Source organism: Pseudophryne corroboree, chromosome 2 (assembly GCF_028390025.1).
Source record: "Pseudophryne corroboree isolate aPseCor3 chromosome 2, aPseCor3.hap2, whole genome shotgun sequence".
NCBI lineage: Eukaryota > Metazoa > Chordata > Amphibia > Anura > Myobatrachidae > Pseudophryne > Pseudophryne corroboree.
In genome coordinates, this window is record NC_086445.1 from 848,202,566 (window position 1) to 848,325,346 (window position 122,781).

General features: G+C 44.9%; 1 protein-coding gene across 4 annotated transcripts; it reads right to left on the bottom strand.

Moving 5' to 3' along the window:
• Positions 1-694: 694 nt before the first annotated feature.
• Positions 695-96,828, bottom strand: ASB11 (ankyrin repeat and SOCS box containing 11). 4 transcript variants are annotated; one of them, XM_063955787.1, is made up of 8 exons: positions 96,354-96,828; positions 34,267-34,346; positions 28,626-28,742; positions 28,219-28,326; positions 22,013-22,184; positions 16,105-16,239; positions 11,885-12,076; positions 695-2,473 (listed from the first exon to the last, which is right to left on the bottom strand). In XM_063955787.1, exons 1-8 carry the CDS (start codon positions 96,583-96,585, stop codon positions 2,349-2,351), a joined length of 1,161 nt encoding a protein of 386 aa, XP_063811857.1. In that variant the 5' UTR covers positions 96,586-96,828; the 3' UTR covers positions 695-2,348. The 4 variants fall into 4 exon arrangements, with proteins under 4 accessions (XP_063811857.1, XP_063811858.1, XP_063811860.1 ...); XM_063955788.1 differs by having other exon boundaries at positions 22,034-22,184; positions 96,354-96,827; XM_063955790.1 differs by lacking the exon at positions 28,626-28,742 and having other exon boundaries at positions 96,354-96,820.
• Between the last annotated feature and the right edge of the window lie 25,953 nt (positions 96,829-122,781).

The following is a 122,781-nucleotide window of genomic DNA, read 5'->3' on the forward strand; positions in this document are numbered from 1 at the left end:
CTAGACCATAGTACAGTGCTACTCAAGTCATTACATGATTTTTTATATTCTGATAACAGTTTTTGCATAGTAAATGACATATGCCTGAAAGGAATTTCTATGTAATTCACAACTACTGTATCCTCCCCCATAGTCCCTTGTGACCTATGCACGCCCTATGCCCCTAAGGAAGGTGCAGACACCAGGTGTTAAACAGGGAGAGACATCAGGGAACCTGAGCTCCACCAATGACTCTGTTTTCTTGGCTGTCTCCATCTGCATTACATCTGCTAGTATACTCATTGCTGTGATTTTTATCCACCAAAGTTTGAAAACCCGAACAAAAGAAAATGACAACCCTGACCGGTATTTTTCCAGGCTCCGTGTCACACTGAATACATTCTACAGCATACTACTCAACAGTAACATTTGTTATTTGACAATTTAAAAATACCCAAAAATTTGACATTGCAAATACAATTTCAAAAATGTATTATTACAATGTTCATTTTAAAGGCAATCTGTGGGAACAATATAATTAATGCAGATGATGGTTTGTCTTACAAGGGATTCTGCGCATGCAACAGGTACCTTTCATTATGTATAATAATAATAATTACACAACTATGGAATAGATTGTATGTTAGGAAACTGGCAGGCATTATACAAATAAAACAATACACCTTATTACGTTTTCACAATTTTATTGTAAAAGGAAAAAAAATTAAAATCACCAAATCCAGTAACATTTTAATTTCTATTATTATTTAGAAAAATCTACATATTTGTTAATTAACATTTTAATTCTATTTTGTCCCCTAAATGTATCTTGACAATAGAATAAATATTTGTGTGAGCAGGAATTGATAGTACCATTAACAGAGAGCAAACAATGAAGTACTGCTGGAGTTAGGATGAATCTCCCCTTGTACAGATGTGTCCTCATACATCATTGCTGTAGTCGGGGTTGGGAACACAATGCCAGCTGCCGGGACCCCAGCGATCAGCATACCGACCCCGGGATTCAGGCAGCAGAATGTTTGCAAGTGAGGGGGGGGGGGAGCACGGAAGGAGAGCGCAACAGGGAGCAGTTTGGGGACATTTGGCCATGATGTTCCTGGATTTCCAGTCAGAGATATTGGGAGGTATGGTGTGCCTGAGACCTCAGTGTCACATCTCTTCCTGTACCGCGGATTGCTGACCATCCCTGTTACTAGGCATTTTTGAGACAAAACACGTGTGTACACATGCTCCTATTATACAGAGTCCTGAGATTACCTCTACAGGCCACATTTTATCAGGATATATGGGATGATGGGAACAAAAAGAAATAAAGGACATGAAGCCAGAAAGAAGAAAATGTGAGCTGATGGGAGATGTGAGCAGTGTAGGGAGATAAAACGTTGCTATAACAGATGAGAGTCAGAAGAGCAATGCAGGGATCATTATTATCACAATGAATAATTTACTACAAGGACTGGTACTTATTGAGTGCAGCTGTACATTATTTCTTGCTGGCCGGTCTTTAACAGTAATCTGCTGTGGTATCACAGTTACATCTTGGCAGCTTGCGCAAGCTCTTTAGAAATAGTTGGCACTGACTAAACTACACATACAGGTGAAAGCATCTCATTATTACACCAATGTGCCTGTTTGGGTGCTGTGTGCCTGCATAGGTTCAGGACATGGTTCTGTATTTGGAAGTGCTTCCGTGCAGATGCTTTGCACAATGTTTTGCAGTACTGTGACGATAGGAACACACAAATGCCGGCAAAAGCAAAAATTTAATAGTGTTAGTATTTAACAGATATCCAACACCTCTAAGGGTGTGTAAAAACCAGTTCATATCTTCTTCCTTTCTTGTATTAGATTATTTAGTATTAACATATACAGTTCAAATAAGTTATTTTAATAAAAGTATTGAAAATAAAGCAGTTTTGTATAATAAACTGTTAAAGCTGTTATTTTTATATACTCAAAATCAATTTATGGGATTCAGTCAAACTTAAGGTGCATACACACTGGCATTTTTGCCCAGTGTGTATGCAGAGAGATGGTGTGAACACACTGAGCGATTTTCACCCAGCCCAGCGATTTTTACGGGGGTGAACCACTTTCCACAATAGTAACCATGAAAAGTGGTTCATTCGGCTGGTAAAACAGGCCGTTGGACGGCGGCGACCAGCGATGATGCGGGAGCGTGCATCACTCGTCCCCCGGCCATACACACTAGGCGATTTTGAGCTGAAAACGCCCAAAATTAGCTACTTTAAGCTCAAAATCACCTAGTGTGTGTATGCACCTTTAGTTTCTCTGTGTTCTGATAACAAATAAGTAAATAGTGGTGTATGATTTGATAGGATGAAAATCTATCGGTACAACAGAAACTGTATTAATCTATTAGGTAATTGGAGCCTGGGCACTGCTTGAAGACAGGAGGATCCCAATGACTTGCGAATACTAAGACGACATAACTGAGCCAAAGATGCAGGACCTAGAGAAAAAACAGCATAAAGTTTAGGGAACACTGTAATAGGGAAAATATTTTAGTACTTACTGTAACTATAAACTGCTTATACGCTATTTGTGCTGTCGTGGTACTGTAAAATAAGTGGCAGGGTGCTCTGTGGATGCATTACATAAGGAATTCTATAAATCCATTCAGTGGCATCACTGATCAGAGCTACATACACTACAGAACAGAATGAAGCATGCATCATTTTGATCCATATTATGATGCACTTGTAATGAGTGGGTAGCAAAAGGGTTAGTAATCCTTATACAACATTAATCCCATAGTTTAGTGGCAAGGGTCTTAAAAAATATGTCATTTATCAATAGCGAATCTTTTGAAAAAAGAAGAACTGCCAATGAAGCTTACATTGTTAGTCCGTTACATTGTCCAGCTGTAGTGCAAATGTAATAGTCTGTGAGTGGCAGGTAGCAGCGAGATTTCAGCAATGTAGCTACTAGATTTAAAGCAGCAATTTATATTAGTGGCTACATTGCCAAAACCTTGCCAATGCCTCCAACTCACAGGCTGTTACATTTGGGTAAGAGTGTATTTAACATCTGAAATTTATAATAAGCTATAGTTTGTTCTCTTCACTGGGTGAGCATAGTACATAAATAAGTCTACATCAGCGGTGTCCAACCCGCGGCTCGCCTGTCATACTGATGCGGCTCCCACCGCTCCTGACACTCAGTTTGACCCGGGGCCACCTCCCACCATGAAGGGCTGCCAGGAGCGCGATGCTTAGAGTGGAGGCGGGAGTGAGACGCCAGGAGTGGAGGCAGAAGTGTGATGACGGGAGCAGAGCCAGGAGCGCAAAGCCAGCACTACATCACGGCCACGCTCCCTGTGTGCCCTGTCTGACACCAGTGCCATGAAGAAGCACCGCCTGTCTGGCCTCACTGTTCGCCAATTCCCTGTCATGCAGGTGAGAGCAGCTACCAGCTACCGGAGGAGGGAGAGGGGGGGTGGGGATAGGCTGAGAAGCACAGAGTGGGGGGAGCAGGCTGAGAAGCACAGAGTGGGGGGAGCAGGCTGAGAGGCACAGAGTGGGGGGAGCAGGCTGAGAGACACAGAGTGAAGGAGGGGCAGGCTAAGAGACACAGAGTGAAGGGGGGGCAGGCTGAGAGACACAGAGTGAAGGAGGGGCAGGCTAAGAGACACAGAGTGAAGGGGGGGCAGGCTGAGAGACACAGAGTGAAGTGGAAGGCAAGCTGAGAGGCACAGAGTGGAGGGGAAGGCAAGCTGAGAGGCACAGAGTGGAGGGGAAGGCAAGCTGAGAGGCACAGAGTGAAGGGGAAGGCAAGCTGAGAGGCAAAGAGTGAAGGGGGGCAGGCTGAGAAGCAAAGAGTGAAGGGGGGCAGGCTGAGAGGCACAGAGTGAAGAGTGGGCAGGCTGAGAGGCATAGAGTGAAGGGTGGGCAGGCTGAGAAACACAGAGTAAAGGGGGTGCAGGCTGAGGGACACAGAGTGAAGGATGGGAGGCTGAGAGACACAGAGTGAAGGATGGGAGGCTGAGTGGCACATATTGAAGGGGGGAGGCTGCGAGGCATAGAGTGAGGGGGGGCAGGCTGAAAAATACAGAGGTGGGATGCTGAGAGGCAGAGTGAAGGGGTAGGCTGACTTGTTTAAATGTATTTTATGTAAATCTGGATTGTTTCAGTGTTTCTCGCCCCCCAGTATAACTAAAAATGGGGGTGTGACACATGGTCATGCTCCAATGAATGTAATACTGAAGGCTTGCGCACAAAAATGGGGAATGGCCTTGTGCCAGTTAGGCTTTTTGATTTGACTATAGGCATTTTTCGTCTCTTTGCCTCTGACTGGTTGGCTACCACTGGTCTACATCACCATTATTATTATTATTATTATTAATTTTAGTTTAGTCTCCCATAGCTGAAATGCTTGGGAGTCAGGACTAGAAGTATTTTGGATTTTTACATGTTTTGGAAACACGAAATGCCTTTTTGTTCAATAAACCCCTTATACACACAGCCTGAAGGTAATTTCTCTATCGTCCTAGTGGATGCTGGGGTTCCTGAAAGGACCATGGGGAATAGCGGCTCCGCAGGAGACAGGGCACAAAAAGTAAAGCTTTAGGATCAGGTGGTGTGCACTGGCTCCTCCCCCTATGACCCTCCTCCAAGCCTCAGTTAGGTTTTTGTGCCCGGCCGAGAAGGGTGCAATCTAGGTGGCTCTCCTAAAGAGCTGCTTAGAAAAGTTTAGCTTAGGTTTTTTATTTTACAGTGAGTCCTGCTGGCAACAGGATCACTGCATCGAGGGACTTAGGGGAGAAGAAGTGAACTCACCTGCGTGCAGGATGGATTGGCTTCTTTGGCTACTGGACATTAGCTCCAGAGGGACGATCACAGGTACAGCCTGGATGGTCACCGGAGCCTCGCCGCCGGCCCCCTTGCAGATGCTGAAAAGAGAAGAAGGTCCAGAATCGGCGGCAGAAGACTCCTCAGTCTTCTTAAGGTAGCGCACAGCACTGCAGCTGTGCGCCATTGCTCTCAGCACACTTCACACGGCAGTCACTGAGGGTGCAGGGCGCTGGGGGGGGGGCGCCCTGGGCAGCAATGAAAATCCTTTTTTTGGCAAAAAATACCTCACATATAGCCTCCGGGGCTATATGGAGATATTTAACCCCTGCCAGAATCCATTTTTAAGCGGGAGACGAGCCCGCCGAAAAGGGGGCGGGGCCTATCTCCTCAGCACACAGCGCCATTTCCTCACACAGTTCCGCTGGTCAGGAAGGCTCCCAGGCTCTCCCCTGCACTGCACTACAGAAACAGGGTTAAATCAAGAGAGGGGGGGCAAAATTTGGCGAAATTGTGATTTTATAAAAGCAGCTATAAGGGAGCACTTATTATAAGGCTATCCCTGTAAAATATAGCGCTTTGGTGTGTGCTGGCAAACTCTCCCTCTGTCTCCCCAAGGGGCTAGTGGGGTCCTGTCCTCTATCAGAGCATTCCCTGTGTGTGTGTGCTATATGTCGGTACGTGTGTGTCGACATGTATGAGGACGATGTTGGTGAGGAGGCGGAGCAAATTGCCTGTAATGGTGATGTCACTCTCTAGGGAGTCGACACCGGAATGGATGGCTTATTTATGGAATTACGTGATAATGTCAACACGCTGCAAGGTCGGTTGGCGACATGAGACGGCTGGCAAACAAATTAGTACCTGTCCAGGCGTCTCAAACACCGTCAGGGGCGTTAAAACGTCCTTTTACCTCAGTCGGTCGACAGACACAGACACGGACACTGATTTCAGTGTCGACGGTGAAGAAACAAACGTATTTCCCTTTAGGGCCACACGTTACTTGTTAAGGGCAATGAAGGAGGTGTTACATATTTCTGATACTACAAGTACCACAAAAGAGGGTATTATGTGGGATGTGAAAAAACTACCTGTAGTTTTTCCTGAATCAGATAAATTAAATGAAGTGTGTGATGATGCGTGGGTTCCCCCCGATAGAAAATTATTGGCGGTATACCCTTTCCCGCCAGAAGTTAGGGCGCGGTGGGAAACACCCCTTACGCTCACACGCTTATCAAAACAAGTGGCGGTACCGTCTATAGATAGGGCCGTCCTCAAGGAGCCAGCTGACAGGAGGCTGGAAAATATCATAAAAAGTATATACACACATACTGGTGTTATACTGCGACCAGCGATCGCCTCAGCCTGGATGTGCAGAGCTGGGGTGGCTTGGTCGGATTCCCTGACTAAAAATATTGATACCCTTGACAGGGACAGTATTTTATTGACTATAGAGCATTTAAAGGATGCATTTCTATATATACGAGATGCACAGAGGGATATTTGCACTCTGGCATCAAGAGTAAGTGCGATGTCCATATCTGCCAGAAGATGTTTATGGACACGACAGTGGTCAGGTGATGCAGATTCCAAACGGCACAAAGGTGTATTGCCGTATAAAGGAAGAGGAGTTATTTGGGGTCGGTCCATCGGACCTGGTGGCCACGGCAACTGCTGGAAAATCCACCGTTTTTACCCTAAGTCACATCTCTGCAGAAAAAGACACCGTCTTTTCAGCCTCAGTCCTTTCGTCCCTATAAGAGTCATATCTGCCCAGGGATAGAGGAAAGGGAAGAAGACTGCAGCAGGCAGCCCATTCCCAGGAACAGAAGCCTTCCACCGCTTCTGCCAAGCTCTCAGCATGACGCTGGGACCGTACAGGACCCCTGGATCCTACAAGTAGTATCCCAGGGGTACAGATTGGAATGTCGAGACGTTTCCCCCTCGCAGGCTCCTGAAGTCTGCTTTACCAAGGTCTCCCTCCGACAAGGAGGCAGTATGGGAAACAATTCACAAGCTGTATTCCCAGCAGGTGATAATTCAAATTACCCCTCCTACAACAAGGAAAGGGGTATTATTCCACACTATATTGTGGTACTGAAGCCAGAAGGCTAGGTGAGACCTATTCTAAATCTAAAAAATTTGAACACTTACAAAGGTTCAAATCAAGATGGAGTCACTCAGAGCAGTGATAACGAACCAGGAAGAAGGGGACTATATAGTGTCCCGGGACATCAGGGATGCTTACCTCCATGTCCCAAATTTGCCCTTCTCACTAAGGGTACTTCCGGTTCGTGGTACAGAACTGTCACTATCAGTTTCAGACGCTGCCGTTTGGATTGTCCACGGCACCCCGGGTCTTTACCAAGGTAATGGCCGAAATGATGATTCTTCTTCGAAGAAAAGGCGTCTTAATTATCCCTTACTTGGACGATCTCCTGATAAGGGCAAAGTCCAGGGAACAGTTGGAGGTCGGAGTAGCACTATCTCGGATACTGCTACAACAGCACGGGTGGATTCTAAATATTCCAAAATCGCAGCTGATCCCGACGACACGTCTGCTGTGCCTAGGGATGATTCTGGACACAGTCCAGAAAAAGGTGTTTCTCCCGGAAGAGAAAGCCAGGGAGTTATCCGAGCTAGTCAGGAACCTCCTAAAACCAGGAAAAGTGTCAGTGCATCATTGCACAAGGGTCCTGGTAAAAATGGTGGCTTCCTACGAAGCAATTCCATTCGGCAGATTTCACGCAAGAACTTTTCAGTGGGATCTGCTGGACAAATGGTCCGGATCGCATCTTCAGATGCATCAGCGGATAACCCTATATCCAAGGACAAGGGTGTCTCTCCTGTGGTGGTTACAGAGTGCTCATCTTCTAGAGGGCCGCAGATTCGGCATTCAGGATTGGATGCTGGTGACCACGGAGGCCAGCCCGAGAGGCTGGGGAGCAGTCACACAAGGAAAAAATTTCCAGGGAGTGTGATCAAGTCTGGAGACTTTTCTCCACATAAATATACTGGAGCTAAGGGTAATTTTATAATGCTCTAAGCTTAGCAAGACCTCTGCTTCAAGGTCAGCCGGTATTGATCCAGTGGGAAAAACATCACGGCAGTCGCCCACGTAAACAGACAGGGCGGCACAAGAAGCAGGAGGGCAATGGCAAAAACTGCAAGGACTTTTCGCTGGGCGGAAAATCATGTGATAGCACTGTCAGCAGTGTTTCATTCCGGGAATGGAAACTGGGAAGCAGACTTCCTCAGCAGGCACGACCTCCACCCGGGAGAGTGGAAACTTCATCGGGAAGTTTTTCCACATGATTGTGAACCGTTGGGAAATACCAAAGGTGGACATGATGGCGTCCCGTCTGAACAAAAAATGGGACAGGTATTGCGCCAGGTCAAGAGACCCTCAGGCAATAGCTGTGGACGTTCTGGTAACACCGTGGGTGTACCAGTCGGTGTATGTGTTCCCTCCTCTGCTTCTCATACCTAAGGTACTGAGAATTATAAGACGTAGAGGAGTAAGAACTATACTCATGGCTCCGGATTGGCCAAGAAGGACTTGGTACCCGGAACTTCAAGAGATGCTCACAGAGGACTTATGGCCTCTGCCGCTAAGAAGGGACTTGCTTCAGCAAGTACCATGTCTGTTCCAAGACTTACCGCAGCTGCGTTTGACGGCATGGCGGTGGAACGCCGGATCCTAAGGGAAAAAGGCATTCCGGAAGAGGTCATTCCTACCCTGGTCAAAGCCAGGAAGGAGGTGACCGCACAACATTATCACCACATGTGGCGAAAATATGTTGCGTGGTGTGAGGCCAGGAAGGCCCCACGAAGAAATTTCAACTCGGTCGATTCCTGCATTTCCTGCAAACAGGAGTGTCTATGGGCCTCAAATTGGGGTCCATTAAGGTTCAAATTTCGGCCCTCTCGATTTTCTTCCAGAAAGAATTGGCTTCAGTTCCTGAAGTCCAGAAGTTTGTCAAGGGAGTATTGCATATACAACCCCCTTTTGTGCCTCCAGTGGCACTGTGGGATCTCAACGTAGTTCTGGGATTCCTCAAATCACATTGGTTTAAAACCAGTCAAATCTGTGGATTTGAAGCATCTCACATGAAAAGTGACCATGCTCTTGGCCGTGGCCTGGGCCAGGCGAGTGTCAAATTGGTGGTTTTTTTCTCAAAAAAGCCCATATCTGTTTGTCCATTCGGACAGGGCAGAGCTGCGGACTCGTCCCCAGTTCTCTCCCTAAGGTGGTGTCAGTGTTTCACCTGAACCAGCTTATTGTGGTGCCTTGCGCCTACTAGGGACTTGGAGGACTCCAAATTGCTAGATGTTGTCAGGGCCCTGAAAATATAGGTTCCAGAACGGCTGGAGTCAGGAAAACTGACTTGCTGTTATCCTGTATGCACCCAACAAACTGGGTGCTCTTGCTTCTAAGCAGACTATTGCTAGTTGGATGTGTAATACAATTCAGCTTGCACATTCTGTGGCAGGCCTGCCACAGCCAAAATATGTAAATGCCCATTCCACAAGGAAGGTGGGCTCATCTTGGGCGGCTGCCCGAGGGGTCTCGGCTTTACAACTTTGCCGAGCGGCTACTTAGTCAGGGGCAAACACGTTTGTAAAATCCTACAAATTTGATACCCTGGCTAAGGAGGACCTGGAGTTCTCTCATTCGGTGCTGCAGAGTCATCCGCACTCTCCCGCCCGTTTGGGAGCTTTGGTATAATCCCCATGGTCCTTTCAGGAACCCCAGCATCCACTAGGACGATAGAGAAAATAAGAATTTACTTACCGATAATTCTATTTCTCGGAGTCCGTAGTGGATGCTGGGCGCCCATCCCAAGTGCGGATTATCTGCAATACTTGTACATAGTTACAAAAATCGGGTTATTATTGTTGTGAGCCATCTTTTCAGAGGCTCCGCTGTTATCATACTGTTAACTGGGTTCAGATCACAGGTTGTACAGTGTGATTGGTGTGGCTGGTATGAGTCTTACCCGGGATTCAAAATCCTTCCTTATTGTGTACGCTCGTCCGGGCACAGTATCCTAACTGAGGCTTGGAGGAGGGTCATAGGGGGAGGAGCCAGTGCACACCACCTGATCCTAAAGCTTTACTTTTTGTGCCCTGTCTCCTGCGGAGCCGCTATTCCCCATGGTCCTTTCAGGAACCCCAGCATCCACTACGGACTCCGAGAAATAGAATTATCGGTAAGTAAATTCTTATTTTTACTGTATACAATATTTTGTATAATTTTGTGCATGAAACAAAGTTTGTGCACATCGAACCATCAAGAATCAGAAGTGTAAAAACTTTGGAATTTGCGTATCAGATTTTCAGATATCAAAGGCTCAACCTGCATGGGGCAAGCAACTAGAGACTCACTGTGGTACATTTACTAAGGTGGGAGGTTTTAGAACTGGTGATGTTGCTCATAACAACCAATCAGATTCTATTTTACATTTATCTAGCTTCTTGTAGAAGATAATAGATAGAATCTGATTGGTTGCTATGGGCAACATCATTAGTACTAAAAACTCTCATCTTAGTAAATTTACACCACTGAAGGGGAGAAGGTGACAAGAGACCAGAGCACTAGTGCCATGGAAGGGATGGCATTGGAATCTCGGCGGTCGGGATCCCAACAATCAGAACCCTGACAGTGGCATCCCAATGGCTCCCGGTATAAGTATTTAATCTTACCCCTGTCCCCTCCCGCAGCCTAGCCCTAACTGTCCCTCTCCACAGTGTAACCCTAATGCTCCCCCTAGTGCTTAACCCTAACCCCTTACCGTTGGGTTTCTGACAGACGGAATGTACTAGGAAAGACCAAGAGGAAGGAGGACTCTGCCCATAAGAGCTTATATAATAAGGGCAAAGGAAGACCAGTTGGAAGGAGAACTGAGAAAGATAAATGAAGGAGGGTCGGAGAAGTTGAGTTTTAAGAGGACGGTTGCTATGCTTTAATCAATACTTCGGTCTAAAAAAAAATCATATTTGAACGGCGCAGCATAAAATGTTATTTTACACAAAGGTGGATTAACACTGTACTTTAAAGAGGGTCTTGCCATTGAAAACATACATTATAGGCCTATGTATTGCATTATCTAATTGTGAGCGCTGACTACCTATAGAGTCTAATAGGTCCTTGGACCCCCTCAAAGGAGTCATACAGTTTGCCTTGGGACACTTGCAGGGGTGCCCTGGGTTGGTGGTCCAGGACCAATTCAAATTATTCATGGTCAATATAATAGGCAAAATCAGCGTTGGTGGCTGCCAGTCATAAAATATGTGGCCAAACAGAAGCAAATCCTGTCCCTCACCACGCAACTAACCCTAAGGATGGCATATAAACGCGATCTAAAGTTTAGAAAACCACTGGCATAAGGGGTGGTGCTGAAGGCAGGTGCAAATCAGAACATGATACATGAGCTCTCGGCTATTGAAATCGTGCAAACAGAGAGACAGGTTTGTGAACACATATTGACTCCAATAAAATACTGTTCAGCAACACTGCTCTTTGAAATATGCAAGCAACATTAATGTATTAAGGGGGTTATTCAGGTTTGTTAGCAAACCAAAAATCACACTAACGAGCAAAACCATGTGCATTGCAGGTGGGGTAGATGTAACATGTGCAGAGAGAGTTAGATTTGGGTGGGTTATATTGTTTCTGTGCATGTTAAATACTGGCTGCTTTATTTTTACACTGCAATTTAGATTTCAGGTTGAACACACCACACCCAAATCTAACGCTCTCTGCGCATGTTATATCTGCCCCACCTGCAGTGCAACATAGTTTTGGCCATTGGTGTGCTGTTTTGGTTTGTTAACAAACCTAAATAAGGCCCTAAATATGTTTATATTATCATATATTTCTGTCTCAAGAAGCCAAATCAAATACATACTACACTATTTCTAGATTACTGCAAGCGATTTAACAAAGTTCACCATTAAAAAGTCCCTCTAATACAAGTATACAGCCACTACTGAGGAGTGTCTTTGATGTGATACATTCTATAAACACAGCAGCCATGTATTAGGGCCATTGTTTTATTAAAAGTCAGTACCTTCTGCAACCAGAAGGGCTCTCTCTACAGGACTCCTGGGTGTTGAAAGGTCAATGGGATATTTTCCTTCCATGTTTTTATACTTCACATTGGCCCCATAATCAACTAGCAGCTTGACAATTTCCACACTTGATTTCCTGGCTGCAGCATGGAGGGGGGTGTCTCGATACTTCCCATAATTTACATTTGCACCTAAAAGAAAAACAATAATATTTATTTGAAAAAGCTGCAGTTATAGGGCAGCGAAATGCATCAGATGTGGTGCAATCTATCCTCAGGACACTGGAGCTGTGGAGCCAAACCATAACCATCCCCAGGCTTTTGAGGTGCTTACCAAGCTTGGAGAGTTCATCTCAAGTCATTGTTTTCTTATGGAGGATACCATACACCGTAATGCATGAGGTACCTACTTAAAATAGGACTTGCCTAAAATACCATCTCCTCTAATGGTGAATTGGCCAATATACCTCTTTCTGGACCTTCATAACTTACAAAGAGGAACCATTGTTTATTGGACACCGATTTAGAATACAGGGGAATTATAGGAACGGACTCCTCCAGTGAAAAACTTCTCCAGTGAGAGACCTCTTATACTGTATCCTGACTAATATAAGGGTAAAAAAATCCTTGTAACACTTATTAATTCATGTTTTTCATTTACATGTCTTTATTATATGTATTTATGTACATTTTTATTATTAAATTGTAAACATATTGACATATTCACTCAGTTTGAGCGCAGCCTTCCTTCTTGTTTATATTGTTCAAAGAGCATAAATGTGATGTACCTCATAGTACTTTGGTGGCGATCCCCAATTGTTTCCTCAAAACAGCTGTTGCCATTATTCACATTTATTAGGGATCTCCGACATGAGAGCGTCTGGCACAGATGCTGGAAAGCTGAAGGTAGGGTTGCCACCTCATGCATCATCGATTCCTGGAGATCCACCCCCCCAATCCCAAACCCCCTCCCACCCTCCACGGCACCAAGCAATGTTCATGTAAATAAAATGATGTACCATATTTATAAAAATATTTTACGTACAATCTAAATGAAACAGTGTATCTATATAAATAGGAATATAATAGTCACCACTTGGACAAAATTACAGGCATTTGATGCCTTAAAACTAGACTGTGTGAAAGAGGGAAGAACCATGGAACTTGGAAGTGTAAGTGTTGCAGAAAACCTAATCAATATCAAGCTTCAACAGGTCAAACAAACAAATGCACTACTAAAAGGTGTCTGTTAGTGATTAAAAAATATACATATAACTATATATAACTTGAGCCTCTAGTTGTTTCATGCATGCTCATTATATTATAAATATATGTGTGACATGCCCGTCAGCTCTCGTTGCTCTTCTCACATATGAGCTGGGCCGGCGTTACTTCACCACCGCAGCCCGGGGAAACGCTGAGGAAGAGCTGCCGATGGCAGCGTCACGGCAGCTTCGGCTCAGTCTGGGCTGAACTCAGTCTCGCGAGCTTAGAGGTCATCCTCTCGCGAGACAGTCCCTGTAGTTAAAGGAGTTCCTTGGCTGCCAAGGAGCACTGCTGGTGCTCCCAGGGTCCCCTTATTCCTGGAGAATCAAGGAATCCAGTTGAAGGGAAAAGCCTCCTGGAGGGTTGCCTCCAAATCCTGGAGAATCCAGGAAATCAGGGAGAGGTGGGAACCCTAGCTGAAGGTGAGGAGAAACCGGCTGCGCTGGTTCCTGGCTGTCAGACAATGATGGTCTCTTCAGCCAGATCACCACTCTGCTTCAGCTCTTCAGCATGTTACCAGCAGTTCTATAGAAACTCTATTATTCAGCATATCTATAACAGGAGAATTGTGGGTCCCCCAGTGAACTTAACACTCACCAATGTACTTTTCAGGAATAAGGAGATAATGGGGTTAATTTATAAAGATGGGAGTTCTATTTAAGATAGGATATTGACCATAGCAACCAATCAGATTCTACTTCTCATTTATGTAGCACCTTCTAGAAGATAATACCTGGAATCTGATTGGTTGCTGTGGGCAACATCCCATCTTACATAGAACTCCCATCTTAGTAAATTTACCCCAATGTGTAAGTCTCTACTAACCCTATCGAGAAAAATCACATTAAATTAGTTATAGACATAACCGGTGTCAAATGCCACTGCAGGATTTAACAGTGGAGTGTGCCATATCTGCAACATCTGATTAATTGTTTTTGTTCACCGAGGTAAAACAAAACAAAACAAAAAAAAACAGAAAATTCTGAAAAGTAAAAATTAATGGTTAAGGTGCTTAAATATTAATTAACAGGTTTGAGATTGTAACTTCTAATCGCTGCTATTTGTGGCAATAAGAAATTATACACTGCCCAAATGTATCAAAAGTCACACGCAGACACAGGGGCTCCAAAAACTCTCCTGTAATTTTTGCTAAATTATGTCATTTTTAGCTGCCGGTGTCAAACTCCAGAATGCTTTACATTCCAGGAGCTTGGTAAATCCAGGGCCATAACTTGGGTGGTGCCTGGTACATAGCTCATACGCTCTGTGGGTGGAGAACCGGCCGGCATCACCCACAATGGTACCCATGCCTCTTATGCCCTGCCGCCACTAGCTGCAGTGCTGCCTGCTGTAATGTATGTGGCGGTGTGCGCCCAGATCCTTCTCTGCCAGGCGCACACCGTTACATACATTAGAGCAGGCAGCTGCCTGCCCATATGCTCTGCCCCCTGATTGAAGATAGGCAGAGATGCAACATGGCTATATTTCTGCACTCCACTTCCCCCTACCTGGCTGCATCAACTTACCGGGCTGCTGCTGGACACAACAAAGTAGGGGGTGGATGATGAGGAGGAGGTGGAGGTGCTCTACCTGACATAATGTGCATAAGAGGCTCTACCTGACATAATGTGTATAAGGGGCTCTACCTGACATAGGTGATCATTCCGAGTTGATCGCTAGATGCATTCGTTCGCTGTGCAGCGATGATGCAAAAAAGGCTCTTCTGCACATGCGTATGCAGCACAATGCGCACGCGCGAAGTACTATTACAATGAACGATGTAGTTTCACACAGGGTCTAGCAAAGCTTTTCAGTCGCACTGCTGGCCGCATAGTGATTGACATGAAATGGCCATTTCTGTGTGTCAACTGACCGTTTTCAGGGAGTGTTCAGAAAAACGCAGGCTTGCCAGGAAAAATGCTGGCGTGGCTGGGCGAACGCAGGGCGTGTTTGTGATGTCAAGTCAAACCAGGAACTGAACAGTCTGAAGTGATCGCAAGCGCTGAGTAGGTTTAGAGCTACTCAGAAACTGCACAAAAAAAACCTATGTAGCCACTCTGCGATCCTTTCGTTCGCACTTCTGCTAAGCTAAAATACACTCCCAGTGGGAGGCGGCATAGCATTTGCAAGGCTGCTAAAAACTGCTAGCGAGCGATCAACTCGGAATGACCACCATAATGTGTATAAGGGGCTCTACTGTGGCGCAACTTGTGTGAGGGGTACCACTGTGTAGTGTAATGTGAATAACGGATACTACTGTGCAGTGTAACGTGAATTACAGACACTACGGTGCGGTGTAACGTGAATAACTGCCACTACTGTGCTGTGCAATGTGAATAGCGGACACTACTGCGCGGTGTAACATGTAATAAGGACACTACTGTGCGGTGCAACGTGAAATACCGCCACTACTGTGCAGTGCAATGTGACTAACAGACACTACTGTACAGTGTAATGTGACTGACAGACACTACTGCGCAGTGTAATGTGACTAATGGACACTACTGTGTAGTGTAATATGAATTGGTACTGTTCTGTGGCCATGCCCCGTCCATATATTTTTGACAGGCGCACACTGTCTCTATTTTGAATATGGGGGGAGGGGACACAAATTCTCTTTCTGGCACAGGGCACCAAAATGTCTAGTTCTACTTTAGTTCTAGTCTCTTGGTAAATCTGTCCGTTTTGTAGCCTCCATAGAAACCTGTGGCAGAAATCGAGGTACCACTGTACATACTGTATGAAGAGATCTGCTGCAGTCCATCCATTGTACATTCAGGGGATACTTAATATTTGCGGGTATCCCTTGAAATCAACTACTTTTATTCTTAAAACTAAAATGAGTGCTTACAACAACAGGTTTAAGGTATTATGTCAATCCACCTAACAATACTAAGTATTCTTCATATAATGGCAATGCTGCTTTATGGATTAAGTAACAACTTTAAGATTACCTAATTCGAGGAGTCTCTTGACACAATCTTTTCTCTGGTGAACACAGGCTAAATAAAGTGGTGTACCAGTGTTCTGCAGCTCTTTATCAATGTCGGCTCCGTATGCTATTAGCATTTCTGCACATTCCCTGTGACCTGGGTGACAGAAGATAAAGGGATGATGAAAAAGGCACATTTGTTCACACCGGAATGAAAAGAATACTGTACAAAATATCTACCCACAACATAGGAATGTCTTTAGGGACATTTTGTCCAGCTGCAGAGGACCAAACTAAACCATAAAGGGTACTCGCCACTAACACCTAATGGGGGCAGCCATTTTGTGAGATGAGCTTACATTCATGAGGGAGCTATAACATACTATAACCAAGACATGAGGTACATACCTATAAAAAAAATCAGAGTCAACATCAACACGATCACTGCACATGTGTTGAAACAGTGTAAAGGATACATAATTATCATATTACAGTAACATAATATTGTAGAAAGTGACTCAACAACAAACATCTCTAAAACTGGACGACATGCCGACCTTTTCCTTCAAATCCAGTGTAAATTAACAGGACCACTTTCCAAAAGACCCATAGACATTGGACAGGTCTAGCCATAAAGCAAGGGTTGGATTAGAACAGATACAATTTTTGTCTTGTAAGGGAGGTTAAAGGGCCTTATTCAGAGCTGATTGCTATGACTGTTCTCACTGCCTTTTTATGCATCTGCGCATGTACAGCAGCCTCAGTGTGTGCTATCATAATGCGATCTCAGAATTGCCAACTGACAGGCGACGTGCATCTGGGGGCGGTGATGTGGCATTGGGGGGAGGAGAGAAGGAAACGCAGTCATGTCATGGCCATTTTTGGGGCTGGCCAATGACGTTTCTTGTGATAGGAAACATGGCGGCGGTGCCCCTGCCTACGCAGCTATGCCTGCAAGCCTGCCTACACACCAGAAGTCAAACTCAAGTTGTGACTTTTGCAATGCGATTGCAATTGAACTGTGATCGCAGCGCTGAGTGTCTCCACACATGCTGGGCGGCCGCCTTGCCCTATGCTGGCCAGCCCCCAGCATGTGAGTAGAATGGTCGCAGTTTTTGCTAACTTTGCAAAAAGTGCAATCAATGCTGAATAACCCCCAAAAGGTGATCACAAAAATCGGATAGCCAGTGAAACTAAAATGAAACTTTGGTGCAGTCTACAACTTAAAAAAAACAGGGCCTTAAACCCCATTTTGGTGGCTAAAATATAGAATCCATAGTAGCTAGTGTACAGCAGACCTCCAGTCTCATATATATATAGTACAATAGTGTAAATTGACATATCCCCTTTCACCCCCTTCTTCTATTCACCTTGCCTCCTTCCCAGTTCACTCTACAACTGTCTACCCTATCCCTGTAGAATGTAAGCTCTTAGAAAGGGCCCTCATCCCTTTGGTTCTATCAGTGACTATGACACGGGCTGCTCACCCATATGTTGGACCTGTTGTGCCTCGCCGTTTAACTCACCTCCGCTTGCTGAATATAAGCTACAGTGAGTTGCCTTACCCTTTCTCCTTTACTTGTCACTCTCTGTCTATGGTTTTACTCATTGGCGTCTTAAGCGAGGAGGAGGCCCGTGTGCAGACTCCGGGTGGGTCCCCTCCTCTCCACAGTGCCGTTGGCTCCAATATTGTGCTGGAGCCTACTGCACATGTGCAGGTCTTCGGAAACATGGCACCCGCCATGTTCCGGAGACAAAATTCAAACTGCGCATGCGTGGTGGCCATTTTGGACGGGATTTTTGCGCGAAGGATGCGGCTGCAGTGCCTGACGCTGGACTCCGGAGAGGTGAGTACTAAAATATGGGTGCAATGTGTGCGGTGTGGGCTCGTGTGCACCGCACTCATTGCAACCATGATGGAAACGCCATTGGTTTTACTGTAGAAGGAGGAGTGCGCTACTGCACAGATTCCAGTCTTCCTGCCCTACTTGGAAGCTTTACACGCTATCCCACGATGGCCTCTGAGATAATTACCGAGCTTGCGCAGTGGCCTCAGAGACTGTGCTAGTGTATTACAGTGGAAGACACACATCTTCCACTTAGCGCCAGAGAGACTTGCAATCCACACCAATTCCAGTGTTCCTGCACCACTACCCACTGCCTTCTAGCTCCTATTACAGCCTCTGTGACACTTGGGCATACCTCCCAATTGTCCCGATTTTCGCGGGACAGTCCCGTTTTTTGGGTCTGTCCCGCTGTCCCTCCCGCGGGCCGCAGCGTCCCGCGGTGGGGGGGTGCAGTTGGGAGCTCAGTTGAGAGCAGAGCAGCGGTGAATAGACGCTGTGTGCATGCGCACAGCGACTATTCCAGTGAATAGAAAAAACAAATGGTTGGAGACAATAGTCTCAAACCAAATAAACCGGCGCTAATTAGTTTTGTTTTATTAAAAACCAGTGTTTCTTTAAAGCTGCTGAGTAAAAACAGCTTGCTAGGCTGCACAACAAAAAACTATTAGGACAACTGGAGATTACTCTGCGCTCAGAAACACTATATAGATTGTATATGTGTGGTGTGTCATGAAGAATAAATTACTCAGTGTGACTTAATATATAGGTTAATAGTTTTATCTAAAAATATTTACGATTGACATATAACATGTAACACAACATACAAATAGTAACAAGTTAGTAGCTATTCAGCATAAAGTAACTAGTTAGTATTGAATAAGTAGCTAAAAGCTTATAAGTAAGCACTGAAGGTTATTCTTTAGGTAAGAAATATCTGTAAGTATTTGTAAAACATATAATAGAAGTTTAAAATATAGAATATTGCACTCCTCGTAGGTATTTGAATAATTACACTGGCGTCCCAGTGTGTTACTGAAATAAATGTCCCGCAAATAATTCACAGTAGTTACGGTCTAATGAAGGCAGCATAAACTTAAATATATTTACCCACATGTTGGTTCCTAAAAGGTTCCGTTGGCAATGATACATGTGGTATAACTGTTGTGATGTAATTACTGCTTGATAGTACTGTACATGACAGCCCCGCTGGGAGGTAAATAAAATACGTCCCTGCTCTCCCATGAGCGCTGCCCGCTGATACACTCTGCGGCTGTTTGTGAAGAAACTGTGCAATAAATTAAAGCCCTCACGGCGGAGGTCAGCCCGGACTCAACCGGCGTGCAGCAGCAAGTCCTTGTAGCGGTATGTGAAAGCGCTATCTGCTGGGGTGCTGTGTAATCACCGGTAATGATACTGGATAGTCTAAACCTCACAACAGGGGTCAAGCAAGGTTCAGCCGGTGAATAGCCGGGTGTATTTTCAGCGGTGTCTATCAGAAAAAACGGTAGTTATTTTTAGAAGGAATACTAATCTGAAAGAAATGATAGCACCTAGCTATCTTAAACCATTGAATCCTATTACCAATTCTACTTGGTTACCAAAGAAACCAGTAGGGAATTACTGTTGTAATAAACAGATATGTCTCACATGTAAACATATGAAAAACAGATCTTTAACTCTTACTTCTACAACAAATAGGAATACTTTCCAGATTAAACAGTTTATTAACTGTGATTCAGAATACTGTGTCTATTTGTTACAGTATTCATGTTCCCTTCAATATATAGGCAGAACCACCAGATCTCTAAAATCAAGATTTAGAGAATACAGGTTAAATATTATAAAAAAAACTCCAAACCCATAGTGTCTCTCGACATTTTTCTAAGATACATAACGGTGATCCATCATCTTTAACCGTTATGGGTATAGAACAGTTTTCAAGTACAAAGAGGGGAGGAGAATTATGTATAGGAGAATCCTCATGGATTTTCAAGTTGGACACCATATACCCAAAGGGTCTAAACAAAGCTTTAGATTACACCTGCCTAGATTGAAGATATCTTGTCCATTAGATTAGTTACAATTTACATCAATAATCTTTAAATATAGGTATGAAATTGGGGGACTTATATGTCTTTTATGGTTCAGTGTTTTTGTTTATACATATATACAGGATAGGTATACTGTTAAGTATACCTTATACATTTGTAGGATTTCTTTCTTTTTCTTTGTCAGGTAATGTGTTCTCTGCTATAATCTGATGTCTAATAATATTTCATCTATAATCAGTCTGTATTGGTTTCCAGTTAAAGATCAAGTATTTAACTACCTGTTCATTTGTTAATATAGTTCTGTATGTTCTATATACTATTTTTCTTCTTTGTGAAGATATGAGATGTCACTTTAAGAGAAAGTCAAAATGAATATATTAATAATTTAAAATAAAATTAAACAATAACAAAATGAGAGAAATGATCAAGCATCTAAGTTTAATAGGTTATTATTATCATTATTATATAGCCATGTATTATAATTTATTTTTTGATAATAATTTTATGTAAATTTTTTGTTTTCATCATTTATAAGAATACTAATTGGTCAATTAGAGCTTGATCTTCCTCTCACCTTATGTGAAATAATTGGTCCAATAACGTCATTTTCGGTCTTTATATAAATAAATGTTTATATTTATAAAGGTTTTGATTCTGACTCAGTGTGTCTTTTAATTACTATCTGTTTTAAAACACAAAATGTAGGAGTGTGTTCTAATTAAATAAACAAAGCTGTGTGACTTAAAGATATCAATTGAACACACCAGGATGGACTTAAGTAATTATACAGGTATAAAGTCTGCTGTCGGTAGAAGGGAGTGATCCGTCTTGAGGAAGTCTCCGATTGCTAGGAGATAAAACGCGTTGACGCCCACTCTTTTGAATTTTGCTCTCCAGTTGGTATTCACCGCTTCATCTTACAGCTCCCGCACACCGCTGAAAATACACCCGGCTATTCACTGGCTGAATCTTGCTTGACCCCTGTTGTGAGGTCTAGACTATCCAGTATCATTACCGGTGATTACACAGCACCCCAGCAGATAGCGCTTTCACATACCGCTACAAGGACTTGCTGCTGCACGCCGGTTGAGTCCGGGCTGACCTCCGCCGTGAGGGCTTTAATTTATTGCACAGTTTCTTCACAAACAGCCACAAAGTGTATCAGCAGGCAGCGCTCATGGGAAAGCAGGGACGTATTTACCTCCCAGCTCTCCCATGAGCGCTGTCATGTACAGTACTATCAAGCAGTAATTACATCACAACAGTTATACCACATGTATCATTGCCAACGGAACCTTTTAGGAACCAACACGTGGGTAAATATATTTAAGTCTATGCTGCCTTCATTAGACTGTAACTACTGTGAATTATTTGCGGGACATTTATTTCAGTAACACACTGGGACGCCAATGTAATTATTCAAATACCTATGAGGAGTGCAATATTCTATATTTTAAACTTCTATTATATGTTTTACAAATACTGACAGATATTTCTTATCTAAAGAATAACCTTCAGTGCTTACTTATAAGCTTTTAGCTACTTATTCAATACTAACTAGTTACTTTATGCTGAATAGCTACTAACTTGTTACTATTTGTGTCTATTCCAGTGAGGCAGAGGGACAGCGGCATGGCCAACAGCTCACGGAGCGCTGGCCGTGCCCCCACTGTGACGAAAATTGGAGGCGTGGCTCGCGGCCGCGTCATCCACGTGAAGCCACACCTCCTTTCCATTAGGCCACACCTCCATTTTGGCGTTGCAATGCTTCGCCGCGCAAGGAGTCCCACTTTCAACAATCAGAATGTTTGGAGGTATGGCTTCGGTATGTGGTACCCAAGCACTGCTTCACTCAGCCGTCTTTGGGATAATACTTTTTTTTTTTCTTTACTTATGTTACTTACTGAAAACAAGCACATAAATAAGAGATCAAATTACTGTGCAGCTTAAAGGATAACAATCTTTTAACAAATGAGACCTACAGTATGTTAAATTTGTAGGGGATTTTACTATACTTGCACTTTAACAATACCTGAGAAGCAAACTGTGTTACCTCTTTCAACTGCTTCATGCAGAGGAAAGGCAAGCTGAGTTTCCAGTTCTGGGTTAGCGCCATAATCCAATAACATACTAACACAGGCAACACTTCCACTGCTGCAGGCATTATACAGAGGAGTGATTCCATCTACCGTCACAATATTCACCTGGGGAGGAAAAATGCAGACTCACGGTTACATGTAATAGTGCTGGATCTAAATCATACTGCTGCCTGGTTACAGGTGAAAAGGTTCTCTTGTTCTGTGTTCATATTCCATTTCAGGGGCAACCAAAATATTTATATATAAATGAAACGGTATCCGGTCAGATGGTCGACAATGTTAAGGTCGACACTCATTCGGTGGACCACTATTGGTCAACATTGACATGGTCGACAGGGACTAATGGTCGACACATGAAAGGTCGACATATGAAAAGGTTGATATGAGGGTTTTTTAATTTTTTTTTATTTTTTGGAACTTTTTCATACTTTACGCTCCACGTGGACTACGATTGGGAACGGTAACCTGTGCCGAGCACAGCAGTAGCGGAGTGAGGCACCTTGCCCTTCGCTCACCATGTGAGGAGACACGGTGCACTAATTGAGGTTCCCCGTCACTTTACACAGAAAACGACACCCAAAAAAGAAAAAAAAACTCATGTCGTTCTTTTTCATGCGTCGACCTTTCATGTGTCGACCATTAGTCCATGTCAATGTCGACCAATAGTGGTCGACCTAATGAGTGTCAACCTTAACATTGTCGACCATTTTTACCGGAACCAAATGAAACATGTATGTAATATACAGTATCTATATTATGTGTGTTTATATATACATCCAGTGATGTTTGGCGCTATTCCTTTTAGTTTGTAATACACATCGATTGGGAAATTTACCCAAAACAGTAATACCTTAAAACATCCTTAATACATAAGATCACCCAGGCATGTAGCAATTCCCTTTAAAACAGTATCCTGAATTTATTTGACATAATAAACCATAGTCCTGTGCAGTATTAGGCAACATTTATATAATATATAATTCAAGAACATAGTCTGGAACCTGATTCCCTAGAGGAGGAGGTGGCCCCCCCCCCCCAGGCAGTGGGACCGACCGGGGGTTTCTCCTGTACTACTGTGGGCCAGTCCAACCCTGCCTATGTGATAATGCCCCGTCACAGTCCATTCCGTGGAAAGTGTAGTGTGAAAACCATTTAACTCCAACTTGCATATGCTTGATTCCGGTGCATGCATGCACAGTGTGAAAACTCAATATACAGTAAAGTATATTCAACTCACTGTCAGGCCGTTCTCTGTAGAAGCTACTTACTAACAAACTAGTGCGGACATAAAAATTTGCAGTAACCAAGAGCAACAAACAGACCTTTGCTTTTATTGTGAGATTTGCACTACATCATTCAAAGCTCATCACTGATTGGCTGATGCAGGTTATTGCTCACCTGTACATTATTCCTTGCACATACACTTAAATACTAGAGATGAGCGGGTTCGGTTCTCAGAGAACCGAACGCTAGCGGACTTTGCCTTCTGAGTTCAGTTCCGAGCCCCACTCGGGTTTTCCCGCCTGACCCGGAAACCCGAACGCGGCAAAACGTCATCATCCCGGATTCTTGTGGGATTTGGATTCCATATAAGGAGCCGCGCGTCGAAGCCATTTTCACTCCAGTCTCGGAGAGTGTATTGAGAGGATGTGACCTCAGTGTTCAGTGTCTGTGTGGGGGTGGGAAAGTGGGTTGGCGAGTCTTGTGCTGTGATGTGCTGCTCAGTCCAGTCCAGTGTAGTCAGTGTATTGTTCTGCATCAGTCCAGCCAGTCAGAGTGTTGGTGTTCTCTGCTGCCATATAACCAGTGTAGCTGTATAAAGTCGTGTGTTGTGCTGCATCAGACCAGTGGTAGTGTCCTGTTCATCAGTCATTCCAGTGATGATATACGCTGCTGCTATATGTCCACTGCTGCCGTAAAATAGTTATAACAACCACAAGTCCCTTACAGTGTTGTTGTGTTGTGCTGCATCAGACCAGTGGTAGTGTCCTGTCCATCAATCATTCCAGTGCCGCATATTGTCTCATATAACTCCCAAAAAATAATGGAGAACCAAAATTTTGAGGCTAAAAAAGGGAAAGATCAGAAGAAGCACTTCCTCCTAGTGCTGGACCGGCTGCCACTAGCCACGACATAGATGATGAAATGCCATCAATGTCGTCTGCCATGGCCGATGCCCAATGTGATAGTAGAGGGCATGTAAAATCCAAAAAGCCAAAGTTCCGTAAAAAGAACCAAAAAAATAAATTTAAATCATCTGAGGAGAAACGTAAACTTGCCAATATGCCATTTACAACACGGAGTGGCAAAGAACGGCTGAGGCCCTGGCCTATGTTCATGACTAGTGGTTCAGCTTCACATGACGATGGAAGCCCCCATCCTCCAGCTAGAAAAATTAAAAGAGTTAAGTTGGAAAGAGCACAGAAAAGAACTGTGAGTTCTGAGATGGTATCACAAATCCCCAAGGAGAGTCCAAGTGTGTTGGCAGTTGCGATGCCTGACCTTCCCAACACTGGACGGGAAGAGGTGGCTCCTTCCACCATTTGCACGCCCCCTGCAAGTGCGGGAAGGAGCACCCACAGTCCAGCTCCTGATATTCAAATTGAAGATGTCACTGTTGAAGTACACCAGGATGAGTATATGGGTGTTGCTGGCGCTGAGGAGGAAGTTGACGATGAGGATTCTGATGGTGATGTGGTTTGTTTAAGTCAGGCACTGGGGGAGACACCTGTTGTCCTTAGGACGAAGAAGCCCATTGTGATGCCTGGGCAAACTACCAACAAAGCAACCTCTTCGGTGTGGAATTATTTCTCTACAAATCCGTACAACAGGTGTCAAGCCATCAGTTGCCTCTGTCAATCTGTAATAAGTAGGGGTAAGGATGTTAACCACCTAGGAACATCCTGCCTTATACGTCACCTGCTGCGCATTCATCAGAAGTCAGTGTCAAGTTGTGAAACTTTGGGTAAGAGCGTAAGCAGTCCACTGACACTTAAATACCTTCTTCCTCCTGTACCCAAGCTCCTGCAAGCCACACCACCAACTCCCTCAACGTCAACTTCCTCCTCAGTCAGGAACGTCCGTAGTCCTGCAGGCCATGTCACTGTCAAGACTGAAGAGTCCTCTTCTAACTGGGATTTCTCCATAGGATTCTTGAGTGGAACGCCTGCTGTTGCTGCCGCTGCTGTTGTTGCTGCTGTAAGTCGATCGTGATCCCAGAGGGGAAGTCGGAAGACCACTTGTACTAGTTCCAGTAAGCAATTGACTGTCCAACAGTCCTTTGTGAGGAAGATGAAATATGACAGCAGTCATCCTTTTGCAAAGCGGATACCTGAGGCCTTGACAGCTATGTTGGTGTTAGACGTGCGTCTGGTATCCACCATTAGTTCAGTAGGACTTAGAGAATTGGTTGAGGTACTGTGACCCGGTATAAAATCCCATCTAGGTTCCACTTCTCTAGGCATGCAATACCGAGAATGTACACAGACGTCAGAAAAAGAGTCACCAGTGTCCTACAAAATGCAGTTGTATCCAGTGTCCACTTAACCACGGACATGTGGACAAGTGGAACAGGGCATACTAAGGACTGTATAACTGTAACAGCCCACTGGGTAGATGTATGGCCTCCCGCAGCAACAACAGCAGCGACACCAGTAGAAGCATCTCGCAAACGCCAACTTGTTCCTAGGCAGGCTACGCTATGTATCACAGCTTTCCTTAAGAGGCACACAGCTGACAACCTTTTATGGAAACTGAGGAACATCATCGCAGAATGGCTTATCCCAATTGGACTCTCCTGGGGATTTGTTATATTGGACAACGCCACCAATATTGTGTGTGCATTACATCTGGGCAAATTCCAGCATGTCCCATGTTTTGCACATACAATTAATTTGGTGGTGCAGAATTTTTTGAAAAATGACAGGGGTGTGCAGGAGATGCTGTCGGTGGCCCGAAAAATTGTGGGCCACCTTCAGCATTCTGCCACTGCGTGCCAAATACTGGAGCGCCAGCAAACACTCCTGAACCTGCCCCACCATCAACTGAAGCAAGAGGTGGTAACGAGGTGGAATTCAACACTCTATATGCTTCAGAGGATGGAGGAGCAGCAAAAGGCCATTCAAGCCTATACATCGGCCTACGATATAGGCAAAGGAGGGGTAATGCACCTGTCTCAAGCATAGTGGAGAATGATTTCCGTCTTGTGCAAGGTTCTCCAACCCTTCGAACTTGCCACACGTTTAGTCAGTTCAGACACTGCCAGCTTGAGTCAGGTCATTCCCCTCATCAGGCTTTTGCAGAAGCAGCTGGATAAATTGAAGGAGGAGCTAAGACAGAGCGATTCCGCAAAGTATGTGGGACTTGTGGATGGAGCCCTTCATTCGCTTTGCCAGGATTCAAGGGTGGTCAATCTGTTGAAATCAGAGTACTACATTTTGGCCACCATGCTCGATACTAGGTTTAAAATGTCAACTCAAGCGGAACGTGACCCGTCAACAGCTCCTCCTTCAATTTCTCCCACCACTGGGGCTGCAAGGAAAAGGATAAGATTTCCTAGCCCACCCGCTGGCGGTGATGCAGGGCAGTCAGGAGCGAAAGCTGACATCTGGTCCGGACTGAAGGACCTGCCAACGATTACTGACATGTCTACTGTCACTGCATATGGTTCTGTCACCATTGAAAGAATGATGGAGGATTATATGAGTGACAGCATCCAAGTAGGCATGTCAGACAGTCCGTACGTATACTGACAGGAAAAAGGGGCAATTTGGAGGCCCTTGCACAAACTGGCTTTATTTTACCTAAGTTGCCCCCACTCAAGTGTGTACTCCAAAAGAGTGTTTAGTGCAGCCGGTAACCTTGTCAGCGATCGGCGTAGGAGGTTACTTCCACTAAATGTGGAGAAGATGATGTTCATCAAAATGAATTATAAATTCCTCTGGGAAGACCTTTACCAGCAATTGCCTCCAGAAAGTACACAGGAACCTGTGATGGTGGATTCCAGTGGGGACGAATTAATACTCTGTGAGGAGGATGTACACAGTGAAAGAGGTGAGGAATCGGAGGATGATGATGAGGTCGACATCTTGCCTCTGTAGAGCCGGTTTGTGCAAGGAGAGATTGATAGCTTCTTTTTTGGTGGGGGCCCAAACAAACCAGTCATTTCAGCCACAGTCGTGTGGCAGACCCTGTCGCCGAAATGATGGGTTTGTTAAAGTGTGCATGTCCTGTTTATACAACATAAGGGTGAGTGGGAGGGCCCAAAGACAATTCCATCTTGCACCTCTTTTTCTTCTTTGCATCATTTGCTGTTTGGGGACTAGTATTTTTAAGTGCCATCTTGTCTGACACTGCAATGCCACTCCTAGATGGACCAGGTGTTTGTGCCACACACTTGTGTCGCTTAGTTAAGTCATCCAGCTACCTCATTGCGCCTCTTTTTCTTCTTTGCATCATGTGCTGTTTGGGGCCTATTTTTTAAACCTGCCATCCTGTCTGACACTGCAGTGCCACTCCTAGATGGGCCAGGTGTTTGTGCCGCCCACTTGTGTCACTTAGCTTAATCATACAGCCACCTCGGTGCAACCTTTTGGCCTAAAAACAATATTGTGAGGTGTTCAGAATAGACTGGAAAAGAGTGGAAATGAATGTTATTGAGGTTAATAATACCGTAGGATCAAAATTACCCCCAAATGCTGTGATTTTAGCTGTTTTTATGTTTTTTTAAAAAATCATCCAGATCCAAAAGCAAAACACGAAAGGGTGGTTTTGGCAAAACCAAGCCAAAAGCAAAACACGAAAGTGGAATTAGAACCAAAACACAAAAAGTGCCAGCCGCACATCTCTGTTATATTATCTTATCCCCATTAATGTATGCTTTTATTAATGTGTAATCATGTTCAGTCACATGCCATTCTTTCCATATGGCTTTGAGTTAGACCTCTAAAGAATTTTTTTTATTAAAACATCTGAGTATCCGTGGAAATGTACAAAACTTTGGACTGAAGCAGTGACGTTGTATATAAACAGCCAAGTTAAAATGTTTGCTTTGCTGCCATCTATTGAGGATTGTTGCTATTACACACCATAATGTGTTGTGTTACATTACGAAGTCCAGGGACACGGTGATCACACTTACATGAGCTCTGTTTTCTAGTAAGACCTTTGCGCAAGACACGTGACCGCCTAGACATGCTTCATGAAGAGGAGATATTCTGTCAATTGTCAAAATGTTGACATTAAATCCCTAGAGTTAAAATATAAAAATATTGTTAGCTCTTATGACACTATCCAAACGTAACTACTGTATATAGAATATGACAAATGTGTTCTACAATCAGTTCACAAATTGCTAAAGTTCCATGTCTTCTGCTATTTTTAAGTTCCATTAACAAAATCTCACAATCCCTACATCCCACATAATTGAGAATCCTATACTACAGGAATGGATTCTTACCATTCATAAGGAAAGATGCTAGGCTGAACAGGGTTGTCTTAAAAGGGTTGTTCTAAAAGGGTTAAGAAAATATTACAATATAGACTTACCCAGGACTTACATAGTGGCTGTGTCTTCGCCATATATTGAAGGGTTGTGCTGGAACAATGTGACGATTGCTCTCCTTTCTTTGCAGGTAGTCTACACTCATCATTTGGAGTTTGGGTCTGCTTAGAATATCCATGCTGCAGTTATATTTTATTATATTAGGTAATCTACACTGCCATTTTTTATATCATAAGCTATATTGTATTCTAGGATGATACTTTATTTCAACTTTGAAATAGTTGGTAAACTCCTATCTCAGTGTTTGTTTTAGTTGAGTTTTATGGCATGCTCTGTAACTTGGGGTGGGGTGTTAGGCCTTGATTGCAATTATCAAACACACATGGATTCTTACCATTCATAAGGAAAGATGCAAGGCTGAACAGGGTTGTCTTAGAAGGGTTGTTTTAAAAGGGTTAAAGAACTATTACAATATAGACTTACCCAGGACTTACCAGGATGAAAACAGACGGACACATCCCACCAACGTTGCAACAAAACAACCACCCTTCCTTTCATCCTCAATCAAAATCATCTGTGCATTTAAGCATTTAAGAATGCAACCAACTTTGTATAAAACCTGTTACATTGTGATTTGCATGCAACTACATACCTCTATGTCATTTTGCTCTGCCATGCTCAGTTAACATACAGCATAACAACACCAGTAAATAGGCACCTGAACTTTTAACTCAAACAAGTGAAACCTTACACTCTAAACCGAGATAACTCTGGTATAATCTCAAACGAACTATGTACCACAAATTGATTTTCTGCATTGCTCTTCATGGAGTATTCATAAAGGCTATTACATCATTCAGTCTCCCAGCAACTCACCCCTCTGTACATGTTGCCACCTCAATTATTCACTCCCCTCTTATTAGCATTCATGAGCTTTTTACTTCCCTATACTCACTGACAATAACATCTACAACCTCTCACCATAAAAAAAACTTTCACAAACCTCTGACACCCACATTTATATCTCTCTTCTGCTTCCAATAGCTGGTGACATTTCACCAAATCCAGTACCCAGCCACTTGCATCACTCACATTCACCTCATTCACAGCAACATAGAAATCCAGCTAACCTCATAAACATCACATGTCTTCCATTACCCTCCAGATAACTAAAATGTGTCTTATGGAATGCACGCTCTATTTGTAACAAATTAACATCCATCCATCACCTCTTCATATCGAACAACTTCAATCTGCTGGCTTTAACAGAAACCTGGCTCACACACTCAGACACAGCCTCCCCTGCAGCACTAGCACATGGTGGTCTCCACTTTACACACACCTCCAGGCCTGGTAACCATAAAGGAGGAGGAGTTGGACTTTTACTTTCCCAATCTTTCGCATACTCTGTTCTACCACAGGTTTCATCACTCACATTTACATCATTTGAAGTACATTCCATCAGGGTTTATTCTCCTTTCTCTCTGCGTGTTGCAGCTATCTATTGCCCACCTGGGCATCCCAAACAATTTCTGGAAGATTTTTCTGCCTGGCTCCTTCACTTCCTATCCTCTGACATCTCCACCATTATCATGGGTGATTTCAATATTGCTATTGATTGTCCACAATCTGCTGCTCACGCCTCCAAACTACTTTCTCTAACCTCCTCTCTTGGCCTCTCCCAATGGACTGACTCCTCTTCTCATCAGGAGGGCCACTGCCTTGATCTAGTCTTCACCAGACTATGCTTCGTTTCTGAACTCACTAACACTCCTTTCCCCCCTCAGATCACAACCTTATCACCTGCATGCTCTCCTCCATTAATTCAAACTGTGTTGCTGAAGTCCTCCAATCCTCCTCAAACCCGCAGAAATATTAAAACAATTAATCTTCAATAACTTTCCACCTCCCTCCAACAACTGCTTTCACCTATTTCTGCATTCACCTCTCCTGAGATGGCTGTATCACACCTGAACCAGACTCTAGAACTAGCCCTTGATGAAGTGGCTCCAGCTATCTATCACACTCCACATAGGTCTAGATATCAACCATGGCACTCTAAATTAACAAGACATCTACAAAGAGGCACATGTAAATGTGAACGTCAGTGGCATAAATCGCGTATTTCAAGAGACTTTCTCACATATAAGACTGTCTACCACTCTTACAGAAATGCCCTGGACACTGCAAAACAAACATATTTCCAAACTCTTATCTCTGCTCAAGCCTCTAACCCCAAACGACTCTTCAATACATTTAAATCACTTCTGAATCCTCCCTCGCCTACCCCACCAACCACTATCAAGGCACAGGATCTTGCTTCCTATTTCAAGGCGAAGATTGATAAAATCCGAGATGAAATGGTATGCTCTTCGGCAGCCAGTGACCTGCTCAGTTCTTTACCTAAATCCTCTGGCACTCTCTCTTCATTTGTTCCCACAAATGAAGATGAAGTATCATCACTCTTCTCATCCTGCTTCTCTACTACCTCTCCTCTTGATCCTTTACCCTCACAAATAAGTAAAGCTCTGTCTCCGGTGCTCATCCCTACTTTAACTAACATCTGTAATCTCTCTCTCTCTTTACTGGTATTTTCCTTCACTCTTCAAGCATGCAGTGATCACTCCCATTTTGAAAAAAAAAAAATTCTGACCCTAACTCTCTCTCAAACTACCGCCCTATCTCTCAGCTCCCTTGTCTCTCTAAGCTACTTGAGAGACTTGCCTACACTCGACTCACACACTTTAACTCACACAATTTATTGAACCCACTTCCGTCAGGCTTCCGTTCCCAACACTCCACAGAGACAGCACTGACTATAGTGGTTAATGATTTGGTCACTACAAGGTCTAAAGGCCATTATTCACTACTTATTCTTCTAGATCTATCTGCTGCCTTTGACACTGTTGACCACTCTCTTCTCATACAAACACTACAATTCCTAGGTCTTAAAGACACAGCCCTTTCTTGGTTCCTATCCTACCTATCTAATCGCTCCTTCAGTGTTCGCTTCTCTGAATCTACCTCCTCTTCGCTACCTCTTTCAGTTGGAGTACCGCAAGGCTCAGTCTTGGGTCCTCTGCTTTTCTCTATCTATACCTCATCTCTTGATAAACTAATAATCTCTTTTGGATTTCAGTATCATCTGTATGCAGATGATACTCAAATCTACCTATCCTCCCCTATCTGTACTGGACCATGTCACTGAATGCCTTTCTGCCATTTCATCTTGGATGACATCTTACCACCTCAAACTTAATATTTCCAAAACAGAATTAATTATTTTTCCACCGGCCAATAGTAGTTACCAACCTGATATCTCTATCACTGTTGAAAACTCGACAATCTACCCTACCCCACAAGCTCGCTGCCTAGGTGTCATCCTTGACTCTGATCTGTCCTTTGTTTCCCACATTCAATCTGTCTCAAAATCATGTTACATGCATCTAAAAAACATATCCAAAATATGACTGTACCTTACACAAGACACTGCTAAAACTGTAATCCATGCTCTCATTATCTCCCGCATTGGTTATTGCAATAGTCTCCTAACTGGTCTTCCCAAAACTAGGCTCTCACTACTACAATCCATTCTGAATGCAGCTGCGAGGCTAATCTTCCTCGCTAGATGTTCATCATCTGCAGATCCATTCCGTCAGTCCCTCAATTGGTTACCTGTATTCTACTGTATTCAATATAAAATACTTTTACTCACACACAAGGCCATTAACTAAACTACACCAACGTTCATCACTTCGCTTATCTCAAAATATCTCACAACCCGACCTCTTCGCTCTTCACAAGACCTGCATCTCTCATCCACACTCATTACTCGCTCCCACTCACGATTGCAGGACTTTCATCAGGCTGCGCCAACTCTGTGGAATGCCCTATCACGCACAACAAGACTCTCCTCTAGTCTCCAAACCTTCAAGTGCTCCCTGAAAACTCACCGCTTCAGGCAAGCATATCAAATTCCAGAACCGCCCACATAACTTTCATAAACCTTCCTATCAAATTGCATCCACTCTGCACAGTCCACACATATCCTCACATGTCTTCTCATTCTTCACTTTCCTTTCCTCTCGACCCCGGTTCATCATTGCTGTATGACCATATCATACAGCCCACCAATCTTTGGTGGACAACTATGCAATAGATAGCACCTATCCTTGTGTATCCATGCCTATTTCCATATAGATTGTAAGCTTGCGAGCAGGGCCTTCCTACCTCTATGACTGTTTGTTATTACCCAGTTTTGTTATATCATTGTTATTTCCATTTGTAAAGCGCAACAGAATTTGCTGCGCTATATAAGAAGCTGTTAATAAATAATACAGGAAACCTTGAAAATGGATCTATTGTACTAGAGGTAGGAAGATGAGCAGAGGAATATCTACCTTGGGTGCAAAGTGTGCAGTTTGGAATTGAGATGTATGAAGCCTTGGATAAAGAGAAAGTGGAGGAGTTCCCCAAAGCAACTAATCAGCATCTAACGATTATTTCAAATATTGTTTTAGATAAAGAAAAGAAGCCGATTAGTTGTTTTGAGCAACTTCTCCACTCTGTCTTTCTCCAAGGATAAGATTAATCAATTATCTCATGACAACTGTGATACATCCCACCCTCTTTCATCTGCTAACTGGCATCTGTGATCGCTGGTATGCAAGTACACACCTGCAGGGACAACTGTTCCAATAAGAGCTGTTCCTTTGGGTGCGTATGCCGGTCAGTATACTGATGCCGGCATCCCAGCAGCGGAATGCTGTTGAGGAGCGGGTGTTCGCAGGGGTTCCAAGAGGATGGATTTCTGACAAACTGATAGGCAGTGATGCAGAACGCAGTCACTGACTAACCATTAATAAATGGGTTTTAGCAGTTTAGTGATCAATTAAGCTGCATGTTGTTATGTGTAACTCTAATTCTAAGGTAACAACAAGAAAGATTGAAGAACTGTCCCGTGCGCAGAAGCAGCCTGTCAGTTGTATACTTCTGAAGGTGTCCTTTACCCTTCACCAATAGTGCAAATAGACAGAAAAAAAATGAAGAGACAACTTAACCAGCGCTTCTTCGTTGGTTCACTGGTCACTTAATTGTCATTATACCCGTCTCCGAGGGACTCCAAAGAGTCCCTCTATTTCGTAAGGACCGGATGGAGGAGGCGATCCGGTCCTTACGAAACAGAAAGGACTCTTTGGAATTGGCAGTTTTGATGGTCTTGCTGGGTTTTCCCGGGATCCCCACAACACTTGCATGAGCTGTTACTGAACTGTTTAATCACAGTTCCACCAAATCCGGTAATCACCCACTGTTTAAACTAACTGGAAGCCTGCCTTTTTTCTGAAGGAATATGCCTATTATGTTTACATTTGAGAGCATTTTATCTACTTGATGTTGTATGTCAATTAAAACTGTGTTACACTATATATTCTCTTTTCCATATTAGTTATACAGTATATACCATTTACAGAGATGGGTATAATGAGAATTAAGTGACCAGTGAACAAACCAAGAAGCACTGGATAAGTTGTCTCTTCATTTTTTTCTGTCTAATTCTAAGGCGTTACTTTCATTCTATAGTGAACCCTTGAAGCTGCGTTTTTTGATGTAACCCACATAAACAAGTCCTTTACTAATTACGCTATCCTTACTCTTCATTCAGCCTGTATATGTGATCGGACATACCTGAGCAATTAAAGTCTTGAGAGAAAGAAGCCGTCCATGAAATGCAGCATCGTGCAGGGGAGACCGGTCTGCCCAAGAGCCTGCAAAACATGAACATGCATTGTCTAAGTCACAAGTTTAATTTTCAGCACAGGTCATGTGATTAAACAAACAATTCAGGTTAGCAAAAGACCGTTGCTGGGGGACCCCAATATGGGAGCCAGTTCAGTAATGCACGCAGGTATCAATTTAATTATGTTTTAAGTACCCAAATATATGAATAGCTGCTGGGTTGTCCAATGAAAGGTGTGCCAATAGATTTGAGCAGTCATTCTCATAATGAGGTACACTTTTTTGTTCATATATATATATATATATATATATATATATATATCTATCTCTTATCTTTGAAATATTTATTATCAGTTTTATATCTTTTAAGTCTTTAAGTTTTTATTCTGGGTTCTAGCTAAATCATACATTTTTATTCAGTCATTTTTTGAATTTTTGTATTTTTTAAGCTTTTACGCTCTATATATTTTTTACCCCACATCATGTCTTAAATTGTATAAATAAATATTGTGTTTTTTTATATATAAACCGTATCCTGTAATATTCTTCATTTTATATCAATATATTAGACACTGCTAGTCGTAGATACCCCTATCCCTCCCTTCTTTCCAAATTTTAAACTCTAAAGGCAGCTTATCCCTGCCAAATTTTTAGGGGCCAGCTGACACCTTATATCTATAAAGGAGTGTCTTTTACTAAAAAATTTATTTTTTATTTTTATTTATCTACTCACATCCACCTGTGGCGCCATACCCCCACTGCTCATATATATATATATATATATATATATATATATATATATATATAGGCAAACTGGAACAGCCCGGCACTCCACTCCAAATGTAAGCAACTGCTGTGGTGCCCTCCCGATAGGGAACACAAGGTCCCGGATAGACAAGCAGGGTGGTGTGGGCGGCACTCCAAACAGACTTCTCAGCGTTTAGAAAAATATTCTATATTCGGCCAACATGTTTCGGGGACCAAATAACAATAAAAACACGGACTGCATACTGTATTTAGGATTCCTAAATACAGTATGCAGTCCGTGTTTTTATTGTTATTATATGTATTTGTGTTGGTTTGTTATTAGTCACACATTATGTTCACGCTGCACTCTTTCAGGTGACCGAGCGGAGGCTCCGTTTGGTTGCCTGGGTTACTCTCCTGCTGGACGGCGCTCTGTGACGTCATCGCTCGGCGACGTGTCAGCGTGGCCGGACGGACTGGCGGGCGGCAGCGCCGTGGAGCAGGTGAGTACGATCTGCACTAATGTTTGTCTGTATTGCTTATATAAGTATTTGTGTTAAAGTATTGAGCCTTGTCTGGCCCTGAGGACGGGGTTTGGTCCCCGAAACATGTTGGCCGAATAAAGAATATTTTTCTAAACGCTGAGAAGTCTGTTTGGAGTGCCGCCCACACCACCCTGCTTATATATATATATATATATATATATATATATATATATATATATACATATACATACACACACAGTAAAAATATTAGAGAATATCAATAATACAGCAACAAAATGGAGAAAGAAATGTAAAAATATATTAAATGTAAAAGTATATACAGTATTAGCGGTATTAGCATTATTCTTATTCTAGTAATGCTTCACATGGCAATGTGCGTCCTGTGAATCTCTTTATATAATTATCATTTAGGATTTATTTAAAACTGTCCAGGCTATAATAATGCTGCACAATATGCACCATTACTGGCACGTGTAAGCTCACCAGTCCCCACACATCTCCTGGACAGTCTGGGGGTAGAGGACACCTGACCGAAGGAGTATGGCCTGTGCGGGATGGGGGAGGGGTGAGCACAGGACCCCGCACCTCCATTGGTGTGCAGTATATATAAAGCAGCAAAGCCGGTTATCTGCCTCCTTACTCACCCGCATCATCTGTAGCCCCAGCACCGACCCCTCCTCCTCCTGGTCACCGCACTGCTCACCCCACACAGGGTCTCACACCTTCCTGCCAGACTGATTCATCTTCTTCCCCTGCCAGCAAGTGGGCACACGTGTCCCCGATGCCTCTGCTCTGAGTGATGCCGGACCGCCTGGTGGTTCCTGCTGCTACTTTTTACTGAGTCCGGGGATGGCAAGTATCCCGGGGTTGCAGCATAGCATACTGTATGGAGGAGGGGGGTGCCCTGTATATAGGGGGCACTTTATGGAGGGGTATGGGGGTTCAGTGTGTATATAGGGAAAGTATAAGTTTGGGGGGGTGCAGAATATGGAAGAGGATGGGGTGCAGTGTATATAGGGGCAGTATAAGGTCTGAGGTGCAGTGTACATAGGGTGTGTGTGTCCATGTCCCAAACAGAGTACCATCAGGTGCCCCCCAGTGGCCAGCGGCAGCACCAGAGGTGACTATTGAAAAAAATCTGCATCTCTCTCTCCACTATCCCTATCTGCCCCTACTACTCTACTATCTCCCCAGGTCCTATCTGCCCTGACCCCCCCATCCCCAGTTCCTATCTGCCCCTACCCCACTCTCTCTCCCCAACCCCCTCTTTCTGTATGCAGCAAGTGTGAAACAGATCAGTATTATTAATATTAGCAATGACACGGTGAGAGGCTGTAACATCTCCCTGCAGTATTGCTTTCACTTTCATCTGAGTCATTTGGCCTGTGTGGTGGTTTCTAGAGATGAGCGGGTTCGGTTCCTCGGAATCCGAACCCCCCCGAACTTCAGCCTTTTTACACGGGTCCGAGGCAGACTCGGATCTTCCCGCCTTGCTCGTCTAACCCGAGCGCGCCCGAACGTCATCATCTTGCTGTCGGATTCTCGCGAGACTCGGATTCTATATAAGGAGCCGCGCGTCGCCGCCATTTTCACACGTGCATTGAGATTGATAGGGAGAGGACGTGGCTGGCGTCCTCTCCGTTTATAGTTACTGTTAGTAGTTAGTTGATCTGATTGCTGCTTAGCTTATTGTGGGGAGGATTGGGGAGAGCTGTTAGGAGGAGTACAGTCAGTGCAGAGTTTTGCTAGTTTTTTTTAATCCGTTCTCTGCCTGAAAAAAACGCTCCATACCATATCTGTGCTCAGCCTCAGTGTGCTGCATGATATATCTATGTATATCTGACTGTGCTGAGTGCTCACTGCTCACACAGCTGAATTGTGGGGGAGACTGGGGTGCAGTTATAGCAGGAGTACAGTGCACACTTTTGCTGCCAGTGTGACTGACCAGTGACCACCAGTATATTGTCTGCCTGAAAAAGTTAAACACTCCTGTGGTGTTTTTTTATTTATTCTATAAACGCATTCTGCTGACAGTGTCCAGCAGGTCCGTCATTCATTATATTATATAAATATTTACCTGCAGTAGTGTTGAATTTTTTTTGTTCATCTCTATCATCTTTATCATCTCTATATTAGCAGACGCAGTACGGTAGTCCACGGCTGTGGCTACCTCTGTGTCGTCAGTGCTCGTCCATAATTGTATACCTACCTGTGGTGGGTTTTTTTTTTCTATCTTCTTCATACTAGTAGTTTAGGAGTCTGCTGACAGTGTCCAGCAGGTCCGTCATTATATTATATATATACCTGCAGTAGTGATATATATATATTTTTTATATCATTATCATCCCTATACTAGCAGACGCAGTACGGTAGTCCACGGCTGTAGCTACCTCTGTGTCGTCAGTGCTCGTCCATAATTGTATACCTACCTGTGGTGGGTTTTTTTTTCTATCTTCTTCATACTAGTAGTTTAGGAGTCTGCTGACAGTGTCCAGCAGGTCCGTCATTATATTATATATATATACCTGCAGTAGTGATATATATATATTTTTTATATCATTATCATCTCTATACTAGCAGACGCAGTACGGTAGTCCACGGCTGTAGCTACCTCTGTGTCGTCGGTGCTCGTCCATAATTGTATACCTACCTGTGGTGGGTTTTTTTTTCTATCTTCTTCATACTAGTAGTTTAGGAGTCTGCTGACAGTGTCCAGCAGGTCCGTCATTATATTATATATATATACCTGCAGTAGTGATATATATATATTTTTTATATCATTATCATCTCTATACTAGCAGACGCAGTACGGTAGTCCACGGATGTAGCTACCTCTGTGTCGTCGGTGCTCGTCCATAATTGTATACCTACCTGTGGTGGGTTTTTTTTTTCTATCTTCTTCATACTAGTAGTTTAGGAGTCTGCTGACAGTGTCCAGCAGGTCCGTCATTATATTATATATATATATACCTGCAGTAGTGATATATATATATTTTTTATATCATTATCATCTCTATACTAGCAGACGCAGTACGATAGTCCACGGCTGTAGCTACCTCTGTGTCGTCAGTCACTCGTCATCCATAAGTATACTAGTATCCATCCATCTCCATTGTTTACCTGAGGTGCCTTTTAGTTGTGCCTATTAAAATATGGAGAACAAAAATGTTGAGGTTCCAAAAATAGGGAAAGATCAAGATCCACTTCCACCTCGTGCTGAAGCTGCTGCCACTAGTCATGGCCGAGACGATGAAATTCCATCAACGTCGTCTGCCAAGGCCGATGCCCAATGTCATAGTACAGAGCATGTAAAATCCAAAACACAAAAGATCAGTAAAAAAAGTACTCAAAAATCTAAATTCAAATCGTCGGAGGAGAAGCGTAAACTTGCCAATATGCCATTTACCACACGGAGTGGCAAGGAACGGCTGAGGCCTTGGCCTATGTTCATGGCTAGTGGTTCAGCTTCACATGAGGATGGAAGCACTCAGCCTCTCGCTAGAAAAATGAAAAGACTTAAGCTGGCAAAAGCACAGCAAAGAACTGTGCGTTCTTCGAAATCACAAATCCACAAGGAGAGTCCAATTGTGTCGGTTGCGATGCCTGACCTTCCCAACACTGGACGTGAAGAGCATGCGCCTTTCCACCATTTGCACGCCCCCTGCAAGTGCTGGAAGGAGCACCCGCAGTCCAGTTCCTGATAGTCAGATTGAAGATGTCAGTGTTGAAGTACACCAGGATAAGGAGGATATGGGTGTTGCTGGCGCTGGGGAGGAAATTGACAAGGAGGATTCTGATGGTGAGGTGGTTTGTTTAAGTCAGGCACCCGGGGAGACACCTGTTGTCCGTGGGAGGAATATGGCCATAGACATGCCTGGTGAAAATACCAAAAAAAAATCAGCTCTTCGGTGTGGAAGTATTTCAACAGAAATGCGGACAACATTTGTCAAGCAGTGTGTTGCCTTTATCAAGCTGTAATAAGTAGGGGTAAGGACGTTAACCACCTCGGAACATCCTCCCTTATACGTCACCTGCAGCGCATTCATCATAAGTCAGTGACAAGTTCAAAAACTTTGGGCGACAGCGGAAGCAGTCCACTGACCAGTAAATCCCTTCCTCTTGTAACCAAGCTCACGCAAACCACCCCACCAACTCCGTCAGTGTCAATTTCCTCCTTCCCCAGGAATGCCAATAGTCCTGCAGGCCATGTCACTGGCAATTCTGATGAGTCCTCTCCTGCCTGGGATTCCTCCGATGCATCCTTGCGTGTAACGCCTACTGCTGCTGGCGCTGCTGTTGTTGCTGCTGGGAGTCGATGGTCATCCCAGAGGGGAAGTCGTAAGACGACATTTACTACTTCCACCAAGCAATTGACTGTCCAACAGTCCTTTGCGAGGAAGATGAAATATCACAGCAGTCATCCTGCTGCAAAGCGGATAACTGAGGCCTTGGCATCCTGGGCGGTGAGAAACGTGGTTCCGGTATCCATCATTACTGCAGAGCCAACTATAGACTTGATTGAGGTACTGTGTCCCCGGTACCAAATACCATATAGGTTCCATTTCTCTAGGCAGGCGATACCGAAAATGTACACAGACCTCAGAAAAAGACTCACCAGTGTCCTAAAAAATGCAGTTGTACCCAATGTCCACTTAACCACAGACATGTGGACAAGTGGAGCAGGGCAGACTCAGGACTATATGACTGTGACAGCCCACTGGGTAGATGTATTGACTCCCGCCGCAAGAACAGCAGCGGCGGCACCAGTAGCAGCATCTCGCAAACGCCAACTCTTTCCTAGGCAGGCTACGCTTTGTATCACCGCTTTCCAGAATACGCACACAGCTAAAAACCTCTTACGGCAACGGAGGAAGATCATCGCAGAATGGCTTACCCCAATTGGACTCTCCTGTGGATTTGTGGCATCGGACAACGCCAGCAATATTGTGTGTGCATTAAATATGGGCAAATTCCAGCACGTCCCATGTTTTGCACATACCTTGAATTTGGTGGTGCAGAATTATTTAAAAAACGAGAGGGGCATGCAAGAGATGCTGTCGGTGGCCAGAAGAATTGCGGGACACTTTCGGCGTACAGGCACCACGTACAGAAGACTGGAGCAACACCAAAAACGCCTGAACCTGCCCTGCCATCATCTGAAGTAAGAAGTGGTAACGAGGTGGAATTCAACCCTCTATATGCTTCAGAGGTTGGAGGAGCAGCAAAAGGCCATTCAAGCCTATACAACTGAGCACGATATAGGAGGTGGAATGCACCTGTCTCAAGCGCAGTGGAGAATGATTTCAACGTTGTGCAAGGTTCTGCAACCTTTTGAACTTGCCACACGTGAAGTCAGTTCAGACACTGCCAGCCTGAGTCAGGTCATTCCCCTCATCAGGCTTTTGCAGAAGAAGCTGGAGACATTGAAGGAGGAGCTAACACAGAGCGATTCCGGTAGGCATGTGGGACTTGTGGATGGAGCCCTTAATTCGCTTAACAAGGATTCACGGGTGGTCAATCTGTTGAAATCAGAGCACTACATTTTGGACACCGTGCTCGATCCTAGATTTAAAACCTACCTTGGATCTCTCTTTCCGGCAGACAGGGGTTGCAGGGGTTCAAAGAACTGCTGGTGAGAAAATTGTCAAGTCAAGCGGAACGCGACCTGTCAACATCTCCTCCTTCACATTCTCCCGCAACTGGGGGTGCGAGGAAAAGGCTCAGAATTCCGAGCCCACCCGCTGGCGGTGATGCAGGGCAGTCTGGAGCGACTGCTGATGCTGACATCTGGTCCGGACTGAAGGACCTGCCAACGATTACGGACATGTCGTCTACTGTCACTGCATATGATTCTCTCCCCATTGAAAGAATGGTGGAGGATTATATGAGTGACCGCATCCAAGTAGGCACGTCAGACAGTCCGTACGTATACTGGCAGGAAAAAGAGGCAATTTGGAGGCCCTTGCACAAACTGGCTTTATTCTACCTAAGTTGCCCTCCCACAAGTGTGTACTCCGAAAGAGTGTTTAGCGCCGCCGCTAACCTTGTCAGCAATCGGCGTACGAGGTTACTTCCAGAAAATGTGGAGAAGATGATGTTCATTAAAATGAATTATAATCAATTCCTCCATGGAGACATTCACCAGCAGCAATTGCCTCCACAAAGTACACAGGGAGCTGTGATGGTGGATTCCAGTGGGGACGAATTGATAATCTGTGAGGAGAGGGATGTACACGGTGATGAATCGGAGGATGATGATGAGGTGGACATCTTGCCTCTGTAGAGCCAGTTTGTGCAAGCTGAGATTAATTGCTTCTTTTTTGGTGGGGGTCCAAACCAACCCGTCATTTCAGTCACAGTCGTGTGGCAGACCCTGTCACTGAAATGATGGGTTGGTTAAAGTGTGCATGTCCTGTTTATACAACATAAGGGTGGGTGGGAGGGCCCAAGGACAATTCCATCTTGCACCTCTTTTTTCTTTCATTTTTCTTTGCGTCATGTGCTGTTTGGGGAGTGTTTTTTAGAAGGGCCATCCTGCGTGACACTGCAGTGCCACTCCTAGATGGGCCAGGTGTTTGTGTCGGCCACTTGGGTCGCTTAGCTTACTCACACAGCTACCTCATTGCGCCTCTTTTTTTCTTTGCGTCATGTGCTGTTTGGGGAGTGTTTTTTGGAAGGGCCATCCTGCGTGACACTGCAGTGCCACTCCTAGATGGGCCAGGTGTTTGTGTCGGCCACTAGGGTCGCTTAGCTTACTCACACAGCTACCTCATTGCGCCTCTTTTTTTCTTTGCGTCATGTGCTGTTTGGGAAGTGTTTTTTGGAAGGGCCATCCTGCGTGACACTGCAGTGCCACTCCTAGATGGGCCAGGTGTTTGTGTCGGCCACTTGGGTCGCTGAGCTTAGTCATCCAGCGACCTCGGTGCAAATTTTAGGACTAAAAATAATAATGTGAGGTGTGAAGTGTTCAGAATAGACTGAAAATAAGTGGAAATTATGGTTATTGAGGTTAATAATACTTTGGGATCAAAATGACCCCCAAATTCTATGATTTAAGCTGTTTTTTAGGGTTTTTTGAAAAAAAACACCCGAATCCAAAACACACCCGAATCCGACAAAAAAAATTCGGTGAGGTTTTGCCAAAACGCGTTCGAACCCAAAACACGGCCACGGAACCGAACCCAAAACCAAAACACAAAACCCGAAAAATTTCCGGTGCACATCTCTAGACTGGTTTCTAGTGGCCCCCAGCACACATAACAGAGGTGAGGAACAGCCTTAGCCTTTTATTATATAGGATTGTATTGCATGGTTATAGTTAACCTTTGGATAAATAGGTTTGTTCAAAGTTACTGTTGCCTACATTCCAGGATCATACGGAAGACTCCAGACTCACGGAAGTCCAGGTCACACTTTTCCATTTTATCATATTAATAGAGAATCATGTTATCTTAGCCCTGCACCACTTTATAATGCTGAAATTTGCACATTATGTCATAAAGACCCATTTTGCACCACCCCTCACAGGAACTTTCCTGAAGGCAAAAGGAAAAAAGTATGCAAGTATGTATATAGGGGCAGATAAAAATGGAAATTTAGGCTTGGTTGACTAGAGTGACCTTTCAGTTGCAGCTACAGATAGCAGAACATCTAGCCACACCTGAAGCATGAATATTGGTGGAAAAAGCTTCTTTTGTAAGTCAAACACCATCATTTATTTTAGAAGATTCTATACAACCATTTAGAAAACTTGCAACCATTCCTTCAAAACAAAACCGAACGCTTTTGATTATCTGTATACATAACAGAACTCAAAACAAGTTGTCGGGCTCAAATAAAACTGTCAGGTTCCTCCCACCTCTATTATTATTTTATAAGCCCAGCCAATGGAAACAGGGGTGGATGAGTACACAGGAAAGTTATGGGCAGGTACACATACAGACAGGAACCATTAGAGGTGGTCCACATATAAGTCCCATTAGAGAGGGGGGCTTAGACCAAGCAGCAATCCCCAGTCCTCAATGTCTATCCTGGCTCAGATGGTGCAGATTATTAGTCTACCACAGTGGTTCCCAAACTTTCTTGATTCATGGCACCTTTATTGTCCCAGATTTCTTTCACGGCACCCCTAGGTGACAGGGTATCCGTTTGATAGATAGACAGTGTCTAGTTAGACAGTCAATAGATAGACACCATATGTTAGACAGACATTAGGTCGACAGGGTCAAAAGGTCGACACGAAAAAGGTCGACAGGTCAAAAGGTCGACATTAAAATGGTCGACATAAAAAAGATAGACAATTTCTTTTTTAATGTAACATGTTTTTGGACTATTTCATACTTTCTCTATCCATGTCGGCATAGAGTTGGTTATAAACCTTGTGGCGAGCGCAGCGAGCCACCGTGCCCGAAGCGTGGCGAGCGAAGTGAGCCCCGCGAGGGTATGCCTTTCTACAATTGGGGGTCCCAGATGACAAAACTATCCACACAAACCACAGAAATGCAAAAAACATGGTGTCTACCATTTATATGTCGACCTTTTTCATGTCGACCTTTTGACCCTGTCGACCTTTTGACCTTTTTCATGTCGACCTTTTGACCCTGTTGACCTAATGTCTGTCTAACATATGGTGTCTATCTATTGACTGTCTAACTAGACACTATCTATCTTTTATACCGGAACCAGGTGACAGTGGGACCAAACTCTGAAAGCTATGCTTTTCAGAGTTTGATACACATGCCCTTATTTATCAATGAGTGATAAATTGCACCAGCCAATCAGCTCCTAACGTCCATGTCACAGGCTGGGTTTGAAAAATGACAGGAGCGGATTGGCTGGTGCAATTTATCACTCACAATGAAATTTATCACTCATTGATAAATAAGAGCCACAGAACTTAGGGGGACATTTACTAAGCAGTGATAAGAGCGGAGAAGTGAGCCAGTGGAGAATTTGCCCCATCAACCAATCAGCAGGTCTGTATAATTTTGTAGTATGCAAATTATAGATGTTACTTCAGTGCTGATTGGATGCCATGGGAAACTTCTCCGCTCTTATCACTGCTTAGTAAATGTCCCCCTTTAGACCGTAATCACGATTGATAATGATGAAGACTGCAATCTGCAGCGCTAATTACCCTTCTGCCTGAGATTTCTGTGATATCTCCGGCATTAGGCTGTTAATACATACTGTAGCAACAATCCATAAAATTAAGCAGAAACATTCAGAGTTTGTACTTACCTGCCATCCTAAGGTTTATCTGTGTTGCTTCTGATCAGCTGCCAGAAGGACTATATTGCCTTCAGCAGAGGAGAAAAGTAAGGTGGTTAAAGGGCAGAAATGGAAGAAAAGGTGTGGAAGGAGAAAATGCTGGGCAAGAAGAACAGTGGTTTGTGTGAGGGGGATAAGGGAAAGGTGGATAGATATAAAAGGAGGAGTAATGGGGAGACACAGTCAAAGGAGGAAAGAGAAAGGCCAAACACACATAAGGATGATAAGAGACATACATGGGCCTGGGGCACCATGGATAAATATATTGGGTACTGTTTGCGCATGGTGCTATACATACTGCTGCGGGGTGGGGTGGGGGGGGGGGTGCACATATAAACATGCATGCTGGGACTTAGGGGAGGGGGACATGGTGACACACATACTGGGCCCTGGAGGGAAGGGGGTGACACTTACACAGTGTCTTGGGGTGCCATGGTGACACATTCTGGGACTGGGGGGGCATGATGACAACACTAGGGCTTGTAGGAGACATGGATCCCCTTATTGGAAACTGGATAGGCAAGGTGATATACATACAGGGGCATGATAACACACTGGGGCTTATGGGAGGTGGACATGGTGACACACACAGTGTTCTGGGTTAGGCAAAGTGACACTGGGGCCTAGGGGAGGAATTTGGTGGCACACATAGTGCGGCCTGGGGGTTGAGTTGTGTCACACTTACACTGGGTCCTGTAGGGGGATTGTGACACACAGAAGTTGGGGGGTGGGTGATATACATGCTGGGGCCGGCATGGGCATGGTTACATGCATACTTTAGCATGTACAGTAGGTGGGAAGGGAGCCATAAAGTGGTTTACTATAGGAAGCTGGAGCAGAGCAGCATTGTAGAGACTGTATCACCCACTTGAGAAGGAGCTCATCACAGGGAGTGCAGCATGTGTAGAAGAGGAGCTGCGCCCCCTATGGAAATGGGTACCAGAGTCATCACAGTCGCAGATTGCGGCCAGTTGTGGGTCCTGAGTGGGGGCGTTTCAATTGGCATCCCACATTTTTTTTCTTGCTCTCCAGCAGGTTTTGGGAGAATGAAGAGGGGCGAGCGGAGTAAACCATCACTGCCAGAGCCTTTCCCCACTCTCTGTCAGCACTTGGAGCTTCCACTACGCTCACACCACCCCCCACCCCCCCAACATGCAGACACCAATCAACAAGGTGTCAGAGCAATTAATTTTATTGAGTGAAAGGCAGCACCTTGTCTCTGCCCCATAGCCGATCAGAAACTAAAGATGGTGATGAAAACAAAAACAAAAAACTTTTGTATTTAATATATTTTGCTGTCCGTGAGAGACAGGCTTCACTGAACTACTGGCTACGGCACCCCAGTAGGTGCACTGCAGCACCCCAGGGTGCCATGGTGCACAGTTTGGGAAACTCTGTTCTACAATAAAAACTTAAATGAACCAAAGTCATAATAAACCATAAAATCCACTGTAGTTGTGTAACATTTATAATTACCTAGCTGGTGAATACCTTAAGTACACAAAGACAGAACATAACTAATGCAGATTAACATGAGAAGAAAGTCAAATGCTTAATGTATAAATAAATATATTAGAATCACACATAATATGCAATTGGGCAAACAATTGTCTGAAAATAAACATAAGACAGAAATAATAATTAAAAAAACAAAAACAAACATCACACATTCTTAAACACTGTTCCTGAATTAAGCAGAAACACTGAAAAAATCAAGAGAGAAAAAGAAAGACTCTATGCTGGGGCACTCTTCTTGAAAAAATGAGACAGTAAAATTTAACCTTTAAAGGTTAAATTTTACTGTCTCACATTTTCAAAAAGAGTGCCCCAGCATAGAGTCTTTCTTTTTCTCTCTTGATTTTTTCAATGTAAACCCACTGACTCTGGGAGCACCACTGACGGTTTATTTACACATCAGTGTTATATCTCCAAGGTCGGTTACGGACATTTTACCTTACAATAAGGTTTTGTCTGTTACTATTTACTAGTGCGGAACATCCCCTTTTTTCTTTTTGCTTTAAGCAGAAACACAGCAGATTGACCTCCAGGATAAAAAGTTTAATTCCATACACTGATTATTTTAAACATGTTCCATCAACTCCCAAGGCACCTACCTTGAGAGGACACAGAGAAGTAGTATAGCAGAGTTCAGACAAGGGAGTGATATTCTAAAGGAAATAGCCTGGTCAGGTCAGGAAAAAGGTGAAATGACGGAGGGAAGTCCAGACAAGAGGAGAACAGGGTGCTGTGCTTGCATTTGGTGCAAGTAGCCTTGGAAGGAGAGGAGGTGACCAAGGTAAGGGAAAACTAATGGAGAGGAGAAAATGTAAAGGGAGGGAAAAGAAAGTTGGTGAAGGCACAGATGTCACAAATTTAGGGGAAGACAAGATTAAGACTACTGAAATGAAGGGGAAGAAGTCTACTGGGTGAGGCCAATAGTGGAAGTGGGGGATATAGGTTTGGAGGCAGCTACTGTATGTGAGCAGGAATATTAATAGGAATGTTGAAGTCCACAGGGTGAGGGAAGAAAGATCAAAGGACAGTGTGTAATCCAGATGGCCAAGTTACCTAGGAAGTGGAAGATGGTGAAAGAGATGTATTGTATTGAGCTTAAGCAGCTATCAGCCATTTTGTATAAGTAGCAGCCATGTTATAGTGAATAAGGAAGATGCTTTGTTCACAATTCATAAGAATGCTGTCATTTCATAGTTAGTACATTCTGGGGGTAATTCTGAGTTGATTGCAGCATCAAATTTGTTAGCAGTTGGGCAAAACCATGTGCACTGCAGGTGTGACAGATATAACATTTGCAGAGAGTTAGCTTTGGGTGGGTTATTTTGTTTCTGTGCAGGGTAAATACTGGCTGCTTTATTTCTACACTGCAATTTAGATTTCAGTTTGAACACACCCCACCCAAATCTAACTCTCTCTCTGCACATGTTATATCTGCCCCCCCTGCAGTGCACATGGTTTAGCCCAACTGCTAACAAATTTGAAGCTGCGATCAACTCAGAATTACCCCCTCTGTGAGAAGCAAGGTCATAGCTATAATCTTGGAAACATGTTATTAGACAGTTTCTCATGAGTTTAGACTTCTGCTGAAGGACACAAAGAAGGGGGCCACCTAAAGAGCATTTCTGAGAAACTGACGCATTTTGTTTTACTATGTGATGTGTATCAAGTTTTCATGCAAGTTACTTTTTGCTATATAATGCTTTGCTGAATAAACGAGCTTTAGTCTCAGCTTGCTGACATAACAGTGTGCGTTGTCTGCTTCCTGGGATTCCCAATGCATTGGTAAACAAACGGTATTGAACAGTCAATTGAAGGGACTTGTTAGAAGGAGGCTTATCTCCAACAGTTACATGGGTGCTCATATATATACATATATATATATATATATATATATATACCCTGTAAGGTAGATTTAGAACAGGTTTTAAAAGCACGGCAACATGCTTCTGACCAGCCATATGTAAAGCAGCACACATGAGATGACAGAGTATGAGGGTGTGCAACCCCTGTGTCAGCAACAGCATCAGTGTACACAGCTAGCACTGACATTTCGACAAAAGGTACCATTACAGTGACTTTACCAACAGGACAAGACCTTGATTATTTAATAGACACAATGATTTCAAGAACTGTTTTTATGCACAACCAGATTCCTCCACATTTACTTACAGATCAGGCAATCGCAGCAACTGGATTGGGAGGTCAAGCTCTACCCCTGCAAGAAAGCAAGATGTACCAACAACATTCCAGCAAAGATGTAACCTGAAATAAAATCTGCTATATAAGTCTACCTCTTACAGGAAAAGTAAGATAAAGAGAAATAGCAACTCCCACCATGTACATCATTATGTTGATCACCAGCATGGGTGTACTTAGACTAAGTAGGCTACATGCCAGCATCATATGAAAAAAAATATGCAAGTGAAGAAAGTACCAAGTATGTAGGATAATGGATGGATCATAAAGAGAGGTGATTGGAAAAAGAAAAGTTGAGAAGCAATTTGCAGGTCGCATGAAAGTTTGAAGACTAAAGAAAGTCTGTTTTAAAACAGACAAAGACATCTGACAGTGGTCAGTACTACATGGCAAGATTACAGAGGTGATGCCATGATCAGAAGATTTGAAGCACCAGCAGCTCCAAAGTTAAAGCAAATAATAAGGAACAGGACAGAAGAAGTCCCAGAAGGCAAATGAATGATGCTTCTTCTGCCTATATGAAGTACAAGCTTCTTCAGGTACTTCCCAGTGAACATAATGTCTCCAGAAGAAACAACAGAAGGTATGATTACAGTCACCTTGCCCACTGGAGAAGGACGTTTGTGTCTAATGAATACTGGAACCAGCAGATGCAGAAGACAGCAGAGGGAGGTACCACAAGGACTGATGATATCATAAACTCTTAAAGGGACAGGAGATGCAGGAACTACAGTCACCAATACTAGTCCAGTTCTCGACCTCGAAGTGCATGTCCAGTGACTTTGCTGAAACACAATGTACTGAAGCTTATCCAAGCAAGAATACAGTACACCTCAGCAGAAGTTGAATTTTCCAGCAACTTATCAAAGGAGATACAGAACCATTTAGAAGCAAGTTGGAACAGAAGTTAAGTATTGGCTCATTCCTGCAGTACCAGTTGTGGAAGAAAGTAGGCAATACTGCTAGACCACAGTACCCCAGGGAGGGGCTACATCACCAGGTGATTTATCCAAAAACCACACAGCTAATACAGTATGTGGATGACCTGCTGATTGCCACCACCACTGAAAGAAGTACCCAGAAGAAACAGTGTACTTATTTAAGTTTCTGGAAGAACAAGACTGCAGAGCTTTGAAAGGAGAAATTGCAAAGCAAAACGTAATCTTCATAGGATACTCAAGGTACTGGACATCTAACAAAAGACAGATAGAAATTCTTTATACAAGCTAAGATGCCAACTAGTGTCAAGCAAGTCAGATGATCATTCCTGGGCCTAGTAGGATACTGCAGAGAATGGATATCTCTAGCATCAGTCTACATACAAGTATTTTAAGACAACACTGAAAGGGAGAGAGAGTCCACAACCTATACAGCAACAGATGAATAAAGCAATTGAACAATTGAAAGCAGCAGTTGCCTCATCTTAAGCCCTAGAACTACCTGACTATTGAGGAAGGAGGCCATACATAGAGGTCCTTACGCAAAAATATGGACTAAGGCGAAGACCAGTGGCCTATCACTCAAGCAAGCTTGACAGCATCATTCAAGGAGCACCTACCAGCATCGGAGCAGTGGCAGCAGCAGCAGTCCTAGAAGAGGGCAAGAGCACAGGCATAGTGCTGAATCATGAGCTCATCATCCAGGTACCACATGCAGGTACAGAAAAGCTTCAACAAGCAAGAACCAAAACACCTGTCAGCAGCAAGACTTACCAAGTATGAAGTAGCACTGCTAAGTCCAACAACGTAACCATCAGAAGATGTACTACCCTCAACCCAGCAACCCTTTTCCAGCATTAATCAATAAAGGTGTTGAATCTCATGATTCAAAAGGAGAGAGACACAGATTATTGTCCCTATTGATGGATCAGCAAGAAGAAAAAGATGATGATGAGGACCAGGAAGGTGGTCCAGAAGAGGAGGATACAGACAGATCATCATGGATGCAGAGGGATTGTCCAGAGCAAGATGATAGTTTTACTAAGCAAATTTTTTCTTTTTCCCATGATTGTGTGGCTTTACTGGAACAAGAACTACCTTATGTTCAGCATGAGCTATATGTGGATGGATCAAGGTACTATGGGGATTCCTTATACAGGATATGTAGTAACCACTGAACATGAAGTTGTGGATTCAGGATCCTTACCATCCCAGTACAAGAGTGTGGGCCGGATATGAAAAAGCAGAGGCTTCCAGAAGGCAGGTGGCATACAAGACATACAACATGCTTCACTGATCAGACATCAGTTCAGAGCTCTGCAAGGGCCACAGAAAAGCTTGCAGTAACAAAGATCCAGGCACACGCAAGAAATGACACTCCTGAAACAAGTGGCAACAATCTGGCAAGATGCTGAAGCCAAGAGGGCAACAAGATGCCCCCAGCAGGAAAGGAATGCGTATACAGTAACCATTCCAGTTTCAGATCAAATGCCTGATTATGCTACGCTAATTGAACTTCAGAACCAAGCAGGAGAGAGTGAGAAAGAAGCCTGTGAAAAAATAAAAGCAACCAAACAACCAGTGAAGGTAGCAGTCTACACCATACAGACAGAAGAAAGGGAAGGGATCAAATGGGAAATGTATTTAATGAAAGATGGATAGCTCCAGAATTTTATCCAGATACAACCAAGTTTGTACAAGCCTACTGGATATGTGGAAATGTCCAATCCAGGACAGAAGGTCAAGACAACCCTTGAAGCACACCCCAACAAAAGTTATTTTCCATTTCAAAGACTGCAAATTGACTATATCTAACTGCCAAAGATGTATTGGTAGCCACAGACATTTCCAGTTATTGGCCAATGGCAAAAGCCGCAGCAAAATCAATAGCTAGAAAATTAGTTTCAGAAGTTATTTGCAGATATGGAGTACCAGAAGTTATAGTAGCAGATATCAGTATTTATCTCATTGAAGAAACAATGTAGTACATAATGTATGATTTGGGAATACAACAGGCATTCCATGTATCACCCACAGGTTAGTGAGTGTGTCACAGAAACCAGAAAGGGATGCTAAAGTGTTTTATTTTTAGTACTGGTTAATAGAACCATATTCAGTAAAACCATAGGTTATTCACCTTATGAAATATTGTTTGATAGTATAACTACAGGATGTGATTATCCACAAGAGTTACAGCATAAATATGGTAATTTGACTGCATATGTTAAAAAAGTCTTACTGAAGAAACTAACACCTCTGTATTCTCTAGTTTTTGCCTCTCTCCCAGATTCAGGAGCAGATTTGAATCTCCACAAGCTTTAACCAGGGGATCGGGTATATCTGGAAAGACACGTGAAAAAGTCATTTGAGCCCAGATTTGATGGTCCATATCAAATGTGTTGACCACGCCCACTTCTGTGAAAATTAAGGAGAGAGAGACTTGGGTCCCACTGCAAATTTGCTCAAGTTAAGTTTGAACAATGAAATACACAAACATGCAGAGGCCAATTGGGCCTAAACTAGACAGACCACTATGGGTCATTATATTGGGAACTTCACTGCTCATTGTAGTTATAATATACTCTATAGCCCTCATAGGAGAGGGCAGGGACTGGCATGTCCGCCAATCCAAAGTTACATACCAGTGTTTAGTATGTAAGAAGTGTGGCATCAGGATCACTAGATCTTGTGACCAGTCAAGTTAAAGTAAAGTTCCTAAAATCTCTAGGATTTCAAAGATACCAGTTAGTTAAGAAATGCTGGGCTCACATGGGCCCACATCTGGAAAAGGAGGGGAATGGACATTTGTCCCCACTACATATAAGCGTGTAAGGGTTTTAGATTTCTTTGAAGTAAATACATACTACAAAATAGAGTGTGACATTTTTTAAAATGTGTATGAAGAGAACTTCAAGAATCACTAATGAAATAGATAATGCGCAAGAAGTGATTTAGAGATATGTCCAAGAAGTGGAGAATCAAAGGCAGGCATATGCCAACAAACATAATACTCCTAACTTCCTGTAGGGGACTTGGTGGAAGGGAGGATGGTTTTCCTCTCCTGGTTAAATCTTGCCAATTGGTTTAGCGAGATCAAAGAATAGATTGTTGAAATTGTGATGTTTTTATTAAAAAATTGTTGGCTTAGCAATTTGCATATATCTGTGTCTTAAGATGCTATTTTGTTTCTTTCAGCTTGAAAGAAGTCTGTAAACTCAAAGATGTGAAACCTCCAAGTTTAAGAAACAACAGAAGAGCTTGGCAAGAAGGAGCAGTGAGCAGTCTACCTTAATGGATATGATGTGAATGGTCATTACCTTCCGTGGGATAGAGTGACAAGCACGATCCTACGGGAATATAGCCTTTAGCACCATTATAGCTAGACTGTTTGCCTAGACTCTTGTAGGTAGAGATTGTGTAATGCCTTATAGCTCAACTGTAATGTCAAATTATTATGAAAAGGAGGGACTGAAAGAGATGTATTGTATTGAGTTTAAGCAGCTATCAGCCATTTTGTATAAGTAGCAGCCATGTTGTAGTGAATAAGGAAGATGCTTTGTTAAGAATTCATAAGAATGCTGACATTTCATAGTTAGTACATTCTGTGAGAAGCAAGGCCGTAGCTATAGTCTTGGAAACATGTTATTAGACAGATTCTCATGAGTTTAGACTTCTGCTGAAGGACACAAAGAAGGGGGCCAGCTAGAGAGCATTTCTGAGAAACTGACGCATTTTATTTTACTATGTGACATGTATCAAGTTTTCATGCAAGTAACTTTTTGCTATATAACGCTTTGCTGAATAAACAAGGTTTAGTCTCATCTTGCTGACATAACCATGTGTGTTGTCTGCTTCCTGGGTGTCCCAATGCATTGGTAAACAAACGGTATTGAACAGACAATTGAAGGGACTTGATAGAAGGAGGCTTATCTCCAACAATGGGGATAGGAGATTACCAGCCCCAGTAGATGACCAGGGTGGGAGATATGAATAGTGTCCCTTAAAGGAAACGGAGAGAGAAGATTCAGGGGGTATGTTCCAGAAGGAGCATAGGTGGTACAAAAGGATACCCATTTGAGGGGGAAAAGAGTGAGCGAATGTTGTACATTGATGGTGTAACTTGAGCATATGCAGACCATGTTTAAGCAGACCATTAACCATCAATGGTAAAACTAGTTTCCATTGTAAACAGACTATCAATGGTTGCTAATCATCGATGGTCGATGGCCAACCCTGGGATGAGCAGGTAAGGGTAGTGCCGAGGGGAGCAAGGAGAAGGGAGAGCGGTGGAGGATGCAGTCCAGAAAAGTGAAAGGGTATATAAAAGTGTACTAGAAAAATATCAATGTCAAAAATATAGAAGTGATAAAATAAGATTTTAAACCTACCGGTAAATATTTTCTCCTAGTCCGTAGAGGATGCTGTGGACTCGATAAGGACCATGGGGTATAGACGGGCTCCGCAGGAGACATGGCCACTCTAAAGACTTTAGAATGGGTGTGCACTGGCTCCTCCCTCTATGCCCCTCCTCCAGACCTCAGTTATGAGAACTGTGCCCAGAGGAGATGGACAGTACGAGGAAAGGATTTTTGTTAATCCAAGGGCAAGATACATACCAGCCCACACCATCTACACCGTACAACTTGGAACATACGAACCAGTTAACAGTATGAAACAAAACAGCATCAGCCAGAGACTAATCAAAACTGTAACATAACCCGTATGTAAGCAATAACTATATACAAGTCTTGCAGAACTTCATCCACACTGGGACGGGCGCCCAGCATCCTCTACGGACTAGGAGAAAAAGATTTACCGGTAGGTTTAAAATCTTATTTTCTCTTACGTCCTAGAGGATGCTGGGTACTCCGTAAGAACAATGGGGATTATACCAAAGCTCCAGACCGGGCGGAAGAGTGCGGATGACTCTGTAGCACCGATTGAGCAAACATGAGGTCCTCCTCAGCCAAGGTATCAAACTTGTAGAATTTAGTAAAAGTGTTTGACCCCAACCAAGTCGCCGCTCGGCAAAGCTGCAATGCGGAGACGCCTCGGGTAGCCGCCCAAGAAGAGCCCACCTTCCTAGTGGAATGGGCCTTTACCGAATTTGGTAACGGCAATCCAGCCGTAGAATGAGCCTGCTGAATCGTATTACAGATCCAGCGAGCAATAGTCCGTTTAGAAGCAGGAGCACCAACCTTGTTGGCTGCATACAGGACAAACAATGCCTCTGTTTTCCTAACCCTAGCCGTCCTGGCTACATAAATTTTTAAGGCCCTGACTACATCAAGGGACTTGGAATCCTCCAAGTCACCCGTAGTCACAGGCACCACAATAGGTTGGTTCATATGAAAAGATGAAACCACCTTTGGCAAAAATTGAGGACGAGTCCTCAATTCTGCTCTATACACATGGAAAATCAGATAGGGGCTCTTGTGAGACAAAGCCGCCAATTCGGACACCCGCCTTGCAGATGCCAAGGCCAACAACATGACCACCTTCCAAGTGAGAAATTTTAATTCAACTGTTTGAAGAGGCTCAAACCAGTGAGATTTTAGGAACTGTAACACCACGTTAATGTCCCATGGTGCCACTGGGGGCACAAAAGGAGGCTGGATATGCAGCACTCCCTTTACAAAAGTCTGGACTTCTTGGAGAGAAGCCAATTCCTCCTGAAAGAAAATTGATAGGGCCGAATTCTGTACCTTAATGGAGCCTAACTTTAGGCCCATATCCACTCCTGTCTGTAGAAAGTGGAGAAAACGGCCCAGATAGAAATCCTCAGTAGGAACATTCTTGGCTTCACACCAAGATACATACTTCCTCCAGATGCGGTGATAATGTTTCGCCGTCACCTCCTTCCTAGCCTTAATCAGAGTAGGGATGACTTCCTCCAGAATACCCTTCCCCGCTAGGATTTGGTGTTTAACCGCCATGCCGTCAAACGTAACCGCGGTAAGTCTTGGAACACGCAGGGACCCTGCTACAACAGGTCTTCCCTGAGAGGAAGAGGCCACAGATCTTCTGTGAGCATTTCCTGAAGATCTAAACACCAGGCCCTTCAAGGCCAATCTGGAACAATGAATATTTTCTGCACTCTTTTTCGTCTTATGATTCTCAGTATTTGTGAGATAAGCGGAAGAGGAGGGAACACATAGACCGACTGAAACACCCATGGTGTCACCAGGGCGTCCACCGCTACTGCCTGAAGGTCCCTTGACCTGGCACAATACCTCCGAAGCTTCTTGTTGAGGCGTGACGCCATCATGTCTATTTGTGGAAGTCCCCACTGACTTGTTATCTCTGCAAAAACTTCCTGATGAAGTCCCCACTCTCCTGGAGGGAGATCATGCCCGCTGAGGAAGTCTGCTTCCCAGTTGTCCACTCACGGAATGAAGAGAGACGACAGAGCGCTTATGTGATTTTCCGCCCAGTGAAGAATCCTGGTGGCTTCCGCCATTGCCACTCTGCTCCTTGTCCCGCCTTGGCGGTTTACATGAGCCACAGCTATTACGTTGTCTGATTGAATCAGAACCGGTAGGTCACGAAGAATATTCTCTGCTTGTCGTAGGCTGTTGTATATGGCCCTCAATTCCAGTACGTTGATGTGTAGACAAGTCTCCTGGCTTGACCATAGTCCCTGAAAATTTCGTCCTTGTGTGACTGCTCCCCATCCTCGGAGGTTCGCATCCGTGATCACCAGAACCCAGTCTTGAATGCCGAACCTGCGACCCTCGAGAAGGTGAGCACTCTGCAGCCATCACAGGAGAGACACCCTGGCCCTGGGGGACAGGCTTATTTTCCGATGTATTTGTAGATGGGACCCCGACCACTTGTCCAGAAGGTCCCACTGAAACGTCCTCGCGTGGAACCTGCCGAAGAGGATGGCCTCGTAGGTCGTCACCATTTTTCCCAGTACCCGAGTGCATTGATGGACTGACACTCTTTTCAGTTTTAACAGGTCTCTGACCATGTTCTGGAGTTCCTGGGCTTTTTCCATCGGGAGAAAAACCCTCTTTAGTTCCGTGTCCAGAATCATGCCTAAGAAAGATAGCCGAGTCGTTGGAATCAACTGTGACTTTGGTAGATTTAGAATCCAGCCATGCTGCTGCAGCACTGTCAGGGAGAGCGACACGCTTTTCTGCAATTGATCTCTCGATCTCGCTTTTATCAGGAGATCTTCCAAGTACGGGATAATTGTGACTCCCTGTCTGCGCAGGAGCACCATCATTTCCGCCATTACTTTGGAAAAAATCCTCGGGGCCGTGGAAAGCCCAAACGGCAACGTCTGAAACTGGTAATGACAGTCCTGTACAGCGAATCTCAGGTACGCCTGATGAGGGTGATATATGGTGGCATGAAGGTATGCACCCTTTATGTCACCATAAAATCCCCCCCTTCCAGGCTGGAGATAACTGCCCGGAGCGATTCCATCTTGAATTTCAACTTTTTCAAGTACAGGTTTAGGGATTATAAATTTAGAATTGGTCTGACCAAGCCATCCGTTTTCGGGACCACAAATAGGGTTGAATAGTACCCCTTCCCCTGTTGAACTAGGGGAACCTCGGCAACCACTTGTTGTTGACACAGTTTTTGGATTGCAGCTAAAACTATCTCCCTTTCTGGGGAAGAAGCTGGTAAAGCCGATTTGAAAAACCGTCGAGGAGGCACGTCTTCGAATTCCAGCTTGTAGCCTTGGGATACAATTTCCATTGCCCAAGGATCCACGTCTGACTGAACCCAGACGTGGCTGAAGAGTCGAAGACGTGCCCCCACCGGCGCGGACTCCCTCACTGGAGCCCCAGCGTCATGCGGTAGATTTAGTAGAAGCCGGGGAGGACTTCTGCTCCTGGGAACTAGCCGTAGCAGGCATTCTTTTCTCTCTACCCTTACCACTGGCGAAGAAGGAAGAGCCCCGGCCTCTTCTAGACTTATGCGACCGAAAGGACTGCATCTGAAATTGTGATGTTTTCTTTTGTTGTGGGGGAACATAAGGTAAAAAAATAGATTTACCCGCGGTAGCTGTGGAAACCAGGTCCGCAAGACCTTCCCCAAATAAAACCTCACCCTTGTAAGGCAAAACTTCCATATGCCTCTTTGAGTCGGCATCACCCGTCCATTGGCGGGTCCACAGGGCTCACCTTGCAGAAATCGCCATGGCGTTGGCTCTCGAACCTAGCAGCCCAACGTCTCTCTGAGCGTCTCTCATATATAAGACTGTGTCTTTAAAGTGACCTAAGGTCAATAAAATGGTATCCCTATCTAGGGTATCAGTGTCACCTGACAAGGTATCTGCCCAAGCTGCTACAGCGCTACAAACCCAAGCCGACGCTATTGCCAGTCTGAGCAAGGCACCTGTATGTGTATAAATTGATTTTAAGGTAGTCTCCTGTCTGCGATCAGCAGGATCCTTGAGGGCTGCCGTGTCTGGGGATGGTAGCGCCACCTTTTTGGACAAGCGCGTTAAAGCCTTGTCCACCTTGGGTGAGGATTCCCACCGTAACCTGTCCTGTGCCGGGAAAGGATACGCCATAAGAATTCTCTTGGGAATCTGTAGTTTCTTGTCTGGAGTTTCCCAAGCTTTTTCAAATAACTCATTCAGCTCATGAGAAGGGAGAAAGGTTACCTCAGGTTTCTTTTCATTAAACATGCATACCCTCGTGTCAGGGACAGAAGGGTCATCTGTGATATGCAAAACATCTTTTATTGCAATAATCATATAATGAATACTTTTGGCCACCCTTGGGTGTAACCTCGCATCATCGTACTCGACACTGGAGTCAGAATCCGTGTCGGTATCAGTGTCTGCTACTTGGGACAGTGGACCTTTCTGAGACCCAGAAGGGCCCTGTGACACAGTCAAAGCCATGGATTGACTCCCTATTTTATCCCTGGACTCTGCTTTGTCCAATCGCTTATGTAATAAAGACACATTTGCATTTAAAACATTCCACATATCCAACCAATCAGGTGTCGGCGTTGCCGACGGAGACACCACAATCATCTGCTCCACCTCCTCCTCAGATGAGCCTTCCGCTTCAGACATGCCGACACACACGTACCGACACCCCCACACACTCAGGGATATATCTAAATGGAGACAGCCCCCCAATAAGGCCCTTTGGAGAGACAGAGAGAGAGTATGCCAGCACACACCCAGCGCCACCGGACACTGGAATAAAATCCCAGTTAGTACAGCGCTTTTATAGAAATATATATAATTACACTCACTGCGCCAATTAAATGTGCCCCCCCCCCCCCTCTTTTTTGCCCTCTGTAACCGTGTTCAGCAGGGGAGAGTCCGGGGAGCCATCTTCTCTGCAGTGTGCTGTGGAGAAAATGGCGCTGGTTAGTGCGGGAGGATCAAGCTCCGCCCCCTCAGCGGCGGGCTTCGGTCCCGCTCAAATTATTTATACTGGCAGGTTTTTTTAATATACCGCCTCCGCAGTATCTAATCTATATGCCAGTGTCCCTTGAGGTTAATATTGCTGCCCAGGGCGCCCACCCTGCGCCCTGCACCCTTACAGTGCCCGCTGTGTGTGTATGTGTGGGAGCAATGGCGCGCAGCGTTACCGCTGCGCGTTATCTCAGTGAAGATCTGAAGTCTTCTGCCGCCTTTGAAGTCTTCTTTCTTCTTAATACTCACCCGGCTTCTATCTTCCGGCTCTGTGAGGAGGACGGCGGCTCGGCTCCGAGAAGAACGGCGAGGGTGAGACCTGCGTTCCGACCCTCTGGAGCTAATGGTCAGGGCCGGTTCAAGGCCGCTCTGCGCCCCGGGCAGGAAACGGGGCATGGCCTAATACAAGGGGCGTGGTCAGTTACGCCCCCTGTACATTACTAGCGCCGCTTGAATGCTGAGCGGTGCGCGATGACGTCATCGCGCATCGCTCAGCAAAGGTACTCTCCACGAAGGGAAACTAGACGCGTAGCGTCTAGTTCCCTTCACAGGAGGCGGGGACACAGCGGGCCGGGCAGCGGAGGCGGACGGGGGACACAGCGGGCAGCAGTGGCGGATCTTGCCACGGTGCGGCGCCCTCCGGAAGGCGCCAGCGCCCTCCGAAAGGCGGCGCCCCGGGCAAAAGTCCTGCTTGCCCGTGGCAAGATCCGCTACTGCTAATGGTGTCCAGTAGCCTAAGAAGCAGAGCCTATCATTTAAGTAGGTCTGTTTCTCTCCCCTCAGTCCCACGATGCAGGGAGCCTGTTGCCAGCACCGCTCCCTGAAAATAAAAAAACCTTACAAAAGTCTTTTTCAGAGAAACTCAGGAGAGCTCCCCTGCAGTGCACCCAGTCTCCTCTGGGCACAGGATCTAACTGAGGTCTGGAGGAGAGGCATAGAGGGAGGAGCCAATGCACACCCATTCTAAAGTCTTTAGAGTGCCCATGTCTCCTGCGGAGCCCGTCTATACCCCATGGTCCTTACGGAGTCCCCAGCATCCTCTAGGACGTAAGAGAAGTAAAACCGTGGCAACATAAACAATTCCCTGAAAATGTAATGACCACGATAGTGATCTGAAATATCTATATTGCGCTAAATACTAACGTAATATTGCAAGATTTAAACACAAAATTGTATGAGGACAGTTTTGGTGTAAACAACATTACAGACCTACATCTATCTGATTATTATTATTATTATTATTTCTGATCTACTAATGTAACAAGCAGTTGAGTTAAACTGCCATGCATGTTTGTTTTGCAATGTAAAGGGGGGTACACACGGAGAGATCCGTGCTTAAAATCTAAGCAATCTTGCTAGATTGCTTAGATTTTAAGCACGGATCTGCCGTGTGTATGCCCTCCAGCGATAGCGATGCGCGGCCCCGCACATCGCTATCGCCGATGCTAGATTGAGCTGCATGCAGGCTCAATCTAGCGGGTCGCTCACTTCACCGTTGTGTGAAGTGAGCAACCCCCGTCGGCTTTCCCCCTCGCTCAGCACATCGCGCTGTGCTGAGCGTGGGGAGAGATGTGTGCTGAGCGGTCTGTGTTAAGATCGCTCAGCACACATCTCTCCCGTGAGTACCCCCCTTAAGAGACACATAAATATAAGATTTAAGCGTACCTCCCTGGAACGCGTGGCAGATGTGATTACCATAAAGAGCATATCTTAATGCCCAGGGTAACGAGGTTGTTCTGATGCTTCTGTATTTACATGGAGAGCCAGATCGGAGTGTGTGGACATTAATAGAGCTGCTGGAGGCTCAGACTGACGACAACACAAAATCACATGACGGATTAGTAGCTGCATGGAAGCAGCACCTGTATGATATGTCAAAACAGAAGCAGGCTTCTTTAAAGGAACAGTAAGCCTATAATGCTTTATTTGCTCACATAAAACAACTATTAATGCTTTTCCCAAATATATATGGTCATATTTCCAGGAGCTTGTATCCAAACTGAATATATCTCAGGTGACGTTATATGTTGCAGAACACAACAGATTTCCTGTCACTAATCTCACTGCAGCCAGCTTCTGCCTGAAATAGTTGATAACAGAATAATAATTTAAAGCTATAGGCCCTACACACTTACCGATTACACAGAGCGATATGAACGAGATATCGTTCATATCGCTCAGTGTGTAGGCACCAATGATGAACAATACATGGCCACCCGGGGTCGTTCATCGTTGGTGCCGGCTTGTTTATACATGCAAGCCAATATGGACAATATCGTCCATATGGGTGGTCTTCAGTATGTCGGCTGTCGGGATCCCGGCGCACAGTATACCGGCACCTGAATCCCGACAGCCGGCATACCGACACTTATTCTCCCTCGTGGGGGTCCACGACCCCCCTGGAGGGAGAATAAAATAGCGTGGCGTGCTGAGCACACCACCGCGCCCGCAAGGGGCTTATTTGCGCTGGCCACACTGTCGGTAAGCCGGCGGTCGGGCTCCCTGCGCCAGTATGCTGGTCGCCGGGAGCCCGACCGTCGGTAGACCGTACTACACCCGTCCATATTACCATGCAGGGCTATGGGGCCGGGTGACGTCAGGAAGTGAAGAAACGTCACTCCCCCCATCAACGGGTCGTGTGCCAGCCATATCGGCCGTCGGGCACCTCGGCCAGTGTGTAGGGCCCTTTAGCTGTGCAATCTCTCCAGTCACTGCAGTAAAAGGGGGGGGGGGGGGGGGGAAATAATTACTATGGATTAACAAAACAGCCTCTTTTGGTTAAAATAAAAAATAAATAAATAAACATTTATTGCATATAAACACAGTTCATATAGGTCAAAACTATTTTGATACATATGTTAAAATAAAATAAATTTTGCCAGAGCGATTTAATAATAACCACATCCCAGATCTATAAACCATCTCCTATATATTAGCCCAGATCTGTCACTCTGTGACTGTGTGGCTAACGCTGGTCGTGGCTAGGAGCTCTCATTGGATTAGTCCACCTAGTCCATAGCTGATTGGGCAAGAAATGCCCTCCCACACAGGTTACATCCAATGGGAGGCTCTGCCTTTTGGCTGCCGTGTGTTCCCAGTGCAGGATTAACAATGGGGCTGATAGAACTGCAGCTCCAGGCCCACCCCAAAATAGGCCCACTGCATCTGCAGCAACATACCCTCCAACAATTTACACATAAAAATTGGGACAAATTCGAAAAGGGGGCATGGCCACGGGTACAGTGGCGTGGCCACACCCCTTTTCCTATACTTTCAATGGAAGTTTGGAGAGCCAAAAATCAGTACAGACCATAAAAAAAAAGTATTGTACCTGCCAAAAAGGTACAGCTGGAGGGTATGCCACTGTATCTGCAGCAAGTCTCTGTGCTGTAGACAGGGAAAAATAAAAACTTTTTACTGCAGCATCCTATGGGGGTTATTCTGACCTGATCGCTCGCTGCAGTTCAGTGCAGCGCAGTGATCAGGTAAGAACTGTGCATGCGCCGGCACTGCAGTGTGCCGGCGCATGGCTGACAGCTGATGGCTGTTGTTACCTATTGATCGCCTCTGCCTGATTGACAGGCAGAGGTGGTCGCTGGGCGGGAGGGGGCGGCACTACGACGTTTGGCCGCCGTTTTGTGGGCACGTTCCGGTCAACGCAGGTGTGGCCAGACCGCGAGGGGGGCGGCCCACAGCGGCTGCGTGACGCCACACCCAGCCGCTGCGACCAGGGCAGCGGCGAGTAACTCCCAGCCAGCCGCAGGAGCTGCGCTGGCTGGGAGTTACTCTTCAAGTACAAAGGCATCGCCGCTGTGTGATGCTATTGTACTTGTTGGGGGGGGGGGGGGCATGCCTGACATGCGGGGCGGACTAGCCCAGTGCTGGGTGTCCTCCCTCATGTCAGTGTAAGTGATCATAGCTGTGCTAAATTTAGCACAGCTACGATCAGGTCGGAATGACCCCCTATGTCCTGCTGTCGGTCCGCCTGCCCCCTCCGGCATCAACAATCCCCATTCTCTAGCCGCGGCGCAGGTGGAACAAAAGCTGCTGCGGCCACCGGCATAGATGTGTATGAAAGCGGCGCAGCGTAAGGCTTTCATAGCCCTCCCTGTGCCGCATCCTGTCTGAGCCCCAGAGCCTCCTCTGCGCGTGATGTCACAGAAGTGCCTCCCCGCCACAGCCGCGCACAGATCCCCAGAGGCCCTGACTCCGCAAAACAGCACTTGGGCTGTCAGCCTGGAAGCCCCAAGATGGCTAATGTAACGGATAGAGTGGATGATATCACAGAGGGTAATGGCTGGATGCTGAATCAATGTAAAAGGTGACAGTGCTGTGCAGTGCAGTGGGTGTACAATGTCACTGACACTGCACAGCTCTCTCACCTTTTACATTGATTCAGCGAGTCAGTCAGTTCTGCCAGCCAGTCACTATTGTTAGCGCCGGTGTCCCAACGCACCGCATTACAGGGAAGCAGACGCACTAAATAAACTACAGCACCCAGCAGCCCTTAGCACCGAAGCATTCCGGTGCTAAGGCCTGCTGGGTGCTGTAGTTTATTGAGTGCATCTTCTTTCCTATAATGCAGAACTTTGGACACCGGCGCTAACAAAAGTGATTGGCTGCTGTGCGAGTCTCCGGGAGAGCCACTGCCAAAGGAAGGACAGCGGCCTAGCTGCTTCCAGGAGGAGAAGCAAGAGAAGCATTACCCGCACCTCCCCCACTCACAGTACCTCCGAGCCCCATCCGCAGCACCTGCACACTTCCCCCTCCACCACAAACGGTGGCTCCAGACCCCCTCCTCCACCCGTTTGAATTGTGCACCGGCAACCTTTGTCTTTGTATGCAGTACTACTGAAAGGTCTCCGCAAAGCCACACCTCTCATTACCGGTGTGCACCCCAGGACCCTTCCCCTGTAGGAATTAGGCCAAGCCCTGAAACACTCAGACCATGCTTCTTCCCAAGAGGGTCACACCCTCAGAGCCGGCCCTAGGCATAGGCAAACTAGGCAAATGCCTAGGGCATTTGGAATGCCTAGGGGCATAAGCTGATTCTTCTGATAAAAATTATATGTGGCATGCCCGTATTCTGTGTGTGACTGCGGCTGAATCTGCATATGAAATGCTACGTTACAGTGTCTTACTGGACATCGCTGTAACATAGAATTTCGTATGCAGATACAGCCACAGTCACACACAGAATATAGGCATGCTAATTATAGTTTTAATCAGCAGAAGCTGCTTGTGCGCCCTAGTCACATAGCAATGAAAATAAGGTGCATTTTCTGCAAAAAAAGGCGCCCAATGTTGGCAGAGCTGAACTAGAGCTACATGGCATATTGAGGCAAGATGTATGAGAACACATCTGTATCCAAGAAGAGGCAGAGTTCACAGTGTTAGCGGCCGTGTGAGTGCTGTGTGTGGGTAGGTTTGTTGTGTAATATTGTTCGGCATATGTGTAAGGGGCATTATGTGTGTCATGTGTATAATTGTAATAATAATATGCGGCATATATGTAAGGGACATTATGTGTAAAAGGGCATTAATAAAAGTTGGCATAATGTGTAAGGTGCAGAGGCGGAACTAGCAGCGGTGCTAGGGGGCACCAGCCAAAATCTTTCCTAGGGCATCATATTGCTTAGAGCCAGCTCTGCACACCCTGCTTCCAGCATGCCACACTACTGACCAATGGAAATCAGGACTATTAGGAGATACTGTAGCCAATCGACTTAACTCCAGCAGCAGCAAGCAAATACATTAGCTAATCATGCAGTTTTTCTTTTAGAAAAAATATATAACCTGCTGAGTGATAAAAAAACGTATTTCCATTATTATTAGGATATGGATCCATTACCCCAGCGTGCATTTGTCGCAATTATGTTGGTGTAGTAGGCTGGTTATTGGCTACAAAGCTTTATTATACATCAGGGGCACCCATACTTTTTTCTGGCAGAAAATAACTTTGAAAGAAGAGCCACACCTTTTTTTCACAGCAATTAGGTAAGGGTTCTTTGTTGAATAAATTTGATTCCTAAGACCGACACACACTAGGAGATACACTATATCGCCAAGTGTTTAGATATAGATGCCTAGATCTTGAAATAAACATTTTCCATGATTTTAGATTGCAATTTAACTTTATTGATGTGAACGATGGAGCTGTGACTCTGACCCCATTAGAATGCAGTGGATGAATTTATAGAGACAATTTGCAAATAAGCTAGTTATTTCTTAAGCAAGTAATAAACATAAGAAAAAGAAGACAAAGTCATATTAAAAGTGGCAGAGTAAAATGTGCCACAATAGAGAAAATAAGAATGTAATACCTACCGGTAATTCCTTTTCTCGTAGTCTGTAGTCGATATTGGGGAACTGGAATTTAGTACCATGGGATATAGATCGGGTCCACAGAAGCCTGGCACTTTAAAAACCTTTAATGTGTGTATGTGTGTGCTGGCTCCTCCCCTCTATGCCCCTCCTACCAGACTCAGTTTAGGAAACTGTGCCGGAGGAGATGGACATACAGTACCACTAGAGAAGAAAACAGGTACAACAGTGGTCGGTGAGGCACTAAGCCAACACACAACCATAACCGAAAGGAGAGCACTAACCAGAACAGAGGATAGCAACACCAACTTAACCAGGATAGCAAAGCTATCCCAACAACATAATGCAACCGCAACGGCAGGCCAACCAAACACTTACTCAAGTAAGAAGGAATCGAAGCACTGAGGCGGGCGCCCAGTAACCACTACGGACTACGAGAAAAGGAATTACCGGTAGGTATTAAATTCCTATTTTCTCTAACGTCCTAGTGGATACTGGGGAACTGTACTTTAGTACCATGGGGAAGTCTCAAAGCTCCCAAACGAGCGGGAGAGTGCTGAGACCCCTGTAAAAAACGCCTGACCAAACTGAAATTAGAATTTCATAAAAGTGTTCAAACCAGACCAAGTAGCAGCTCGGCACAACTGTAAGGCAGAGACACCCCGGCAGATGCCCAGGAAGAGCCCGCATACCTCGTCTAGTGGGCCTGAACAGACGTCGGCAAAGGCAGAGCCGCCGAAGTATAGGCCTGTTGAATGCTCAACCGGAGCCAACGAGCAATTGATTGCTTAGAAACCGGACAACCAATCTTGGTGGTATCATAAAGGACAAACAGCAAATCAGATTTCCGATGACAAGCCGTCCTTTTGACATAAATCTTCAGAGCCCTCACCACATCCAAGGACTCTGGACCAACGGAACCACAATGGGTTGAGTCAAATGAAAAGCTGAAACCACTTTTGGCAAAAACTGAGGTCGGGTCGTGAGTTCCGCCCTATCTTCATGAAAAATCAAATAAGGGCTCTTACAGGATAAAGCCCCCAATTCAGAGACACGGCTCGGAGATGCCAATGCTAATAACATCATCGTGTCCAGACAAGAAATTTCAACTCCACCCCATGTAAGCGTTCAACCCAGTCTGATTGAAGAAAGGACAGCACCACATGGAGATCCCACGGAGCCGTGGAAGGTACAAAGGGCGGTTACATATGAAGAACTTCTTTTAGGAAAGTTTGTACTTCCGGCAACATGGCAAGTTGTTTCTGGAAGAAAACAGAGAGTGCCAAATTCTGCACTTTGATAGAGCATAAACGTAGGCCCATATCCACTCCTGCTTGCATGAAAAGTAGAAAACGACCAATTCTAAATTGCATTGGAGAAACCTTTCTACTTTCACACCAGAAATATACTTTTTCCAGATATGATGATAGTGTTTAGACGTAACCATCTTCCTGGCCTGGACCATGGTGGAAATAACCCTGGAGGAAAGACCTTTTCTTGCTAGAATCTCCCGCTCAACTTCTAAGCCGTCAAACGTATCCGCTGTACGTCTGGATAGACGAATGGACCATGGTGAAGAAGATCTCTTTGGAACGGCAGAGGCCAGGGATCCTCCAGAGCCATGGTTAGGAGGTCTGAGTACTACGCCTGTCGAGGCTAATCCGGGTCAATTAGAATTGCTTGAAGGCTTTCCCTTCTAAGTCTTTTTAGAACCCTTGGGATTAGCGGTAGAGGAGGGAACAGGTACACAAACTGGTACTTCCATGGTGTCATCAGCGCGTCCACTGCTACAGCCTGCGGACCCATCGTTCTGGAACAGTAACAGCATGGCTTCTTGTTGAGACGAGAAGCCATCAGATCTATCTGCGGACAGCCCCACCAGTGAATTAACTGTTGAAACACCTGGGGATGTAGGCCCCATTCCCCAGGATGGAGGTCCTGTCTGCTGAGGAAGTCCGCTTCCCAGTTGTCCACTCCTGGAATGAATATGGTTGAGATGGCCCTTGCGTTGGCCTCTACCCAGAGGAGGATTTTTGACACTTCTCGCATTGCCGCCCTGCTTCTGCCACCGCTGTGGCGTTGTCCGATTGAACCTGGATCGCCTGATCCTTCAGGAGATGGGAAGCTTGCAGAAGAGCATCGTAAATTACCCTGAGTTCCAGGATATTTATCGACAGAGCAGATTCCTGAATTGGCCATAACCCCTGGAACTGGGCCCCTTGGGTTACAGCCCCCCAACCCCCAGAGACTGGCATCCGTTGTAAGTAGAATCCACAAGTAGAAATTCCTGCCTTCTACCAGGTGAGGAACTTGTAGCTACCATAATAGAGAAATCTGGGCTTTCGGAGATAAGGTCACTTCCTGATGCATATGAAGGCGAGACCCCGACCATTTGTCCAGCAGAGCCAGCTAAAATGGCCGGGCATGAAATCTGCCGTGTTGGATTGCCTCATAAGCAGCAACCATCCTGCCCAGCAAGAGGATGCAAAGATGTATGGACACCATGCGAGGATGGAGCACCGAGCGGACCATAGCCTGGATAGCCAAGGCCTGGATAGCCATTGGGAGAAACACCTTTTGAGACACTGTATTCAGTATCATACCCAGGAACTGAAGACATTGGGTCGGTTCCGGGTGAGATTTTTGAAAATTTAGGATCCATCCATGATCCGTAAGCAGGCGAGTCATCAGATCAATGCTGTGCAGAAGACGCACCCTGGACATAGCCTTTATCAGGAGATCATCCAAGTAGGGGACAATGTTGACTTCCATCATGCGCAGTTGCAGCATCATCTTCGCCATGACTTTGGTGAAGACCCTCGGAGCTGTGGATAGGCCAAAGGGCAAGGCCTGAAACTGGAAATGGTCATCCAGGATGGCGAACCTGAGGTAAGCCGGATGAGGGGGCCACATGGGAAAGTGTAGTTAGAATGCCAAATTGATTTCTCACAAATATTTAAAATGCCCGCTCTAATATATAATGTAAACGTCTGCACCTCTTATTGCCATATCCCATGAATGTGCGCTTTACATCGCAAAACACTGCATCCCATAAGAGAAAACAATACACCTACACATTATCTGAGTTCCAAAGCTCATTGATGTATATATTTGTTATTAAAAAGGATATGGATTCAATATATATTCCAAAGTACAGTATACTTATAGTTACATGGTTACACTCACACAGTAAGCAGTTAAAACATATAGGCCCTCATTCCGAGTTGTTCGCTCGCAAGGCGAATGTAGCAGAGTTACACACGCTAAGCCGCCGCCTACTGGGAGTGAATCTTAGCTTCTTAAAATTGCGACCGACGTAGGCGCAATATTGCGATTACAAACGAGATAGCAGTTTCTGAGTAGCTTCAGACTTACTCTGCCTGTGCGATCAGTTCAGTGCTTGTCGTTCCTGGCTGACGTCATAAACACACCCAGCGTTCGCCCAGGCACTCCCACCGTTTCTCCGGCCACTCCTGCGTTTTTTCCGGAAACGGTAGCGTTTCCTGCCACACGCCCCTAAAACGCCGTGCATCCGCCCAGTAACACCCATTTCCTGTCAATCACAATGCGAACGTCGGAGCGATGAAAATGCCGTGAGTAAACTTACTTTCTTCATAGTAAAGTTACTTGGCGCAGTCGCAGTGCGAACATTGCGCATGCGCACTAAGAGAATTCTCACTGCGATGCGATGAAAAACTCCGAGCGAACAACTCGGAATGAGGGCCATATAGTTACATACAGTTACATGCCATTACATACAGTTTCAGTTACAGGCCAGTGATACAATTACCATTCCCTCCAATGCATCTTATGTCTCTCTCTCTTTGTAAATAAATACAGGAACTGATCTGGCAGCAAGTCCATCATCCTCTGAGACCAAAAAGCCACTAAGCTCCTGTGTGATCAATAAGTGTTATCTAGTTTATGGGGCAGGGATTCACGATGAGTCACCAGTTCCTTTGTATATGCTAATCAGGGTGGTCATTCCGAGTTGTTCGCTCGGTAATTTTCTTCGCATCGCAGCGATTTTCCGCTAACTGCGCATGCGCAATGTTCGCACTGCGACTGCGCCAAGTAAATTTGCTATGCAGTTACGTATTTTACTCACGGCATTACGAGGTTTTTTCTTCGTTCTGGAGATCGGAGTGTGATTGACAGGAAGTGGGTGTTTCTGGGCGGAAACTGGCCATTTTATGGGAGTGTGTGAAAAAACGCTACAGTTTCTGGGAAAAACGCGGGAGTGGCTGGAAAAACGGAGGAGTGTCTGGGCGAACGCTGGGTGTGTTTGTGACGTCAAACCAGGAAAGACAAGCACTGAACTGATCGCACTGGAAGAGTAAGTCTCGAGCTACTCAGAAACTGCAAAGAAATTTCTATTCGCAATTTTGAGAACCTTTCCTTCGCAATTTTGATAAGCTAAGATTCACTCCCAGTAGGCGGCGGCTTAGCGTGTGCAATGCTGCTAAAAGCAGCTTGCGAGTGAACAACTCGGAATGAGGGCCCAGGTTCAGCCTTGAAGACATCCAAAGGGTTGGCCTGAGTTTCCTGTTCATTACCTGTTTGGAATATCTATTGTTCTAATAAAAGTGATTTTAGCTTTTATACATTTAATCATAATTCCGTGTTGCAATGTCCTACAACTTAATAACAAGTATCAAATGAATCTACACATTAATCTGGTCGTTTCAATAGTAAACATGACCGGTCTATCTTGTTTCGTTCAAATAATAAGAATTTACTCACCGGTAATTCTATTTCTCGTAGTCCGTAGTGGATGCTGGGGACTCCGTAAGGACCATGGGGAATAGACGGGCTCCGCAGGAGACTGGGCACTCTATAAGAAAGATTTGGTACTATCTGGTGTGCACTGGCTCCTCCCTCTATGCCCCTCCTCCAGACCTCAGTTAGGATACTGTGCCCGGAAGAGCTGACACAATAAGGAAGGATTTTGAATCCCGGGTAAGACTCATACCAGCCACACCAATCACACCGTATAACTTGTGATATTAAACCCAGTTAACAGTATGAAATATAACTGAGCCTCTCTCAACAGATGGCTCAACAATAACCCTTTAGTTAGGCAATAACTATATACAAGTATTGCAGACAATCCGCACTTGGGATGGGCGCCCAGCATCCACTACGGACTACGAGAAATAGAATTACCGGTGAGTAAATTCTTATTTTCTCTGACGTCCTAGTGGATGCTGGGGACTCCGTAAGGACCATGGGGATTATACCAAAGCTCCCAAACGGGCGGGAGAGTGCGGATGACTCTGCAGCACCAAATGAGAGAACTCAAGGTCCTCCTCAGCCAGGGTATCAAATTTGTAGAATTTAGCAAACGTGTTTGCCCCTGACCAAGTTGCAGCTCGGCAAAGTTGTAAAGCCGAGACCCCTCGGGCAGCCGCCCAAGATGAGCCCACCTTCCTCGTGAAATGGGCTTTCACTGATTTAGGATGCGGCAATCCAGCCGCAGAATGCGCCAGCTGAATTGTGCTACAAATCCAGCGAGCAATAGTCTGCTTAGAAGCAGGAGCACCTATTTTGTTGGGTGCATACAGGATAAAAAGCGAGTCAGTTTTCCTGACTCCAGCCGTCCTGGAAACATAAATTTTCAAGGCCCTGACTACGTCCAGTAACTTGGAATCCTCCAAGTCCCTAGTAGCCGCAGGCACCACAATAGGTTGGTTCAAGTGAAAAGCTGATACCACCTTAGGGAGAAACTGGGGACGAGTCCTCAATTCTGCCCTATCCATATGGAAAATCAGATAAGGGCTTTTACATGACAAAGCCGCCAATTCTGACACACGCCTGGCCGAAGCCAAGGCCAATAACATGACCACTTTCCACGTGAGATATTTCAGATCCACGGTTTTAAGTGGTTCAAACCAATGTGATTTTAGGAAACTCAACACCACATTGAGATCCCAAGGTGCCACAGGAGGCACAAAAGGGGGCTGAATATGAAGCACTCCCTTTACAAAAGTCTGAACTTCAGGCAGTGAAGCCAGTTCTTTCTGGAAGAAAATTGACAGAGCCGAAATCTGGACCTTAATGGAACCCAATTTTAGGCCCATAGTCACTCCTGACTGTAGGAAGTGCAGAAAACGACCCAGCTGAAATTCCTCTGTAGGGGCCTTCCTGGCCTCATACCACGCAACATATTTTCGCCAAATGCTGTGATAATGGTTTGCGGTTACTTCTTTCCTGGCTTTTATCAGCGTAGGAATGACTTCCTCCGGAATGCCCTTTTCCTTTAGGATCCGGAATTCAACCGCCATGCCGTCAAACGCAGCCGCGGTAAGTCTTGGAACAGACAGGGCCCCTGCTGTAGCAGATCCTGTCTGAGCGGTAGAGGCCATGGGTCCTCTGATAACATTTCTTGAAGTTCCGGGTACCAAGCTCTTCTTGGCCAATCCGGAACCACGAGTATCGTTCTTACTCCTCGCCTTCTTATTATTCTCAGTACCTTTGGTATGAGAGGCAGAGGAGGGAACACATAAACCGACTGGTACACCCACGGTGTCACTAGAGCGTCCACAGCTATCGCCTGAGGGTCCCTTGACCTGGCGCAATATCTCTTTAGCTTTTTGTTGAGGCGGGACGCCATCATGTCCACCTGTGGCCTTTCCCAACGGTTTACCAACAGTAGGAAGACTTCTGGATGAAGTCCCCACTCTCCCGGGTGTAGGTCGTGTCTGCTGAGGAAGTCTGCTTCCCAGTTGTCCACTCCCGGAATGAACACTGCTGACAGTGCTAGTACGTGATTTTCCGCCCATCGGAGAATCCTTGTGGCTTCTGTCATCGCCACCCTGCTTCTTGTGCCGCCCTGTCGGTTTACATGGGCGACTGCCGTGATGTTGTCTGATTGGATCAGAACCGTCTGGTTTTGAAGCAGGGACCTTGCCTGACTTAGGGCATTGTAAATGGCCCTCAGTTCCAGAATGTTTATGTGTAGGGACGACTCCTGACTTGACCAAAGTCCATGGAAATTTCTTCCCTGTGTGACTGCGCCCCAGCCCCGAAGGCTGGCATCCGTGGTCACCAGGACCCAGTCCTGTATGCCGAATCTGCGGCCCTCTAGAGGATGAGCACTCTGCAGCCACCACAGTAGAGACACCCTGGTCCTTGGAGACAGGGTTATCAGTTGATGCATCTGAAGATGCGATCCTGACCACTTGTCCAAGAGGTCCCACTGGAAGGTCCTTGCATGGAACCTGCCGAATGGAATTGCTTCGTATGAAGCCACCATTTTCCCCAGGACTCGTGTGCAGTGATGCACCGATACCCGTTTTGGTTTTAGGAGGTCTCTGACTAGAGATGACAGCTACTTGGCTTTCTCCTGCGGGAGAAACACTTTTTTCTGTTCGGTGCCTCGAATTCCAGCTTGTACCCCTGAGATACTACTTGAAGGATCCAGGGATCCACCCGTGAGCGAACCCACTGATCGCTGAAATTTTTGAGGCGGCCCCCCACCGTACCTGGCTCCGCCTGTGGAGCCCCGTCATGCGGCGGATTTGGAAGAAGCGGGGGAGGACTTTTGTTCCTGGGAACCTGCTGCATGGTGCAGCTTTTTTCCCCTTCCTCTGCCTCTAGACAGAAAGGACCCGCCTTTTCCCCGCCTGTTTTTCTGGGGTCAAAAGTACTGTACCTGATAATACGGCGCTTTCTTAGGCTGTGAGGGGACATGGGGCAAAAATGCTGACTTCCCAGCTGTTGCTGTGGAAACAAGGTCTGAGAGACCATCCCCGAATAACTCCTCACCCTTGTAAGGCAAAACTTCCATGTGCCTTTTAGAATCTGCATCCCCTGTCCACTGCCAAGTCCATAAGCCTCTCCTAGCAGAAATGGACAATGCACTTATTCTAGATGCCAGCCGGCAGATCTCCCTCTGTGCATCTCTCATGTACAAGACTGAGTCTTTTATATGCTCTACGGTTAGCAATATAGTGTCCCTGTCTAGGGTGTCAATATTTTCCGACAGAGAATCTGACCAAGCAGCAGCAGCACTGCACATCCACGCTGAAGCAATAGCTGGTCTCAGTATAACACCAGTGTGTGTATATATAGACTTTAGGATAGCCTCCTGCTTTCTATCAGCAGGTTCCTTTAGGGCGGCCGTATCCGGAGACGGTAGTGCCACCTTTTTAGACAAACGTGTGAGCGCTTTATCCACCCTAGGGGGAGTTTCCAAACGTGACCTATCCTCTGGCGAGAAAGGGAACGCCATTAGTCATTTTTTTGAAATCACCAATTTTTTATCGGGGAAAGCCCACGCTTCTTCACACACTTCATTTAATTCTTCAGATGGGGGAAAAACTATTGGTAGTTTTTTCTCCCCAAACATAATACCCTTTTTTGAGGTACCTGGGTTTATATCAGAAATGTGTAATACCTCTATCATTGCCTCAATCATGCAACGAAAGGCCCTAGTGGACATTAAATTTGACTCATCGTCGTCGACACTGGTATCAGTATCCGTGTCGACATCTGTGTCTGCCATCTGAGGTAGTGGGCGTTTTAAAGCGGCGCGCGGCTCCGGGAACGAACACCAAGGACGGGTCCTGCGGTCGATCCCTCTGGAGCTAATGGTGTCCAGTAGCCTAAGAAGCCCAAGCTAGCTGCAAGCAGGTAGGTTCGCTTCTTCTCCCCTTAGTCCCTCGTTGCAGTGTGCCTGTTGCCAGCAGGTCTCACTGTAAAATAAAAAACCTAACATATACTTTCTTTCTAGGAGCTCAGGAGAGCCCCTAGTGTGCATCTAGCTCGGCCGGGCACAGAAATCTAACTGAGGTCCGGAGGAGGGGCATAGAGGGAGGAGCCAGTGCACACCAGATAGTACCAAATCTTTCTTATAGAGTGCCCAGTCTCCTGCGGAGCCCGTCTATTCCCCATGGTCCTTACGGAGTCCCCAGCATCCACTAGGACGTCAGAGAAAATACACATACATGACACCACTCCATCACATACAATTCTAAATTATCATGATGTCTGGCGCTTGATACCACCACAATTATGTACTGTATGAAATAAGTGTCGAATCCATCTCTGTGGCATGTCCGTGTAAATGCGTGTGTTACCATATATTGCTGTGCTCGCTGCGCGTATTTGCAAGTATAGCGACTTATATGTGTGTAGTTTGTATGTTCTCTTTATGTAATATTTTTTTGACTTGGACAGTCCACCCTTTGGCAGCAAACAATAACTGCCATCAATTATCACCATAAGAAAAAAATATTTCATCCCATAATCGGTGACCCAGACACAAGTATGTATGCATTTCGCAAATCAGACACTTGACTATATTTGGGGAAGACAGGGAGGAGGATGAGACATCCTCTATATGCACTCGGCGGTCACGGGACCACTGGTTGGGTGTGGGACAACATTCAACCTATAGAGTATGCTGGGACAGTGCTTTAGCCTATAATATCTGATTTGCGATGAACATTTCACACATACATGTACCTTCGTCTTTGTACACTGATGTTTGGATTCGATTGAGGTTCTGCTGGGTAGATGAAGACACAAACAACCCGTATCAGTGACATATAAAACTTTCATGATCTACATATTCCTATCATTTTCTGAACATTGTTTCCATTTCTGGAACGTATGCTAGGTCTGTTTAATCATTGAACAAGGGTTATAAGTAGTGTCCTTCCTAAATAACATAAACCTTCGGAGTTCGGGGAGAGCCACTCATAAACCTTTCTTCCACATATATTAATGAGCTCTTTATCTGCAATGTGTGAATAGACATTGTCTGATTGTTCCTGATTACCTCTGAACTTCATAACTACTAGACCTTTGATTTTTCTCTGATTTTAACAAAATGATCGGCTAATCCTGGGATCCTATAAGAAAATCACTCCTTCCTACAGAACCGGTTCCAGTCCCACACTCGACTCCTCATAAAAAAAACCACGCAAAATAGAATATCCTGAAAGAAAATGTTTGTCAGCGGGAAAGAGAGAAAAGAGAAATAGAACAAAACAAATCTTGTTCATAACAAATCAATTACAATGACTGGTCTTTCTGCAATCCTTTAGTATGCTCAGGTAGTGTTCAACAGTGCCGCCTCTCAGTCTTCACGGAACAGAGTCTCTGGTGATACGAGGTTCTCTTTGCCTTGCTCTTTGAACACACAGTTCACTTGGAACACACAGTTCACAAACTTGATGAATGTGAGCAATAAACTACTTTGTCACGAGTTCTCTCCGGGTCAGCAAACTTCTTGCAGTGGGACGAGTGGACCCAAGTCTCTCTTTCAGCGACCTTTAGTGCGGTCAACAAATCTTGGTATGGTCCTTCTCACCTGTCTATTAGGCAACCTGAGTGTAAGGACAATCACACAGTCTCTTGGTTCACAATCAAGACAGTTAGTATTTGGCATACCAGCAATCTACAGTTTCAAGTTCTTTTGTCAAGTTCTCAAATGCTGGCTCATCTCAACAAGGTACTGTACTATCACCTCATTGGTGTATTTCTGATCATTGTGCGGATCAATCATGACATGAGGTTGTCTTCCAAAAACAACACAAAAAAAACACAAATACCAAAACAAGTTTCGAAGCGGGTGATTCGTTAAGTGAAGATCTGGGAGTGGTTCCGAAGCTACATAATACTAGTGGCAGTACCTATGATCACAATAGTACAATTTCAAGCTTTGTTCCTACTTCTAGGGGTACCATTATCTACACACAAATTTCTGCGCAATTTTTCTTTGTGGTAAACACAGCAGCATCCAAGGCGGCAGGAAATGCCTCTACCCAGTTTGAGAAAACATCAGTGCACACCAATACATAACAATAATTCCTAAAGGGTGTTAACTGTATGAAGTCGATTTGTATTTCCTGAAAAGATCCATCTGCAGGAGGGATATGGGATGGCTCTGTTGGTATTGCTTTACCAATATTCTTCCTCAAGCAAGCAAGACAGGTCATTGCTCTCTTTACCTGCATGAGAATAGAATCCTGGCGCACACCAGTAGGCTCTCATCAGCCTGCACCTACCCTCTTTGCCTAGATGAGTCAGACCGTGTGCCACCTCAGCTAGACTTGGAAGGTATGCTCTGGGGGCTACTGGCTTACCGTGTCCACCTGCCCACAGTCCTGAGGACTCCTGGCCATACCCCTTTGTCCTCCAGACTGCCTCTTCCTGCAGGGAACACACATTTTTATTTTATTTTAATTTTCTATCGTGTGTTTGCAATGTAGAGTACCATGAGCATAACTCAAAAAAAGAAAAGAAAAAAAGAAACATCTCTAGAGGGGAGAAAGAAGAAGAAAATGAAAAATAAAATGTCAGGTTTGCCATTCACCAACAGGCATATCAGTGTCTATACAAAATTTCCCTTCACCAGTATTCCCATTCTCCACCCTTTGTGCATGACAAGGAACACTGCAGTAATACTGGTGTCATCGTGCTGTTGAGATATACTGGGTTCGGGCAGAACACTGAAGGACCTAGGCATGTGGAGTTTGAACTGTACTTGGGTCCATGTATTATACCACCCTGTGTGTACGCAAAAGATGAAGAGGAAAACTGTAGAGAAACAGAATAGAGGTTGGTGACAGATGAGTTTGTAGAGGTGAAGAAGATTTTATAAAAATTTGACAACTGGATTGGGCACTACGGGGAAGTGATTCTCTACTTGGTCTACTCCCCTTTAAAAAAATGTGTGTGTCTTATCTCTACTGGGACTATCCCAGCCATCAATCCAGTGTCCTGTCCATCCTAAGTTCATAGGGAACCCGGTATCTGTGAGATAATTTCCTCTACCTGTGATAGACATGCATCTAGAACAGTAAAATGTAACATTAGTAAGTTGCATTTATTCTGTTATTCCCATTAACCGAATCTGTGTTTTCTATATGGCTTATGATTCCTTACTATATGTCCCTTGGTCCCGTCTATGTGTTTAATAATGTGGCTTGTGTTTTCTGTCTAGGGGATCTATATTGACTATATGTCCTACTACTCCTACAATCTCTGGCAAAATGCCCTTCCTTCCTACAAGTGTAACATATTATTGACCATTAGGGATCTGGGGTTTGGACTGATGGGTCTTTCCTGTATGTGCCAGTATACTTACCGTCCTCAACCTCTCCACCTGTTGTTCTCTGCGCCTAGCACTATTCTTGTGATGTTCAATAGCACACTATCTAAGATTAGCTACTGTGACCCCTTTCCAATTTTGCAAAGAAGTCTGCACCCTGACACTCAATGCCTTATTGAGCCCGTCCATTTGCACAAAGACAGCCACCTCCCATTTGCCAAATTAGTGTTTACCAGTGATCTTATCCAGATGGAGGGTTTTCTATTTCTGCAAGAGACAAAAAAAAAAAAAAAAGTTTAACAAGCTTCTAGGTCATGTGAAGTATTTCATTCAATCCTTCTCATCCCGTATTAAGGGTCTATACATGGTCCAACAAACATTTCCGAGCTCATCTTTACTAGGGGCATTACTAGGAATGGATACTTCTTATATGGTAACTGAAATAAATACCCTGGGGTTATCTTGTCTCTGTCCGCTTTCCTACTGGCAAATACTAATGTGCGGAAAGGTGTTTTTCTCCATTTCTGACGTTACTTTCTTGATTTTTTTTTTGTTTTATTTTTGGGTTTTACTATATATGTACACAAATGATACCATACTTACCTGTTCCACTGGTCTCAGCCACTTCCCCCACAGGCTACTGCTCTTCTTTTACCGGTTGGATACTCCTCTTGGTACATGAGAAATGGCTGAAAACAATCAGGTCACCTTCTCCTCCTAAATAAAACTTTAACATTCATTAGTACATATATGGGTTACAGTCATATTTTTCATATTTTTATTATTTTCTATAGTTTGTATGCTGGCCGTAACTGCTTCCACATCTACATAAGGCGGTGTACTTGCATTCTCTTTTTTCTTCCTACTTGGTTATTGTTGCTACAAGTTCAAACAGTTGTTATTTTTCCATTCTTGTCTTATATGACTTTGGTTAGACATACCACCTGCAATACCTTAGGATCAAACTCGCCAAGCCCTCTTGCTGTCACAGGTTTAAATAATTTGTATGTCTGACCCTTTGTTTTCGGGATTTTATCAGACATATTCTTATCCTTAAGTTCTGCAATACCTCTGGTTCAAAGCTGCCCACTTTAGGGAATGGTACCCTATCTTTGTCAGTCATACATACCCATTAATTGCAAAAAGCCTCCGTGTGTGACCCATACTTTTCACACATAATAAACCTCGCTGACCCCATGGGTCGCGGAACCTCAACCTGAACCCTAGTTACCAAACACCCACTGCTTGTGCAATTGGATCCCATCGCGGACTTTTTGCCAATAAACGCAATCCCCAATGCACACCGCAGATAGACGGCAAAAGTTCTTAGAGCGCTTTCACCCACTCCTTCTCCACTGAGTACCACGACTCACTCCAATAGTGACCACCGCGTACCCAGCGAGGTCCCTATCTGGTTTCTATTTACTGGAAGTGTTAGGAGTGACTTACCTATTCCAGTGAATATACACCGCTGGAGATTTTCCTGAGAGAGACCAGCGAAAACTCCCTATACACTTATACACAAATCACGCTTGCGTATGCTCTACACAGCACTACTGATACCGCGGTTCTACGCAAAAGCTCGTAAAAGGGGTATCAAGTTGTGCTGTATATATCGCACCCACAAACGCGCGGTCCAATCGCACAGCGTATAGGTACTTGTTACTTATCTGCCGTTCGACCACTGGAATCGAATCACAAGCTGCGAAACCTCAGCCGGAGCGTAACAAAAAACCCTTTTACTTCAATACTACACAATACACAATTCCCTATTACGCTCCTCTGCAAATCTCCTCACGATTTGCGTATTTCAATCTATATTAACGTGAGTCAGCCACTTCACGCCACCAAGCCTCCTCTTACTTGATGTACCACGGGACCCGACTTCCGGGGTTCAGTTCCACTCACTCCTACGTTCGCTCGCTCAAGTACACTTTGTCTTTTCTGTACAGAAAATTTTGATACAGTTTAAACAAAAAGTTTTATACTAATCTGCTTTAGAAACCGGGCAGTTTTGTGCTATTGTAGTGTGGCTACTGTCCCACCTTTAAACTAAACAAACTATCATGTGGTTTTATTATGCGCACACAACCCTACGCAAGCTTGCGTAATTACGCGACCATGCGTACCTCTATGCCAAGTGTGCGGCCTTGCGCCCCGTGCACGTTTTTTGTACGCTGTCCTCACGTTCCGTACCACGTATAACAATGTACGTACGCAATAAAACAACTCACACAACTTTGATAAATGTGAGCAATAAAAACTACTATTGCCCACTAAACACAACACCCACTTGTTCCGTTTAACCCTATTACGACTGGGCCAGAACTGCGTTTTGTGTCTTTATACTTACTTCCTTAAACACTGTTATTTTAGTTTTAACTATATAGCAACAAATGTATCCTGTATAACACAGATCTAAATGAATCTAGCAATAATCAATAATTTAAATGATATGATTCAGATTGGATAGCTATCTTGCAGAACATACACTGATATAAACACACACATAATTATAATAATATTATATATAATAAACCATTCACTGGTCTCCTATGAGACACCTTACCCATTCAGTGCTTCTAATTTGCATATCAAAGCTATGTGCTTTTGCCTGCCTGTAAAAGTGGTTTTCACTGCTAAGAAAAAGCAGTTACACAGGTTAATTAACATTTTAATGGCTATCCTAAACTAGCAAGCAGATTTAACTAAATCCTGGAGGAAAAAGAAAAAAAAACTTTGTTTATATCTGTGTGTAATTCTTACATAAAGTATTCATCTATTAACTCTCACTAGGCCCAGCTGAAACTATTTGTAATTGACTATGGCATGTGTTAAATAAATGCATTGGTAACTCATAAATGGTGTTTGATGTGACCAAGGAAAGCTGATTATTCTGAGCAGTGAAAATCAGCCATTTAGAAAATGACCTTCCCAAAATGGCCGCTGCTCCTCCCCCTTACACATCCATGAGGGTTACACAAAATGGTGGACAGGCCATGTGGTTAGTCCAAAATGGAGGACAGACCATGCGGCTTCCTTTGTCACAAAGAAATCACACATCATACAAGCACCAGAAGTTATTTTAGGTCTGAGTAAAAAAAAAAAAACTATATCAAGGCTATGCAGCAACTTTTAAATATACTTTTAAACCTACTTAAACAGATAAACAATCCAATCTGAATCAAACACAATATGACTTATTCGAACCTCGTTTTACAACAATAAAAATACATTTTAGCATCTTAAATATTATGAGAAACGCATTGTCCCTTGAATTTCATATCAGCGTCTTACTAATAACACAACAATACACATGGATATGATTTTCTCAGCTTTAGGATGCGTCCATCACAAGCTGATCGACCACAGCGTCACGTTTATAATGTACAGTGCATCATTAAGAATGTGATATCGCGGACCAGCCCCCATCTAAGAATGCCAAATTGATTTCTCACAAATATTTAAAATGCCCGTTCTAATATATATTGTAAACGCCGGCACCTCTTATTGCCATATCCCATGAATGTGCGCTATACATCGCAAAACACTGCATCCCATAAGAAAAAACAATACACCCACACATTATCTGAGTTCCAAAGCTCATTGATGTATATATTTGTTATTAAAAAGGATATGGATTCAATATATATTACAAAGTACAGTATACCTATAGTTACATGGTTACACTCACACAGTAAGCAGTTAAAACATATAATTACATACAGTTACATGCCATTACATACAGTTTCAGTTACAGGCCAGCGATACAATTACCATTCCCTCCAATGCATCTATGTCTCTCTCTCTTTGTAAATAAATACAGGAACTGATCTGGCAGCAAGTCCATCATCCGCTGAGACCAAAAAGCCACTAAGCTCCTGTGTGATCAATAATTGTTATCTAGTTTCTGGGGGAGGGATTCACGATGAGTCACCAGTTCCTTTGTATATGCTAATTAGGTTCAGCCTTGAAGACATCCAAAGGTCTGGCCTTAGTTTCCTGTTCATTACCTGTTTGGAATATCTATTGTTCTAATAAAAGTGATTTTAGCTTTTATACATTTAATCATAATTCCGTGTTGCAATGTCCTACAACTTAATAACAAGTATCAAATGAATCCACACATTAATCTGGTCGTTTCAATAGTAAACATGATCAGTCTATCTGGTTTCGTTCAAATAATACACATACATGACACCACTCCATCATATACAATTCTAAATAATCATGATGTCTGGCGCTTGATAACACCACAATTATGTACTGTATGAAATAAGTGTCGAATCCATCTCTGTGACATGTCCGTGTAAATGCGTGTGTTACCATATATTGCTGTGCTCGCTGCGCGTATTTGCAAGTATAGCGACTTATATGTGTGTAGTTTGTATGTTCTCTTTATGTAATATTTTTTTGACTTTGACAGTAGGTAAGCATCCTTGACATCTAGATATACCAGGAATTCCCTCTCCTCCAGACCGGCCACCAGTGCCCGCAGAGATTCCATCTTGAATTTGAACACCTGCAGATATGGGTATAGAGACTTCAGGTTTAAGATGGATCGTACCAAACCATCTTGCTTTGGAAAGACAAAAAGACTGGAGTAAAAACCCCTGTTGTGCAACGGAGGAGGTACGGGAACCATCACCGCTGTTTGTAAAAGTTTTGAATAGCCTCTTGCAAGGTAACTTTTGCAGCGGGCAAAACTGGTAAGCCCGCCTTGAAAAATCTGTGAGGAAGAAGTGCTTGAAATTCCAGCCGATATCCCTGGGAAATGAGGTCCTCACCCAAGGATCCTGGCAGGACTTTGCCCACACATGGGCGAAGTGTTGAAGGCGAGCACCCACCTGAAAGTCACCTTGCTGCTGGGGCCAACCGTCATGCGGAAGGCTTAGTGGCAGGGGATCCGGTGGTCTGGTCCAGGGATGCAGCAGTTGCAGGTTTACGGGATTTACTAGGAGATCCTCTCGAAGTGATGGAGACTCCCCGGCCCCTGCCTCTGAACCTTGCCACACGAATGGACTGCAAGGAGGGTCCTGTGTAAGAACATCTAGCAGGTGGCGCAGCAGACGGCAGATAGGTAGACTTACCCGCCATTGTCTTGGAGATCCATTTATTTAATTAATTTCCAAACAAGGCATCACCTGTAAAGGGAAGATTTTCTACACCCTTTTTGGAATAAGCGTCCGCTGACCATTGACGTAACCACAGAGTTCAGCATGCCGAAACTGCCATAGCAGTAGTGTGCCCATTTATCTTACACAATTCCTTTATAGCCTCGCTCATAAAATTTGCAGTATCCTGTATGTGTTGCAGCAGAGTAATGACCTCAATTTGGGGCAGAGTGTCTAATCCAGTGTTTCCCAACCACGGTCCTCAAGGCACACCAACAGTCCTGGTTTTAGTGATATTCAGGTTTGAACACAGGTGACTTAATTAGTACCTCAGTTATTTTGATTTAACCATCTGTGCTGAAGCCTGGATATCACTAAAACCTGCACTGTTGGTGTGCCTTGAGGACCGCAGTTGGGAATGCCTGGTCTAATCCATTAATATTATTAATCGGACCACTTGACTACTGCCCTGGAAATCCACCCAAACTATTGTGGGGTGCTGTGCTACGCTTGCTGCCGTATACATTGCCTTGAGAGTGGTCTCAATTTTACGGTCAGTAGGGTCTGCAAGGGATATAGCCCCTGGCACCGGCAGTACCAATTTCTTAGACAGTCTGGACACAGACGTATCGACTGATGGGGGTTTTTCCCATACCTTCCTGTACTCAGCTGGGAGGGGAAAAGTAGATAAAAACCTCTGAGGAATTTTAAATTTCTTGTCAGGGTTTAACCATGCCTCCCTGGCCAGGGAGTTTAATTCCTTAGACACCGGAAAAGTGGCTGAGGTCTTGGGTCTAACATTAAAGTACAACTCCTCATCTAGTTCTGCTTCCTGATCTGGTATGTGAAGAACCTCTCTTACAGCATAAATGAGGGCCCCCACCCCAGGGGACAGAGAGCTGTCTTCATTCATATCATTATCATCCACTTCAGGCTGATCAGAATCAGACTGGAGCACCTGTGGCAGTGAGCATTTATGTGAAACCAACAGAGGAGGCTGAAAAGCCTTTCTGGTATCTGCTGCTTAAGCCATACAATCAATAGATTGTTTTAACACCTGTCTCTCCTTTTAAGCTGCAGCTAATTCTGAATTTACATTCTGAATCATGCTTTTAAAATGATCTAGCCCGTCAGGTGCCTGTGAACTGTGTCCCTGTGGAGATAAGGAGCACTGTTCACAAATGAGCGACCCTGCTGAAGAATAGGTAGAGTTACAAGCAGCACACATAACCATGTCAACAGACATATGTACACAACTGTAATACAGCGCAGCTCAATGAAAAAAACACCTCCACACAGACCCTAGAGAGCCCCTGGAGTGACACAGAGGAATGGAGATCAGCACACAAAGCACAGAAGCTCAGTGTGTGAAAATATGTGTATAACCTTATAGATTTGCAGCGATGCTACCGCTGGTGTGCTCTCCCCCTGCTATGACCCCTGATAACAGTACAGAGTCTGCAACAGTGTGGGTCCGTGGAGGAGCAGCGTGCATGCAGCCTTGATGATTCACAGCAGCAGGAAATGGCACCTTGCCGCCTCTGGTTCCGCTCTCCGGGAAGCCCTGCCCCTTGTAATGGCGTGTGTTCCCATTAATGTTTATTCTGGCTGATTTGGACATAAAACAGTACACACAAAGTTTAATTGACAGTGAGCACAGTGGAGCATAAGCCCGCTGAGCCAGTGTAGTCATCGGCGGGCCAGTTCATGGCCCGTGACATGCCGCCAAACCGCACCGAGGACCTGCTAACTGGGACCCTGGTGTTAACACTCACCGCATCTGATGATCTTCGGCATCTGTTAGAGGGTGGCGGCTAGCTGCTGGCGTGGGCACGCACAGTATTGGTGTATGAAACAGCACCTCAGGAGCTCAATGTCCTGTCAGCTGGGATTACGAACCATTATTGGGATTACGAGGTTGGTTCGGTCCCCCCTCTAAGTCCCACAAAGCAGGTAGACTGGTTGCCAACCAGTACTACCTGAAAATAAATAACTAAAATAAAAAATAAAGAAAACTCTCTGGAGCTCCAGAGAAATGCACCCGGCTCCTTGGGCACATTTTTTCTAAACTGAGTCTGGTAGGAGGGGCATAGATGGGAGGAGCCAGCACATACATACACACACTAAAGGTTTTTAAAGTGCCAGGCTCCAGTGGACCCGATCTATACCCCATGGTACTCAAGTACAGTTCCTCAGTATCCACTAGGACGTTAGAGAAAGACCTACAATATTTTTTTTTCTTTACAAAAGTAATGGGAACAATGTAGGAAGTCATTGAGGGCGCATTTAAATAAAAGGGAGTTTAGGGTGAAAAAGAAGTAGATAAATGCACACTAACTGATGTTAGCAGACTCTTTTTTATCTGCAATTCTATGGGCGTGTGCAGGTGACAGTGACACAAAAATACACAGACACTGTGCTGTCACCTGAGGATGCAGCTGTCTACATTACTCTCACACGATTGATCTACGGGCCTCATTGAGAGTGGTACGCAAACCAGATAAATTGTATACTACGCCGATTGGTGTGGATCTGCGCATGTGCAAAACGGGTCCTGCGCGGTCGCTTGCAATTCCCCCAAGCATCATCATGATTGACATACTGCGGCTGTTTTGTGCAGGGAAGAGACGTGGTTGGCCTGTGTTCTTGGAATGGGGGTGTATTGCATCCATTTTAATGGGAGTGCCGAGGCCAGGATCTGTGTAGGAGTATGTAGATTTCCTGTCCTTGCAAAGCAGACAGTAGATGGCCAGTCCAATGCTGTGTCTTCAGACACGCCCCCGATATCTGGGAGTGCCGAGGCCAGGATCTGCATCGGAGGATGCAGATTTCCTGGCTCCACAAGCAGGCAGGAGATGGCCAGTCACAATGGTGGTCCGATGCAGCACTCGGATCTGCAAAGATGTCAGGGGTTTCTTTCCGCAGGTGCCCCCTGAGCATTAGCATACTAATTGTATGGTCGTTTCAACACTTTATCCTAGCCTCATAGTTTATGAACCCTTACTAGTGTTTGCCAAGTGATCACCGGATAATATCAACCTGCACTGCAGACATATTAGAAGTGCCAGTGAATTGGGGGGGTTTAATACTGTAGAAATATTTAAAAATTAAGGGGGACAAAATTGCCCCTTTTACCCATGACTGCAACAAGTGATATGTGTGCAGATTCAGGCTATTGCACACCTTATATACCCACCAAGCCGATGTCAAATGTAGGAGGTATCCTAATAATGTCACTTGACCGTGTATCGTCTTGTACACCTATGCTCCTGGAAGCAGACCAGGAAAATTGTTGCAGTAGCAAATATGGCATAAAGGAAAAGGATAACCAGAACGCTTTGATATAAAAGGCATCTTTTGTAATTATAGCTAATACTATCTTAGCTCTGGGTTTGTAATGTAACAGGGGATTCAAGGCTGCACGCAGAGCATAAGTGTGTGTGTGTGTGTGCGCAAATATTCACATTGAATACAGCATCAGTACTCTCCCTGCATCCATGCAAGAGAGTACTGCTCTTACACTGCCATTTAGAGTTTGATATAGGGCTTTTCTCCCTACTCTAAGGGGTAAATTTACTAAGATGGGAGTTCTATTTAAGATGGGATGTTGCCCATAGCAATCAATCAGATTCCAGGGGGTATGACACTTTGATGAAAAAACACCAAATCGGTCAAAATCGGGACTTTAGTAAATATACCCCCTGGAATCTGATTGATTGCTATGGGCAACATCCCATCTTAAATAGAACTCCCATCTTAGTAAATTTACCCCTAAATATGTCTGTATATTTTACATGTTCCCTACCCCATAATGCATTATGGTTTTGCCAAAGTTGCACTTTGTAGCTAGATGTATTCCTAACTCTAATGATGCCCTCAGTAATAATACATCACAAGTTATTAGGGCCCTTCCAGATCTCAGTTTTGCCACTGCCTTTATGTTGGCTTTATCTTCTGCTTACAGTCATCTTATTAATGATAATAACATAGTGTTATTTACTAGTAGCAAACCATTTGGCAGGTTTTCTTGTACATGACCCCCACCCCACCCAATCCCTAACTAGCACTGGGCCGCTAAACCTGGGGATTTAAGACAGTCCTATAAAAAAAGGACATTTTGGTGTTAATCTAAATCATCACAATTTTAATTCATTAGCATAGGTTTCAAAATAAATGACCTAAAATAAATGGTGTTATTTTTTTTAGAATATTACTTGTACCTCCAACAGTGCCGATTTACAGAGGTCTATAAATGTGTCAGTTTAGCTTGGAGAGATAGTGTAGTTGGGCATGTCTGGGACATGACATAATTTGTCCTGTTTAACTAAAAATGCTCATGACTGTCACAGTATAGACTATGGATGCATTCAAATCAGCAGGCTGTTTAACTTTATATGTATGTGGTAGAACGTATGGCTCAAGAAAACTTTTGGGGTTTTCTTTTTTTCATTATAAAATGAGAATTCTTTTACACCATTTTGCCGATACCACACCCATTCTAACAGACCATACCCTTTTTGGGTCCATAACCCAGAAACAAAAAATACCTGCTGGGAAATATAACTGCTATTTTTGGGCCGATTCACGGTTGGATGTAACTTTGCACCTTGCCAAAGCCATGGTACACTGCAGGTGGGGTAGATTTTAACTCAGTCCAGAATCATTCCCTTTCTACATTTTGTTTTATAAAACAAACACTCAATGGCCACTTAGGTACAGTACACCTTTCCTTTGAAGATAGAACTCCCCTATGCCCCCAGAGCAGACATGGATTCAACAAGGTGCCAGCAACATTCCTTAGATATGCCGGTCCATGTTGACATGATAGCATTGCACACACAGTTTACAGATTTGTTGGCTCACATTCATGTGGCTCACATTTCACTACATCCCAAAGATGCTCTATTGGATGAAGGCCTGGTGGCTTTGGAGATCATTGTAGTACAATGAACTCATGGTCCTGTATTTTTGCTGATAGAAGCCATTAGAAGAAAGGAATAATGTGGCAATAACAGGATGTTTCATGACGGTGGCGAATCCAGGGGTGAGCTATCAGGGCAATCGACTCTACTCCATAATACTTCTGTCCTCTCATTTTACTGGCCAATACATAGTATCACTGTATCACAGCAGTTAGAGAGACAGCAGGAACTGCAGCCTCCCTGGAACCTCCCCAGCCCAACACACAGCAGACATCTCTCCCCCCAAATCCACTCCTGCTTCATTGTCAGAAACCACAAACAAGATGTGTCATTTAAACAACGATCAACTGCTATTACTATGCCTAAAATAGGTTAGGAAAACATTTCCATTATACCACCAACACCAGACTGGACCATTGGCACAATGCTGGATGGAACCAGAGACTTAAATTTTGACCGGTATCCGGACTCTGGGTCGACAGCACTTAGGTCGAAGCACATTAGGTCAACAGTGACTAGGTCGACACCAGAAATAGGTTGACACTGCCATTAGGTTGACATTAACACGATCCATGTGGACTACAATTAGGAACGGTAAGCTGTGCTGCTGAGCGCAGTGAGGCACCTTGCCCGAACGCGAGGGAACACGATGTACTAATTGGGGTTCCCGGTCACTTTACGAAGAAAACGACACCAAAAAAATAGGAATTTAATACCTACTGGTAATTCCTTTTCTAGTAGTCCGCAGTGGATACTGGGAAGACATTAGTACCATGGGGGTATAGATCGGGTCCAATGGAGCCTGGCATTTTAAGAACTTTCAAGAGTTCCTTTTGGAATTACTCCAGTTTGTTCTGAATCACAATTACTTTTTATTCAATAATCACTTCCATATTCAGACCAGGGGTACAGCCATGGGGGCGGCATGCGCTCCCACATATGCGAACCTATTTCTAGGCTGGTGGGAACAGGAAATAGTATTCAATGGCAATCAAGAGGAATACACCGATCATATTATAATCTGGATACGCTATATAGACGATATCTTTATGATCTGGGATGATACTCAGGACAAATTGGATCAGTACATCCTCTCCCTCAACGACAACCAGATAAATATGAAGTTTACATATACCAGTAGTAAATCCAGTATCCCATTCCTTGATCTAAGGATATATCGGGATGACACCAATATCATAGCAACAGAAATCTTCAGAAAAGCAACCTCAACCAATAGCCTGCTCCACTCAACCAGCAGTCATTTCCCACCAACAATCAGGAACATCCCCAAGGGCGAATTCCTTAGATTAAAAAGGAACTGCACAGAAGAGTCCATTTTTCAGACTAAAAGCATTGAACTGGCAGGAAGGTTGAAGGAGAGGGGATATAGCAATAGGCTGATCAAAAGAGCTAAATCTGAAGTTCAAAACGTTTGGGACGCCTTGATCTTTCCAGCAGAAAAAGACAAAAAAGACAAAAACAAAAATTGGAAGGACGCTAGAAAGATCCTGCAATCCCACTGGCACATCTTGAGAATGGATGAGGACCTTTCAGATCATATTGGCAAGAATATCAATATGAGCTGGAGAAGGGCACCAAACCTAAAAGATAAACTAGTAAAAAGTCACTTCTCACATACTCCGAAGCCAAGACCCCTCAAAGGCAGTTACCCGTGTAGCAGCTGTAAGCTGTGCCCACACATCACTAATCTGATGGAGGTCACGGCCAGATTCAATCAAAAGATTGCAGTTAGAGATTTCTTTAACTGCAGGACAGAAAATGTGATCTATTGCATTACATGACCTTGCAACCTGAGGTATGTGGGCATGACATCTCGTATGCTCAAAATAAGGGCGCTTGAACATATCGGTACAGTCAGGAACGCCAAATCTGACTTAGACAAATTCAAGAAGCTCACCACGGTTGCCAGACATTTTTTACAATTTCATAACAGCCGAACAGAGGATCTGAGCATCTCTGGCCTGGAACATATCAAGATGGGTTTGAGAGGAGGAGATTACAGTATGGCACTCAAGAAGAAGGAATCCGAGTGGATTTTAAAACTGGACACACTCATGCCCAAAGGCCTAAACGAATGCATAAATTACAGCATCTTTTTACAAACCTAGTCATCAGATTATCCTATATATACTTCTCTCTCCATCCCGTCCTCCGCTAATTATCCTAGGTCAATAATTAGACAGTTTCCCCGTCTTGCTCACGCCTCATCACCCCATCCTACTCTCCACATCACCCACACCTCTTATACCCACCAATAGGTTTTCCCAACAGGTTTCCCCCCTTTTTTTCCCACCCCATCCTTTCGCCCAGCCCTTCCCAATCCCTCCCTCTTCCCCCCCCTTTTCCTCAGCCCCTCCTCTCACCTCACCCCCTTTTTCCCCCCAATTCCCCCCCCTTTCCTCAGCCCCTCCTCTCACCTCACCCCCTTTCTTCCCCCCCCTTTCCTCAGCCCTCCTCTCACCTCACCCCCTTTCTCCCCCCCCCTTTTATCCCCCCCTTGCCCCTCCTTCTTCCACCTTACAAACCCACTCACAACCCCAACCCCCCCTTTTTTTTTTTTCCTCCTCTTCCCCCCTCCCCTTCACCCCCTCCCCTTTTTCCCCCTCCCCCCTTTCCCCCCCTCCTCCTCCCCAAATTCCCTCACATCTTCACTCATCATCGTTTTGTTTTTCTCACACGTTTGTAGTGCAGCACTTTTATTAACCACATTTTGTACACACCTTCTATTCATCCATCCCCTTTACACCCGCACCAGCTTGTCACCCCTCTCATCCCCGTCCTTTTTTCCTCCATCCATACACTGTGACAGCACCACTCCCCTTCTATCATCACCCCAATCATTTTTTCACTAGATTACCTACAATTCACCAATTACGCACCACACATCGATGTTTACATGCATATAGTCACCGTCACCCTCACACATTTAACATATCATTATAACATATCCAACCAAGCTTATACACCATCCACTTTCCATATTCACACCACATTTCCTCCATTCATCCATCCCTCACACATCCTCGCTGTCCCCCACCAACCCAGCCTTTTTCTTTCAACACCCCATATTCCGGGTTTTTCTCAGGACACCCCAGCTTTCCTTTTCCTTCCCCCTCTTTAAATTCCACTGGTCTCATTCACTAATTCCATTAAACACCACTTTTTTCCCCCTCGTCTTGCCAGTACATTACAGAAGCCTTTCCCTTTTCTTGTTTCCCCTTTTCCCTCTTCCAAAATGGCCACACTGATTATTTATCCCATTGGTCCAGCCAACAGTCCATCAATCAATATACCCACATGATAGGTTAACAAAATACTCTTATACTGGCCACAGGAGAGCAGCAGAGAGAGGCTCTCGTGACCAAGCCTACCAGGTGAAACGTACATCGAGAGACGTCATTCGGTGACGTCACCGCGGCAACGCCCAGTCCGGAAGCGGGCGGCCGCGATCATCACTGCCAGCGGGTGAACTCCGGGGACTCCAGGACAAAACTGTAGGTATACACTGTGGCTGCGGTAATACACACTAGACCACCAGGTTCTGACTGTTTCCTCCGCTAGAATTGCTTACTCCTGCAGCGGGTGTAGTACTGCTGACCGCCGGTCAGCTTACCGACGCCGGGATCCCGGCAGCATACAGTCGCCGGTATCCCGGCGGGGAGGGGCGAGTGCAGCAAGCCCCTTGCGGGCTCGCTGCGCTGCGGGCTCGGTGACGACCTCTGGTCGCCACGGGTTCTATTCCCACTCTATGGGTGTCGTGGACACCCACGAGTGGAAATAGTCCCTGTTGGTCGGCATGCCGACCGTCGGGATAGTGACCAGTCGGGCTGGTGGAGAAAGTCATGTGACTGTCGGTCAGCTGACCAGCGGTCACATGAATACCACCCCCTGCAGCAGCACAGTACATTTGCAGGAGCCCTGTGTACAGCATTTCACACAGGATTATTAGCAATTTATACCAGATCACTTCCCTGCTTATGCCTAATGGATATCAATCAGATTCATGCTATTCATCTATGATATTATCATATATATAGATATATATTTTCTTGTACACATATATTTCTGTGTTTATGCCAAATAGATCTTATGCTATCTTTATTTATGACAATTTTCAAGATTATGCAATAGGGTTGAATGCATTCTCGTGAGCCAGCCTTGAGCTCTAAATCCACACATCCTTTCTTTATTAATTTTGGTTCTGGTCTATGAATTAAGCAAAATTATTTAATAAGTGACATACCATTTACTTGAATTGCATGATATTTCATTATTGATTTTTCAGCTGAGGACTCCTTTGCATAGTTTAAATTCTGAATTAGCTCTGAATTTGCAGAGCATCAATTGCATTTTATTGTGATTCCCTGTGATTCCCTTACTTCACAGTGCTTTACAGCGAGCCTTGGTGGATATCATTTAACCCACAACTATGAATTTTCATTTTTTATAAATGTATTTTCATTTATTTTTATTTTCATGTTTATTCTCTTCAGGTTTCTGTTTTACATTCTTCAATTCTTTACACACTCTCTCATCTGGAAATACCATTTCAGACTATTCATAGTCCTGATTTATGTAAAGTACAGAAAATAGAAGTGCCCCCCCCCCCCTCCCCCTTCAATAACGGCCCACGGCCATACTACCCTGAATACCCCCGATCTTGGAAGCTAAGCAGGTATGGCCTGGTCAGTATTAGGAAGGGAAACCTGAGAATACCAGGTGCAGTGGGCCTTTTTTCAAGGAGACCTTCACTTTGTTCTCACTATTTTTTTCTATCCTCTTTGCATTAACCTTGAGCTCAACCTTGATTAATATTTGAATTATTAGTACCCATGCATTCTAATATTTTGACATATATATCCTAGGCATGCACAGTGATGTACTGGATACCCTTAATCCCACACAACCAGTCGGTACCCTTAATCACTTTCTCTGATATTTTCACCTTTTTAATCATCTTGTACCTCATTTGCTAAAAAGGTTAAACAAGATTTATACACAATAGAAAAACAGTCATTAGACACGATTCTTAACTTGTTTTTCACATACCAATCTTTTATTCAAGAAACAATTAAAGGTTAAGTTTTATTTCATTCTCATATTTTCAAACACATATACTGTACCATACTGATAACAAATGAGTGCTCCCAAACAAGGGTTTTTTGTCTCTCTCTTCTTCCAAACTTTAAGAAATCGTTAGTGTGTGCTAGCTCCTCCCCTCTATGCCCCTCCTACAAGACTCAGTCTAGGAAAACTGTGCCCGAGGAGACGGACATACCTGGAGAGAAGAAATAACACTGAAGCGGTGAGTCAGCGAACCAACACACAATAACAAGATAGCAGTGCTAACCAGAACAGAGGAAAGCAATATTAACTACAACAAGGATAGCAATGCTAACCAACAGGAACAAGGCCAGCAACAGCAGACCCAAACCAGAAAACTTACAACAAGGTAAGCAGGAACACGAAGCACTGAGGCAGGCGCCCAGTATCCACTACGGACTACGAGAAAAGGAATTCCTGGTAGGTATTAAATTCCTATTTTCACTAACATCCTAGTGGATACTTGGATGACATTAGTACTATGGGGATGTCCCAAAGCTCCCAGAACGGGTGGGAGAGTGCTGAGACCCCTGCAAAACCGCCTGACCAAAATGAAGGTAATCTTTGGCCAAGGTATCGAACCTATATAACCTCACAAATGTGTTCGACTCAGACCAAGTAGCTGCATGGCACAACTGTAAGGCCTAAACGCCCCGGGCAGCCACCCAGGAAGAACACACTGACCTTGTGTAGTGGGCCTGAATAGAACTCGGCATCGGCAATGCTGACGAAGAATAGGATTGTGGAATGGTCAACCTGAGCCAACGAGCAATGGACAGCTTATAAGCCAGACATCCAATCTTGGTAGCATCATAAAGGACAAATGCGAGTCAGACTTCCTGTGATGAGCTGTCCTCTTGACGGAAACCCTCAAAGCCCGCACAACGTCAAGGACTTTGGAGCAACCGATGTGTCAGACAATACAGGAACCACAATCTGTTGATTTATGTGAAAAGCCGATACTACTTTCGGCAAAAACTGCGGGTGAGTCCAGAGCTCTGCCTGATCCTCGTGAAATATCTAAGCTCTTACAGGATAAGGCCCCCAATTCTGACACATGTCCTGCAGAGGCTAAATCCAGTAACATGACAGTCTCCCAAGTAAGATATTTCAAGTCCACCCTGTGCAAGGGGTCAAACCAGTCCAACTGGAGAAAGGTCAGGACCACAGTGAGATCCCACGTAGTCGTGGGAGGGACAAAGGGCGGTTGAATGCGAAGAACACCCTTCAGGAATGTGTGTTCTTCCGAAGTACAGCTAGACGCTTCTGGAAGAAGATGGAGAGAGCCGAAATCTGAACTTTGATGGAACCTAACCTTAGGCCCATATCTACTCCTGCTTGCAGGAAGAGCAGACAATGGCCAAGTTGAAATCCCACAGGAAAATATCTTCTACCCTCACACCAAGAAACAGATTTCTTTCAGATCCAGTGGTAATGTTTTGACACAAACACCTTACGGGTCTGGACCATAGTCGAAATAACCTTGGAGGGAAGTTCTTTTTCTGGCTAGAACCTCTCTCTCTCTCAACCTCCCAGCCGTCAAACGTAGCTGCAAAAAGTCTAGATAGACGAACTTCCCTTGTAGAAGAAGGTCTTGATGAGCGGCAGAGACCAGGGCTTTTCCAGAGACATCGTCAGGAGGTCTGCATGCCAGGTCCGTCGAGGCCAATCTGGGCAATTAGAATTTCCTGAATGCTTTCCCTTTTGAGTCTTTTCAGAACTCTTGGTATGAGAGGGATCGGAGGAAACAGGTACACAAACTGGTAAGTCCACGGTGCCATCAGAGCATCCACAGCAGAATCCTGCGGATCCCTTGTTCTGGAATAGTAACGATGGAGCTTCTTGCGGTCAGCAGCCCTGATTAAGAAATAATCCACAGATTTTCTAGGAGGCTGTCTTACTTGTCTGGTAGTAACCAGCTCTGTATTAATATTTGTAATTATTACTTGAAATGATTCTAACCACTTCTGGCACTTGTACACTACTACCCTGCAAAGGTAGAGAACACTGAATATATAGGAGGAGAGACCCCCCCTGTGAAAGGGAATACAATGTGTTGTATCAGGTACACACAGCCTTTATTGCCAGACATTCTTTCAGCAGAAAAACACACAGTGCAGTGAAATGACACAGGAAACCCCAGTCTGAATGGAGTGACACAGAGAGGAATGAGACCAGCACACAATACCAAGTCAAAACACTGCTCTGCTGAGTATAAATCAAAGCCTTAGTAAGGCAGTAAGGCAGATTATGGTATATTAACCTATATGCTCTCCCCCTTACTATAAAACCCCCTGTATCAGTACAACTTGTAATTTAGCAGGGTCTGTAGAGGAGCAGTGCTTGCATGCAGCCTGGAGGTCATCAGCAGCTGGAAATGGCGCGCGGTCCCTCACAGTTCATACCGGCTGTATATATGACATTTGTGTAAAATAAGGAGCTTAATAACCCCATTTACCTCTATGTCAGTCTGGGGTCCGCAGCTCGCAGCCAGGTGACTGCCGCACCCTTGTGCCACCATGTTCACCGGCGACCCACTAACCGGGACCCTGGTGTCTGTACTTCCCGCACCACGTATTTGGCATCTGTTAGGGGTGGTGGCATGCTGCCAGCGTGGGCACACACCCTGGGAGCATGAGAAAAAGCACCTCAGGAGCACAGTGTCCTGACAGCGGGGATACGAACCATTAACTCTATAGGAAGTTGGCTCGGTCCCCCCTATGTCCCACGACGCAGGGAGACTGGTTGCCAACCAGTGCTGCCTGAAAATAACAAACTAATTAAAAGATTAGAAGAAAACTCTCTGGAGCTTCAGAGGAATGCACCCGGTTCCTTGGGCACATTTTTCTAAACTGAGTCTGCTAGGAGGGGCATAAAAGGGAGGAGCCAGCACACACTAATGATTTCTTAAAGTGCCAGGCTCCAATGGACACGATCTATACCCCCATGGTACTGTCATCCCAGTATCCACTAGGACGTTAGAGAAAACATAAAAAAAACTCGTCAACCTTTTTCTATGTCAACCTTGTTCATGTTGACCTAATCGCCGTGTCAAACTACTCACTGTCGACCAATAGGTGTCAACCTGTGTGTCGACCTAGACGCAGTCTACCCCGAGTCCCACACCCATTTTGAACACCAATATGTTTTCTGTGGATATTCCAGTGTACAGATGCAAGATAAAAGTAATAACAAGATAAAAGTAATAACAAATGATGCAAGATAAAAGTAATAACAAATGATGGTTCCGATACGAAAACTAAAAGTCTTTGCAGATAGTGAGATAGTTCACATTTTTGTTTTTTTAAACTTCCTAAGGAATCTTACAAACCTACCCTGTATTTTGCTCCACGCTTCTTCAATTTGTACAGGAATGCCCCAATAGTTCACAACTGAGCAGTTCTTAAATGCAATCAATCAGAAAATTCTAGGGTTATGGCAGTAGCACTCTGCTTGTTTACAGAGGCGATTCCCAGTAATAGAAACAAATAACGCTCCTCTAACACTATGTGACAAAATCAGTTTAATAGTAAAGGCTGGAATATCAGCTTTTGTTTACAGTATAACACATGGAATGCAACTGGTTTCAGAACATAATCCTTGGCACATGTAAGACGATCACACAGGATGTGACATCTTGGTGTATAAGCCACTGTCAAAATCCAGGGCTACATCAGATTGTTGTTAAACTGAGTGTGAGCCCTTTACAAAATCAGTCAGTACTGCTTTCAGTAATGAACATATTCTGCAGGCTATAGAGCTCAATATTAGAATTTTATGTACAGGGAATGTCTTTGCAGGACATGGAAACAGATCAGCGTGTGTAAGCATCCAATATTAAGTTAACTGAAAAAAAAAACATTTTGATAAATATTGTACCAAAAACAACCCCTATATGTCACACAGACAAGTAACAATTTACCTCGAGATATTCCATAGATCTCTTCTGCTATCCTGGCAGCTTCTTTCCGGTTCCCTCGGACAATATAAAAATGAGTGAGCAGAGCCAAGGAAACTTTGATTAAAAGTTTAAAGCAGAAGAGAGCAAATATTGCAACATAAATATTGGTGAAAGCCAGAAGGATAGAACTTCTCTCCATTGTAGCTACCACTCCAGCTGAAAAGCTTTCGCTGTAGCTGTCTATTTTTGGCATCTGAAGGTCTATTTTAGAACTTTCCACTGCTTGTTGCCTTCAGAGAACGATCTTCATTAAGCAAAAGAAAAAGTACAATACAGGTTGCCTTATGTGGAACAGCTGCTAAGAGCATTCAGAAATATACATTTTAGGAATTTGCCAGAAGCGAAAATTGTGTGTTCTCAAAAGGAAGCAGTGTTTTATACCCCCACTAGATTTCCAGATGTAATGCTCGGCAGAATCCGGACAAACGTCAGACAACCAAAGGTTAAAATTCAGAGCAGGTTGCCAGCAAACCCAGGAGTCAGGAACAAAGTAAGGAGACAAATATAAAATGGGTATAAAAACAAGGCAGATGAAATGCAGACAGCTAAAGCACTGGCAGGAAACCATCCCTGGCTCAGAGGGTTAGCAGTTGATTTACCGACGGACACAACACCGACGGTCATAATCTCGACAGCCATTGACTGACGGTCAAAATGCTGACATGGTCAAAATACTGACATTAGTTATGCTGACATGTTCAAAATGTTGAGTCAGAATACAGACATTTGAAATGCTGACATTTTTTTAAGGAATTTCCCCCCCAAAACAGACTTGTTCATACTTTACCATCCCAGTGGACCTGGAGGGGGAATAAAATTGTGTGCCGAGCACAGAGAGGCACGGGGCACGAAGCGACATGACGCAGTACACTTAGACGGTATCCATGTCGACCTATGTCATCATTGACAGAAAAAAAAATATGAAAACCTTGTGTTGGTATTTTGACATGTCGGCATCTCAAATGGCGGTATTCTGGCTATGTCTGCATTTTGATCATGTCAACATAATGAAAGTCGGAATTTTGCCCGTAGGTCAATGGCTGTCGGGATTATTACCATCGGTAAATCATACTGAACCCACTCAGAGAACCATTGTTTATTCTTAAGGGTCTTGGATGGCTCCAGGACTTCTCACAATGAATTCACCACTACGCACATGAGCGTGACAGAACAAGGATCAGGAAGTGGGAAAAGTAATCCTGACACCTGGATAGTCTATCCTATACAACAATAAAGGCAAGCACACAGATAGACAAAACATCAGACAGATCAAGACACAAGGAAGATACACAAACGAGTAACAAGATAGCTATTGGTCTAGATTTGTCCTGCTCATACTATAGCCCAGTAGTTCCCAAACTTTTTTGAAAAACGGTGTCGGCCTAGAGCATCAGAATTTTTTCCAGGGCACCCCTAGGCCAAAAGTTTCATATTGAGAAATTTAGAAAGAAATATTAAATTAAGTAAATTGTGTTTATAGGGGGTGGTCTTCAGTTTGCCGGCTGTCGGGAACCTGGCGCATAGTATACTGGCCCCTGAATCCCGACAGCCGGCATACCGACATCTTTTCTCCCTCTTGGGGGTCTACGACCCCCCTGAAGGGAGAATAGATAGCGCGCCACCGTGCCCGCAAGGGGCTCATTTGCGCTCGCCCAGCTGTCGGTATGCCGGCTGCCGGCATACCCTACTAAACCCTTTATAGGTTATCCTTCAGTTCAATTGTGTGGTGAGTGACAAGATTTGTTTCTGTTCATCCACATATTTTATGATTGGCAGCCGTCAGCACTGGTTTTGCCTATTATATTGACCATAAATAATTTTAATTGGTCCTGGACCACCAATCCAAGGCACCCCTGCAAGTGTCCTAAGGCACCCTAGGGTGCCACGGCACACAGTTTGAGAACCACAGCTGTAGCCTAAAGACATCAGGACACAGGGCATAGCAAAACAGCCAAACATTAATCCTGTACACTGGAATGCTGCAATCACACGCATAAACCATCACTGGTGTGGAGATTAAAGAAGTCAAACACCAACTGAGTCTAGAGCCAAAGGAGCAGAAGTAAAAGCAGAGGTGTTGGGTTTACTTCCCTGCACAAGTTGGTAAACAATGCCACCCATGTAAAAGCTCCCAGAAACAAATTGCTTGCTATCGTGTTTATATAATTAAAAAGTCAAATGTACACACAATGTATTTTGTGGCATAAAAGTTACAGTACTTATATTATTACCCATTGTAAAGTCCTACTTTGTTGAACAGAAGTGATGGCAAAGAAAAAAAAAAATGTCCTAATAAGCCACCAACATTCTGTGATACTATGTTTAATAAATAATATTACTTTCAGAATTTATTTTTTGGGATAAAGAAAGAATAAATGGAATCTTTATTGTGATGTTTCAGACAATTTCACAGGCTAATTTTGTTCCTTAATGTTGCAATTGAAATATTTCCACAGGGCAATGTAGAGACCAGTGGAGGGAGGAGCCTGGAGTTTGAGTTATAAAAGAGATGTTCACATTGGAACAGATGGCACTGCTTGCTGTGTGAAATGCATTTCCAATCCTTTATATTCCAGCAGATCACGTATCAGCTAAATACTCAGTGCATAGCAAGGTAGGGAGCTTCCTAGCAGTAAGTCCATAATCAAATGGATGACCAAATAATAGTGGGGATGGGATGGTGGTTAAAGGTAAAATGGGATATGTTGAACGAGCATCACCAATACACATGCTCTTTCCTCAGTGTATAGATTTCCCTTAGACTTGCCCCTACCTGCAGGGCTAATTGCATGGCATGTTATCGCTTATCAATCTCACACTAGACATCTAAAATAATTTATGCCTTCTGAAATCCTAAGAATTGTCATTAATAAATAGCAATAGAGACCAGAGGGTCTCAAACGTGGTCCTCAAGGCACCCAAATGGTCCAGCTTTTAGGTATATCCACGGCTAAGCACAGATGGTTAAATCAAATTGACTAAGGGGCTAAATAAGTCACCTGTGGCCAAGCATGGATATACCTTTAAACCTGGACCGTTGCAGTGTCTTGATGACCGTGTTGGAGAACCTCTGCCATACACTATTGCATAAACTTGGCAGCCAGTTAACGTGTACATACTGTGGGCCTGATTAAGATTTGTACAAAAACGTTGTGGTTTACATACAAATGCAATGGTTAGTCGTCTGTGCATATGCTGAACAGGTCTGCAAATATTGCACGCAGAAATATTCAAAATGGTGTAGTGTACCCCCGTGTAGTAGATGTGACGGGCACAGGGTCTGCATCATTGGACACAGACTTCCTAGATCCGGCTGACTGGATCTGACAGCTTACACAGTCTGACTGTGGTCTGCTACCATAAAAAGTTGCGAGCGATGGTCGCGATGGTGATGCAGCACTCCGATCTCAGATGCATGAGGCCTTTATCTCCTACAGATGCCTCCTACAGCATTTGCATTTTTTTTTGTACGATATTGCACAGCTGCTTTCTTGATACAGATCAGAATCAGACCCTGTGCAATGACATGCAAACGGTGCTCTTCGCTGACTTCTGACTGGTTGGTGCATAAAAGACTGCATATTGGGAAAGGCACAATGATGGTATGACCTGAATAAATGTAAACAATTTGTCAGTTTTAGGAAAGAGTTCAGGGTGCGGAGCCCCTTGAATTGGTGTGGCCTGGCGGCTTTGGGGCATCACATTGTAATACTTAAACTAACTTTTTTTTAGCATCTAATTATTTTTCTACCTATGTAAAACCTTTAAAAATTTCTAATTATTATTTCTCACCAACGTAACACTCTTTGGGGGTAATTCCAAGTTGATCGCAGCAGGAAATTTTTTAGCAGTTGGGCAAAACCATGTGCACTGCAGGGGAGGCAGATATAACATGTGCAGAAAGAGTTAGATTTGTGTGGGTTATTTTGTTTCTGTGCAGGGTAAATACTGGCTGCTTTATTTTTACACTGCAAATTAGATTGCAGATTGAACACACCCCACCCAAATCTAACTCTCTCTGCACATGTTATATCTGCCTCCCCCGCAGTGCACATGGTTTTGCCCAACTGCTAAAAAAAATTCCTGCTGCGATCAACTTGGAATTACCCCCTTAGCACATAGCTTCTGCTTCTTACTTATGTAACACTTATTTACACTTTAACCTCTCACGACTGTGATGAATTGGGGCAGTTGATCTGTGCTGACCTGACTTGGTGGGGTCCCATGTCCTGGACTTGAACCTTAGTGTTAAGGACCCAGGTGAGGTCACCTGATCGTGGTTGGTGGGCTCATATTCTTGGCCATAAATTATGCTGAGCATCTCAAATTAGCTCTATTGCAAAGATTATAATTATTCTGATTAGTACTTAGTACTAAAGAGCGGATAAGTAGCATGCCGCACTTTCTGGTTATCTGTATTTCTCTTACGTCCTAGAGGATACTTGGGTCCACATTAGTACCATGGGGTATAGACGGGTCCACTAGGAGCCTTGGGCATTTTAAGAAATCAATAGTGTGCACTGACTCCTCCCTCTATGCCCCTCCTACCAAACTCAGTTTAGAAAATGTGCCTGGAGGAGCTGGTCACGCTTAGGGAAGCTCCTGAAGAGTTTTCTGCATTTATTTTCTGTTTGTGGTTTTCAGGCAGGTCTGATTGGCACCAGACTGCCTGCTTCGTGGGACTTAGGGGGGAGAATGGCCCAACTTCCTAAAGAGTTAATGATCCCGTTTCTCCACTGACAGGACACTGAGCTCGTAAGGTAGTCACTCGCAAGCCCCGCAATGGCGAGCGTACCCTCCCGCAGCACACCGCCACCCCTAACAGAGCCAGAGGAGTGCGAGTACAGCGCCGGCGTCCTGGTTAGCAGGTCACAGGCAGGAATGGCGGCACAAGGGTAGGAGCGCAGCTTGGAGTGCAGGCTGCGCTCCAGGAGGCTCAGAGGACATACACAGACGTGTGTCCCGCTGTGAGGGGAGCGCTGAGCCACCAATGCATACCCACACTGGCTATCATACCTCTGTTAGGCATAAAAATGACATCAGGCCAGTATAAAAAAAAGGGACTTAGTGTGGTGACCCGGCTAAGTTTCACTTGGCTACAAGGGCGCTGTGTGGCCTGCTCCAATTTCTGTGTCTCCCTGAGGCTCTGTGTGGGTTAAACTGTGTTTTCACCTTCTGTCTGTGGGGGGGGGGGGGGGGGGGGTCCTTTCATGTTACCATGTCCAGGGACTGTGTTTCCTGCACAGCAGAGTGTCTTACCTCCCCCGGAGACTCTCTACCCTGTACTCAGGATGGTGCACATTCTCAGGCTAGTGGGGCAGAACCCCCATGGTTAGCTTCCATTAAAGGGATGATATCTAATATTTCTACTAAATTATCCCATAATGAGAAAGAGACAATTCTTAACAGTCTATGGATGACCTGATGAATAGAGATTCAGTTCCCATAGCAGCATCTCAAACATCCATTATTTGCCCACAAAAGCGTACTCTGGCCCCGCTCATGCAGGATGATACTGATTACATCAGATCCAGAGGAGTGTGAAGTGGATGCGAGTGGGGGGATGCGGTCCTGTCACGAAGAATACAGGCCCTGATAGAGGCTATCAGAAATGTCCTGCACATTCCTGACAAGACCTCGGAGGTAGAGGGGAAATCTTATTTTAATGTAAAAAAGAAATCCTCAGCTACTTTTCCTGCATCAAAGGAATTGAATGGCCTGTTTGAAGAAATTTGGGCTAACTGACAAAAAATTGCAGATCCCTAAAAGGTTAATTACATCCTTTCCCTTTCCTCTGGAAGATAGAAAGAAATGGGAAAACGCGCAGATGGTGGACGCATCGGTATCTAGGTAGTCACGTAAGATAGTCTTACCTGTTCCTGGGGCAGCATCCTTAAAGGACACAGCTGACCGCAAGAATGAGAATACTCTCAAATCATTATACACTGCTGCTGGGGTGGCACAGAGACCCACTATTGCTTGCTCATGGATCACTAAAGCCATTGCAAAGTGGTCAGGTAACCTAATTGACGAATTGGATACCTTACCCAGGGGGGAGATAGTTTTACTTCTGCAGCATATTCAAGACTCTGCTAACTTTATGTAGGAGACCATATAGGAAATTGGTTTGCTCAATGCACGCACCACTGCCATGGCAGTGTCAGTACGCAGGGGCTTGTGGCTACGCCAGTGATTGCAGATGCGGATTCCAGAAAAGGCGTGGAAAACCTACCATTCACAGGTGAGGCCCTTTTTGGAAATGAAGTGGATATCCAAGGCTACGGTGGGTATGTCTACGTACCTTCCTTCCGCAGCACCCCCAGCTAGTAAAACCTACTCTGCTCCAACTCTGCAGTTCTTTTGGACAGCAAAATTTAAAGGCAAATCCAAAGGTTCTTCTACAGCCTTCAAAAGGTAATAGAGGTAAACCCAGAAAGCTAGCAGCTGCAGGTTCTCAGGAACAGACCTCCGGCTCTGCTTCCTCAAAGCCTTCAGCATGACGGTGGTCCGCATTGCCTGGAAAACAGGCAGGTGGGAGCTCGGTTACATTATTTCAGTCACGTTTGGGCAACATCTTGCCAGGATCCCTGGGTCACAGACCTGATCACGCAGGGATACAGACTGGAGTTTCAGGAACTCCCACCTCACAGATTCTTCAAATCAGGCTTACCAGCTACTCTGGAAGAAAGTATGACTTTACAGGCAGCAATTCAAAAACTGGTACAGACTCAGGTCATTTTTCCAGTTCCACTTCAACTACAAAACAAGGGTTATAACTCAAACCTGTTTGTGGTACCAAAACCGGACGGTTCGGTAAGGCCCACTTTAAACCTCAAATCACTGAACCCGTATTTAAGGGTGTTCAAAATAAAGATGGAGTCTCTGAGAGCGGTGATCTCAACGCTGGAGGAGGGGGAATTCCTGGTGTCTCTGGACATCAGGGATGCGTACCTTCATATTCCGATTTGGCTGCCTTATCAGGCTTATCTAAGGTTTGCACTACAGGACTGTCACTACCAGTTTCAGGCCCTGCCATTTGGCCTCTCCACGGCACCAAGGGTATTCACCAAGGGAATGGCAGAGATGATGTTTCTCCTTCGCAAGCAGGAAATGAACATAATACCGTACCTGGACAACCTGCTGATAAAAGCACCTTCCAGGGAGAGGTTGTTGGACAGCATTGACCTCTCAACCCAACTACTTCAGGATCACAGATGGATTCTGAACCTACCAAAATCCCATCTGGAACCAAAACAGAGGCTTCAGTTTCTGGGGATGATACTGGATACAGAGGAATAGAAGGTATTCCTTCCGTTGGAAAAGGCATTGGTAATTCAGTCAGTCAATGGTGCGTGATGTCCTAAAATCAGCCCAGATATCGGCGCATCTATGCATTCACCTTCTGGGGAAGATGGTCGCCTCTTACGAGGCTCTGCAGTACGGAAGGTTTCATGCGAGGCCCTTCCAGCTGGATATGCTGGACAAATGGTCTGGATCGCTTCTTCACATGCACCTGAGGATACGTCTGCCACCAAAAGCCAGGATTTCTCTTCTGTGGTGGCTTCAGACTTCTCAGTTCCAAGTAAAATGGTCAAGTCAGAAAACCATTCTTCCGATCAACATTCTGGAACATACACAACGCCCTGCTCTTTGCATCGCATCTTCTTCAAAATCACGCCATTCAGGTTCAGTCGGCTAATGTGACGGCAGCAACGCACATAAACCGACAGGGCGGAATGAAGAGCAGAGCAGCAATGTCAGAGGTAACAAGAATTCTCCTCTGGGCAGAAAGACACGCGGTGGCACTGTTGCCAATCTTCATTCCGGGAGCAGATAACTGGGAAGCGGACTTCCTCAGCAGACATGACCTCCACCCGGGAGAGTGGGGCCTTTACCCAATGGTGTTCGAGTCCTTAACACGACCTGATGGCCTCTCGTCTCAACAAGAAGCTAAAGCAGTATTGTTCCAGGTTGAGGGATCTGCAAGCAGTGGCGATGGACGCTCCGGTGACTCCATGGGTCTACCAGATGGTTTGCATGTTTTCACCTCTTCCACTGATCCCAAGAATTCTCAAAAGAATAAAAAAAAAGGGAAAAGGTTCAAGCATTTCTCATTGCTCTGGATTGGCCAAGAAGGGCCTGGTACGCGGATTTACTGGAGATGCTCCTGGAGTACCCGTGGCCTCTGCCTCCTCGAGAGGATCTTCTACAACAGGGGCTGTGCATCTATCATGACTTACCGCAGCTACGTTTGATAGCATGGAAATTGAGCGTCAAATTCTAGGCATTCCGGACAGGGTTATTCCAACCCTGATCCAATCCCGGAAAGGGGAAACGTCTTAACATTACCACCGTATTTGGTAAAAAATATGTCTCGTGGAGTGAAAACAGGAAAATTTCCTGCAGTGGAATTTCAACTGGGATGTTTTCTCCTTTTTATACAGTCGGGTGTGGATGTGGGCCTACGTTTGGGCTCCTTGAAGGTCCAGATTTCGTCCTTATCCATTTTCTTCCAGAAACAATTGGCTTCCCTCCCTGAGGTTCAGACGTTCTTGAAGGGGGTTCTGCCCTTCCAACCGCCCTTTGTGCCTCCCACAGCACCTTGGGATCCGAACGTGGTGTTGCAGTTCCTACAATCGGAATGGTTTTAGCCTTTACAGGAGGTTGACGTAAAGTTTCTTACGTGGAAGACCGTTACACTATTGGCCTTCGCTTCTGCAAGGTGTGTGTCCTAACTGGGGCCGTTGTCTCTCAATAGTCCCTATTTGATTTTTCATGAAGATAGAGCTGAACTCTAAACTCGTCAGCAATTTCTTCCTAAGGTGGTGTCTGCATTTCATATCAACCAACCTATTGTGGTTCCGGTGCTTACTTACACCTCTTCTACCTCCAAGTCCTTGGATGTTGTGAGGGCTTTGAAGATCTACGTGAAGTGGACAGCTTGTCACAGGAAATCTGACTCACTGTTCTCTAAGATCCCAAGAAAATTGGTTGTCCTGCTTCAAAGCAGTCTATTGCTCGCTGGATCAGGCTTACTATCCAGCATGCTTATTCATCGGCAGGATTGCCGGTTCCTAAAGTACAAACCCACTCTACTAGGTCGGTGGGCTCTTCCTGGGGTGTCTCTGCTTTTCAACTCTGCCGAGCAGCTACTTGGTCGGGTTTGAACACGTTTGCTAAGTTCTACAAGTTCGATACCTTCAGTTTGGTCAATCAATTCTGCAGGAACCTCAGCACTCTGTCACCAGGTTTAGGAGCTTTGGTACATCCCCATGGTACTAATGTGGACCCCAGTATCCTCTAGGACGTAAGAGAAAATAGGATTTTAATTACCTACCGGTAAATCCTTTTCTCGTAGTACGTAGATGATACTGGGCGTCCGCCCAGTGCTTAATTTTTCCTGCACTGTTACTTTGTTAAGTAAGGTTGTTGGTTCAGCTGTTGCTGTTCAAGTTGGTTAGTATGGCTTTCCTCTTGTTTGTGTGTGCTGGTTCGAATCTCATCACTGTTCTGTTACATCCTTCCTCAGGACATGTCCGTCTCCTCGGGCACAGTTTCTAGACCGAGTCTGGTAGGAGGGGCATAGAGGGAGGAGGCAGTGCACACTATTGATTTCTTAAAGTGCCCAAGGCTCCTAGTGGACCAGTCTATACCCCATGACACTAATGTGGACCCCAGTATCCTCTACGGACTACGAGAAAAGGATTTACCGGTAGTGAATTAAAATCCTATTACACGCTAGGCAAAAGGTTGATTTTTCTTTTTTTGCAGGCCAGTTCCAAAGATCAGAAAATACGTACAAACTGCATCAGTGCAGGCCCACTAATGACTAATAATTATTTTTATTTTGTATCTTTAAATATGCTTTACATGCAGAAAGTTTTTTGACTACAGACGATATTCTACTCTTATATACTTTAATTGTTTTTGCACAACTGTTTTTGCCATAGCAACCAGATTTAAGAACAAGGTGAAAACATAGGTTAGATATGGGGGGTATTCAATTAGCTCCAGTAATTTCAGAGCTATTTAATTCACCCCCCTGTGTATTCAATTGCGGGCCGTTTGCGCCTGTTTTTAAGGTATTTTTGGCAATGCCTTTTAATTTTATTTTTTTTGCGAAAAGGCATTCGCAAAAAAATGCCTCAAAATCGGCCAAAATGCTGATCCACATATTTTTCCCTCCTGCCGAATTTTATGCCTAGATGAAAAAATGGCCCTGCTACAGAATAGGGCAAATCCCCATTCGCTCTAAAAATAGCAAAAAGGGACGTTTTTTCACCTAGTTGAATACCCCCCATGGCCAACCTGCGTAAATATGGACAGAGACAGAAGTAAAACAATCAAAGAATTTGTGTAAAAGGGAATTCAAACTACATACAGTAGATGCAGCCATTTCGAATGCTGCATCTTGTCAATTCATCGACTAGTGGGACCACTTTGGGTGAGATTCAACTGTTATATCGTGCCCGATCTCCAGTCTGAAATGACAGGAGACTGCGAAGCGATATTCAATTGATCTGTTTGATCAGCCCTATCGCACCCATTGCAGTTGGGTTTAGCTGCGTAAAGCGGCAAAAACCGACTAAACTAATGGGCGTGATCACAAAAAGTCTTATTTGGGTGCCCAAATTGGTCACTTTTTACACATTCCAGCTCGCCACCCCCACGGAAGCGAGCTGAAATTAAGTTATCGCGCCCTTCGGCAGAAACAATTGAATAGCTGCAGGCACAAACGGGTGCAGGAGGAGGAGGAAACGATTGAATTCCGCCCTTTTTGTATCTGAGAAAGTCACGTGTTTACTACAGTGAATGGCTTGACTTCACTATGATCCCGCCCACAGAATGGCAGCCTGCACTGTGTGCATGTGATGGATAATAGGATTTTGGTACTTACCAGGTAAATCCTTTTCTTTGAATCCATAGGGGGCACTGGAGTACTCTTGGGATATGGACGGGCTTCCGTAGGAACAGCACTGAATATTTAAATTTAGAACACTCCACCCCTCCATATCCCCGAGTACCTCTCAGTGTTTTTTACTGAGCCGAACAGGAACTATAGAGATGTTGACAATGGAGTATTACATATAACATAACTGACAATAACGAAGTTAACACATAACGTTACTGACAACTAAACAGTTGACACCCTAACCAGCACTTGTAATTTGAACCAGTCGGTGAAAGTGTGTTACCATAAGATCCTCAGAACTAACCACAACTAGGTAAAACTGCTCTGGGTGGGCGTCCAGTGCCCCCTATGGATTCAAAGAAAAGGATTTACCTGGTAAGTACCAAAATCCTATTTTCTTTATCATCCACTAGGGGTCACTGGAGTACTCTTGGGACGTACCAAAGCTTCCCCCGTGGGCGGGAGAGCTGTTTGGCACTTGTAACACTAGGCGGCCAAAGCTAGATGCTGATGCCGCAAACGTATCAAACTTGTAAAAGCGCACAAACGTGTGCACTGAAGACCATGTAGCCGCACGGCAAAGCTGCGTCGTAGAAGCCCCACGACCCGCTGCCCATGAAGTTCCCACAGAACGTGTGGAATGAGCGGTTACTGACGTAGGCGGTTGTAACCTAGCATGAAGGTAAGCCTGACGTATGGTCAGTTTTATCAATCTGGATAAGGTTTGTTTAGACGCTGGCCAACCTATCTTGGCAGCATCATAGAGAACAAACAACGTATCCGTCTTACGAACTGAAGACGTTCGGGATACATAAACGCGTAAAGCGCATACCACATCCAGCGTTCCAGAATGTGCTGTCAACACAGGAACTACTATTGGTTGATTGATGTGAAAAGATGACACTACCTTTGGTAAGAAAGCGGGATTCGTCCGAAGTTCCGCTCTGTCATCATGAAATACCAAATACGGTGCCTTGCATGACAAGGCACCCAAATCCGAAACACGCCTTGCCGAAGCTAAGGCTAGGAGAAAAATTGTTTTCCAAGTGAGAAACTTTATATCCACTTGCTGTAAGGGTTCAAAATATGAAGACTGTAAGAACTCCAAAACCAGATTCAAGTCCCATGGCGCTGTAGGTGGAATGAATGGAGGCTGTACCCTGAGTACACCTTGGAGAAAAGTGCGTATAGACGGCAATAGAGCCAATCGTCTTTGAAAGTAAATTGACAAAGCAGATACCTGCATCTTTAGTGTAGATAAACGCAATCCTCCATCTAACCCTGTTTGTAGAAACAACAACAGGCGGCATAACTTGAAAGCTGATGTCGGAAATTTCCGAGCTTCACACCAACCTATATAGGCACGCCATATTCTGTAATAATGAGCTGCCGTAACCGGCTTCCTAGCTCGTAACATGGTTGGTATAACTGAATCTGGAATGCCCTCTCTTCTTAAGAGGGCGGTCTCAACAGCCACCCCGTCAAACGCAGCCGCGCTAAATCGGGGTAAAGGAACGGACCCTGTTGTAACAGGTCTGGACGTAGCGGGAGCGGCCAAGGATCGTCTGCGAGTAATCCTCGGAGATCCGAGAACCAAGCTCTCCGAGGCCAATGAGGCGCCACTAGTATGACTGTGACCGACTCTCTTTTGATCCGTTTTAGCACCAGAGGGAGCAGCGGAAACGGTGGAAACAGATACACAAGACTGTACGGCCACGCGACAGTGAGAGCATCCACCGCCACTGCCTTTGGATCTCTTGTTCTGGACACATACTGGAACGTTTGGTGATTGTGTCGAGACGCCATCAGGTCCACCTGAGGATAACCCCATCGCTGAACCAACATGTGAAACACTTCTGGATTTAATGCTTATTCGCCTGGATGAAAATCCCGACGACTGAGATAATCCGCCTCCCAGTTGTCCACTCCCGGAATGAACACGGCCGACAATATCACCTGGTGGCATTCCGCCCAATTGAGGATTCGAGCTACTTCCCGCATTGCCATGCGGCTTCTCGTTCCTCCTTGTTTGTTGATGTATGCGACTGCCGTCGCATTGTCCGACTGCACTTGGACAGGCTGAGAGCGAAGCATGTGCACTGCTTGTCGTAGCGCATTGTAAATTGCGTGGAGTTCTAGAACATTTATAGACAGCAATTTCTCGTGATCCGCCCAGAGACCCTGGAGCTGACAATTTTGAATTACCGCTCCCCAACCTCTGAGACTGGCGTCCGTAACTAGCGACGATGAAATACGAGAAGTGAGCTGACAGACGTCAGTAGACGCTGTACAGAGATACTCTACAGCCTCAATCATTTGATTTACAAGAATTATCAGGTTTTCGTCATGTAAAGCAGATTTGAGTTCTGTAAGCCATATTATGAGCGCCTTAGTGACCCAAATGCCAACCAATCCAGGTCTTAGCATCACACCTGCTGCTACATACATGGATTTTAACATAGTTTCTATCTTGCGATCTGAAGGATCTTTAAGCGTAGTAGCTGCTGGCACTGGTATGGTTAATTTCTTGGTAAGCTTGGACACGGACGAATCAACTATTGGTGGATTCTCCCATGTACACGTTACCGAGTCTGGAAACGGATAACTAGACTTAAATCTGCGAGGTATAGAAAACCGTTTATCTGGATTCTGTCGTGTTTCTACTAACATCTGATTTAGAGAATCCGACACAGGAAAACTTATTGGCGTCTTCCGCCGTTTCGTAAATACGACCTGATCATTTGTGAGAGGCTCCTCAGTTTCAGGAAACCTCAGAGACTGACGTACCGCTCTGAGGAGATCATCAATGCCGGAACTGTTAAAATCCTCGCCATCTGACTCCACTTCGCCCTCCTCACCCTCATCTTGTTCCGTGAGGTCTGGCATGGAATCGTCAGAATGCAACATAGCAGAAACTGGAAAATCATAAGACATATGAAATTTATCCCGTTTACCCAAAATGGATTTGGACCTTACGCAAAGCTGAGACGCCTCCGGTAGTTCTGACGGTCTCACCCTAGACTCAGACCTTACCGTTTCCCGCTCCTGACGAGCGGCGGTCATTGTAATCTATCCAGTACATTTACTAACATACCCCACGGAGGGTCCGGTGAGGACATTGGTTGTAAAACTGGAGCAGAAATGGTATTCTGAACCGAATCCACAAAACATATTGTACATGTGGTAGATCCATCCGGTAACACACTGCCACAGACTTTGCAATTATGCTTTTTAGTTTTTGCTGGTGCCTTACTCATTATGGCGACAGACAATACAATACACAAAAAACAGACACCTGCACGACTCAGTAAAATAGCAGTAAGGTGTCTCTGTATATAAATCTGGCCAAGTGCAGTACACGTGGCCAGTACTATGAAATGTGATCCCAAATTCCCACTAACACCCCTGCGCCTCCGGTGGAGTAGAGATGTAGTACTGGAACGTTCTGGAATCACAGCAGGAAAACACAGGAAGCATGGTTAAACATGGCTGCCATGCTATGCTTATACATATAATCCTAATGCTGGTTACAACATTCACTGATTATAACCCTGCAAAAAATCCCTGCAGTCTATCATCTGCTGCTGCAGTATTTCGTATGCCGCTTATTGCCCCCTTAACTTATTGCTTGTCCCCCCTGCTCCTGTGTAATGGCTGCCTGCTCTTTTCGAATCAGAGCAGCGGCAGCGCAGCGTGTGGGGCCCCAGCGGGTATCGCCGAGCGCTGTGCTGAGCCCGGGTGAGCCGCGCGTCACCCAGCGGTGGGACCCGGAGCAGTAGCGGCGGCCGGCCCCGTGAGCGAGAGAGCTGCGGCGGCCGGCGGCCTCTGAGCGGCCTGCACGGAGGTCTTGTGCTGAAGACTGTGGCCGTGTGGGGAGGGCGCTGAGTGGGGAGAGCAGCGGCGGGACGGGCGGCCAAGTGGAGCGAGCAGCGGCGGGCGCGAAGCGCTACAATGTCCCCACACCTCGGGGCGGCAGCGGGAGCTGACCGCCCCGTTCACATACCTGTATCCTGCAGTTTGTGAGGAGGCTCCGACGGGGCTTCTGAACAAGCGCCGGCCAGCCTGTGCAGGAGGCTGTGTGTGTGGCTGTGAGGGAGCTCTTTCAGAGAGGCCCGACACGCCCCTGCTGCTATCAGCAGCTGTACTATCCCTGACCCTGCCTTTTGGAAGGGGGAAAGGGATGTAAAATAGAAAAAATAAAAATAAAATAAAAAGAAAAATTCTTCAAAGTAATCGTGACTTCAGTCACAGAGCTGTTGCTACGTCTAGCACAGAAAAACCACTGGGAGGTACTCGGGGATATGGAGGGGTGGAGTGTTCTAAATTTAAATATTCAGTGCTGTTCCTACGGAAGCCCGTCCATATCCCAAGAGTACTCCAGTGACCCCTAGTGGATGATAAAGAAACACTTTACAACTATTTAGTACACATAGAATAAGACCATCAATACCATGTCTGCTTTATACATATTTTTTTATTAGCTCTGTTATCACATTACAAAATGTTGTTGTATAAACAAAGGAGAATAAAAAAAAATTTAAACAGAATTACTGTACATGGAGTGTGTATTCACATAATTCAAAATGTGCATTAGTTCTGTAAACGGTCTCACTGATTATAACATTTACTTCTGTCGTTTGAAGGATATGACTTAGTAATAAAAACAAAAAACAAGTTCTAAAACACCAGTTTACGTTTCTTCATCTATTTATATTATATACTTTCGCTATAGATGTACAGTATCATGGCTTATGTACCTTATTATTTGTTAAAGTCCTTTAAATTGCATAGAGTGCTTTTCAGAAGGGTAGGAGAAGCAATTATACTTTCACTAATAACTTACCAGTGCATAAAAAAATAATACATAAATGGCGAATGAAAGTTACAATTCAATCAACATATGAAATAAAACTATATATAAAAAAGTTTTGATGGCATACCATTAAGATCTATGTTAAAGGTCTAACAGTAAATACTTTTTTCATCTTACAGTTGCATTTAAAATCTTGGTTTTACAACCAATTGCTAGGTTTCTAGGACACTTTGAGGGAATTCAATTACTGACAATGTGCTGCCAACATTGCAAGCTTCCGGCGCTCCTTTTGTAATGTATCGTTGCGCAAAAGCACATGGTGTCCAATGAACTGAGCTGAATACCCCCTTTAAGTGCTGTCACATGAGACTGCTTGAATGCTGGGCTTTTTTTGTCAGCTAGACAATAGCAACCATCAGAAAAACTGTATTACTACCTTGGTGACAAATTAACATAAAGGATCTTTGCACTTCCTACGTAACTGAATTTATTCGGCTCTGAAATGGTTGCATGCAGTTTATTCTCATTCAGTTTTCTCTAGTGGTGGAAGGTATAAGTTCCACATACAAGTTGTTACAGTGCCTTGATGTGAAACCACATTATGGAAAAAGATCAAATAAAACATTCTGAAATTGCAATGGATTCCAACCATGGGCCAGATGTAATGAAGTCCAAGTACGGTGGCCGTAGGGGATGCCGGCTGAACTCAGATGTTTTATTTAAAGGGGCAATCATTTACAAGGCTAAACCATACCTTGTACATGATTGCATCCCGCACGGCCACCAAACTCAGACTTCATTACATCTGGCCCCACGTCTGCTAATAGGATTGCAATAGTTCATGGTAAGATCACGTTATTTTATTTACAGAATGAAAGATTGCACCCCCAAAATAAACAAAAATATACAGATATGTAAGAAGCAACATTGTTTTTTATTTTCAAACACAGAATTCAGTAATTGAGGTTAGTTCAATTAAGCGCAAAGGGGGCATGTTGTAGTAGCAACAGCATTTAAAAGCCAGCAACCCCAGCAGAACTCGCAGCCCAATCTCAAACTAGACTCTGATTTGTGTACATAGCCCTTAAACGCGGGGGCGAGAACAATGCAGATAATTAAATTGATCCAATTGAGTATGTGTATCTATCTCGAAAGCAAGGTCAGACACTCACATAAAGTCACCTGTAGTACATGCTCGGGTGGCCACCACGGTGATAAACACCCAATACACAGCTCAGACGGGTGTGGCACTCACAGGTCTAACAGCGGCGGTAACAGATTGACACGGGAGTCACCCCTGCTACTTCAACATTTCGGTTGTATTTGTTCGTCCCTGACAAAGATTAAATACAACCGAAACGTGTTACTGCCGCTGTTAGACCTGTGAGTGCCACACCCGTCTGAGCTGTGTATATAATTATTTTATTTTTATTTATTTTTAATTCCCACCAGGAGCCCCCAATGACTTTGTGCAATGGGACAGACCACCAGGAGAGGAGGACCGCTGTACCAGCAACATGGTGTAAGAATAGCGGGAAAGGGACTAGGAGGGATGGAATGAAGGAGCAGCAGGAAAGGACTAAGGGTGCATACACACGGTGAGATTCGGACTTATCCGATTCTCACCGTGCGACAGGGGGCCGGGTCGGCACTTAGCCAGTATCGCAAGCACATAATAACTGTGCTTGCGATGCTGGCTATGTGCGATTTCAATCCTGACTATCTCTTCTATAGAGATAGTCAGGATTGACTTGCCTGCACAGCCTATTTTTTCTTCCGATGCCGACCGCGCGGGGCCGCGCATCGGCATCGGATCGGGATCGCAAGGTGACTGTCACCTTGCGATCTGCACTATATTTTCTTCCGATTCTGACTATATAGTCAGAATCGGAAGAAAATATCTTACCGTGTGTACACACCTTTAGAGGAGACCCACTGTATACCAGGACAATTTACTAGTAGTATACAGATGTTCATTCTGCCTTTAGAAAAGTTATTTTATATTGTAACTTTACAGAAAATAATAGCTGTGATAATGAGATTACATTTAACTCCGCTTCTTAAAGGCCACCTCCACTTTTGGTTTCAGAACTGCACTATCATATAATAACGCTAGCCAAAGACATAGGGGCTCCAATGAAAAACAAAAAGGTGGAGAGGGGAAGTGGTGATCGGGAGCAGCAATCACAAGCCACAATCAAGAAATTGCAGTCTGTGATTAATCTTCCTGCTAATACCAGACCACCCTACCGCCCGTCATTTAAACATTGTGGAAAAAAATAACTAAAGTAATAACACTGCTGAGCTTTTAAGAGGCAGAGACTGCTAATTACTTTTACAGTTGTACTACCACCAACGAATCAATTATAATAATTCTACACGCACATTTTAAATGAACTCTGTAGTGCAATATAGTTTTTGTTCAATAGCCCCTTCCAGCTGAATTTACTCATAAGTCTAAATGAGGCCCTAAGGTTCTATTTTGCAATTATAACTCCTTTCTTAAGGTGTGTACACACGGTGAGATTTTTTCTTGAGATTTTGACTATATAGTCAAAATCGCAAGAAAAGTTAGTGCAAATCGCAAGGTGAAAGTCACCTTGCGATCCCGATGCGCGGCCCCGCCAGGTCAGCATCGCAAGAAAATATAGACTGTGCAGGCAAGTCAATCCTTGCTAGATCGGTGTACTATCTAGTTCATCTCACATGTCAATGACATCTCACATAAGCCAAAATCGTAAGCACACATAGTCCATATCTCAAGAAAAGTTAGTCAAAATCTGTCCTATCTGGGCTCCGGGAGTTCAAGGGAAATCGCAAGTAAAAATCGAACATAGCAAGGATCTCACCGTGTGTACACACCCTTAGTTGTAAGAATTGGTACGTAAGTAGAGTGGTGCTGAAAAGTTTGTGCATAAATGTGACCTTAAATGTCTTCAGTGATTCATCCAAGTCATAATAATAACCAAAGAGTACACATAAGAAATCACTAATTTTGTTAGAAATATAATCCAACAGTAAGGGGGTATTCAATTGTTTGAAAAATCAGTTGGATGTCTGTTTTTTCCTATCTAACAGACAGGAAAAAATAAGATGCAAAAGCATCCAGTATTTATAGTACCATGCATGCAAAAAATATAATTGTATTTGCAGCCATTGCAAAGAAACACGGTTTGTTCCAGATACAAAATTACTTGGTTTTTTTTCTTTGCTCCCAACCTAGTAACAGACCCTGAATATCCTGTTAATATTGGGCTTGATTTCTTATTTGGAAAGCATGTAAGTTTTGTATCTGGAACAAAACATTTTGAAGTGCAAGGGAAGGAAATAAATGTATATTGTTTCTGTGCAGGGTAAATACTGGTTGCTCCTACATGTAGTGCATGAATGTTAGACAGGTTTATTTTTACACTGCAATTCAGATTTCAGTTTGGACACACCCCACCCAAATCTAACTCTCTGTACGTTACATCAGCCCCACCTACAGTGCAACATGGTTTTTCCCAATCGCTTAGTTTTTTTGCTTTGCTTCCACGTCTGAATAAACCCCAGAGTCCAAAAACGTTATAGGACCTGAGCGGGTGGTATTCATGTGACCGCCGGTCAGCTGACCGACAGTCACATGACCTCCTCCACCAGCCCGACGGGTCACTGTCCTGATGGTCGGCATGCCGACCAACAGGGACTATTTCCACTCGTGGGTGTCCACGACACCCATAGAGTGGGAATAGAACCCGTGGCGACCGCAGGTCGCCACCGAGCCCGCAGCGTGGCGAGCGCAGCAAGCCCGCAAGGGGCTTGCTGCACTCGCCCCTCCCCGCCGGGATCCCGGCGTCGGTATGCTGCCGGGATCCCGGCGTCGGTAAGCTGACCGGCGGTCAGCCGTACTACACCCGACCTGAGCTACTATACCATTAGCCAGCTTGCACTGTTAACTACTGTACCTATTTATGTTTTTAAACACACTTGCTCATTCTGTATAATATATTGGAAATACTTACAACAAAAATTCCTTTACTTTATTCACTACTGAACACTGCAAAAATAAGATTTTACTTACCGGTAAATCTATTTCTCGTAGTCCGTAGTGGATGCTGGGGACTCCGTAAGGACCATGGGGAATAGACGGGCTCCGCAGGAGACATGGGCACTTTAAGAAAGAATTTAGATTCTGGTGTGCTCTGGCTCCTCCCTCTATGTCCCTCCTCCAGACCTCAGTTAGAGAAACTGTGCCCGGAAGAGATGACAGTACAAGGAAAGGATTTTGGGAATCCAGGGTAAGACTCATACCAGCCACACCAATCACACCGTATAACTTGTGATAACTTTACCCAGTTAACAGTATGAACAATAACAGAGCATCAGATCAACCCTGATGCAACTATAACATAACCCTTATTTAAGCAATAACTATATACAAGCATTGCAGAAGAAGTCCGCACTTGGGACGGGCGCCCAGCATCCACTACGGACTACGAGAAATAGATTTACCGGTAAGTAAAATCTTATTTTCTCTAACGTCCTAGTGGATGCTGGGGACTCCGTAAGGACCATGGGGATTATACCAAAGCTCCCAAACAGGCGGGAGAGTGCGGATGACTCTGCAGCACCGAATGAGCAAACACAAGGTCCTCCTCAGCCAGGGTATCAAACTTGAAGAACTTTGCAAAGGTGTTTGAACCTGACCAAGTAGCCGCTCAGCAAAGCTGTAATGCCGAGACCCCTCGGGCAGCCGCCCAAGAAGAGCCCACCTTCCTTGTGGATTAAGGCAGCGGCAATCCAGCCGCAGAATGAGCCTGCTGAATCGTGTTACAGATCCAGCGAGCAATAGTCTGCTTTAAAGCAGGCGCCCCAAGCTTGTTGGAAGCATACAGGATAAACAAAGATTCTGTTTTCCTGACCTTAGCCGTTCTGGCTACATAAACCTTCAAAGCCCTGACCACATCCAGTGACTCTGAATCCTCCAAGTCAGTAGTAGCCACAGGCACCACAATAGGTTGGTTTATATGAAAGGATGAAACCACTTTTGGCAGAAATTGTGGGCGGGTCCGCAATTCTGCTCTATCCGCATGGAAAACCAGATAAGGGCTTTTATGTGACAAAGCCGCCAATTCTGACACACGCCTAGCCGAAGCCAAGGCTAATAGCCTGACCACCTTCCACGTGAGATATTTCAATTCCACCGTTTTGAGTGGTTCAAACCAGTGTGATTTCAGGAAACTCAACACCACAGTAAGATCCCAAGGTGCCACTGGAGGCACAAAAGGGGGCTGAATATGCAGCACTCCCTTTACAAACGTCTGAACTTCAGGCAGAGAAGCCAGTTCTTTTTGAAAGAAAATGGATAAGGCCGAAATCTGAACCTTAATGGAACCCAATTTAAGGCCCAAAGTCACTCCCGACTGTAGGAAGTGAAGGAAACGGTCCAGCTGGAATTCCTCCGTAGGGGCATTCCTGGCCTCACACCAAGCCACATATTTTCGCCATATACGGTGATAACGTTGAGCCGTCACATCCTTCCTAGCCTTTATCAGCGTAGGAATAACTTCATCCGGAATGCCTTTTTCTGCTAGGATCCGGCGTTCAACCGTCATGCCGTCAAACGCAGCCGCGGTAAGTCTTGGAACAGACAGGGCCCCTGTTGCAACAAGTCCTGTCTTAGAGGCAGAGGCCACGGGTCCTCTGTGAGCATTTCTTGCAGATCTGGATACCAAGTCCTTCTTGGCCAATCCGGAACAATGAGTATTATTCTCACTCCTCTTTTTCTTATGAGTCTCAGCACCTTGGGTATGACAGGAAGAGGAGGAAATACATAGACCGACTGGAACACCCACGGTGTCACCAGTGCGTCCACAGCTATCGCCTGAGGGTCTCTTGACCTGGCGCAATATCTCTGTAGCTTTTTGTTGAGGCGGGATGCCATCATGTCCACCTGTGGCAGTTCCCACCGACTTGCAATCTGCGTGAAGACCTCTTGATGAAGTCCCCACTCTCCCCGGTGGATGTCGTGCCTGCTGAGGAAGTCTGCTTCCCAGTTGTCCACTCCCGGAATGAACACTGCTGACAGTGCGCTTACGTGATTCTCCGCCCAGCGAAGAACTGTGGTGGCTTCTACCATCGCCACCCTGCTCCTTGTGCCGCCTTGGCGGTTTAAATGAGCCACTGCAGTGATGTTGTCTGACTGAATCAGAACCGGTTGGTCGCGAAGCAGGGACTCCGCTTGACGTAGGGCGTTGTATATGGCCCTTAGTTCCAGGATGTTGATGTGAAGGCAAGTCTCCTGATTTGACCACAGCCCTTGGAAATTTCTTCCCTGTGTGACTGCCCCCCACCCTCGGAGGCTTGCATCCGTGGTCACCAGGACACAGTCCTGAATGCCGAATCTGCGACCTTCGAGAAGGTGAGCACTCTGCAGCCACCACAGGAGAGACACACTGGCCCTGGGGGATAGGGTGATTAACCGATGCATCTGAAGATGTGATCCGGACCACTTGTCCAACAGATCCCATTGAAAGGTCCTCGCATGGAACCTGCCGAGGGAATGGCCTCGTATGATGCCACCATCTTTCCCAGGACTCGCGTGCAGTGATGCACCGACACCTGTTTTGGTTTTAATAGGTTTCTGACCAGTGTCATGAGCTCCTGAGCTTTCTCCATCGGGAGATAAACCCTCTTCTGGTCTGTGTCCAGAATCATGCCCAGGAAAGGCAGACGAGTCGTAGGAATCAACTGCGACTTTGGAATATTTAGAATCCAGCCGTGTTGTTGTAACACTTCCAGAGAGCGTGCTACGCTGATCAGCAACTGATCCCTTGACCTCGCTTTTATGAGGAGATCGTCCAAGTATGGGATAATTGTGACCCCTTGCTTCCACAGGAGTACCATCATTTCCGCCATTACCTTGGTAAATATTCTCGGTGCCGTGGAAAGACCAAACGGCAACGTCTGGAATTGGTAATGTACCACAAATCTGAGGTACGCCTGATGAGGTGGATAAATGGGGACATGAAGATATGCATCCTTTATGTCCAGAGACATCATAAAATCCCCCCCTTCCAGGCTTGCGATGACCGCTCTGAGCGATTCCATCTTGAACTTGAACCTTTTCAGGTATATGTTCAGGGATTTTAAATTCAATATGGGTCTGACCGAACCGTCCGGTTTCGGTACCACAAACATGGTCGAATAATAACCCTTCCCTTGTTGAAGGAGGGGAACCTTGACCACCACCTGTTGAAGATACAATTTGTGAATTGCAGCTAACACTATTTCCCTCTCTTAAGGGGAAGCTGGCAGGGCCGATTTGAGGTAACGGTGAGGGGGCATCTCTTAGAATTCCAGCTTGTATCCCTGAGACACAATCTCTATTGCCCAGGGATCCAACTGGGAGTGCACCCACTTGTGGCTGAAATTTCGGAAACGCGCCCCCACCGGGCCTAGCTCCGCCTGTGGAGCCCCAGCGTCATGCGGTGGATTTAGTGGAAGCCGGGGAGGACTTCTTTTCCTGGGAACTAGTTGCGTTGTGCAGCTTCCTTCCTCTGCCCCTGCCACTGGCAAGAAAGGACGCACCTCGGACTTTCTTGCCCTTTTGTGATCGAAAGGACTGCATTTGGTAATATGGTGCTTTCTTCGGTTGTGAGGAAACATATGGCAAAAAATTTGACTTTCCAGCAGTAGCTGTGGAGACCAGGTCCGAGAGACCCTCCCCAAACAATTCCTCACCCTTGTAAGGTAAAACCTCCATGTGCCTTTTCGAGTCGGCATCACCTGTCCATTGCCGAGTCCACAGGACCCTTCTGGCAGAAATCGACATAGCATTTATCCTAGAGCCCAGTAGACTAATGTCTCTTTGAGCATCTCTCATATATAGGACAGCGTCTTTTATATGCCCCAGGGTCATTAATATAGTATCCTTGTCTAAGGTATCAAGTTCCTCAGATAAGGTGTCCGTCCATGCTGCTACAGCACTACACACCCAGGCCGACGCAATTGCCGGCCTTAGTAAGGTACCTGAATGTGTATAAATGGACTTCAGGGTACCCTCTTGCTTTCTATCCGCAGCATCTTTTAGGGTGGCCGTATCCTGTGACGGCAGGGCTACCCTCTTTGATAAGCGTGTTAAAGCTTTGTCCACCCTAGGGGAGGATTCCCAGCGTAACCTGTCCGTTGATGGGAAAGGATACGCCATAAGCATCAGTTTAGAAATCTGCAGTTTTTTATCTGGAGATTCCCAAGCCTTTTCATATAACTCATTTAGCTCGTGTGAAGGAGGAAAGGTCACCACCTGCCTTTTTTCCCCATACATATGAACCCTCTTGTCAGGGACTGGGGTTTCCTCAGTGATGTGCAACACATCCTTAATTGCTATAATCATATAACGGATGGATTTAGCCAATTTAGGCTGTAACTTTGCATCATCGTAATCGACACTGGAGTCAGAATCCATGTCGGTATCCGTGTCAACAATTTGGGATAGTGGGCGCTTCTGAGACCCTGACGGCCTCTGCGACATAGGATCAGGCACGGGTTGAGACCCTAACTGTCCTAATGCTTTAGCTTTATCTAACCTTTTATGCAAGGAATTAACATTATCATTTAAAACCTTCCACATATCCATCCAATCAGGTGTCGGCGCCGTCGGCGGAGACACCACATTCATTTGCTCCCGCTCTGTTTCCACATAGCCTTCCTCGTCAAACATGTCGACACAAGCGTACCGACACACCACACACACAAGGGATGCTCTTTTTGAAGACAGTTCCCCCACAAGGCCCTTTGGAGAGACAGAGAGAGAGTATGCCAGCACACAACCCAGCGCTATATAAGCCAGGAATCACACAGTAACTTAATGTTAACCCAGTAGCCGCTGTAATAATGATTTTTGCGCCTAATTATGTGCCCCCCCTCTCTTTTTTACCCTCTTCTACCGTGTATCTGCAGGGGAGAGCCTGCGGAGCTTCCTCTCAGCGGAGCTGTGGAGAAAAAATGGCGCTGGTGAGTGCTGAGGAAGAAGCCCTGCTCCCTCAGCGGCGGGCTTCTGTCCCGCGTTTATGTACAATATTATGGCAGGGGCTCACACATATACAGTGCCCAACTGTATATATGTCAAACTTTTGCCAAGAGGTTCTAATTGCTGCCCAGGGCGCCCCCCCCCCCTGCGCCCTTACAGTGACCGGAGTATGTGGGTGTAGTGTGGGAGCAATGGCGCACAGCTGCAGTGCTGTGCGCTACCTCAGTGAAGACTGGAGTCTTCTGCCGCCGATTTCGAAGTCTTCTTGCTTCTTTCACCCGGCTTCTGTCTTCCGGCTCTGCGAGGGGGACGGCGGCGCGGCTCCGGGATCGGACGACGAGGGCGAGATCCGGTGTACGATCTCTCTGGAGCTAATGGTGTCCAGTAGCCTAAGAAGCAGGACCTATCTGCAGAGAGTAGGGCTGCTTCTCTCCCCTCAGTCCCAAGATGCAGGGAGTCTGTTGCCAGCAGAGCTCCCTGAAAATAAAAAAAACCTAACAAAATACTTTCTTACAGCAAGCTCAGGAGAGCTCACTGAACAGCAACCAGCTCGTCCGGGCACAGGTTCAAACTGGGGTCTGGAGGAGGGACATAGAGGGAGGAGCCAGAGCACACCAGAATCTAAATTCTTTCTTAAAGTGCTCATGTCTCCTGCGGAGCCCATCTATTCCCCATGGTCCTTACGAAGTCCCCAGCATCCACTAGGACGTTAGAGAAATCATGGATTGAAATGCTAGAGATGTGTCCTCTTACATCTTTGCTCTGTGCGCTTCAAGTTGCGTTACACATAACGCGTGAGTGCCATGTGACTCGGTAGCACTGAGTGCTTTTTTTTGTGTGTTTTTTCCTGTGAAAATGCATCTTAATTGCAAAGTCATGCACAGGCTGCTTCTGCCGATTAAAATGATATGCAGCATGCCTGTATTCTGTAGACTGCGACTGTATCTGCATACAAAATGCTTTCCTGAAAAACAATGTAAAGTGACATTTCGGATGCAGATACAGCTGTAATTACACACAGAACACAGGCATGCTGCATATAATTTTAATCAGCAGAAGCTTGTGCGTCATACTGCATTGCTGGTCGCTACATAGTCCAAACCACGGCATGGCACAACTTGAAGGGCTTGCAACGGGCAATTTCTCCACTGGCTCACTTCTTCATTTTTATCACTACTTAGTACATCTCCCCCTTATATCATTTGATAGAATTGAATGTCATGAGTAGCACGAAAAGACAGGCATGCCCAGCAGGATACGTTTAAGACAAGCACTTGCACAGATGAGCAATACTCAGCAGAATGAATAGTAACGCAATTGGAAACACCAGATATACGATAAGCAGGGTGTGATCTAGTCCAGGGTTAAGTATACTTCCAGGCAAACTTAGGTACAAAGGGTTAAACAGCAGCATAGTCTGAGCACAGTCCAAGGTCTGGTACATTTATAGGCAACCAGAGATAGGAGAGCACAACGTAATTCACAAGAACTAGACAAGAAAAACATCTATTCAAACTGCAGAGAGGCGGGGAACCGAAGATACAAATAACAGCCACCACCGCTGCATGGGTACAGCTTATATCTGCAGATGCAGACACACTGGCGAGTAAACCTCCTGAATAGCCAGGTGATGATAGTAGGTACACATAGCAAA

Coding starts and splice junctions, on each gene's coding strand:
- ASB11 (XM_063955787.1), bottom strand. CDS start 96,585: ATGCCAAAAATAGACAGCTACAGCGAAAGCTTTTCAGCTGGAGTGGTA. Junction 22,185..28,218: donor TACTAGAAAACAGAGCTCAT/GTAAGTGTGATC, acceptor TTTCCTCCCCAG/GTGAATATTGTGACGGTAGA. Junction 2,474..11,884: donor AGCCCTTCTGGTTGCAGAAG/GTACTGACTTTT, acceptor TTTTTTCTCTAG/GTCCTGCATCTTTGGCTCAG.